This window comes from Thamnophis sirtalis, unplaced genomic scaffold (genome assembly GCF_051295495.1).
Source record: "Thamnophis sirtalis isolate CommonGarterSnake01/CBP01778 unplaced genomic scaffold, rThaSir2_p1.2 scaffold_13, whole genome shotgun sequence".
NCBI lineage: Eukaryota > Metazoa > Chordata > Lepidosauria > Squamata > Natricidae > Thamnophis > Thamnophis sirtalis.
The window spans coordinates 19,919,169-20,063,347 of NW_028261393.1; the positions used below are offsets into that span (position 1 = coordinate 19,919,169).

The window sequence follows — 144,179 nt, forward strand, 5'->3', positions numbered from 1 at the left end:
TGTCTGGACTTCAACTCCCAGAATTCCCCAGCCAGCAAATGCTGGCTGGGGAATTCTGGGAGTTGAAGTCCAGACATCTTCAAGTTGCCAAGGTTGAGAAACACTGTTCTAAGCGATGATCCAGTAACTGCTATTATTTGGGGAAGGAATCTTCACAGCTCTGAAATTCAAAAAAAAAAATTCAACACAGAGAATTCTGCATCCTAGGAGACAAGGAACACATAAAGGAGTCCATAAAGGAGACAAACCAAGAGCAACAGGTGTTTTTTTTTTACAAAGCCAAAAACAGCCCAGCAAAGCAATAGTAGTTAGACTTATATACCGCTTCATAGGGCTTTCAGCCCTCTCTAAGCGGTTTACAAAGTCAGCATATCGCCCCCACAGTCTGGGTCCTCATTTCACCCACTTCGGAAGGATGGAAGGCTGAGTCAACCTTGAGCCGGTGAGATTAGAACCGCTGAACTGCAGATAACAGTCGGCTGAAGTGGCCTGCAGTACTGCACCCTAACCACTGCACCACCTCGGCTCCTAGTGGGTGGGTGGGAGTTCAGCTAGAATTCCAAGTCATTGAATTGCATCTGATTTTACCACTTTTTCCCCTGGATTGTTAAGTAAATCACCACTATCATTAAGAGAATCAGAAGGTTGTTAAACGAATCAAGCCTTCCCCCTTGATTTTGTTTATTGGAAGCTGGATGGGAAGTTGTAAATGGGGATCGTGTGAACACATGCTGCTTGCCAAGTGCCTGAATTTTGATTAAGTGACTGTGGGAACACTGCAACACTCATGAGGGTGAGGATTGCTTGTAAGTCCTCACCCGCATAAGCAAGTACTGCTTGTACTTTTTAAAGCATCATTGTAATTTCTAACTGTTGTTAAATGGAAGTTCATAAGTCAAGTGCTACTTGTATGCTGCTGAAAGTCACTTTCATGTGAGATGAGCAGCTATACAAATATGAATGAATAATGAAGCTGGCTGAGGAATTCTGGGAGTTGAAGTCTACAAGTCTTAAAAGTTGCCAAGGTTGGAGATCTCTGGAATAAACTAACCTGATCAGAGATAACTTTTCTTTTTACTCTGATATATTTTACTTCCATTGGGCCTGTACTTACAGGGAGATCATGGCAAGAATTATGCAAGAATTTCTTTACAAGATTTTTTTTTAAATGTTATGTAGTCGAGAGGTAACATCTTGGAAACCCCAGCTATAAAATAGTACTTCATTTAAAACTGGACAGGAAATTCAGAAATAAAGTCATTTTTCGTTTCCGCTGCTTTGAATTGGTGACCTGGCTCCTGATTTGCTGAAATACAATAGTTTGTTGGATCTATACAGTAGTTAAGACAAAAATTGTGGCTTTTGCAAATCCGTAATAGCTGGTTTTGCATAACAAGCATCATTAGCCTCAAGCAAACTGCATCATGACTCTAAAGGCTTCTGTAAGGTCTACAATTTTTCTTCCAATCTGAGGTCTGAAACGCGGGGGAAAGAGTAAAAGTTCCCACCCTCTGAAAGTAATTGATTGTTTAGCCTTTTGCTTAAATTATTATACAGTATTTTGGAAAGGGTGCAGGCAGAAGACACTTCATTTTTTAAAAAGTCAATTCCACAATCCTTTAGAGATAAAAAGACTTAAATGGGATAAAAATTTGGGGACACATAATGAACAGCAAAAGTAAGAAGTGACAGGAGCATTCTTTTGATAAATTTAGTCATTTAGAGAGTTTTGACATTCTCAATCCATTATAAGCCAAGTTTATTTTTATCCAACACCTTTTTCTTCTACTTTCCCCAACAATCAGCATCTCAGAAAATTAGACGATGAGCCAATCTGATTTTCTTCATTTTGTTTAAATCAGAGTACTTACCTTCAGGTGAAAGAATAGTTAAATCCAGGTTTCTACTAGCTAAAGAGACTCCGTTTGGTTCTAACCCTATGCATAAATGCCATGGACCACATGCAAAGGTTTTTACTCCAATTTGAAATTCTGATGGGAGCAACAGGACACAAAACTGCATTGCACTTTGATCCCCATCAAGAAGGGGGAAACCGGAAACCTCAGGATCACATACGGCTTCCAATCCCATTTTAGGTCACACACAAATCAAGCAATTGATTTTAAATCAAGGAATGCCCCTGAATTGCTTGTTAGCCAAAACATTGGCTTAATATTAAGAGGCGCCAAACTTAAAACTTTGAATCCACCCCAGAAAATAGCAATAGCACTTAGACTTATGTACCGCTTTATAGTCCTGTCTAAGCGGTTTACAAAGTCAGCCTATTGCCCCCAACAATCTGTGTCCTCATTTTACCCAACTTGGAAGGATAGAAGGCTGAGTCAACCTTGAGTCGGTCAGGATCGAACTCCTGACAGTGAGCAGAGTCAGCCTGCAATACTGCATTCTAACCACTGTGCCACCAGGGCTCTTTTGCCCACAGGTATTATTTGGGTCCAATTTGCATCATCACTCAGCTTACCGTGCCCTCTCCAAAGATTTTAAGTGTAGTTCTCAGTGATGTAAGATGACTTCACTTGAGCATATGTTGGCTTGGGAATTCTGGAGTCTTAAAGTTGTCAAGGTTGAGAAACACTATGCTAGATGACACCCAAACTATTCTAAAAACCCAAATCTGTTCACCTTTCCAAGAGTTTTAAATCTATCTCATTAATCACTTAAACAAACAAACCCCCAAAAAATGACTTATCTGCAAGAAAATGTTTATTTTTATATTTTTTTTGTAAACCCCACAGAAAAAAAAGGAATGCAGCCAAGACCAAGTATTTCAACAGAAAGGGTGCCCAAAAGGGCAGCCAAGAAAAATAAAACAATAAAAAATAAAAATAAAAAAATGGGGGAACCTCAACACAAAAAAGTCAATGACAAGAGTTCATGTTTTGCACAAAGATGAAAACCAATGACATTTCTGAGTAACACTTTCATGGTGACAATTACACAAGATGATTCCAAAAAGCAAAATGACAGCAACATGCACGCCTGGCTAAAGCTAGGATTTTTTTTTTAATCTGAAAAAGAATCTGATTTAAAATGATGGACCATTAATACTCATATTTTATTGACTTGCTTGTCCTACTTAATTTGTTTTTAAACTAGGCATACCTGCCAATTATGAAACTTTAAAAAGTGTTTTAAAGAAGAACTTTGTCCTTCCAGAGTCCACTGCATGTTTGCAAAATCATAATGAATTCGCTTCTCTTTTTAATAATTTTGCTAGTTACTAATACAATTTTGAATCCCTGCCCCACTGCCCCTCCCACCCATACTCAAACCTTAAACACTTCAAAAGTCGCCAGTGCAACACACTTTCCTACCAATGCACAATATACATTTAAACTGAAATCTTTGTGCAATTTTGAGTTTCTTTTTAAAAAATTCTTAAAAAAACAAAACCTCCTTGGCACAACGGCTGAGATTTTAGCCCAGTCTCATTGAAATGAAACTGTCAAACTCAGGATAGAAAGCGTAATTGAAATTTGACTTAAAAAAAAAAAACACAAAAAAGCAAACCAAAACACCCAAGCTGCCCTTTTTATGAACCAGTCGGACAGTCTCTGGAATACCCCATGTTGCACTGCTCTGCTTTTACTACAATACTCCCTCTGTTACTATTCAGCTACAGCATATCCTGATCATCAGAAACACTGTTGGATTTGGTACCCAGAAATGAACAAAAAAAAGATGTAACCGCAGATGACATCCAAATTATATTGGTGACCTGCAGTAGACTCTGTAAAACGAGCTTTATTTTTATTTCAGGCTATGTGGGAGCAAAAGGGGCGTGGGGGAAGAGAGATAATTCTGAAATTGTCAAATTTCCTCTTGGCATGTCGTAGTTTCTCAAGGTCCTGCCAACATTAGCATCTTTCAAGCCATTAACTATCCTGATGGGAACCTTCACACAAGTACCAAGAACATGTCGTTATCATGTGTTTATTGCCTTCCTTCAAGAAAATGATGCCCTCTTATTACACATTTGGTCCTGAGTGGGGTAAGTAAATTGATCTCTTGGACATTCTTCCTTCCATTCAACCCCATTTCACCATCCTCTATATCAAAGCTTTATTTCACTACAAACCCTTTCGCCATTAAAAAAAAAACAAAAAAAAAACAGACTAAAGAATTTCCATCATTATTCCTTGCCATTTTTAATTTGCCATTTTGGCTTCATTATATTTAAAAGAAATGGGGGGGGGAGAAAGAAGGGTTTAAAATCAAGCAGAGCTGCTATTTTTTAAATTCTTTTGGGTAGTTTCAAGGGGAAACTTTGCAGCAATTCATTTATGCATGGGTGTCTGTGTGTGAATTCACTTGAACTAACAAAGAGAAGCAGAGTTTGCTATATGAAAACCAAGAATTGTGGGTTCTTTTCCCCTTAATGTATTGGCCAAGAAAAAAAAAATTGTAAAGTTTTGTGAGTTTTTCTAAAAATTTACAAGAAAAAACTGATGGGCAGTTTGAGTCAAACCTTGGTGTTGGGGCCCCCCACTTCCCTTTATTTTTATTTTTAAACAAGAAATCAGTACAGTCTCACACTATACAAATTTCATCTTGACTGCAAGAGATTTTTCTGTGTGATGCCTTCGGTGCGACAGGTGGAAAGTTGGCGCTTATTTCTTCAGGGGTTGATAAACTGAGGCATTAGGATCAAGTCCAGAAGGGCTGGTCTCCACAAATTTGGAAGAATAGTGTGGAGAAACTGGGCTCAGCGTGCTGGTGGCTGCAGTGTATGTTATGCTGGGCATGACTGCCATCACTTCCGCGATCTTCTGTTTTAGGTCCTTGATTTCCTGATCTTTCTGAATTATTTGCCCTGCAAAAAAGGAAGAAAAGAAAAGAATTGCTCACTTTAAGGCAAAGAAAGACGCTCACTTTAAGATATAGGAGAAGAACAAGCAGAACTGGAGGCAGAGTCAAACACATCATTAGCTTACAGTCCTTATGTTGCCACAAATGACCCAAGCCTAGTCCTCCTTGAATTCCATTGACCCTTATCTAGTGCCAATTTAGTGCTGACCCTTAGTTGACTGGATTCTTGTGTATAGGCTTGAAATAATAAATCTTCTGTACTGCAACTTAATGTAGGGTCCCGATCCTTTGTGCCTGACAGGAAGGGCTTTTCAGCGGGGCCTACATAGTACAGCCAAAAAAGGGAGGCTGCAGTAGTGTAACCGAAGCTATATTGGCACGCACAACAGACCAACAACAGGTGGAGTTGCAACTGAAGCTCCAGCTGCACACAAAACAGACCAACAACAATGGAGATTCAAGTGCACTGTCATCTCTTGACTTTTTTTTTTTAACCACACCTTGTAGAAACCCTAGACCAGGGCTGTCAAACCTGTGGCCCATGGGTCGGAGGCGTCACGCACTGGCCACACCCACGCTCTGTTTAGTGAAGGGGGTGGAAATCCCAATGTCATGTGACGATGCCATGACAACACGAGTTTGACAACCCTGTCCTAGACTAATAAATATTTTTTTAAAAAGTATTATGATAAAAGGCATGTTAAGGGAGGGTGGTGTTACAACATATCAAGGAAAAATAAATATCCCAGTTCAGGGATTTGTGCTGGTATCACTCAAGAAAGACAATTCTTTTGTTAGCCTTGTGCACCCTCTGCTGGATCAAGTGGCAGTTCACAGCATCCGACAAAACTCCCAATTGAAACTGAGAAGGGGAACACTGATTTTGCAAAATTTTTCAAGCCCAAAGGGGCTCTTCCTCTCCTCAGCAATATTTTCTAGGAGGACAGAGAGAGATGGACACAGAAAGATTTGCTTCTGCTATCCTGTGAGACCAGGGCGCCTTTTATTTCAATGCTAGAAACCTGCACTAAAAATCATTTTCCTAAGGTTTGAAAACACAACAATAGCCACAGAGTTAGGGATAAAGGTACAGGTTCCCCTCGCAAAAATGTGCTAGTTGCTCCCAACTCTAGGGGGCGGTGCTCATCTCCGTTTCAAAGTTGAAGAGCCAGCACTGTCTGAAAAAGTCTCCGTGGTCATGTGGCCGGCATGACTAAATGCTGAAGGCGCACGGAGCGCTGTTACTTTCCCACCAAAGGTGGTTCCTATTTTTCTACTTGCATTTTTACATGCTTTCGAACTGCTAGATTAGCAGAAGTTGAGACAAGTAACGAGAGGTCACCCCGTTACACAGTGCTAGGGATTTGAACTGCCGAACTGCCGACCTTTCAATCAACAAGCTTAGCATCTTAGCCATTGAACTACCATGAGTTAGGGATACAATTCATCTATTTCAAAAGAATTTAGCAATGCATTTTTCTCTTTTCTCAGCATTCCGTTGTGCTCAGAACATGAGGAATTCCAGCTGTGCCTGTGCTCTTAATTTCTTAAGTCTGCATTTTTTTGCAATGTCCACACTTCGAGTTGCATTTGCGGATCTAATAAAATTTAATGACCTGTTTTCTAGACTTGCTTGCTGTTATCCTCGGAAAGCCCAAAAAAAGCCAATCCAACAACAACAAACAAACAAACCCGGCAACTTCCTTTTTCTGACCCATGCTTGAACTCTCTCCCCCATCTCACCCCATTATTTTTTACTGAGCTGATTCAAATAGGCAGGACTGACATCAGAATAACAGAGTTGGAAGGGTTCTTGGAGGTCTTCTAGTCCAACCCCTGCTCAGGCAGGAAGTCCTATACTATTTCAGGCAAATGGTTGTCCAATCTCTTCTTAAAAATGTCCAGTGTTACAGCATTCACAACTACAGAACTGATTGTTGTGTCAGGAAATTTCTCCTTAGTTCTAGGTTGCTTCTCTCCTTGATTAGTTTCCATCCATTGCTTCTTGTCCTAACTGCAAGTGTTTTGGAGAATAGGTTTCACCCTCTTCTCTTGAGAATCCCTGCCCCTCTTCCTGCTTTTAGGGCCTGTACGTTGATTTAAACAAAATGATAACAGAAAACCTTTCCCCAATTAACTGCTTCAACATAAGAGTGAGAAAAATTGCTATACAATTATTACTCTGCAATTGAGTTTTGGCTGTGTAGTGTTGGAGACTAAGAAGTGCTACAGAAATGGGTTAGGAGGGAGCTGTCTTTGGTTATACTGTTTCCTTTTTTATAACAAGGGTTGCTTAATTTGATTAGGTTTATATGGCCATCTCATTTCCCTTCAGAAAAAAACCTGACATTTCTGGAGAAAGAAAAAAAGAAGTTTTGACTTTGGGATTTTCTGAGTAGGTAAGTCTATTGTTATAGAAATGACTAATGTACTAGGTACGTAAAAGTAAAAAGTTGAGCTTGTATCTTACTATTTGTACTCTACTGCACTTAAAAAAGTTGGAAGTTAATACTTTTTTCTCCCACCCCCTCTACCCCACACTTCTTTGTTCCTCTTTATTTCCTTTCCCATTTCCCTACTGTCTTTATTTTCATTTGTTTTTCATAGTATGAAAATTTAATAATTCTTTTTTTTAAAAAGGAAGTTAAAGAATCGATTTTTGAACCAACTGTCCATACTCTTACCCAGTTTTAACTGATGCCCTTATGATTATAGTAACTTTTATAATGGACGTTAATTAGCCAGTGAATTATTGAGCCAAACACTCAGAAAAACGTTAAACAGAGCAAAAACACTTTTAAGCAGATGGGAGAGAAATGGTCAGGTCAGAAAAGATTGCTCTGAGAGTTCATTTCAAAGTTATTTTCAGCAGTCAAGAGCCAAAGGGCCATAGGGATCTTTCCTTGCCAGTTTTTCCCAATGAAAACTTTCCAGCAATGGCTTTGAAAACACAAGGAAATGCCCTCACATATCATGCGGTGATATTCAAAGCTGCGATGGACGCTCCCACAAGGATTGCAGGTAGTCCTCATTAGCGGCTAACTTGTTAAGTAACCATATGCACAGTTATGATGGTGATGAAAATTCTTGCATTTATGACCTTCGCACATCTGCAAAAACCAAGGAAAGCTAAAGGAAGATCGTAAGCACAGTCATGGTTTCCCTTTGCGATCACTTCGCTTAACGGCTGATTTGCTGGTCCCAATTGTGGTCACTAAATGAGGACTACCTGCACTTTGGGTTCTTACAATGCACTAAAGGGCCCCTGAGATTTATTAGCAATCAGGCCAGGGGTCCCACTCACCTTGAGCTATTTCCAGCTGTCTTTTGGCATCTCCTAAAGCAGAGAAGAGGTCCAATTTGATCCTTGTCTCTGCGCTCAGGCTGTTCTCTAAGTGCTGCGTCTTATCCTGCATGGCTGAAAGGGCCGACATTAATACCTCTGTGTCCTTTTCATTCTCTTTGTATTTCCGCCATTCCTTTCAAAGGAATAAAAGCAGGGTCGTTACAAGCACAATCAATAGGTTGAGATTCAAGGGGGAGGAAAAAATATGGGTGGGGAAGCGGGGAGAAACTGGGGCAAACATGTGGTTCTGGGTGCTTGGGAATACCCACTAGATTAGAAAGGTAAACAAAATCTTGGAAAATCACCTTTTCTACCATTGTCAAAAAAACCAACAACTTCTGTGTAGTCACCAAGAGCCCAGCTGTACAAACACACTCACATTTAAGCCATGTTTGAACAACAAAGTAGTTCATATGGATTTGGAAAGGGAAATGTTTAGCTGTCACTAGACAACTTGTGACTTGTTGGGTCATCCTTTCATATATATTTCATCACCCAAACCCACTATTGCCTTCCTGCCATCAGCTGCAGTCACAGAATCCCCACTGACTATTTCCTGATGGCTTCCCCAATTATATTTGGGAAGCTGTCGAGAAACATTGTAAATGAGGATCATATCAGTGCTCCAGAGTGGCAGCAATGCTGAAGAGCAACAACGTGGCAATGCCAAAAGGGCAAGAGCGCTCCAAAATGTCATTTCCATGGGAGTAGATGGATCCCAGTATTCTGTCCATTTGAGGTACCATGGTTGAAACAAATTTGCCCTATGATGTACCATTTCGCCCAGGTAAAGGTCACAGGTAGTCTTCGGCTTACAACACTTCATTTATTGACCAAAGTTACAATGGCACTGAAAAAAGTGACTTATGACCATTTTTCACACTTACGACCGTTGCAGCATCCCCATGGTCACGTGATTTACATTCAGATGCTTGACAACTGACTCAAATTTATGACAGTTGCAGTGTCCCGAGGTCATGCGATCAACTTTTGTGACCTTCTGACAAGCAAAGTCAACGAGGAAGCCAGATTCACTTAACAAACCTGTCACTAATTTAACAACTGGAGTGATTCACTTAAACAACTGTGGCAAGAAAGCTCCTAAAATGGGGGAAAAACTCACTTAACAAACATCTCGCTTAGCAACATAAAATTTTGCACTCAATTGTGATCGTAAGTTGAGGACTACCTGTCTAGGCACAAGAGTCTTAGTAGTATATAGATATTGTTTTTTTGCCAAGAGCTTTGAAAAGACTGATATGGTTACCACTGAATGTTGGTGTTGGCCTTGGTGTGGGTAAATGTATTATCAGATGAGGCATATAGGATAATAATTATCCTATAGTTGAGAAGGTACACATTGATCTGGGTCTCTCAGGCTCCAAGTTAAAGTAAAAGCATAAATGTCCTGCTCATTCACATACCATTCTTGTCACTTGCTGTGTTATGTTATGTTTATTATACTTGTATGCCGCCCTATTCCCGAGGGACTCTGTGGACACTTAGAATGTCTCTGAGAAGCTTATATAGTGGAGACAAGTATATTTTCCCCAAAATATTATTCAGATAAATTCTACAGTTAGCATATAAGCCTAGTTGGTAACCCTGTTCTTCAGAAATGTCTTTAATTTCATTTCAGAATAATTCGTGACAATGACTATAATGACTTTCCTTCGTAAATTGACCCTCGGTAATCAACCACCTGTTTGTTGAGCTAATTTGACTTGTTCAACCATGGGACGTACAAAAAACTTTCAAAAAGTGAAGCTATTTCATTGGAAATTCATAGGATGTTAAATTCTTAACAAAATACGAAGGTTTCCTGAAACAGTTGTAGATTCTCCCCACCCCTGTTCTATCTAAATTGAAGACTCTGAACTTTTCTAGTGTCATCCAGATCTGGATAGTTTTCAGTCCCCAATTGGTCTCCCATAGACTGTTTTTGCTTTGTGCTTGCCTAGTTCTTACAACAAAGCTATTAGTGCAAGATGTGATAAGGGATTTTGTTTCTCAGCCAGCTTGTCACAGATCCTGATGCTGATTTGAGTTGAGGGGGAGTGAATGGCTCAAGGTCACCCAGCCAGCTTCTGTTCCTACAGAAAGGACTGAAATCTGCCTCTGCTCCTTGATTTTTACACCTTGCTTCGTTTTCACAGTTCTCAGGAAAGAATTGTTAACCTTCCCTCTCCCCATTCTCCCCTGGAAATGATGCCTTATCAAAAATGTGTAACTATTTCAAGGCTTGTACACAATGGGTTTCAGATTCTGGAAATATTTCTTACAGTTTATTTTTTTTTCTTAAGCACAGTTTACACATTTTTCCACCATTGTGGAGTCAATTTGATTATGGTCTTCATCCCTTTTGCACCCTTATTTTGTGAACATAATTTTAGTTTTGGAAATGTATATCAAGAAAACTTTTGGGACTGGATTAATTTTGAAATTAATCAGATAGAACTAAGGAAATCTGTTAGACCTCATTTGCAGATTGTTATTACCCAAAGAGTGAAGTGTAGGTCAGAGGGGGTATTCAGTAGGTTCTGACTGGTTCTAGCGAACTGGTAGCAGAAATTTTGAGAAGTTCGAAGAACCAGCAAATACCACCTCTGGCTGGCCCTGCCACCATCTATTCGTTGCCTCCCAAGTCCCAGTTGATCATCTGGGTCTTCTTTTGTTGACCTGCACAGAAGAACGGAGCTGGAAAGCAGGTTGGGGTGGGGGATGGAGATTTTGCAGCATCCTTCCCCCAGGAGTGGGGTGGAAATGGGGATTTTGCAATATCCTTCCCCTGCCATGGCCACCAAGCCATGCCATGCTACCATGCCACGCCCACAGTAGTAAAAAAATTTGAATCCCACCACTGGTGTAGGTTAACACATTCTTCTCAGTAAGCAAATATTCTTGCTGGAAAAGGTGTGGAAAATAAAAAGACAGCTTTGAGGTTCAGACATTCTTCCCCAAATGAGCACCTTGGAAATGTGTTAAGATTATATCTTCCATCATTCCCAGCACGACCAATCTATGGGTGATGGAATTGTAGCCTACCTCAAGCTAATTTAGAGTAAGAAAAGAGTAAAACCCTGGTGTATTTTTCAAATCCTGCAAATGTTTTGCTAAATTTAAAAGGTAACCCTAGAATTCTGGCTAACAGACTCATGGAACATTTTGTTACTTTCTCCTTACCTGAACTTTCATTTCTAGATCTCGTATCTGATCTTCTTTCACCTTTATATCAATAGTTAGCTTTTTGCACTCTGTCTCCAGGTCTCTGATGCGATTTCGTAACGTCTCAGTGCATTCTCCTCTAGCAAAAAAAATAAGGGGAACGAGAGAAGAGGGCAAGCTTTCAGTCTGGGTTTCAGCTAATTTCATGAATGTGGACTCTTTTTATAAAGCAGATGAATAACAGTGCAAAAGAAAACATAATTTGTGAACCATATAATCTTCGGTTAGGTTTGCAGCTGTAGATTTCCAAAATGAAGTTTTGTTTCCTAAAAAACCCTCCAGAAACAGGAGAAGGGAAACTTTTGCACGCATTTACCTGATGTTTGTAATCTTCCCTTCTCAGTTCAATATTTGGGAAAGAAAATGCTGCATTTTTCTTCTTCTTCTTCTTGTGCCATATCCGTCATAGGATGTTGGCGGATCATGCTGGCAATCCTATTTTTGTCAACAGCCGCATGACAAAGTGCTGCTGAGTTTTGTCCAAACCAGTCCTGCATTTTTAGTCATATTTAATACTGCACTGGCTAAAAAACTTTGGCACAGATAAGTTCAGATTAAATCTTTTGCATGCCCTCTCTGGATTCATCCATCCTGCCTCTGATAAGAGAGTAAGTTTATAGGGTCTCGGATAATGTAATAATAAAAATAAAAGGGGACACAGTGGCTCAGTGGCTAAGACGCTGAGCTGGTCGATCAGTAAGATTGGCAGTTCGGTGGTTCGAATCCCTAGTGCGACGTAACGGAGTGAGCTCCTGTTACTTGTCCCAGCTTCTTCCAACCTAGCAGTTTGAAAGCATTTAAAAATTCAAGTAGAAAAATAGGGAACACTTTGGTGGGAAGGTAAAAGCATTCCATGTGCCTTGGGCATTTTTTCATGCCGGCTACATGACCACAGAAACGTCTTTGGACAGCGCTGGCTCTTCGGCTTTGAGAGACAAGCACCCTCCCCTAGAGTCGGAAACGACTAGCATATATGTGTGAGGGGAACCTTTACCTTTATCTTACACTATAATAAAGCTTGTTCTGGACTGTTAAACATCAGACTCTATAGGGGAAGGATTTTGTATGTTTGGATGAGAATAACATGCTCTGAGCACACAACTAACTTGTCAGAAAGGTCACATCATCTGAGCTTTACAGGTAGTCCTCAATTTATGACCAGTCAATTATCAGCTGTCAGAAGTTCTGACAAACCTCTCCCAAGACTTATGGCCCAGTTTCAAAGTTCTGACATCATCCTTGCCTATCGTCATGTGACTGTATTTTGGGCACTTGGCACTGGCATTCATTTATTTATTAGCATTTATCAGACAAAAATGAGAACAAGAATAAAAATACATTGACAGGGATGATAGGCAAAGTACACTTATGCACGCCCCCTCTACTAACCACTTAAGTATGGTGTAAGGTCCACAGAAGTAAATTTGTGACTGAAACTGTGAAAATGTGTAGCTGAAATAACTGAATCAGGAAGAGCATTCCAGACTTTGACAACTCTATTACAGAAATCATATTTTTTATAGTCAATTTATGGGCGGTTGCAGGGTCCTGCAGTCATGTGATTTGTGATGTTTTTGCCAGAAACTGGTGTTTACTTCTGGTTTCTGGAAAAAAAAAACAGCCCACGGAGAATAGTGTGTTCACTTAACGAGGGGTGTCTTATCACTGCCATAGTAGTCATTAAGGTCCAGTCACATGTATAAACGTACTGTATTTTTTGGAGTATAAGATGCACCAAGATTTTGAAGAGGGAAATTTAAAAAAAAGTTTTTGCACTCTGCAGACCTCCCAAAAATGGTCCATTTTTTCGCAAAAACGGGCCCTTTAATTTAAAAAAAAGGGCATGCATAGCCTTTAGGAGGCTTGTAGAGTGCTCTGGGGGCTGAGGGGGGCAAAACTGAGCAAAAAACAGTTTATTTTTTGCTCATTTCTGCCCTCCCCGGTCCCCATGAGCATTCTACACGCTTCTTAAAGGCACTGCATGGCCATTTGGGTGAAGGGGGCGGGGTTTTGGGAGGCAAAAAATGCTGTATTCAGTGTATAAGACGCACCCAATTTTTCAGCCTCTTTTTTGAGAGAAAAAGGTGCATCTTATACTCCGAAAAATATGGTACTTGCCAAGCTCAATTATGATCAGAGGTCAAGACCACCTGTACTATTTCATTCATATGAAGTAGTTTTATTGTCTCGCAGTAGAGACACCCCCCACCCCCAAAATATGAACCCATATATACAGCCTGAAATGCATGCCTTGAGCACTCAAAATATTAATCAGAGAAAAAGTAGAGTATTTCTCACCATTATTGTTCTAGCAAATGTTTGATGAATTAACAACTCTTTTTTCCCCACCATTCTGTCCTTCCAAATCTTTGGATCTAGAGCAGGGGTTCCCAATCTTGGCAACTTTAAGACGCGTGGAATTCAACTCCCAGAATTCCCCAGCTGCCTGGGGAATTCTGGTAGTTGAAGTCCACGCGTCTTAAAGTTGCCAAGTTTGAACAATACATGTCTAGAAGAAAAGAAGCAGCAGGAACCAAGTACCTGGTAGCAGCGGCAAATGCAACAGCCCGAGCAGCTGTTGCTTCCTCCAACTTCTTCCTTTTTTTTTCTTCCATCAACTGCTTTTCTACAAAGGTCCGTGCTTCTTGCTCTGCTTTTAGCTTTTTCTCCAATTGGCTGATGGTCTGCTTATCTTTCTGTTTCATTTGTACAGCATTGTGCAGTCTGTAAAAAAAAAAAGAATAAAGCCTGTCATATCCATGTGTAAAACGGGAAGAAAACCACTCAGCTTTGAATAAAAGCGCTTTATAATAATAGGTCTCCAATCCCTGCGTCGATCTTGAATTACTGACCACTTATAAAGAATCTTAGGTAAATTCTTTCAACTGATTGAGATTGAAACTCCTAGGGTTCTAATCCTGACCTGCATCCATTTTTCAGAGATTTTTTTTTTTTTAAAGAGAAATTTTACATGACGGCATGAATGTGATGCTACTGCTGTGAGCACATTTCCTCAACACATTCAAAGCCAAAATTCACAACGCATTTTTCAGGAGTGGGTTTGGAAGAACTGTCTAACAGTTAAAAGCAAGTCAACAGTGACATCATTGACTTAGAAAGAAAGAGACTAGGTTATTGGCTGGATGAATTCAAGAGAAGCTGGACAGCCGTTTATCAAGTTGTCAGGAATGCTTTGCTTCAAGACTTCTGCGCTGCAGAGGGGATAGCACCAGCGGCTTAAAACTCTTTTCTCACTATAATACTGTTAGGATATTATTATATCCTATTTAATGAACTGAGAAACAACTGAAAATAACTAGGGAAGTTATCCCTCTTCTTCTAAGAGAAGAAGATAATCACACATATGCAGGTAGTCCTCGACTTACAACAGGTGATCGTTCAAAGTTACAACATCATTGAAAAAAAGTGACTTACAATCGTTGCAGCATCCCCATGGCCATGTGATTAAAATCTGGATGCTCGGCGACTGACTCATATTTATGACGGTTGAAGTGTCCTGGGATGATGTGTTCCCCTTTTGTGACTTTCTGACAAGCAAAATCAATGGGGACGCTGGATTCACTATACAACTGTGTTGCTAACTTAACAGCTGCAGTGATTCACTTAACAACAGTGGCAAGAAAGGTTGTAAAACAGGGCAAAAACCACAAGTCTCACTTAGCAACATAAATTTTGGGCTCAATTGTAGTCGTAAGTCGAGGACTACCTGTATGTGAATTTAACTGATTCATGAATCACCTATTATTTCTTTAATGAGAGTCTTTTAAGTCTTTAATGAGATTTTGAAATATGTGAGAAGCCAAGAACATGTTTTAATTGGCCTGAATTATTTGATGATTCTGTAATCATAATATGGGTATCACGCTTGCAATGGCCTTGCTGAGGAATATAACCAATTCATTTTTTGTACAGAATTCCCTTTCAGAGAGAGCTACACTAGAAATGCTTAAAATTGGGAATGGGACAGAATCTGGGGGCAGAGTGAAAAGAGGGATTAGACTAGAATCCCTGCATAGCCACAAGCAAACTAAGTCCAACCTCCCTTGAATTCTTTTGAGTCTTATCCAACTCCAAGCAGGTGCTGTTAGTTGAGAAGATTAATGTCGGTCACAAAAGACTAGGTCCACATCGTGAAGATCCAATTAAATGGATCATGACTATGCACACGGGAATCTTCTCAACTAATGGTTAGTGGTGAAATTCATTTTTTTAACTACCGGTTCTGTGGGCGTGGCTTGGGGTGTGTGTGTGTGGTGTGGTTCGTGGGCGTGGCAGAGGAAGGAGACTGCAAAATCTCCATTCCCACCCCACTGTGGGGTCAGCCAGAGGTGGCATTTGCCAGTTCTCCAAACTACTCAAAATTTCAGCTAACGGTTCTCCAGAACCTGCTGGATTTCATCCCTGGTTAGCACCTGCGTGAAGTTAGGGTCAACAACATTCTAGGGAGGTTGGGCTTAGTTCACCTGTGGCTATATAGGGATTCTAGGCTGATCCCACTTTTGACTCCACCCCCAGTTCTGCCATTCTTTCTCCTACATGAGGGGAGGGATGTAGAGGGATATGCTTCTCACTCATTCCAGTCTACATGCTATAGACCCGTAAAGGAAAATTCAAGGTACAAATGGACCCAACAAAGATGCATACATGCATATATTCGCAAAAATGAGTGATTGATGATCCAAACATTCACTGCAGATTTGGGTTTAGGTTTTTTATTCTAAGCAGTTTAGCGTAGAATTTCAAGGGGGAATTTCTTGCCTCTTGCAAGAAAATCCATATTGTAACAGGATTAAATTAGGGTGAATGTTTCTGCTAACCAAGCCTGACCTTTAGCTTTGTGTTCTGAATTAAATACCATTCTGAAAAAAGAATCAGGCTCACTTTTCATATTCTCACAATGCATTTGTTCAGTTCACTGAGAGCCAGTCCCTAATTAATATAGCACTCCTATCTCTGAAAGAACTCTCAAGTATTTAGCTCACAGTCCTTCAATACAGAAATCTCAGCCATTAAAGACTTTTAAAGCTGATGCATTAGCTTCCCACATGAGGTCTACATGGCAGCCGGTGAAACGCTGCTAAGTGAGAGACAGCTTTGATCTTTCTGACCAAAATGGATGGCCCTCAAAGCCACTTAATTTTGTCAAGAACCAGATTTTTATCCCTCCTCCAGAACAAAAATGTCAGAGTGAAAAAGCAGCAGCATTAAAAACGCCTCTCGTATATATTGCGAAATTAGAGGTAGATGGGTAAACTTACTTATTCTGAAGCAGCTCGTTTTCCTGCCGGAGCTGTCCAATTTCCGATCGGATCCCCCGCTCTGTGCTAGTCAGGGAACTGATCTGACTGCGCAGCTCTTGCTCGATTTGCCTGCTGGCCTGTAGATCAGCCTTTAACTTCTTAATATCTTGTTCCAACCTAGCACAGAGGACAGAAGTGCCTTTGAGAATAGTCACTAGTAAGAGCTGGGAATGTATCGTCTCATGATGTTCAGACTTTTGCAACACAACTTTTCTTGAAAAGTCAAAGACAAAAACAGTGCTAAGGATAGGAGTGATTCCCCCCCCCTTCCTTTTTGCACCTTTGACTTCAATTTTTTTTTTTTACGGATAGCCACTAGTATACAGGTAGTCCTTGTCTTAGGACCGCAATTGAGCTCAAGATTTCTGTGGCTAAGCAAGGACGGTTGTTAAGTGCACCTTGCCCCATTTTGCGACCATTCTTGCCACAGCTGTTCAGTGAATCGCCGCACTTGTTAAGTTAGTAACACAGTTGTGGAAGGAATCTAGCTTCCCCATTGAGAGTGCTTGTCAGAAGGTCGCAAAAAGGGGGTCATGTGATCCTTGGGACGCTGTGCCCGTCATAAATATGAGCCAGTTGCCAAACGTCTGCATTTTGATCACGTGACCATGGGGATCCTGCAAAGGTCATAAGTGCGAAAAACAGGCATGTCACTTTTTTTTAGTACCACTGTAACTTTGAACGGTCACTGAATAAAGGGTTGTAAGTCAAGGATTACCTGTATTAAGTTTCGTACAGGTTATATTGCAATGGTTGCAAAACCTTGCTCCTATCACAAATGAAGAAAGTTAAAGCACAGGTAGTCCTCGACTTTCAACATTCCACTTAGTGACTGTTCAAAGTTACAACAGACATATGACTGTTTTTCACACCTACAACCTTGCAGCATCCTCATGGTCACGTGATTAAAGTTTGGATGCTTGGCAACTGGTTCATATTTATGACCGTTACAGTGTCCTGGGGTCATGTGATCAACTTTTGTGACATTTTTGACAAGCAAAGTCAATGGGGAAGCCAAATTCACTAAACAACTGTGTTGCTAACTTAACAGCTGCAGTGATCCACTTAACAACTGTGGCAAGAAAGGTCGTAAAATGGGGCAAAACTCAACAAATGTCTCACAGCAATGTGAATTTGGGGCTCAATTGTGGTTGTAAATCGAGGACTACCTGTGGCAGATTTTAATCCGAGTGGCAAAACAGATGGTAGCTTCCAATAACTGGTAGCGTGGATTCTCAACAGGTTGAAGCATGAGATACATTCATTTCCAAAGTATGTTCTAAAAAGCTGAAGATGGTTCTAAAAAGATGGACCACTTCGCATCATGGTCTGACCACCAAGCGACTGCTCACTTTCTGGTATCCAAGTAGTGCTAAGAAGCAGAGAGCTTCTGCAGCTATGTTGGAAATGAGTCTGACTATAAGCTTCACACATGATTACGTGTCATGACGTTGGTCTTCCTAGTGACCAAACAGACAGAACTTCTCCAGGATAAGTTGGCTTTTTAGATCTTTTGATGGTACACCCGCTGCTGCTTGATCACAGTCCTGGTTTCCCTCTTCTTCTCTTTCCTTCTTTCTACCTTCCCCAGTGCTAGGGACTCAGGGCTGGATTTTTGCATGTGTCCAAGATATAAATAGTAGGTTTGAGAGTCAGGGAGAGAAAACCTTAAGGGAAATGGCAAGAACTTTTATATAGGCAAGAGGAATGAGGTATTGTTTAATCTTGGAATAAAAGACTGAAAGAAACTCAGGCAGGCACCTCCTTGATCCATGGGGGTGTAATAGAAGGGGATTAAAGCACAATCAAGCTTGCAAAACTCTTTTATTATAGACTGTATCAACAGGCGTCTAGACTTCTTATGGAGTCTGTTACAGACATCTTGTGTGTCCCTTCGACTGATATCAGATTGAACTTGACAATCAAGCTTGTTAACCTGCTCATATACTGCATCAAGGTTCACGCATACACCTGGTCAATTGCTTTATTAAAGGAAGATTTATGAAGTCTAATTCATATTATTTGTCATTGACTGCATTGGACCCATATATTGACTAGGAATGAAATGCCATTCCTTTTCTATTTCCTATTCTATTGTTCCTCAACAATAAACAGTATGGTGTTTTGATTGAACATATGCTATGTGTCAGTCCCTTTCAATTTGCTGGTAACTTAGATGTCAATGTGTGGTTGATTCATTTAACATTTCAAAGTGTCGAGCTTTCCTTGTTCGTGTTTCTTATGATCCTTGTTCCCACTGTAATATTGTCTTTTCAGTTTCAGCTTTCATTTTCCTGCATGGCAACATCAGCATCTAGACTTCTGGAAGGCTTTGATCAGCTGCATCATAAAACACCATTACTGCCCCAAAAGATCTTCAGCTCTTCTTCAGTCACATGGTAAATTCACAGGGAAGATTAATGCACATTAATTTCTCCAACAAAACTGGTTAGAATTTGTCTGGGTACCCCTGATCCTTTGAAGTAGGTTCTCCAGTTTCAACACTGTCAACACCAACCACCTGTTACAATGGCACACAGACTTATTGTTCCAAAAGCATCACACAATTCTTTTCCCAATAGCATCGTATCTGGAAATCTCATCCAGAACATTCACCACTCTTGGTAGCATGGAAGAGATAAAATGCACTCAAATCATTTTTTTAAAGAGATATTAGGGCAATCAACCAGCTGCTAGTAATATACATCCCATTATACAACAACTCAGGCAGATTTATCTAATAAATGATGACATTCTTTTACAGCTAAAATACAATTGTCTGTATTTCTCTCCTTCACTTGCATCCTCATACTTGCTTAGAGCAACCCACTAGAAGAAATAAATGAATTGCAGTTTAAGAGGGTTAATTTTAATCTCCCCTGACTAGACACTATCATGGTCATATTTAGAAATAACAAAGCTTGTTTCATATTTTAAAAGCTGTGCATTTAAAACCACTGGAGTCTTCCAAATGAACATAATAGCAGCATATCAATCAATTCTTTTTCTACCCAAAAATTCAAAGGTAACAATATACAGCAGAAGAAGAATGAAACAAATCGATATGATTAAACATAGTTGAAACACAATTGAAACTGTATTAATAAAAAGAAAACCAAACCAAACAAATAATAGTCAATACTTAAATCCCAAATGCCTGCTACAATGAAAAGAAGAACAGCAGGAGATCCAGCCTAAGTAGGGAGTTCCAAGCTTGCAAGTTCATTTCTTACGTTCAAACCCACCTTGTCTCTTATGGTACAAGACCAAGAGGGCTTCTTTTAGCAGAACAACAGTTGGAAGGGACTTTGGAGGTCTTCTAGTCCAACCCAATGCTCAAGCAGGAAACCCTATACCATTCTGAACAAATGGCTCCAGTGATGGAGTACCCACAACTTTGGCAGCAAGCTGTCCCACTGATTAATTGTTCTCACAGTCAAGAAAGTTCTCCTTAATTCTAGGTTGGATCTCTCTTTGATACATTTTCATCTGTTATTTCTTGTTCTGCCCTCAGCTGTTTTGGAGAACAGGTCGACCCCTCTTCTCTGTGGCAGCAGTTCAAATATTGGAAGACTTCTTCTATCATGTCCCCCTTTAAGGATTTTTAATTTCAAAATACAGTCTTTCAGGTTCCCCCTTGAACATATGTACTAGTCGTTCCCAACTCTAGGGGGCAGTGCTCATCTCCGTTTCAAAGCCGAAGAGCCAGCGCTGTCTGAAGACGTCTCTGTGGTCATGTGACCAGCATGACTAAAGGACGAAGGTGCATGGAACGCTGTTACCTTCCCACCAAAGGTGGTCCCTATTTTTCTACTTGCATTTTTACGTGCTTTTGAACTGCTAGGTTGGCAGAAGCTGGGACAAGTAACGGGAGCTCACTCCGTTACACGGTGCTAGGGATTCGAACCGCCAAACTGCTGACCTTTCGATCGACAAGATCAGTGTCTTAGCCACTGAGCCATTGCGTCCCTACACAAGGTTTTTTTTAAAACCTTGAACAGTCTTTCAAATAACTATTTAGAGTTTGTTAAGTGTTAACTGTTGTTAAGTTATGCTTTGAACTGAATCTGGAAAAGGATCCATAAATATGGCTGACTTACAAGACCTAAACAGATGTATAGACCTGTAAGGTAGGGAGCTTGGCACTTTCCAAGTATTGTAACTAGAATATTAAAGAATATTAGAAGTCTATATTAAGTGCATTGCTTCCTAACTCAGGTTAACAAGTGATATTGTAGCCCTGTTCAGGCATTTACTAATCATAGCAAGACACGGTCATAACCACTCTTGAAAAAAATTAAGGAACGTCATGCGTAGTTAGCATTTGGATGAGAGAAAACTAAGACCAATCCCAGAGCTAGACCAGACTGGGAATTCTGAAAAGAGCTTAAGAGAAAATGGCAAACACTTCAGTGGCATTGCCAAGAAAGATATATAGAGGGGGTCCCATAATTACCAGGAACTGTACTCAAAGAAGACTTTATGAATCTCAGATATTATTAAAATCAGGGCACCTCAATTAAACTTGGCACTCCAACAAAATGAAGTCCATCGCTCTCTGACACTTGTGCATTCAACGCAGATGTCTGCAGGAGAAAAACCTCCATATACACTATGGGTGTTGGCTTTCATGAGTTAGCATCCTATGAACTATCAAGTGGTAGCTGAGAATTAGGAGAGCTTTGACGAACAAAAAAAATTAAATAATTTGGTAGGAAATTATTACTGGATAGTTATTGTTATCATTAGATTGTGGAAGCAGCTGAAATTAATATAAATGTTCTACATATATTTTGAAGCGCTACGCATATAAAAAAAAAATTAAACAATTTTCTGCAGCACATCCATACTGGCTACAATGGGAACATTACTCCAGTTTGACTACTCCCAGAGTAGTCCTACAATTAATAGGGCTGTATCAACCAGTATAAACCAACAGGGAACATTCATTGCACAAAACTGTAGCCTCTAGCTTCGTGGGCACTAAGAGAACCAAGGTCAGATGCCAAGACTCTTAATATCAGGCAGTTCTGTTATGATCACAAGGCAGATATTAAGGGTACCTCCCATTGAGAAATTAACTTTTTTCACTCTGTTGGAATGACTAGGAGGGATATAAAGATTGAAGGTTAAACCTGGAAAAGTACCTTCAGACATATCCCAAATTACCCTATTCCCCATTTCCATGGCTCTTAAGTCTCTTGTTCATATTGTTAATCTAATGGAAGGAATTTCATCTAACAGTTAGGATAGCAATGGTGAGATGTGAGGTTTAGGAACTATAATTCAGAGTTCTAGAAGTTCAGGAAACACATACTGTAGAAGCCTCCTCACCATTTTCACCCATTATTGACAACAACAACAATAGGAGTGGCAACAGCAAGGACAAAGGTCAGCGTAGAGGACTTTTGCAGCCTACAGTCAGAGGTTGCTTGCAACTGAGAACTTATCATACATTAATGCAATATTAAAATATGAAAAACACAAAATGCATGCTACACAACTTTTCCTAAACATAAATTAAACTCATCTGAAGAAAACCTCCTTCTTAATATAGTATTAAGGGAGATAGCTATCCATAACCTATTAAATTTGTGTGTTTGTGTGTGTGGTGTGTGTGGTGTGTGTGTGTGTACACACACACATATATTCATTTCCAGATTATTAATTTAAGTCACTTTGCAGGGTGAGATGGATGGCATAGACATTTAATTAATAAGTAAACAAATAAATGTCTCGTCTAAAAGTGTGTTTAAACTAGCCTATCCTCCGTGGAATACCAGATTTTTCCTAATATGGTAACTCTCTATTGAACAAAATTCTAGCATCTATATTCTTTAAATCTCATTACATCCAAGAACTTTGTTGGGTCAGGTTAACATCCATGTATCCTGAGCTTTCAAAGCGGCTGCTTGTTAAGTGTGGTGTTTGTTGTTAATCGCAAAGTCGTGTCCGACCCATCGCCACCCCATGAACAATGTTCCTCCAGGCCTTCCTGTCCTCTACCATCCTCTGGAGTCCATTCAAGCTCACACCAACTGCTTCGGCGACTCCATCCAGCCACCTCATTCTCTGCACTCCCCTTCTTTTTTTGCCTTCAATCGTTCCCAGCATTAGGCTCTTTTCCAGTGAGTCAGGAGCGTGGACAGGTATATGGTGAAACAGGAGAATTTGGTTTTAATAGTAACCAAAGGGGATAATAAGGGCAGTGAAGCAACTGCATTTCTCTGCATGTTCATCCATCCCGTGGCCCTGTTTTGAGTGACGCATGCCATCTTCAGGTGAGGGGCTCAGAAAACCCGATGGCAGCATGTGAAAGATTTAGCTCAGCATCTGTCAGACAAAGTTACTTAAATTTGCTCACAGTTGGACACTAGCTTTATTGAAAGTCCAGAGATGTCTGGGAAGGAATCTTGCCCAGTTATCTAGGAAGAGTTTGAACCTGTTGGGCCGGATAAAATGGACAGGGTACTTAGGACTGTGAGCTCAGTCACTTGCTCTTTACAGCTCTACCCCTCCAGACTGGTTAAGGCAGTCGGGTGTCGGGTGGGGGGTAATCATGTGAGTTCTGGCAGTGGTAAAGTCTTCTTTGAGTGTGGGGTTGTTTCATTACCTCTTAAGGAGGCTTTTATTTTTCCTGTTTAACTTTTTGGGTGATTTTAACTTCCTCTAAAACCTCTTTGCATTATGAGGCCAGAGTACACCGGTGAAATATTCAAATAGCCCCATTGTTAATAACGCCTGCCCCTCACTTAATCTTTTTTCTATTCTGTTTTAGTTTTATGGCTTTTTATGGTGCAAAAAGTGTTAAATATTAATAACATTAATTAATAACATTAATCTGTATGTTTTGTTTTGAACTTTGTTGTATGCCATCCAAAGCAACTGTGAGATAGGCAACGATATAAATAAAATAAAATTTAAATTATATAAATGGCAATCTAATTAAAATTGAGTTTTAATACACAGAAAGCCCAGTTAATTTCATCTCTTGACTTATGACCACAATTGGGGCTGGAATTTTGGTTGCTAAGCAATGCAACTTATTATATAACAGGATCCAATTTCACAATCATTTTAACTGTGGCCGTTAATCAAATCAGCTGTCTGAATCAGGCGATTGTTGAACAAATCTGAATATTCCCATCAATTCCCTTCACTAAAGTAAAGGTTCCCGGGAGAGAGTAGAAGGAGAAAGGAAGGGGAAGTAGAATAGAAAATGATGGAGGGAAGACAGAATGTAGAAAGGGGGAGGAGAGAAGGGGAAGAAAGTGTCGGATAAGGTATAAATATGGTGTATGGAGAGCAGAAGAGCCAATAACTGGGTTTTTCTTTTTTTTTTTCCTTTGGTAGTTGATGGTAAGATGAACTGATGTAAGTACTTAATAATACAACTTGATATGGACTATGTAATAGTATACATGTTATATGCTATGAAAATGGAAAAATAAAAACTTTTTATGATGAAAAGAAAATAAAAAATAAAAAAGACCAGTTCCTAAAAAAAAAAAAAATACTAAAGGTTCCCCTGACACATATGTGCTAGTCATTCCCAACTTTAGGGGGCTGTGCTCATCTCTGTTTCAAAGCCAAAGAGCCAGCGCTGTCCGAAGACATATCCGTAGTCGTGTAGCTGGCATGACTAAATGCTGAAGACGCACAGAACACTGTTACCTTCCCACCAAAGGTGGTCCCTACTTATTCTACTTATATTTTTACATGCTTTCGAACTGCTAGGTTGGCAGAAGCTGGGACAAGTAACGGGACCTCACTCCGTTACATGGCGCTATGGATTCGAACTGCTTACCTTTCTGATCGACAAGCTCAGGGTCTTAACCACTGAGCCACTGTGTCCCTTTTTCCCCTTCAATATTCCCTTCAAAACAATCCCTGCTTGTTGGAAGCCAATTGAAGAGGTTGCAAATTGCAATCACATTGCCACAGGATGCTGTAAAGTAGTAAATGTGAGCCCACTGCCAAGCACCCACATTTTGATCAAGGTAGATAACTGCGGGGGTGATACGGATAGTCATAATGTCAAGGATGGGTTGTAAGTGGTTAAACAATGTAAATCATTGTTTAAAGAATGCTCATAGGTTGAAGGCCATCTACACAAGCTTTTAAAATACAGAGGTCCTGGGGACAGCTAACTATTATTTGTGATTGTAACTCTGGCCTCCCTTCTGCCACTGAGATACACACATCATTTGAACAATTTCAGCATGTCAGTGCATCAATTGACAGGGTTGCATCTATGCCACAAGTCCATAGGACTGTCACCCATAACAGCTATTACTATTGCTTCACAGTGCATTACAGCCTTCTCTAAGCGGTTTACAGAGTTAGCATATTGCCCACAACAATCTGGGTCCTCATTTTACCCACCTCGGAAGGATGGCAGGCTGAGCCAACTTTCAGCCTAGTGAGATTCAATCTGCCAAACTGCTGGCAGCCAGCAGTACTGCACTCTAACCACTGCACCACCGTGGCTCTTTAATGGTGAGAAGAGCTTCAATTTTCTTTTTTAAAAAGTTAAATTTCTATACTTTAACTTTGAGAGTATTTTTCAGAATAGGTTGACAACTTCTGCTGGAATTGTGTGAATTCTCTTCTATCCAAAAGGCCAGAAATAAGGAGAAAGTAAGACTTCTATTTTTATCTTTTTAAAGATAGAAATTATTGAAAATGCTTTCTAGAGAAAATTGTTTTGCCCTATTTACAACTTTGCAGGTATCAAATGAAATCTATTTTATATTAGAAAGCCTATGAGACTGAATTGATTTTTTTTCTTTTGTTTTACTGTTGTGAAATGGTATTATTCATTGGCTTTTTGTGTTTTAATGGCTTTGATCCGTTTTCATCATTTGAGCAGAATATATGCGCATATCCATAACTAAAATAAAGGATAGCACAACGGATAGCTACATATAATTTTCATAACTAATGTCATTCCATTGTTCATAATTCATCTTACAATAATAATGAAATATTCATAAGGCATATTGTTCTGGATAACAATTAAATGGGGGAAAATTTAAATATGCTGGTTACATATACCGTAATAGTAAGAGTTTAATCTGGCAAGATTCTGTCTATTGTCTGTAAGCAAATAAAGAATTGAACTCTGGCTGAATTTCTTTGTTGTTCTTGGGCTTAGCCAAACAACCATCTTCCCCAGATTAACCTTTACTACTCTCAGTCTAACAGATATATTCTACGCAGTATATCTTGCTATCGTGACTCTCTTCCTCTGCCTCCAATCCAGTGTGCGGGCTGTGCTGTCTCTTGTCTACCTCCCCCACTTCTGGAATGTACTCCCTCATTCCTGGGAAATTGTCACTTCACTGTAGTCCATCATACTGGTTCCCTCTCTGTGGGCACCCTCGCTCACACTACCTGTATGTAGTATTGCTGCTGTAGTGGATAGGAATAACTCTAGTTTATAAACTTGGAATGCATAGATAGGAGAAAAACGTTGAACTTTCTGAACTTCAAGTGTTGCTGAAAAAAATCCATACCGTGTACGGGTTCTGGGAAGTCGGGGGGTGGAGGAGGAGGGGGGTTGGGGGGTGGAGGGAGGGGCATACAAAAAAAATTGTACTTCAATGTTTTAATGATTGACGAATGATGAAATATTTGTGTTTTTTTTAAAAAAATAAAACCTTTGGAACCAAGAAGTGTTGCTGAAAAGTTAATTTGGTATTGCTGGAAAGAAACTACCCCTCTGGATTCAAAATCCTGAACCTAAAAGGGGATGTGTGAGGAATGATTAAATTTGGTAACCCAAACGCGCTGACAAATGTGCTTACAATTCTTAATGCCTCATTCTTAAGCACCATGTTACTAAAACATGCTTTCTTCTTTCTTTGTCTCATGTTCTGTATACATAGAAAGCATAAACCTAATCCTTTGTAGAGTCTCCCAAGTTAAAAGCACACACTAGAGCTGAGGATCATTCACCAGCTTTGGCATGATATACGTTAACTTTAATTTCTAGTGTCTTTTTCTTTTTTGTTTTGGGGCTAGGAGGTTAAACAGATGTTGAGGTCTGTTTTAACACCACAGTAATAGTCATAGCTAATGCAGGTACAGAAATAAATGGTGACAGGATGTGTAAATGGAACAACTCCACAATTCTGATACACACCGCAATTTTTACTGCTAGTAGAAGAGTCACAAATATATTTGATGGAAGTTGGTAGCCTTACTTGCAAGAGCAAAGAAGAGTCAACAAACTCTTCCCTGCAAATGGAAAGAGAGATTTCGTTACGTCTATGAAACCAGTTACAGGGTAGACTTTTGCCAGGGATAATTAATGGGTGAGGTTAAGCATATTCTCTTCTACAAATCCCTCCATTTACCTGTTTGGAAATGGGCCATATTAATGTAAAATTAAAAGAAAAACAAACAAAAATACCTAGGGAAAGTTGTGCTGATGAAAAAAAACATATGCTGACCAGCCACCAAAGGAAGGAAAAAGTGGCTTAACAGATCCCCATAACTTTAACCTTAGACTGTCTACTGTTGACCTCACCCCATTCCTAAGAGGTCTGTAAGGGGTGTGCATAAGCCCACCAACACTACCGTCCCTGTCCTACTGTCCCCACTTATTCATATCCATTTCCTGTATTCATAATCATGTTTATACTTGTATCTGTTATCTTATACACGCTGGACAAAATAAATAAAATAAAAAAATAAAAATCTCTAATGAGTACATATTTCACAGCTTGTAATCTCCAAAGACAGAATTTAAACTGGACTCATTCATTGTAGCAAGGTGTAGTATTTGGTTGGGTCTTAAGAGTTTAACATGAAGCCAGCCATTGCGATTTGTAAATTCTTTATGATTTAAATCAGGGATCTCCAAACTTGGGAACTTTTAAGACTTACAGACTTCAATTTCCAGAATTTCCCAGCCAGCATGGCTGGCTGGGGAATTCTGGGAGTTGAAGTCCACAAGTCTTAAAGTTCCCAAGTTTGGAGACACCTGATTTAAAGGATTGGTGGTCTGTGAATATAAACAATTATGGCTTTCTTAGTAAGCCAGCTGCTTGTGAGTCCAGCTGTTATGTCTCATGCTTGCCTATATAAACTCATAGTGAGATGCTGCAAGGAGAGGACATCTAAGGTTAGTCTCAAAAGTGTTTCCCTCATTGGTAACTAATTGTTTTGAGTTCTTATTTAGGATACATTAATGACTTATCTTTGTTGACTTAAATGTGTGAATTGCTTTGAGAATCCTGTATCAGATTCTAGGCAGGATACAAACATAGAAAACAAGATATACAGTAACTAATTATCAACATACTGGTAATATGCTAAAAACGAAAACACTTCCCATATCTGACTTTTACCTCATATCTAATAAAGGGACTCCCAAACCTATAAAAAAATATAAAGGAGCACTTGCACATAATTATTCCTTGCCATTTTTGAGATGAAAAGATACTTTATGCTTGTCAAAACTGCTTGACTGGATACCTTTTTGGAACACTACTTCTTACTGTTCTTTATTAATTTACTGAAGTTCTATAAATCGGCAATTAGAACTGCTGGTCAAGAGAAATAGATTGCCATTTTGTAAAATAAAAAAAAATCATAAAAGTATCAGCAAAAACTTGATATGAGCTCCTGATGGACATATGTACTTAGCTCCTGATCTCCTTTTCAAGGCTGAGAGTAATCTGGAATTTATTTTCTCTCAGAAAGGAATTAAAATACTTATTTTTATACTGCCATAACTGGTTTAATATGCCAGCATGTGGCTTTAATATATTTTTATATGTTGCACATTATTGTCTTTTGTAAAGGTCGTATAAAAAACTATCAGCAGTAAATTTCAATAAGAGATTAGAGAACAGAATTGAAGAGAACCTAATTGAATAGAATAAGGAAAGATAATTGAATTAAAGATTCAACAGAAGAGATTCATTACCTAGTTAGGTAATGAAACATCCGTAAATGAATAACCAGGCTCAGAGAGTATCAAGAACTCCACAATAGTGAGTTTGTAGTATTTATTACTCACTACTACCGGTACTTACTGGACGTTTCTTATTATTTCTTTTTCTTCTTCTTCTTTTTCTCAGAAGCTGTGTATACCTAGGCTATATGTCAGGGATGGGCAACTAAGGCCCCTTTAGACCCATGAACTTCAACTCCTAGAAATCCTGAGTCTGCAGGGAATTCTGGGAGTTGAAGTTCACAGGTTGTAAAGAAGCCATAATTGCCCACTCCTGCTATAAGCCATTCCCAGAACCAGTTCTTATGTACATTGTCAGGGGGTAGTGGCACACAACAAATTACACAATACAAATGTATTATTCTTTAAAATGCTGTTAACTTCTGTGTCACTTTACTTTGCACAAACAAAAATCTAAAATTGTAATAACATATCAAAGGATTAGATATGGGTCCACACAAAATTAGCAAACCTAAAAAGTGGTACTATAAATCACTGCTGACAATAAATTTTTTGAGAATTCATGCTTTATCTAAAAGACCTTCCTAAAACAAGAATGAAAAGACTTATAAACTGGGGAAAAATGGGGAAGAGATTATCTATTGATCACTTTATAATAAAATGCAAAGCTAGGATCTCTGACTGAGAAAATATAAGTAGTCTTTGACTTACAACCACGATGGAGCCCCAAAATTCTGATGCTACGTGAGACATTTGTTGAGTGAGTTTTGTCCCATTTTATGACTTTTCTGGTTAAGTGAATCACTGCAACTGTTATATTAGTAACATGGTTGTTAACTACATCTGGCTACCCCATTGACTTTGCGTGTCAGAATATCACGAAAGACGATCACATGACCTCCGGACTCTGCAGCTGTCATAAATATGGATCAGTTGCCGAGTGTCTAAATTTTGATCATGTGATCATGGGGATGTTGCAATGGACATAAGTGTAAAAAGTAGTCCTAAGTCTTTTTATAGTGCTGTTGTACCTTGGGGTAGTCACTAAGTGAACTATTTTAAGTTGAGGACTACCTCTATACCAACCAGAGAAATTTATTTACCAAAAACTGTACAGCCACTCTTAATGTGAATGGTCATTAACTGAGGCACCCTCTGGAAAATGGGTGCTTTCCAATTATGCGAGACTTCCAATTGCTAGAATTCATGCCAGCATAGTTTAATGGAGCTCACCTATTAGGCAAAATTCCTGCAAGGTCACCCACTTCTGAAATCTTTCTGTTCTGTGGCTCAGTCTTGTGTTCTAAATGTCCATGTTTGTAAACGTAAATGTTTTCGGAGTTGAGCGAAGGACTATCGATAGATTTCAAAGACTGAATAAATTTCAGAGACTGAGTAAACTGAATAAATATGCAGGAATCTCCAGCTAGACTGGAAGATGGGGTTAAGAGGGAGACGAGTTTAGAGTCGTGGCACTGCAGAAAGCGGTGAAGACGTGACCACCCCCAGAATCCCTGAAGCCTTATCTGACCTTCCCAAGGGAATGAAGTCAGTCCGGTGAGATTCTTGTAACATAGATAACTAGCAATAGTAATATAGATAAGTAGCAATAAAACTTCAATTCGAGACTCTTCATGAGTAATTTTGGTTGCTTTGATATGACAATAAATCTGTTTCTCCAATGCTGAGGATAACGTTACTGATCCCAATAATAACACTGCTAGGGTGCAGAAGGGGCATGCAGGTCTAATGCGGGAGTTACTTCCATTGACACGGTTAGTTGCCTTAAGATTTGGTGAAATATGCTACAGTTGTCATGAATGTCTCACTTGATTCATAACAGAAACTACAGGTAGTCCTCAACTTATGACCACAATTGAGTCCCAAATTTCAGTTGCTAAGTGAGTTTTGCCCCATTTTATGACTTTTCTCGCCACATTTGTTAAGTGAATCACTGCAGTTCTTAAATAAGTAACATGGTTGTTAAGTGAATCTGACTTCCCCATTGATTTTGCTTCTCAGAAGGTCACAAAAGGGGATTGCATGACTCAGGGACATTGCAACTGTCATAAATGTGAGTCAGTGATCAAATATCCAGATGTAATTCATGTGACCATGAGGATGCTGCAATGGTCATAAGTGTGAAAAATGGTCAATAATCACTTTTTTCAGTGCCATTGTAACTTCAAACCATCACTAAATGAATCATTGTAATTTGAAGACTATCTGTAGTTCATTATTCAGATTTCACATAATAAACATCTACAACATGACTGCCTCCACTTAGATATTTACATGATCATGATGTTGACCTCAAGTACCATTCATCTGACATGCGCATAGCCACACAATCACTCTGAAAGGTTATTGCCCAGTTTTTTAACTATAATCTTTTCTTCCATTTCTGATTAGAGTTAAACTTCGATTCCTAGAATTCCCCAGTGAGGTTTGAGAAACCAGAAAAATTAAACAGAAATCAGCACCATCATATGTAAGACACCAGCAGATTTACGGAATCCCAGTTGGTTAAAAAAAAAACCCCACAAATAAACCCCTCTAATTATAGTAACCACAGTGGCCACAGAATGGTGACTGGGCAGGGAGGATATAAAACGGGGAAGAGAAAAATTATCCAAGAAGGAAACAAGACTGTTTAAAACAGAACACTGACTAAGAACAATCCACATTAGAGTGCTTTTTTTAATGACAGATCTCATTTGCTACTTTTATGATTTTAAATTTAGGGAAATATTTATTTAAAATCATTTATATTCTTTTCTTCTTCCATTATAAAATGAGACCAGTATATACTACCATGATTTTTAAATGATAATAATAACACTCATCATAGCTAAGATATTTCAGAAACCACAAAGTATGATTTAAAAAGAAAAGGCTTAACTATCGTCCTTATCCAAAGCATGGAAGTCAGAAAGAGCTCCCTGAGAAGGGAATTTCATCTTTGTGGAGCTACCACTGAAAACTGTGTCAGGATAAGGTTCTTTGTATACTAAGTTCTGGTTAGGATTGCATGAAGGGCAAAAAACCATGGCCTCTGTATTTAACTCTGAGTTATACATAAAAACAAATACAAAACTTTTCTCTTGAGGAAACTGAATAGTCTTCCAACACAGCCCTATTTTAGGAACAATGTAATTAATGGAACATTTTAGGAAAAGACACTGCTATACAAAAATATTAACAGTGGAAAAGAAGAGAAATACAACTTGAACTTGCAATCTAAAATTATTCCTGTTGCATGGATGGACTTTTGTCCCATCCAGACTTAATTTGTTAGCTCTCATCTAACATACAAGCATCAATCTAAGTGTGATCAGCACATACAGTAGATTGAAAAACACATCAGGGTCAGAACAAATTCTGAAGAAATTGCATTAATTAGCTTATTTCCTTCTGGAAATACTACATTTACCATTACTTTGTTGTTGGACTCAGATAAATAATGCAGAAGGATACCATAATAAATGGCGCTAAATACTATATATATATATATATATAAAATACCATTTAAATTATAATCAACAGAATCCTCTTCTAAGGATATTTTACTAAGGTCTACCCTTTTAGTCTCATGTCCACAATGGTTATCAGGTGAAAATGAGACTAGAATATAATTTAATCTAGGAACATCACAATCCCTGGCTCCACATTCTATTTCCCCATCAGAGAAATACTGAACTTAGCCAAACAATTCTTCAACATCGTAATGGTTTTAAAGCAACATATTTACATTTTAGCTGATAATATCAAAATAACAAAATTGTTTGTATCAAGCCAAAGCTTTCCAAAGCCAAGACTATAACCTTCAGATTTCCCAAGTCAGGCAGAAATTTTAGACAAATCCTCTCAACACATCTGGAAGATATCAAGTTGAGGAACAGCTTTTATATATGCAGCACACAATAGTAGCAAATTAAACATATATGGGTGGTCAGAGCAAATTCAAATTGAATGCACTTAGGCATTTTGCACTGAAATGAGAGGAAAATTTGATCTTCTTGGTGGACATCAGAGCTGTAGGCTACACTAGAATTGCCAACAACTATGCTGGTAGAAAGCAATGACAATTTCTACAAAGCTTCAAAACAAATTACATGTCCATGAAATCGACGGGTTGAATTACTCAGAAGAGACATTGCCTGCAATCAGTAGTGCGGTATATGACATTATATTCACCTCCATCAGTGAAGGGTAAGATGGAAGAAGAGCTAAATTTGTGAAATTTTATGGAATGTGCACAAACAGATCAGTTCCAAAATCTAGTGGTGAACCTTTTCATCGTTTTTCTTCATACTGAATAGTAAACATGCATTTTTTCCTTTACCTCTTTTTTATGGTTTACCCAGACTTCAAAATATCATTTTATTTAGTAGAGGCCAATTAATTTGTAGAGGCTCTCAAAAACCTCTCCTGCATGAGCTGAACATCAAGGCCACTATGATTGACAACTGTAATCATCGGCTTATTTATTCTTAGCAATAAAATACCAACTCAAAAAACTCTGCACTAAGAACACTTCAATCAATCATGTGCCAAACTAAAGTCTGTATATTGTACCCTGTTATGCTGATCTGACTACTGGACTGCATGAATTACAGTTAGTCCTCGACTTACAACCAAAATTGAGCCCAGCATTTCTGTTGCTAAGTGAGGCAGTTAAATGAATTTTGTCCTGGTTTATGAACTTTCTTGCCACAGTTATTAAGTGAATCACTGAAATTGTTCAGTTATTAACAGCATTGTTAATATCTGGCTTCACCATTGACTTTGCTTGTTGGCAGGTCAAAAAAGGTGATCACATGACCCTGGGACACTCCAACTGTCATAAATATGAACCAGTAGACAAGTGTCTGAATTTTGATCACGTGACATGGGGATGCTGCAACTGTCATAAGTGTGAAAAACGGTTGTAAGTCACTTTTTTCAGTGCCGTTGTAACTTCAAATGGTCACTAAGGAAACTATTGTAAATCAAGGACTACCTGTATAGCCCACCAAAGCTAACAGAACCAAATCTTGACTATGGACACGTCTCAATACATAGCATGCACCTCTCCTAACATAACAGGTTTCCCCCCTCAAAACAGAGCACTTTCACTTACTGGGAAACAAACAGTAAATATGTAAGAGTGTTGTGGTGAAGACAGATCAGTAACATACCAAACTTACCTTACCAGTGCATCTGGTTTGCTTAGCTGGTTATTGGGGATACAATTTTCCATCAAGTCTTTATGTGTGCTTGGGCTCTTGCTAGTGCACTTCTGTTTTTTCTCATTCTTAACTGATGAGGAAGGGATGCTTCCATTAGTTGCACTGTGGTTGTGAGGTGAGGAGTTCACAACTCCACTAGCATTTTTGTAATTTTTGGATGAGGCAGTGCATGAGTCCTCTTTTAAGAGGTTTTCTGTACTTCCCACAAGATCGTTATTTAATCTTTTACTGTTGATATGGTTCTCCATATATTCAATTTCCTGTATTTTAGAGTCTACAGGTTGCAAAATATTGTTATTTATTCCAAGGTTATGTTTTTTGGCATCCTTGTCTTTTTCTTTCCCCTTTTCTCTGTATTCTAGTTCCGGTAATGTTGTAGATAATTTTTTATTAGCTGGAATGCCACCATTGTGTTGCAAAAGTATTGAGGAATCCATCTCAGTCAATCCTTTGGCTGCTGAAACATCCAGAACGAAGGAAGGAAGGAAGGAGAAGACAAGATTTAAAATTTAAGTCAGAAGTAGCACTTATTCTCATATTACTTTCTATTATTCCCCCGCACCCAATAAAATATTTTTCCTTTAGTTATATTGCAAAAAATAAATTAAAATTCCTAATAGTTTCCAAATTAATGGATCCCTGAGACTGATTTCTGTGTTGCATCAACCAGGGCATTTCAGTCAACTTCAAAATAATTTTAAAAAATCCATTTAACCCTCTTTCTAAATACAGAGAAAATGTATACCAATTTAAGAAATGTCCAGCTGCTACTTTGTGTGATAAATGAATATAAAATAACAATAATAAAAATAATAATGTTGAAACAAAAATATATCTTCATCAATTTTTGCCAAGATTTTATGTCCAAATAGATACAATCCTGGAACTTGGGCAAGCAAGTTGCAGCTCTAAGGCCAGATCCTATTCTCAGCCAAATTTCCTCTAGTTTCTCTATCTAATAGCAAAAAATATTTCTGAACATGTTTTTCAAATAGTGAAATTTTAGTATATTATTTTAATGTACCAAACCATGTTTAAATCACCAACAGAAATAAACAAGTAATCCACAAAAAACTTTTTTTTTTAGAAAAAAAGAATTTTTTAAGAAAATAAGTATTTGCAACATAATTTTCTAATCTGATTTAAATCAAAGGCATACAAAGCTATAGGAGTCTGCTTAATACCAAGCACAGTTACCCAAGCATATCATTTCAACGGAATATATTTCTTAACCCATATCCCGTACTCTGTAATTATGATTAAAAAATACTTTTCAAATTGCCTCCAACAAAGCTAATTTTACTTTATTAGAATATTGCAATAAATATAGGACAATCAGTCACAAACAGGCTACATAGCATCCGCAAACAACTATACTCCAGTAGCAAAAGATTCACTATGGGTATATTCACAGACATTTCAGCCTTTATTCTTCACAGTATGGTAATACTAAATATGACCTATACGACAAGTTCATTGCTTAAAATCCACTGCAAAGTTGCTTGTTTTGAATATTAAAAAAATGACTTCAATTTCATAATACGAAATATAACTTTTTTTTGGTCAATAGTCTCAAGTTAAGAATTATTAATTAGTGCAAAGTCCAGTGAAAGTAATAGATGAAATCTCTCCACATACCCCACACAGGATCAGGTCATTAATTTATGTTCAGATATTTATTTCCAAATTTCTTTTCATTCTGTACTATCAAAGAGCATACACAACCATCATTCAATTAGTACACTGAATATGATTAATGTATAAATATCAAACAATTTAGTGTGAAAGGTTATTAAGTCATAAAATGTACATGCTCTCCATGTGTTTAACAAAGGAATTGGTTTACTAGTCTTTAATGTCTCCTGAGAAATGGAGAACTCTAATTGTTATTAATTCCCCCCCCCCCCGCCAATTCACTGGTGACACACAGAATGTGAACTGTCTGGGGCTCTCATACCTCTCATTCCAAATTCTAGGAATCAGGAACCTTTTCCTTTCCTGTCCCTCCATCAGAATAACCGCCTCCCTTTCTTTTTTGAATTGATGTGTGTGTGTTTTTTATCCTTGTAACAGTGTTCCTATCCTTGCACACAAGTCTGAGAATCTTCTGACTCAGAGGTCTTCAAACTTGGCAACTTTAAGACTTGTGGACTCCAACTCACAGAATTCTCCAGCCAGCATAGGAGTGGAAGTCCACAAGTCTTAAAGTTGCCAAGTTTGAAGACCTCTGTTCTGACTGAAACCTGGACATCAAAGCTAGAATTTACACTATGTGGCCTGTGTGAAGATCTATGGCATTCAGAAAGACATATTATGCTGAATTTTTTAAAAAAAATCACACAGAAAACAATAAACAATACATTTCAAAGAAAATATTATCTAACAAATTTGTGTAAGGAAATACATCCGTCCTTATTAACAGTAACAACATTATTTATTATTCTTGAACACTGGTAAAATATTCTACAAATGTATAACTAAAAAGTTCTCTTCTGCTCTTTAGCCTCTCTCTCTTTTTTAGTATCTTCAAGTCAATGTTGACTTCTGGGCCCTGAATATTTTTGGCAGCATTTTTTGAAGTGGTTTGCCGTTGCCTTCTTCTAGGCTGAGAGAGAATGACTGGCCCAATATCACCCAACTAGCTCTGTGCCTATCAGTGGGGTTAGAATTCACACTCTCTCACTTTCTAACCTGGTCCCTTAACCACTGTATGAAACTATTATCTTTTATCCTTAAGAATCTAGAAAAGAGCAGCAGATGAAATCACATTTACAAAAGTGGCATAGAATCAGTTTTGTCCCTCTTCTGCGACTCTGCAAACTGAAAAGGAAAAAAAGGGAGCAGCGCAACTCACTGACTGGAAAGATTTACATACCTACTGTACTTACTGATTGTGTACCAAGGTAATACTTAATCTGGAGTAGAGATATCAACTGCTAAGATATGATATGTATTTGAATATAGTTTGGGCAAAAATTCCCAGCAATGAAAGGGCAAAGTGTGTTTTAAAGGGTGAATGGTGATATTCAAGAAAAGACATGGAGTTCAAACAAATCAAGAGGAGGAAACTCAGAATTAAGATCATCTAGCAGTATAAAATCTCCTAGTGAACAAAATGGAGGGGGGGGGAAAAGCCTCAAAATTTGACAAGACAATTTGGAAGGCCTAACCACTAGCAACAATAGCAATAACAATAGCACTTAGACTTATATACTGCTTCACAGTGCTTTACAGCCCTCTCTAAGCTGTTTAAAGAATCAGCATATTAACAATCTGGATCCTCATTTTACCCACCTTGGAAGGATAGAAGGCTGAGTGAATCTGGGCCTGGTGAGACTCAAATTGCCAAACTGCTGGCAGTCGGCAGTCAGCAGAAGTAGCCTGCAATACTCCTTTCTAACCACTGTGCCATCGCAGCTCAGTGGTTAGTATGACACATACTAAACCTGGGGAAGTCTGGTATGTTCCATTCATCTTCCAAGGATGTTTGGATTAGAAACCGCTGAAGAACATGCTGTAAACATGTGTTTAGTTGGTACTAACTGTAGCTAAGTTGTGGGGGTGGGGGTGGTGAAAGAGGAACCTGGTGGATTTAAATTGTGGCTTTTTGCTGCTGTATTCCACCCAGAGTCACCATATATGAGTTGGCAATCATATAACTTTGTTTAATAAGTAAATAATTAACAGATAAGTTACTAGAGTTGCAGAATCAGCAATGGCACAGAGGATGCAAGATTTCGGAGATCAATAGTAACATTATCATAGTAAATAATGTTGTGACCTTAATTATTTAGAGAAATGCATGAAGTTCTAGGCAAAGGACACACAATATTGTAATATTGATCACTATCTAGAGGATTCCAGAAATAGGACGTTTACTCATAGGTAATCCCATCCCTTTAAAAGCTTGTCAGCTTCAAGGAAAAAAAAGAAGACAGAGAGAGAGACAGGGAGAGGGAGGGAGGGAGGGAGGGAGGGAGAGGGAGGGAGAGAGAGGGAGGGAGGGAGGGAGGGAGGGAGAGAGAGAGAGAGAGAGAGAGAGAGAAAGAGAAAGAGAGAGAGAGAGAGAGAGAGAGAGAGAGAGAGAGAGAGAGAGAGAGAGAGAGAGAGAGAGAGAGAGAGAGAGAGAGAGAAGGCAGATGTTTCTCCTAGGAAAAATGAATCATGTACCTTTACTTATCCTGAGGCATGACCAAAGATTCAACCTGTGCTCCTTGGAGAGAAGGGCAAATGAAATGCATCAAAAGAAACTCTGCACTTGCAGACTATATTGGGGGGGGGGGAGCTTTAATATAAACCCATGATGGTGAACCTATGGCACGCATGCACGTGCACCTCCCACTGCCAGCTGATTTTCAGGTCTCTGCTGCGCATGCGGGAGATGTGCGTGCATGCATGTGGGTCAGGTTCCAACCTGCTAGGCCCACAATAGGGCAGGGGGAGCACGGGGTGTGTGTGTAATGCATGCATGCGCAGGGGGTCATGCACGCATTGCATTGTGGTGTGGGCACACACTCGCTGTTGCACGCACACGTGTGCTGTTGCATGTGCATTGGCACTTTTGGCACACGAAGACAAAAAGGTTAGTCATCACTGGTATAAACTGTGCTGTGGTTCCCTGACTGAAGAAGCCATGGTTTGGATTTAAAGAGAAGGGGGGAATGTACCATTGATTCACAAGATGGTTTTCAAATCTGCAAGCCATTATGTCTATGGAGATTCTCAGTCATCCAGGTCATAGTTGTCTCAAAGATGCTTTTTTCAAGAGGCAACTGAACTTTCTGTTTTTTCTTTGAAGATGTTTTGTTTCTCATCCAAGAAACTTCTTCAGCTTCTTCTTGAATGAGAAGCGAAAAGTCCAGTTGCCTCTTGAGAAAAGCACTTTTGCTGCAAACTATTACTTCTACCCAAATTCTGTGTTATGAACCTACCTTCTTCTGCTTCTCTTTCTTGCCTTTGTAGCATCTGTTGTTCAGGCGGTAATGCCTGCTGAAGGAGTTGCATGTAAAATTCATTTTCTTTCTGCACTTCCTTTTGTTTTCGCAATCGCATTTTATAGCTGACATAACTTTTGAAGCCAAAGCCCAAAGTCACAACAGGGTATCCAATACTTGAGGGGGAAAAAACAACACAGTCTTTATTAATTAAGACAGAATTATCTAAGCAAATTAATATAATACTCTAGAATATGACAAAGTGAGATCACAATGGAGATATCAAAGAATTATCCTTAGAAGCACACTTGTCTACAGAGGAAGAAAGACACAGATATTCAGTCACTTTTCAGTGATCCAGTTCAGTGAATATTCCCTAAGAGCTTGGTATGGCTGCTGTTTAACTTAGCTGCCAAGTCTCCACTGTTGTGAGAAACAGAATATCCATTTTTAAATATTGGGAAGGCGCAGTTGAAATTATTGAAAGATTTTATAATTTCTCCCAATGGGTGTTTCAAAACACATAGAGTAATATATTAATTTTCTACATTTATTATATCTATGAATTAAAATAATAGAATTCAGAGTAAAAACTAAAGTCCTGCAGCTACACATTTTGCTCATGGTTGGAAACGGAACTTTTTTGAGGCTTATACAATCTCAGCATAACCCACAGTGCCGGTTTGGTACAGTGATTAAGGTGTTGGCGTAGAAACCAGGAGTCTGTAAGTTCTAGTCTCATTTTAGGCATGAAAAATTGGCTAGGTGATTTTGGGCCAGTCTTTGTCAAGGTGATCACATGACCTCTAGGACACTGCAACCATCATAAATGCATGCTAATTGCCAAGCATCTGAATTTTGATCATATGACCATGATGGAGTGAGAAAAATGATCATAAGTCACTCTTTGCCATGCCATTGTAACTCTGAATTGTTACTAAACGAGCTGTTGTAAGTCAAGGACTGCCTGTATTTCAAAGCATTGCTTAAGAGAAGGAAAAATACTGGAATGTGCACTTACCAGTGTGCAGCAAAAGGCCGACAAAGGTCTACATGAAAATTTTTGAGATCCTTAAATCTGATTGCTGCTTCAATATAAACAAACAGTATCCATAGTGATACTGTTGGTAAACACACGCCTCTCTCTGTTGGAAACAGAAAACAAGCCAAGCATCAACATTAAAAAAAGAAAAAAAGGGGGGGGAAAAAGAAAATTAGACTTCTTAAAATAGCATGGGTAATTAGGAAGGGGGAAAACCTATGCTATGACTGAGGAAAGCTAACATCCATTACTGTTCTTTGCACAGACACTCAAAATGACATGGGGGTTAAGAGGTTGGACTGAGATTAGGAAATCAAGTTTCCAGTCCTCCCGTGGGCCCAGAAGCCAGTGGGCTGATCTTTGGCAATCATAGCCTTTCAACACAAGCTCTGCAATAAGTCAGCTGAGGAGCAAAACCCCTTATTGCGTCATCCAATTGATAAACAAACATTGCTAAAAGAACTATCGTATTTTTGGGAGTATAAGACGCACCTTTTTCCCTCAAAAAAGAGGGTGAAAATCTGGGTGCATCTTATACACTGAATACAGCATTTTTGTCTTACTGAAACCCCACCCTCTGCAAAAATGTACGTGCAGAAGGTTTGGGAGGCTTGCAAAGTGCTCCTGAGGGCTGGGGAGGGCAAAAACGGCCCATTTTTTGCTTCCCCCTCCTCCCCAGCCCCCAGAAGCACTCTAAGAGTCTCCCAAAGGCCTGCATGCCCCCTCTTTTTTTAATGCAAAAACTGGCCCTTTTTTGCAAGTCCCCCAAAGCTCTGCATGCCCCTTCCTTTTTTGTTGTTGTTGGAAAAAAATGAAGCATGCAGAGGGTTTGGGAGGCCTGCAGAGTGCAAACACTTTTTTAAAATTTACCTCTTCAAAATCATGTTGCGTCTTATACTCCGGTGCGTCTTATAGTTCAGAAAATGTGGTAAGTCAGGGGTAGGGAACTGTGGTCCTTTTATAACCTGTGAACTTCAACTCCCAGAATTCCTCAGGCTCAGGAATTCTGGGAGTTGAAGTGCACAAGTCATAAAAGTAGTTCCCCCCTTTGAACTAAGTGAATGCAGTGAAAAAACAAGTAGACGCAAAGCTATGTAGAAGCAGCATTAACAACTAATTGTCATTAATTCAAAACAAAGTCTTTTGAACCTCTCTGTGGCAAAGCTCATGTCCTGCATTGTTGGGCTCTGTCATCATATATTCACAATTTAACCCCTATTACACCCAGCCAGCCTTGGCCTTGGCTGCTAGGAATTAGGGACGGTTATTTCAACTTTTCTGGAGATCAAAAGGATGGTTTACTGTAAGGTTAATAATGAACTTTACTACCTAAAGATAAGAAGAAAAACAAAGCCAGAATCCTGCAAAAATTCTAAACATCAAGACACTTCAGAGCTTCCCACACAATTTCCAATTCATTAGGTTGAATCCCAAAACATAAGATCTGACATTCTCAATCAACATTTTAAATTTGAAGACTACAGGCTTCTGTTACTTTTGCTCTTGCAAGTTATAGGGTGTTGTGGCCCACCACTGGCCAGCAGAGCTGGCAGCTGATTCGGACAGTGAGGAGGTTGAGGAGGGATATGGGCCAGTCCTGGAGTCTAATGAAGGCTCTGATGAGGGTTCTGTGTCAGAGGCAGAGAGGGGGCCAGAGCCATCTGACAGTTATCAGCTGCCTTCAGAGTCAGACATCAGTGAGGCAGACGAACAGCTGGAGCCTGTTCCCAGTGTGCACATGTACAGAGTTGCCAGACGAAGGGAACAAAACTAAAGAACAGGGGTCAATTTGGGAGTAAGGCCAGACGATGAATGGCCCCTCCCAGAGGAAATAAAAGAGGGAAGAAAGGGGAGTTTGCAGGAGACAATTAGTTTGCTAATTAGTTAGTGACTCTCTGAGACTCTTTGCCAAGTTTTGCAGATATTGGCCTGGCAGCTCCCTACGCCAAATAAGGTCTGTAACTGTAAACCCTCCCTGGAAAGACTTTGCTGGATGTGAATGACCAGAATTCATAGTGAATTAATAAAAGAGGTTTTTGTTGGGACTAAGAGTTTGCTTCATGCTCTTGGGGAGCCTAGGTGGATTATGAGGTAGGGTGTGTTTTGATGATATAGTTAATTATTGCCAAAGCATGGATGAATAGTGACTCGATAGCTTCTCCCAAAACACTATTACATTCATTCACTAAAGATATTTTACAAAGAAATAAGGTGCACGAATAGGTTCACCACCTTACGCATAATTTGGAAGAGAGCTTCTATATTTTAGACTGTGAAATACCTGTAAGGTAACCTATGACCACAACTGAGCTCAAAATTGCTATTGTTAAGTGAGAAATTTGCTAAATAAATTTGCTCCATTTTACGACTTTCCTCATGTCATTTAAGTGAATCACTGTAGTTCTTAAATTAGTAACATGGTTGTTAAGTGAATCTGGTTTACCCAGTGACTTTGCTTATCAGAAGGTCGCAAAAGGAGATAACATGACCCCAGGATACTGCAACCGTCATAAAGACGAGCCGGTGGCCAAGTGTCCAAATTTTGATCATGTGATTACAGGGATGCTGCAATGTTCGTGAAAAACAGTCACTTTTCTCAGTGACATTATAACTTTAAATGGTCATTAAATGACGGTTGTAAGTCAAGGAGTACCTGTAATGAGATTTCAAGAGTAAACCTGGTGTCATTGGCAAATGGGAGAGCAATTTAACAGGGACCACATGTGATTTTTTAAGACAAAAACAGAACGATTATTATTTTACAACTTGTTCTGAGATTTAAATAGGCAGTGAAATAAATAGGAAGACTTACCCGTATGCCAGACATACTGTACCCAAACATATGTGCTGGCAGCAAAAAACAACCACTGTATTGGTATGAATAGCAGACATATGATATTTGATGTGAATGCTACACAAACGAAAAATACTGAAAATGCCTAAAGAGAATCGAAGGGTTGGAGAGAAGAGGAAAAGGAGAAAGTTCATTAGGCTTTTTTAAAAATAGTGAACAGATTTCACTGAAAGCATTGCAATTGCATCCATCCTTACAAAGACTCAACATTTTACCAAGAAAGCTATATAACAGCATTTCCCCCCTAATTATTCATAATAATTTCATGGCTAACATTTTATTGCAACTTTATAGAAGAGAATTTCATTTTTGTAAATACTAGTCATGCCCCTAATTTTGTCTCACATGGAATTCTGAATGTTTGCCAGTATAATTTATCGAATGACTTGCTGGAGTAGCATGGTTGTCTTTAATTCAAATTTGTTTCAGCCAATGACTAGAAGCACCCTTTAACCTACAGTACAAGAATTCCACAAAAGTTTTATCTATCAAGGTTCTTGCATGAAAATAATGTACATGAATTTAATGGGATTCACTCTAGTATACACAGGAGCAAAAATGTAACCTAAGTATTATCTTTCCTTTATCTTAATCATGGTCTGTCTTTATCAGTGTTTCTCAATCTTAACAACTATACTGGCTGGGGAATTCTGGGAGTTGAAGTCCACAAAGCTTAAAGCGGCTAAGATTGAAAAACATTGCTCTGTATGAACTGAGCCACTGCTTTTATTTTTCAGAACACAAAGGCAATTGCTAGATAAATTTACTCTGCATTGTAAGTACGGTAGCAATTTGAACCAGAGTATGCTAGTTGGATAAATTCCTATTGATTATTTTTTAAATCTTATGCTGGCCTTTAAGCAGATTAAATATTATCTATTTATTTTCAATTATTCAATTTATACTCATAGAACAATGTGTAAAAAGAAAGAGATTGCTATTGCGTAAAAGCTGACTGAAAGAAAAGGGAAAGACAATAAGCAATTAGGATTTTTTTTATCCAGAGGCATAAAGTTTCTTGCTAAACCAAAATCCATATATTTGATTTATCTCTTTCCACCCAGGAAAATCTTCATGGATGCGAACTTTTTTTTAAATTCCCAAAAGTTAAAACTATAAACCTATTCTGTTATTCTATTATTAGAAATCTGGCAAAAGAGATGCGCTTTTAAAATGTTTTTGCTGCGGTGCTCTTAAGCGTGTCTGCAACATACGAAAGGTTATTTCTCTGCTTATAATGACCATTATAATCCAGTATTATCCATGTTTGGTAACTATGAGACAAATGACTATTAGATATTGAGAGACAGTCTGTCTGTATTTTTCCCATCCTTTTGTCTCATATTACTTGGTGTTCTCAAAATATATATTAGATCCAAAGCCTGCAATCCAAAGAGCTGCTTACACCAGAAGTCCTTACCCCCTTGAAGTCCCTCAACCCTTGGATAAAAGTTGCTTCTGAACAGCAAGGGACCTTATTAAAGCAGCACCCAGGATAGCAGAAGGGAATGTTCTGCAGCTGGAAATAGAGACAAGCACTCCTCCTCTTTTTGCAAAGATTTTTTTCAGAGCTATATATCAAACAGGACTCCAACTGAGAGATACATTGGAGAGCTACTAATGCTAATGCTAGTAATAATAAACAGATAAGTAGTTTTTCTATATTTATACATACCAATCCCTGGTATCTGAAGGAATCATAAACACTCCGGATGAAAAGCCAAAATGGCCACAAATATTCAAATCTGAATTCCAAAACAAAGTCAGCCACCAACACGAGAGCCCAAACTACCAGGAACTTCAGATACAGGAAAGTACTGAAAAGAAAGAAGGAAAAAAACACTAGTTTTGCATGTAGGCAAAGTAGCAGGATGATTTCATTTCTTATTCAAAATAAGCACATATGGCTCTGTATTAATAAACACAGAAGGAAAGGTCAAGTAAAAACAAAAAAAGTTATATAACTTAAATTTGCGAACATAAATCTACACTGTGTTACACAAAAGGCAACAAAAGTACATAGACAGTTAGTAGAGAAGGGACATTTAAAGAGCTGATGGAATAAAACTTCTAAAAACTTTTTTTAGAAGTGCCTGTGTTCTGTTTTTGCCCTCCGGAGAATAACTTCAACGTTCAGCACTTTCATCTTTCAAAATGAAGCATGTCTGCCATAGTTGTAATTTGAATTATGGTCCTGTGATATCAATCTGCAATGCTCCTTTATTTGCCTTCTGCACAAAGATGCAGAAACGCTGAAATTTTGCTCCGTTTGCAGTCCATGCAAAATACAGATTATACTGAATCAGACGGAAATTATATGGTTTAGTGGCATATAATACATATCCCAGTTCCGATAAATGCTCAGATAATCAGTAGCAGGCATAAAAAATAGTCTATTTGATATTGAAGAATCAACAAAACTTACACTGAGGTGGGTCTGTTAAAAGCAAACTTCCTTTTCGAGTAAAAGCTATTATCTGGGGGTTAGGTTTCCACATCATGGGGCTGCCTGCTGCTTGGCTGTTTCCACTTGCTTTTCTGATTAAGGAATTTTTTTTAAATGTGCCTGTTAGCCTTGGCTTGTTTTTCTAACAAATCGGAGTTAGAAGTGGTGTGTCCTTGGCTTCCAATATTTGGCTTATTTGTAAGATGTGAGACAGAGTTTCTGATTTACACATGACAGTAAGTAACTTACAAAAGGAAAATTTGCTTTTTCATTCTCATTGGCAGGAAGAGCTTAGCCCTGTTGATGTTGGAAGCGAGCCATTATCTTTGCTAAGGTATCTGCCCAACAGTATTGATTTCATCAGACTTGGGTGCATCTTTATTTGTAGATGCCTAAATTCACATTTTTTTCTGTATCAAAAACTGCCAGTTTCTACTACAAAATTATGTGAATTGATTCTTTTTTATTATCAATAATTCAGTGGATAGGCAGCTACTTGTAATACTTCATTTCCCCTAACAATCAGCTTCTCCTATCATTGTACTAATTTATGAATTACTTACTAAGTATCACATATTTTTCTCAAAGCTCACTTTCCAAGTTCACCCCAGGGAGCCAGTGAGTATTCTTATAGAATTTATATGATTTTTATGATCCATCTTCAGGGTGATTGCAAGCAGAGTTCTGGAACTGAAGCTATAACATTCACCTTGGGGAATGACTTCTGTCACCAGAACAGTGGGAATGCAGACTTGTAAATTTTCCTAGCAAAGGAACATTTTCAGAGCAAGAGCCACATTTGATTTTTGAGGAGCATTTGGGGGGTTCCAAAAATAGGCTAAGCTGGGACAAATGATCACATCATGACAAATGTGGCATCTATCTTGATTAAAAAGTGTTTACTTTACCTCACACCTGATAAATTTAATATTTCCCCCCTGGGGTTAAATGAAAAATTACAAACTGGTGACAAATTTGGGCAGGGCCTTAAGGCCATGCTTTTCATGGAACATGTGTTGGCCTCAGATTATGCATTTTTGCAACAACTGACAGTAACCTTTGATATAATTGACAGTGCTGTTTCCTGCTAAGCTGCACAGGTTGGAAATGAGAATAGTCTTATAGAAATGGGTTTATTTTCTAACTGAATGGAGGAATTCTATTTGACTCCTTAAGACAACAGAATTTTGGAATCTGACGGATACCCTTTTAATTCTCATACATTAAATCACTTGACACTGTTACCTGGTCATTTGGGCTAAAGTGCCATTTGTCATAAAAATGACACTCAGTATTTTTTTCTCCTCTTGATTTCCATCAAATTCAAAAGAGGCCCTGTACTGCATGTTATTGATCAGTGGTTGAGTGTAGTACTGCATTGGTTGAAAGTCATTTAACTGAGATTCAATTTAGTCAAGATGGAGACATTATTGCAGGATAGATCATTTGTTTAGCTCAGTAGCCTTCATCCTACTCCATTTGTTTTCTACAGCCTTCTTCAGTTCACAGTTCAGGAGTATTTATACTGATCTAGTTTACATACAACAGAAAGCAGGCTATTGCTGGTGACTTAGCCCTATAAAAGACAGCGTCTGAGTACACAGCAAAGCACAGCCAGGTGGATCTCACAGCAAACCATCTCATAGCAAACTATTGTTTGTATACTAGCTCAAGTAAGTGGTGGTTTTTGCATGGATTCGCTATTTGTTGAAAATTAACACAGAAATATTGAATTTGTGAACTGAAACAAGAACTGTTTGGTGAACTGTTCCTGCCACTGAAGGACAAGAGTGATGCATGCATTGCCGGTGTCTGAACCTGAAGATTGTGACAGCTTTGAGAAATTTCTAGACCTCTGTTTTTGTTTTTTTAAAGGATCATGACATTATTCAAATAGGCTTCAAATGAAAAAAAAAAAGAAGTCATTTATGAAACACAGCAGTCTTGTAGTGTCACTGTAGTATCACCATTAACAGAAAGGACAGTGTGGTATACGATTAAAAGCAACAAGCTAGAACCTGGGGGACTGTGAGTTCTTGTCCTGCCTTAGCATAAAGCCAGATAAATAACTTTGGACTAGTGCTAATCCCTGCCTCTTAGCCCTAGAGAAAAAGCAATGACCATTGGTGAAAATATTGCTAAGAAAACTGTAGGAACTGGTTTAGGGAGTCACCAGGAGTTAACACTGATCAAAAAATAACAAGCAAACAAATACATATACACATACAATCCCCTCCCCCCGCCACGCCAAATCCTCTAAACCAGAAAACACCCCTTCCATCTGATGGGACTTTCTTACCAGACAGATTGTTCAGTTTAGTTCATATGAGTATCTTAAGAAGATTATTTCATATGACTAAAAACATTTCAGACAATCCCCATAAAGCAATGTTGTCAATTTCAAAAGCTGAATAAAATATTTTAAAGTATTTATCTGTTATAAAACAAGTTTTCCTGACCATTCAAATGCTGATTATCCTTGAATAATAGATGAAAACACTCTTCCCCATAGTTTTTTTTTACTTTCTGTTTATAGCATAAAAGATAATGCACATGCTGGAATCTCTAACAGAATAATAATTTATATACATGATTAGAATTATTGGCATAATTGCTCAAGATTGTTAAAATATTTACTATATAATAAACACCGTAGTATACTATATAGTATAATATATATTATATGTATATATCACTAAACATTTACTACAACAGCAAATGCTTTAGATTTCTGTTCCCAATTACAATCTTCAGAAATAAGCCTCCATCTAGTAAAATAGATGACTAAATGAATTAAGGCAAACTTAAATGTTAATGAAATGAAAGTTACTGCAAAATTAATATTACGGATCCTTTAAATGAAAGAATATTGGGTCCATGCATTTTCTTCACTTCCAAAGTAATCATACCCTGAAAATGAAGACAAATACCCTCATAAATACAATGAAGTAATTTATTTTAAAGATGACTATATAACACATATGAAAGAGAGTGATGAAATTGTAAACATTTATGTTCCATATACTGTATTTGTCCCAAAAGAGGGGAGAAATTACTATTTCAAACATTTTTAAAAACCCAGACTGGGCTTTATATGCAATGCAGATTATACCATAGAAAAGGGAATCCCTGTGTATTAGGATTGTCTTTATAGAGATAGATTGGAACAACATTTGAGGGCAATGCCAGTAAACTGCATCTTCATAGCAAAAGCAAAGCCAAAAAGTGAGAAGAAATTTGCATAGGAGATAAAGAGAAAAAGCCAAGAGCCTGATAAAGTGCTATTTGCCTCTATATACATTTAACCAAAACAGAGTAAAGGAAACAAGAAGGAAATGTGAGAATGTTGGAAATGAAGAGAAAACAGAAGAAAATCTCCTTACATCTACGATCCCAGAAAGAAATCAGGGATTTCCTTTCTTCAGTTCTTTTTCTATGCCACAATACTGCCCTATGAAGTCACTATCAAGGGAATTATGAAGTTAAGATTCTTAACCTATCCAATTACATCTCAAAAAGCATCATCTCACTCAATTTATGACCTCAGGTCAAGACACTAAACCAGCAAGAAACATGCTGTAATAGCAATACCGAATCACAGATGTAGCACTTAGCATTAGCAGATCCAATCAAACATAAAGCATTAATGCTCTCTATCCTCATATAATTTCCTCTCTTTAACAAACCGTAGTTGAGATTGCAGGCTGAGATCTGGAGACCCGGAGAGCTGAAAATCAAGAATTAACGCAAAGTAGAGGATGGCGTGAGCAAGAGTACGGCCATTCATATAACCCCCAAAACCATGTCTTGGCATATAAAATGGGTTTTCCAGTGATGCCATGTTTACTTTAAAGCTAGATCAAGCTAGATCAATATTAAGGCAAAGGATCTTAGATATAGGGTTGTAATTTAATTGTATACTTGTAATAATTATAAACTAAGCACCTAAACCACCTTCATATTTATATTATATCACAGTCTCCAAATTCAGGTATGCCTTATCTTTAGCCCAATTTAATATTTTCTGTGGGGGGGGGGGGTCCTTGGTGCTATGAGCTTTGTTGATTTCTTGCAGACATTTCATTACCTAACTAAGTAACATCATCAGTGCTAAAAGGAAGCACTCTCTGTTTATATAATAGTGGCTAGTCTTGTCATGCTGGTATGAGGCTTGGTGGCTCCTTGAATAGGTTGTTGTTTACTGTCAGCTTGTTTGTCTTGATAATTCCTTGATTGGGGTATATTTTCTCCAGTTGTTTTGGAAGGGAAATATGAGAAAACCCTTTTTGAAACTTGATACTGCCCCTGTGACACAGGTGCCATAGAAACCCTAGCACATGTTATTTTGTATTGTCAGTTCTACAGGGACATTCACCACCTGTTGATTACCCCTTTTTAAACTAAATTTCCTGGGCACGCCAATAATTTTTACTTGCATTATTTGTTAGATAACTAGGACAACTCTATTTCTCTAAAAGTAGCAAAATTCTGCTACATTATGTCTAAGTTTTGCCCACAAATGGTTGCCAACAATCCTTAAAATTAGGGGTTAACTATGCTTTGTTTAACTGAATGTATTTTAATTGGTCAATGATGGAAACAGTTTCTGTCTGTCTCCCTGGGCATTACATTAGAATTAATCCAGCAAACTTTTCCAATCTGTCATGCTCATGTTTACAGAATCAATTACCTTCAGTGGTGAAATTTAAACAAATAATGCTTTAAATATTGATTATTTCATTGGGAATGCAAGAGAAAACAAAGACAGAGTACAGAAATACTGGATAGTGTAGGTATGGATCAAATATGGAAGTTAGAGAGCCATACAAAAGCATCTATCTGCAAAAATGAAAACTGTTATGTAGCAAATAAAAGCATAGGGAATTTCCATTCCTATAGGAAGCTGTTATTTAATAAGAATAATATCAAAACCTACAAATTCTGCTCTAAGGCTTCTTTGGCAAGATAAAACCTTTCTCTTATACTGGAATTATTGCTGAATTACAAACTTGATATTGTAAACTCTGTGTTATAGAAACTGTTCCTAAAAACAGCACTCAGTGTAATGCTTTTTCAGAACATCAAAGTCAAAAAGTAGCTGGATTTAAACTTTCTTCCCTTAGAACACATGAACAGCTGAAATTGAAATGCTGTATTCTCTCATTGCAGAAAGAAAAGCTGCAGGGCTAGTATCTATCAGCAAATATTAATGTAAGCTTCTGATGGATAGATTAGATTGCAGTTAATTTTCTTCATTTTTATTAAAATGACTGATCTTAGGCCAGATATATTGTAAGAAAAATGCACGCAGAAAGAACAGACGTGAAGTTTGTGTTATTGTACAAACTTCACCTATTCCAACTTGGCTTGCCCATAACATCTAATCAGTACCCTAAAGGTAATTTTTCTCAAAGGAAAATGCTTAGGACAATGTTTCTCAGTTTCAGCAGTTTTAAGATGTGTGGATTTCAATTCCCAGAATTCCCCAGCTGGCATTCTAGGCATTGAAGTCTGCACATCTTAAAGTTGTTGATGTTGAGAAACACTAGCTTAGGATAGTCTCCAAGGAACACAAATTTCAGAGTATATTATCTACTACAATAAGGGGTATTATATTCAGCAGCAAATAAATATTCCCAACAGTAGGTCTAATTAATTTTTAAAAATCAACTGCATCAGGAAGCAGAAAAGTTTTACATAAAGAAACAATACTACGGTACTCCTGATCTTTGCATTTACTTTTTATTTACAATGTCATGAAGTTCATTTCCAATCTTTGAGACAAAATGGCATAATGTTCTATTTTAATATTTATTACTTTCATTGCAAATTCTTTTAAAATGGAATGGAAAACAGTATAAAAATATATTTAACATTATTGAAGTACCATGAGGAAGTAGGCTTCTAGTTAACGGAATCTAACCACTCCCTGTTTTTAATGTAGGAAGCATTCCACCATAATTTGAAGTTGTCTTCTATTAATGCAGTTACTTATTTAATTATAAAAACATTACTGAATCTCCAATATGGTCAGTTTATTCTCTTAATAAATATTTGTTCATTATTAGAAACACTTAACCCTTATTGAAAAGGAGATGAATAAATTCTGTGGGAAAATTTAAACATGGCCAAAACCTGTTCAGTTCCAATTTTGATTTCATCTTTAGTTTGTTGTCATGTTAATCAACCAAGTTATTTCATACAAAAATTGGCTATACATCCAGGTTTAGAAAAAGGGCATAAAAAACATTAGCCTGATAAATAAAGTGAATAAGTTGATGTGGGTAAACGCATGGAGAGAGCCAGTTTGGTGTAATGGTTTAAGCTTTAAGGCATCTGGCTACACAATGGGAGACAAGTTCTAGTCCGGCCCTTCTAGCATAAAACCTTCTTTGGGCTTGGTGGCACAGTGGTTAAATGCAGCACTGCAGGCTACTGCTAGATCAGCAGTTCAGCGGTTCAAATCTCACCGGCTCAGGGTTGACTCAGCCTTCCATCCTTCCGAGATGGGTAAAATGAGGACCCAGATTGTTGGGGGCAATATGCTGACTCTCTGTAAACCGCTTAGAGAGGGCTGAAAGCCCTATGAAGCGGTATATAAGTCTACTGCTATTGCTATTGCTTTGTACAATAACTTTAGGCCAGTCCCTGTTTTTCCTAAGAAAAAGACAATGGTAAACTACTTCCAAAAGTCTTGCCAAGAAAAGTGCATAGACTTGTCCAGGCAGTTGACGAAGTCAGGAATGACCTGAAGGTACCAAAAAAAAAAAAAAAAAAGTTCAGGTAATTCTATACAGATGGGTGAACAGGTGGCAGAGGATGAATGAAAGAGCTACCTTTCTCTTTAATGAGCAGAGAAATAAGTGAGCTGCCAAAGGAAAGAGCTCTTCCTACATCCAAGACAGAAATATACCAAGTATCTCCTCTGCCAGCCCCCAGAAAGCTGGTGAAGGATTTTGCAAGTTAGCAAATGTTTGTGGACGTGGTTACTAATAGGTTTTGGACAGAAGTTAAGATTTATCCTTAAAATTTCCAGGCATTTTCTAACATCAAAATAGGGAGAAGATTTTGTTCAACTATCTCAATAATGTGCAGTACTCTCAACTTGCTTTCTGGCTGTTCCTTGTTATTAGCATCTTTTTTCTGAATGACAAATTAAACCACACATCCAGTCCCCCACAATCGTTTAGCTATTCTGCTTGTTTGTCAATAAGCCATAAAATGACTTGTCATATTACTGAAACATGGTCACAGTGATATGAATGAATGTGTGTCTTTTTAGTTAATGGTTGATGGAAAGATGGAAACACCAATAAAAGAACCACTCCCTCCCATGGGAGAGGCAGGCCTATTTTACCAAAAAGAGTATAATAGGTAGTCCTTGACTTACAACAATTCGCTTAGTGACTATTCAAAGTTACAATGGCACTGAAAAAAGTGACCATTTTTCACATTTAACGGCTGTTGCAGCATCCCCATAGTCACATGATTTACATACAGATGCTTGACAGCTGACTCACATTTATGATGGTTGCAGTGACCCAGGGTCAAGTGATCACTTTTTGCCACCTTCACATCTGCAGCGATTCATTTAATAACTGTGGCAAGAAAAGTCGTAAAATGGGGCAAATCTCATTTAACAAATTTCTCTCTTAGCAACATAAATGTTGGGCTCAATTGTGGTTGTAAGTTGAGAATTACCTGTAGTTGAGCTAGTACAGTGGGACTAGGTTTGCAGAGGCCCAGGAGGTTCCTCCTGAAAGAAGCTCACCAAATGATTTGCATTGGTCATTAGCCCAACTGACCTCAAAGCGTGGTGGTATAAAACTTCTGGAGGAAGCAGATATACTTTTGTCACATTGAATTCTGGGAAGAAAAGTGAGGTGTTCACCAGATATGTAACAGACTAATTAACAAGTTAATCTCCATATTTTCTCCTTATACAACAGTATTTACCAACCTCCACAATTTTAAAATATTTAGACATCCAATTCCCAGAATTCCCAATCCAACAGGCTTGGCAGGGAATCTGAGTAGTTGAAATCCATAAATTTTAAAGCTGTTGAGTGTGAAAAACACCGGAACAGAATAAGTAACTGACAGACAGGTTTACATAAAGGAAACAATGAAAATGAGTAAGCCAAAGCATGGAATTTTCTAACAGGCTCAAGAAAAATTATTGAACAAGATTCTTTGCTTATGGACAAATTCCGTTTGCCAAGAAGCAACCAGAGCTGTCGGGAACTGCTGTGATGACATTCTATCTAGATTTTCTAGGCTTCATGGAAAATGCTAATGTTAGAAGGATGGATGCTTCATTTGTGAAGGAAGCAAATTGTCCAATGATCTGCAATACATATTTCATGATATATGACAGAGGAATGGAAATAAAATCTGAACTTCTTTTGCAATTAAACCTGACAGAGCTAGTCATTAAGCACTACTACCTGCACAATAACAAAGATATACAACAGAACCATTCATCATATTTGAAATCAAAAGTTAAGGATCCTAAGACATCTTTTTTTTCAAATATAAACATTAAAAATCACAGATCAAGGAAAAATAAAGAGCCAGGGAGAAATACGTATCAAATGGCATTAAGCCATTCTAAAACAAACATGTCTATTTGACAAAGAAATGGAAATAATTATGTTCTACTCAACAAAAGTCAAATAAATTGCAGTTTTGCCACAAACACACTTTGCTATATACAAAAGGTTCTACAACAAGCAAGAAGAATGTAATTATATGTCAGGTTTTAAATAAATGCAAAGATGTGGTGGGAGTGGAATAATCTAATATAAAAAATAATCCATGAAAGGATATTTTAGTATTTACCAATATTCACTGCATTATGTATTATTAGTCACTAAAATTTCTGCAGTATAAAGCTACTGAACAAAAGAAGCAGTCATCTCACATCAAAGCAGATTTGCCAGTAAGGCACAGATGTTACTATCTATTAGCATTTTTTTTATCCACCACTTCCTTTCACACATGATAGTTATTTGTGGCCACAGGGGGAGTTGGATACTGAGCAAGCTTTTGCCAGGCTCCTCTCGGGTCTTCCTTGAGGCAATTCTTAATTCCCATAAGGGTGTGGTTGTTTATAAGCTCCTACCAGAGCACAACTGCATATCAGATGTGGCATTAAGAAAGCAAATTTAGACACTGTAGAGAATTATTCTCCAACAATAATGCATTCAGAAAAGACACATGGCGTATTATCCTCCAGATGGCATCCTTTCAGGCCATAAGTATGTTGAAAATCCCAACTGGTTTGAAAGACAAAATGGGACAACTCACCACAGCCAACTCTCCATGGCCAACTAGCTGCAGCCAAGACACCATGGCCAACTTGCTGTAGGACAATTTGCCATGACCAACTCGCCATAGGAGACTCACCATAGGACAATTTAACAATTCAATTTAATTATTTAAAATAAATTTAAAAATATTTAAATTAAATTAAATTAGTCTACTCCACCCTTTCTTTGATATTTGCAAGTTTCCTGTGGTGAGTTGGGCATGGTAAGTTGTCCTGTGGCGAGTTGGCTGCAGCAAGCTGGCCATGGTGAGTTGGCTGTAGTGAGATGGCTATGGCAAACTGTCATTGATCCCTGAAAGAAGGTGAGGCTACAAAGTTCCTTATGGCAGTGGGTGTAAAACTTGATTTCATTGAGGGTCACATCATGGTTGTGTTTGACCTTGGGGGGATGGGGAGGGCATGGCCAGGGGGCATGGTCAGCTTGGCATCACTCGTGGCGGGGGTGCCTGTAGCAGCCCGAGTGCTCTGCCAGCGAAAATGGCGGCCCTCCTAAACTCTGTTTTTGCTGGCAGAGGCACCATGAACCGTTCACTGTTTCCAGGGCAGCTCCGTGGGCCACATCTAAGCACCCGGCAGACTGGATCCATCCCCCCCAGGCCTTGAGTTTGACACCCTTGCCTTATGACATGCTAATATATTAGGGTATCCCAATTTGCCTCATGGATTACCTGCATTCTGAAATCACACTACCTGCAGAACTATATCACGTGCTTATTCTGAAGGCAAAGATTAGCATAAAATAGATGCTGAATTATGTTTACAGGAGTGTGGGGCAGAAGAATATTTTTTTACGCAAGGAAAGACCCATCTATATTGGCATCTACACAGATTGTAAACTGGTGTGTTTGCAAGGACATATCTACTTTGCTCCACTCTTTTCTCTATGGGGAAAACTAGCACCAGGGATATAAAAGAGACAGGAACTTGTTCAATTCCTCATAGACCAAAAGTTTTTCATTCTTGACCTACAACTTAATGTAAGCAACCATGAAACATTGGAAAATAGGCTCCCATTCTTTCACCATAGAAATTTCTGTCCCCAAAGAATAGGGAATGTTTAGCAAGTTGAAGAAAATGGAGGCAGTAACTATAAGCATCACCGTACAAAAGATTATTTATGAGTACAATTGAAGCTAGGATTACCAATCCTATATACGCTAGCAAAGAAACACCATATTAATGATCTATTTCAAAATCCTGGACAATCTTGAATAACACTCTATTTAAATGGGCAGTTTTTACTTGTTTTTCTGTTGTTTCATTTTTGCATGCACCTTATTAGAAACCATATAACTAATGCAACTTCTTAAATTCTACTAGAAGAATTTGGAACTCCATCTGCTTTGCCACTGCCAACCCTAAGGGCTTATCGTTCCTATTTGCTCTGCTCTAAAGGGATTCCTTAGGAAAGAAACTATTCATTACACAGAGATTCTTGTGGGCATGTGTCCAGTTGTGACAAGGAAAGAAGGATTCTCTTATGGCTTTCAACACAAGCTCATCACACTACTTCGCCTGCGATGTGGCCTGCATTTGAAGTGCAGCTACAGTGTGAGTACATCAAATCTGCTGCTGCTCCAAGGCAAGTCAGAAGCCTTCCAAACCCTCTGCATGTCCATTTTTGCAAAGGGGACAGGTTTTCGGTAGGCCAAAAATGCTGTATTCCGTGTATATGACGCACCCGGATTTTCACCCTCTTTTTTGAGAAAAAAAGGTGTGTCTTATACTCCGAAAAATACAGTTCTTGCATCTTTTTCCTAAAACTGTAACTTACAAAGCTAGGATGGGTGATATAATTTTTTTAAAAAATGCAGATAGTCTTCGACTTATGTCTTCCTTTAGTGATCATTCAAAGTTACAACAGCACTGGAAAAAATGGTGAATGACTGTTTTCTACACTTACAAGCATTGCAGAATCCCCCCGGGTCATGTGATAAACTTCTGACAAGCAAAGTCAATGGGAAAGCCAGATTCACTTCACTGTGCTACTAACTTAATAAGTGCAGTGATTCACTTAATAACTCTAGCAAGAAAGGTTGCAAAATGGGGCAAAATTCACTTAACTGTCTCACTTAGCAAAAGAAATTTTGGGCTCCATTGTGATCATAAGCCGAGGACTACCTGTATTTCCATTGCTAAACCGTTATTTTACAAAGCAATTTATAACGTGTCAGCAAGATATACCTACAAAAGCTATTGGTAAAAACAAAAAATAAGGCCTCCTTGCTGTACTTTATCTCTGAGGCCTACATGTCCACATTGATGTTGTTTTCTTGACAGAAGTACAGCATTAAAAAAAAGGTAACAGTTCAGATAAAGCAGTCTGATTCTCTATTTTTGAAGACACACATGGGACTGAAAGAATTGAAGACAAGAATCAAAACTTTGGCATCCCATTATTATTTTTTCTGAAACAAAGCAGTTGAGATGCAACTGACATAACTAATGTGCTCTAGAATTGTCTTGTAAATTCAGAAGAATGTTCCCATAACATTTTAGCTCTATTCAAATGGGAACATTTTATCATTTCTGAACTGCATTTATTCATCAATCTAGATGAATACTTCAGAGCAAGGTTTCGCAGCCTCAGCATCTTTAAGGTGTGTGGTCTTCAACTCCCATAATTCCTCAGCCAGTACATTTGACAGTACTGCTATAGAGTAGATGTATATTCAGTGCTTAAGAGAAACCAAGACACTAGTCCAGTGATGGCTAACCTTTTCTGGACCAAGTACGCACTGTGTGCCACCTCTGGCATACATGCCATAAGTTCGCCATCATGGCACTAGCCCAAGCAATCAAGATCCAAAAAAATGTTTTTACAAAAAAACATACTACTTGGCAAGTGATTGCCATGCAGCAGCTCATGTGCTTTATTCTAGCCACAGAATCAGAGATGACCAAAAATGGCCAGACGAGGAGTAAGAAAGTATGAACAGCTGTGCAAGACATTTCAAAGCCAACCACTTAGATTTTTTTCAATTTTCTTGCCAAGGCACTCCGCCAAAAACGTCTGTGTTATCACACAGTCTGGCTGGGCCATTCCTCCCTTTAGAACTAAGGAAATTTAGAGTGGCATCTCTCCAAAGTGGCACCTGATTTCCAGATCTGCAGCACTAAGATGATTTCTTGATTCTGTGACCCAACTTGAGTAGGCTCCTAGACTGGAAAACATATTAATCCAAATTAAATTATAAAGCCATGTACTCGGAAAGGCTCAGAATTGCACTCTGCATTGAGATCAGTGCAGGAATCCCAATGCTTTAATATTACCCATAAAAGGCTTTTCACAATATGGTAATATCTATTCTACATTCATTTGCTTCTACCTACTACCCACTACATACAGAGGCCAAGTGTACTATAAATAGAATCAGTACATTATCACAGCCTATGATTTTCAACAATCTGCTCCACAGTTCTTTCTGAACACTTGCAATTTCTCTTCAAGAATCTTTTAGCCATATAGCTAAACTCAATATTCCTCCCATTTTCTTATATCAAAGAAATAACCCTGTGCCAAACGAACATCAAGAAAACTCCACCTTAAAAAATAGATCCAGAATTTAGTGGCTTTGCTGAAGATAGTATTAACAATCATCATTAAGCAAGCTTAAGTCTTAGCAAAGAATACCTTTATAATTATTCTTCATTAGTCTGGTATTCTGTTGCCCTAATTACACCCACAGTTTAAAGCATATCTTGTATTTGATACTTAGAAAGTAACGATTAAACAACAATTGGAAATACAATTGTTGCAACAATTGCAACATAACTGTTGCAACATGCCTAGTGGTAATTGTGGTTACCAGTACTTTAACACGGAAGAGCCTATGGACATGATGTAAGATCAGATCTGTAACTGTCCTTATCTCTCTAACACTGTTATTGATTACTGTTCTCAGAAAACCAGGTTCAAAACCTCACATGTACAACCTTCTGGACTATCCATTTGAGGTGCATCGTTTAGTATTTTTGTGCAGAAAAAAAGCTATCATTATCATGAGCATAATCAGTCCTTGAAATGGTTGTGGATAAGCTTTAGACTTCAATATGTTATAGCTTATAATGTCATGGGTTTTTGGGTTTTTTACAATATAACATTGATTCCATAGCTTTGATTGTATTTATTTATATTTTGCATTTCTTAACCACCCATCTCTCTCATTTTGCCTGATTTAACTTAACGGATCTGCCTCTTTGTAATACAGAATTGTGTATGATCATAATAGCCTGGGCACAAATACAACATGAACATTTCATGCAAAATCAAAGCAGAACTCATCCTATACGAAAGTAGTCCTTGCTCAAAGAATCTCCTACTACATATAAGTGTGGTGCCTTTCCAATTTAGATACTGCTATGTCTCACCACTTACACTTCCTGTTGCAAAAAAAAAACCCTAATCAAATGATAAAAATTTCATAGCAAAGTATATTTGAAAGCAGGTCTATAAGTCCAAAGACCACCATGACCACAACCTACTGTACTTTTGTTTGATTCTCCTTAATTTGAGAAATAATGAAAAGTTAACTGATCTGATAACTGACCTCTGTATAAAAATATAAAGATCCTCTCCCAAAAAATGAATACAGGGCTGCATCAGCAATGTTGGAATTACACAATTTAAAAATCTGGTAAGGAGCAGTACTAATCTCCATTTCAAAGCCGAAGAGCCAGCGCTGTCCAAAGACGTCTCAGTGGTCATGTGGCTGGCATGACTAAATGCCGAAGGCGTATGGAACGCTGTTACCTTCCCACCAAAGGTGGTCACTATTTTTCTACTTGCATTTTTACATGCTTTCAAACTGCTAGGTTGGCAGAAGCTGGGACAAGTAATGGGAGCTCGCTCCATTATATGGCGCTAGGGATTTGAACCACCGACATTTCTGATCAACAAGCTCAGTGTCTTAGCCACTGAGCCACAGCGGCCCTTCAATATAGAAGAATGCATTTGTTTATTTGATACCCAAATTATCATTTCATTTTTTTAAATGGAAAGAATTTTGGGGAGGAAGGGAAACCCTGATTAACTATGATTTGATAAAACCTTTTAAAAGTGAAATCTACATTGCTGAATAACAAATAATTTGCATTCATATTATATATATGACTGAAGTGTCAACACTTTTTCTCAGAGGAGAAAAAAAGAGGAAAATTTTGCACATAAGCCTGAGCAACATGTCCTTATGCCAATGGAGCCTTACGTTTATTTTTCTAAAACAGCAGCAGAGATCCTGATCTTGCCAGTCACATAGCAAAGGACTTTGAGTACTATTTTGGAATGGGGGAGGGGGAAGGCTTAGGAATAGGTTTTCAGCAATTTAGAAGTATTACCACTGCTATGTACATCCATTTGGCTACTGCAGCAGAGTGCCAAAGTAGTATGATATACTCCATTTGTTTGGCTGGCATCAACTGGATTTTTTCCTTCCAATGACTATCCCATCTGGTCTTTATTAATGATTTATTCATCTATATAATACAATCTATCAATAAATCCCACTACAAAGAGCAGGGAAACTGAAAAATGGAGTGGAAGTGAGAGGAAGGAATCTAATGATAGAAATCATGCAAGGCTTCAGCTTAGTTCTAGTAGTAAGAATCAAAATAGAATCCATAGCCTTTCCATGAGGTGAGTTTTGGGATAAACATAAAGTAAGTAGGAGATTACAATATGACATTGTTTGACAACACGAGGGGTATTTGGTAATGTTACATAAGGAATGTGCCTTTTGTTCTTCTACCTTCAAAACATTCTCATGTAAGGCAATGGCAAACCTCTTATGTAACAATGCCAAAAAATGCATGGAGGTGTCTGCCATAATTTTACTATGACTTCAGACTGTAAATATATAGGTATGACAAACTGTCTTTGGAGATTCTCAGTCATCCAAGTCATGGTTGTCCCTTTGTGGACAACACAAAGCACCTTTGGGACGTATAGTAATCTGATTTTTAAAAAAATGTCTAGAAAATATTAATCCATATACATACATTTACTAATCTAAAAAAAATAGTAAATTGTATTAGCCATGAAAAGAAGCGTCATTCTTTTTGGCTTAGCATGTAAACTATTTGTCTCACAAGTTGCTCCACAATGCATCCAATCCGAGTAGCTACTTGAAGCCCATCATCATATTTGCAGAGACTAATTTAGCACAAAATTTCTCAAGTTTTTCAACTTCTTTGATGTCAACATGACAATTCTGTAATTATGCCAGCTCTGACAAAACATGGAATTGTAGAAATATTTTCAACCAGTGTTCAACATTTATGTAAGATCACGTCCACTTTCAGTAAGCTTACAACAGCTTTCTAAAATAGATCAGTATTATCACATTTATTATTTATTACAAGTCTTCCACTGTGATAGAATGCTGAGATAATGCTTTAGAGTCACTTCCTGACTTTATAGCTGAACTAAGATTTAAACTAACATGCCAATAAGAAGTGATTAGTACCTTCCAGAAATGTTGACTTCCATATGATAGTTGGAAGTCTGGTAGTGCAATTCTACACAAGGCTGTTGAAACATGATTTGTACCCAATGCTGTTTTAGCACTTCAACTAGAACTTAATGCCTATGTTCTAGAAATAAAATAGTAGAGAAAGTGATAGTTCACTCAAATGTTATTGCTGTATACACCAAAAGGAAAAGGCAGGGCTCCTAATAATGCTATACAGACCCATGTTTTACAAGCAATCCATCCAACAACAGCATTTTAGTATATATACACTTCTATCCTAGCATCCTTGTCTTTCCAATCCTTATGACAAATTCTTCCCAAACTAAAATATTTAAAATAAAGTCAAAAGACTGTTCTTGGCATAGTATTAAAGTGCAAGGTAATATTCTGTCATATTATGATTAAAGAAGCACAGGGATCTGGTACAAAGCTAAACTCATGCATTAACCTAATAAATTAATCATATGTCTGAAACATCTACCAATCAATGTTCAATAGGGAAGCAGAACATAAATCTTGCAATTTTTAGCCCCATGTTTGAAAAACAACAACACAGGATTACTATCTTCTGTGGCCTGGCAAAGAAGCACAAGAAGATCTAGCAAGTTTGTATTCTGACTGTCTTTGCTAGCATCTGCAGGGAACATGAGTCCTGTATATACCCAAGCAAGTCTTCTGCCTCTCAAGATCAGGAAAAGCTATACTTTTATGTCTGTCATTCCAAAACATTTCCATCTAAGAGAATAGGAGTCTTAAATAATGGTACACTCATTTTTAACAATACGTGACAAAAATAACCATGATAGATTAGATTTACAGACATGCAGATTGGTATTACCGGTAATTTCTTTATAGGAAAGGATTATTTTAGTATTATAAACATAAATGAGCAGTCGGAGAAGAGAGCTAGTCCAGGAGGTATTAATAACTAGAACTGGGCTCTATTTGGAATCATTTTTCAAAGAAAGTAGTTGATAATTTTATTTGATCTTGACTGGGCTAACTTTGTCAGATCAATGAAGAAACGGGCCCTGTCCAGTGCATTTTGATAGCTGAAAAATAACTAGGCCAGACCTCTGTTTGCTTCTGTGAAAGATCTGGTTAGCCTTGGTTTATCTCCTAGCAATCTTTTTAAAAGCCTCAAATTGTTTTAAAACTAATTTTGTTTTGTGTAAGTAATAATTGAGAGAATACAGGTACTGATTACAGCCTCTTCTGTCAACTGTTTTCTTAAACATTTAAAGGGTACCACTCACTATTATATATAGAGCACGCACCAGAAATATGTGAAAAATATATAAATTAGCCTGGAAAATAATAACTGCTGTTCTTAAGCAGTTAGCTATGCAGTATTACATAACAGAACTTCAATTCAAGTGGGCAAATTTCCTTTGGGGGAAATATAGATTTTCACAGATGGGTCTCATTCTAAGTTATTCTTTATGACAGTTATTAATCTGTGATGTCTCTGAAAACAAAACTCATGGAGCAGTGGGTATTAATTGATATTGTGATCTCTTTTCCTTTCCCAGTCATTGTGAAAACGTAACTCCTCAGGCTTATCCAATGACAAGTATAATTTGTCTGCCAAACTTTGTATCTATTAGGTCCTTTGTACTTGTATAAACTGACAGCAATATAGCATTTTCTATAAATTGTGCAGTACCTTCACTGAGAAACTATTGAAATTCAGGATTGAAAGAGGTGAATGAAGTATTATGTTCAGCTAACGATAATTACTTAAAAACATTACTGCATATAATGTGCAAAAACTAAATCGCCACAGAAAATTCAAATTCTTTAATATATTTCTCGCCAAAGAATACAAAGTATAGTACCAAAAAAGAAAATAATGCAAAAAACAAAAACAAAAAACCCAGACCTGGAAAATTGAAAAACTCAACAGTGATTCTCCGACTTGGGAAGGAAGTTTGAAACTAAAAGTCTCGAGAAAGGTTACAGTAGTTACAAAAAGGAAAAGGCCATTATTTAAAACTATAAAGCCAAAAAAAGGTCTTTGGGTAAGGGACTGTGACAAATAATAAAGGGGTAGGGAAGTAAACGGAAGAGAACTAAGCATACGGAAAAACATAAGATGTGTAAAACTCTTCCAGAGAAGGACCGGGAAATGTAATTTATGAGGAAATAGTAAAAAGCAGATCATAATAAATGAGTCAAGTCATTACCAAGACTCATAAGGAACATTAACGGCATGGGGGGGGGGACACGCACACTGGAGTAGCTTAGCAAAGTACAATGGGGATGGATGAAAAGCTGAGACCAGGCTCGTTAATGTAGATAAGGGCTACGAGAAGAGGTCCCTAAACATCATCTACAGGAAAGAGTTATCACTGTAGGACACAAGTACAAAGATAGCATTAAAAATTACACAATCCGTAGTTTCCTGCAGAAAACTCTGTCAACGTGGAGCAGAAGCAAGAAAACAGGTGTCCTCTGAATTTCAGAACTAGAGAAGCTATAATTAGGCAATGGGAGCCAAGAGTGTTGACCAAAGTTATCTCTCTTTCTTGTTTGTCCTTTCAAGAGGTAGCTGTTTCATTGGATGATGTTACGAATAAATGAGTAGGAAAGCAAAACAATCCCTGAAAACTTTGCCAAACGGAAGAGTTGAGAAGAATCTAAAAGTAACATGGGGGATTCTAGAAGATTTTTTTTCTATGAGAGGGAAACTATGGATGGCTTCTAATTGTTGGACTGGTAGCGTTTATTTATAAAATCTATTAGCTGCTCATCTCATATCCAACAACTCTGGCCAACATGCAACATAAAAAGCTTACAACATAGATTTGAGAGCATCAGAACAATCTGATGTGGCTTAAGTAATGATGGATTGTAACCACATGGGACAACCACTATTAGGGAAGTCTGTTCTAGAAGAAAGACAGGCTCTCGGGGCAAGATTCCTGGTGTAGGTGTGGTGTTACTAGACCGAGGGCCAACCACAGGAAAGGAATGACTCCACACAGAGTCTTGCAGAAGATCACAAGCTGCTCTTCTTCTACCGTTAAAGCCGTGTTTCTCAACCAGGTCAACTTTAAGCTGGGTTCATTTCAACTCCGAGTTCCCCAGCCAGTTACATTGACTAGGAAATTTGGGGAGTTGGAAGTCCACACACCTTAAAAAGTTGCTGAGGTTCTGAAACACTGAAGAATACAAAAAACTACCTATGAGAGCAGTTAGACCCCAGGAGAAATTACTTCCATTGGGTGCAAGCATCCAAGCTCAAAAGGGCAGAGAATGGTGAAGGGTGCATATACAGAAATGGGGCTCCAGGAGAGGAAATTCTGTCCACAGACCACACTGTTCACCGATGACTCTTAAGAAGCTCTCCAGAACGGTTACAGTAGTTACAAAAAGGAAAAGCTCATTATTTAAAACTATAAAGCAAAAAAAAAAAAAAGGGGGGGTGTCTTTGGATAAGGGACTGTGGCACCCAATAAAGGAATAGGGAAGCAAACACAAGAAAACTAAACATAGAGGAAAAACATGTGTAAAAAAAAAAACTCTTCAAGAGAAGGACGGGGAAATGTAATTTCCGAGGAAATGATAAATAGCCCAAGATCATAATGAAGGAGTCTCAGAATTGTGGCTTAAAGTAGCTTGTAAGGAAGAAAAAACTCCCTCCCCTCCCCCAAAAAGGTTTAAAATCGGAACTTATATCGGAAAGGGGACTTCTGACTTAAAAACCCCACTTTCTTTCTCCAAGGTGGGTCACCAACACTTTATCCCCTCCAGACCAACGGTTCTCTCCACCCCTACCCCCCAAAAACCTGGTGCTTCCCACAGACAGAGGACTACAAAACCAATCACACTACGCCAGCAATCATGCGGACCAGGTCAGCTGCGGCCCTAAACGCCTTGCTGGGAACAGCAGTCTGGACTTTGGAAAGAAAAGGAAAACTGAAAGGAGACCCCCTCACACCCCCCATAAGGACCCCAGAAGCCGGCCAGAGCTTTGCCAATGGGTGGGGGGGAGAAGGGAAGTTAATGGGGGAAAGGCACACCTCCCCACCTCCCCTAGCTGGTTGCACTACAACTCCCATGCTTCCCTCTCCCCTAATTATGAAGAGGCTCAGTCGGGGGAATTGAGGCCGCCGAAGCCGGGCCGGCTGGGGACGATGGGAAAGGTGCCTCAGCGCTCCTGAAGGAGGCGCCGGCTCGGAAGGGAAGCCCGGCGGGTCGGAGAGGCGCGCCGTGGATCCAGGGAGCCGCCGAGGCTTTTGGGGAAGTGTGTGAGGGGAGCCCAGAAGAGCCTGAGGGGACCGCGTCGGCCGGGACGGGGCGGCTCCCGGGCGCCACTGACAGGCCGGGGCGGGGCGGGCGGGCGCGGCAGGTGCGGCCCTACCTGCCGTAGATGCCCTCCGTGATGCGGTTCCGCTTCAGCGGCCGCCGGAGTTTGCTGCAGTCGGCGCTCCGGCGCTTCATCCTCCCGCCCGGTTCGGGGAGTCCCAACCTGGCCTGCTGGCGGCGGCGGCGGCGGCTGCTCCTCCTGCCCCGCCCGGGTCACGGCGACAACATTCGAGCGCGCCGGTCCGCGCGGAGGCCCCGAAAAGACTCCCGCTCCCGCTTGGTGCTCGGGCTCTCCGTCTCCCCGCCCCTTCCTCCCTCCCCTCTTTTTTTCTTCTCCCCCTCTCGGAAACAAAGAAATAAAAAATAATTTCAGACCAGTCCCTCCCCGCCGCCGCGGCCCCGCGCGCAGGCTCCGCGCCTCGCCCCGCCTCCTTTCAAGCCCGGGCCAATCCGCTGAGGGCCAAACAGGAGGGCGATGCGGGGAAGAATCAATCAGCGCCGGCCAAGGAAGAAGAGAGACGGGCGAGCCGGCCAATGAAAGAGAGCGGCAGCCACCGACCGCCCCTTCCCTAAGATAACAAGGACCGGCCTGAAAGTCTGTGACAGAAAGGATTGAAGAGGAGCGTGTCCAATCCTGGGGCGGAGTTAGAGTAGAGGGGCGGGGCAGTCTCGATATTTCCCAATGGGAGAGAAAGAAAGGTGGTGGTTTGTTCTTCTTCTCTTTGATCTCAACCTTTGGTTTCGGATTAGGATACCGCCCTCTACGATTAACTGACGTAAATGCTGACCAATAAACTCCGCCCGTCATCCGTGGCCCCAAGACAAGAAGAGGCAAAGAATAATGCTCCCGCTACTTTCTAAAACAGGCTCGCGGACGGGCCCGCCCACTTACAAAAGTGATGCTACATTGAGCCAATCAAGGTGGCGTTTCGACAGAAAGGGCACTGAAAACGACCAACAGAGGTCTAGACTAAGTGGGACTAGGCGGAATAGCCGTGCAAAGTGTCCTGGGAAATCGAGTCTTGGCCAATCGGGGTAGGAGTTCCCCCTCTGTAGCCTTTTGTTAAGGTGGCTGGGTATCTATTGTGAAGGAGGTTTGTGATGGTTCCCCCGCCCACCTTTGCTTACATCTCAAATATTCCCATTCCTTTGGTGCCCATATAAGTATGTTCCTCTTTTTTCAAAATACATATTGATCTTCCCATTCCTGAACTGTTTTATTAGGAACTAAATTGGGTCGTGGTGGCTCAGTGGCTAAGATGCTGAGCTTGTCGATCAGAAAGGTTGGCAGTTGGGCGGTTCAAATCCCTAGCACCACACAACAGAGTGAGCTCCCATTACTTGTCCCAGCTTCTGCCAACCTAGCAGTTGGAAAGCAGGTAAAAAATGCAAGTAGAAAAATAGGGACCACCTTTGGTGGGAAGGTAACAGCGTTCCGTGTGCCTTCGGCGTTGAGTCATGCCAGCCACATGACCACGGAGACATCTTCGGACAGCGCTGGCTCTTCGGCTTTGAAACAGAGATGAGCACCATCCCCTAGAGTCGGAAATGACAAGCATGTATGCGCGAGGGGAACCTTTACCTTTACCATTACCTAAGTTGGGTCAGGTTTGAGAGTAGGATTTGTCTTGGTGTAAACATATTTGCTACCCAGAGGTTTATTGCTGAAAAAACAAAGTTTATCTGCTTGTGTTTTTTTCTGAATCAACCATTCATAGGATTGGGATGGGACTAATAAAAATACACTGGCTATGAAAAAGCCATTTACCGCGAAACAAATAGAGTGGCTTATGAAAAATGCTGCAGAAACAGTCCAATAAACCAACATAGAAAGGGGCTTGTGGGAGACTGAAAGATTTCAAAGGAAGAAACCCAAACTACTGTGACATGGAGTTCCACAGACTGGTTCCCCATGCAAAAAAGGACATAATGGCTTTTCCCTGATGCTGCGACAAAAAGCTACAAATAAGCTTGGAGAGAATGTTACTCTGCGCTTACTCCATCATGAAAGAGTAAAATGTGAAGGCAATCTACGAGGAAACAACATATATGTGGACGTAACAGACTTAAGCTGATTATCATCACTGAAAGAATGTACGTATACTTGCAGGAACTCTGAATATGAAAGAATTTACTTGCAGAAACTCTTGAGTGTGAAAAGACTTGTAGTTAATAATATAAACATTTCTGCTCCAAGGAAAATGAAGTGCATAATTTCTTGCAATGATGTCTTTCATCTTGTGGATTTTTCTCCTTGGCTACTGCCACCATTGCCACTGGCTTTATTTTAGACTGCTTGAAGCCAGTCAAGGAGGCTCCTTCAAGAGCCAAGTAATTTTTCCATGTCATATTCTAGAGCAGTGATGGCTAACCTTTTCCCCATCGGGTGCCAAAAGTGGGGGAGGTGCAGGGAGTCATGCATAGGTGTGTCCACACCCATAATCCTATGACACACACACACACACACACACATACACACACACACACACACACCCCGCTTTTGGCACATACTGGAGCTGTTTTTCGCCCTCCCCAGGCTCCAGAGGCTTTCTAGGAGCCTGGAGAGGGTGAATATAGCCCCCCTTCCCCGAGACCCTCTGGAGGCTTCCCTGAAGGCTCCGGAGGGCGAAAAACGGCCCTATGGCTGAACCAAAAGTCCATTCCTAAACTTCTGGTTTGGCTGTAGGACCAGTTTTCTGCCAACCTAGCAGTTCGAAAGCATATAAAAATGCAAGTAGAAAACTAGGAACCACCTTTGGTGGGAAGGTAACAGCATTCTGTGCGCCTTTGGCATTTAGTGATGTCGGCCACATGACCACGGAGACCCAGTGTTGGGTCTTCGGCTTTGAAATGGAGATGAGCACCGCCCCCTAGAGTCGAGAACCACTAGCACATATGTGCGAGGGAAACCTTTACATTGATGTCAGGCTCACAAAGTTGATGGGAATATATAAGTGTTTACATCTGGGAGGTGAGGTTTTCAATAGTACACATTTTGGTATGACTCTCATGAATGCAGACAATCAGCTTGCTCAATACTAATCAAACATTTGTCAGCACAGGTCGGGCAGTCCCCTGGCCTGTCTTAGATAAGGGTTATGCGCTTTGCTAATTCCTTCTAAGAACTCTTATCTCCTTCACAGCTTTCTCTTTTCTTTCTTTCTTTTTTTAATCCAGTGGAGACTCATGGAATGTTTGAACCAACATTGAGGCTTGCCTGGTCCTTGTTTTGCTGCTTTTCTTTTAAGCCACGATGTCTTCCCAGTATCCTCCCAATCTCCGGATTCGTCTCCCTGCGCTCATTCTTCTTTTGGAAGCGGCTTTAATCCTTGTGTTTGGCTTCTTCGTTTCTTACGACCACAGTCAAAATCTTGCAAGAGACTACCCAGGTAAGGTTGCTTGCTTGCTGTCGGGGTTGAAGACGGTCTTTGCTGGTATTGGAAGGTGATGGCCAAAGAAGGCTTTTTCAGGCTGGTGCCTCGGTGTGCATATTTTCCAATGAGACAAACCGAGACAGGAAGATCATTTTATTATAATTTATCAGAATATTCAGACAAAAGGGATTCCTCGTTCAAAGAGGGAACCCCGATCTTTAGCTTACATCCCCTTTTATAGTTAGCATAACAAAGAAGTCTGAAAGAGGAAAGTTGATTGGACAGGATAATAGCATACATGTTTATTAAAATGAGGTCTGAAGGGGAATAAGTTGTAAGCAGAAAGGTTCTTTAGGGTTCACCAAAGAGATAAGCCAGACCCCAATTTGCACTAATGAAGTTTTCTTATCAGGAGCTAGTCTCCAGCTTGTTTATCGGTTTAGGGATGTTAAAAGCTAATAAACCTTGAACATCACTTTAAAAGAAAGAACACACATTTGATTAAAATACAAAATAACTTTGTTAGTTAACAAATTACAAAACCCAGGTTGTTTGCCCCTCAAAAGTTACGTAAAGGCTGGTGGTATCTCAGGAAAGTTCCTTCTCCGGAAAGGGGCTGCCAATTGTGCAGCCTCTTGCAACTCCCCAGCTCTGAGGAATTCAACATTGTTAACTAGGTTCAGCCCAGTTGGGAGGAGAGGAGACAGTTAAACAGGTTTAGTACCAATGTCCTTCATCTTTAGGTAAAATTGAAGGAGTTGTGTAGCTGAGTCCCTGAAGAGTCTTTGCCACAATCTAGAGATGCACGGTCCAAATTTGAGGATAGCCTCACTGCCCCCCAAAAACCTCAGATTTGTCCCCGAGAGCCGAGGTGGCGCAGTGGTTAAATGCAGCACTGCAGGCTACTTCAGCTGACTGCAGTTCTGCAGTTCGGCTTTTCAAATCTCACCAGCTCAGGGTTGACTCAGCCTTCCATCCTTCTGAGGTGGGTAAAATGAGGACCCGGATTGTTGTTGGGGGCAATATGCTGACTCTGTAAACCACTTAGAGAGGGCTGAAAGCCCTGTGAAGCGGTATATAAGTCTAACTGCTATTGCTATTGTCCCGTGCCCAACCTCCTGCCAAATTGCTATCAGATTCTACTTTTTAACATGAAGGGTGAAATTACTTGCTATTTACTTATATCTCTTACTTATATTTACTTATATATTTGTATGCTTTTATGAAGAATTCAAAATGACAGATATATCTAATGCTCCTCCCACCTTCTATTTTCCCCTCCACAACCACCCTTTGAGGTGGGCGGGGCTGAGAGAGAAGAACTGACCCAATGTCACCCTGCTGGCTTTCATGCCTAAGGCTGCACTAGAACTCACACTTTCCTGGTTTCTGGTCTGGTGCCTTCACCATCAGACTTAAACTAGCATTAATTGAATTGTATTGACTTTAAATTAACTCTTATCTAGTTTTGGTTCTTATTCCTTGTCCTGTCTGCTATTCAAAGTGGAATACAACCTGAAAGGAGTTTTGTAGGGCCCAGTAGTAGTCTGATTGCATTAAAGTATTTTCTCTTGCTCTTAGTTAACATGGTAGGATATACATCCGGAGCACAAGGTACCACAGCGGTGTCTCTTGTGTGATCAAAAATGTCAAGATAATGCATAGCATTCTGGCACATCTTTTCAGCGGTGTTATTTAGCCGGTTTGACCGGTTCGGGCGAACCAGTAGTGGAAATTTTGAGTAGTTCGGAGAACTGGCAAATACCACCTCTGGTTGCCCCGCCCTCCCGCCCTCATTGTTCCTTGTCCTATATTCCCTTATACGTATATAAGGGGTGTTCTACTACTTCAGGGGTGGGTTCCTGCCAGTTCTAACCTTTTCTATAGAAGAGATTCCACAAATCTACAGTGCTGTTTAGAACCAGTTCCAGCTCCCTCCCCCCACCCGTCCACACATCATCAAGATAAAGATCGAGAGGAGGAATTCTGGGAGTTGAAGTCCACAAGTTGTAACTTGACAGCTTTAAGACTTGCGTGCTTCAAATGCCAGAGTGTCTGAGCCAACATTTTGGTTGCTAAGCAAGAGCATTGTTAAGTGAATTTCACCACATTTTACAAGTTGGCCATGCTCACCCAGTCACATGGCTGGCAAGCCACTCCCACAAAGCAGGCCACTCCTACAGAAGAGGTTCTAAAAATTTTTGAAACCCACCACTGTACTGCTTGAATGAAATTAACAGCTGGGCAGCAAATATCCCAATAGTGACTAGATGGCAGCAAATCCTCTTAATGCTTTGCTGCCATCTAGTGGCTTTCTGTACCTTGCAGCCCAGACCTACAATAAACTAACAATAAAATAATGATTTCTGACAAGGATAGTACAGGTATCTTTGGGGATTATCCCAAAAGGTGCTGTCAGTCTCTACTTTTGTTTGCCATAGAAATGGGGAGGGTGGGGGCTTCTGGTATTTGGGAGGGGAATTTCTGGTACTGGAGGAGTTATCCTGAAGGAGTTTTGTTCTCACCATCTTCTGCGCATGCTGATGGCTCATGTTTGGGCTTGGCCAAGGCCAACCGCCTCTGCATACCAACTGAATGAGGCCCCTTGAAGATGCACCCCACATGACACCTCTGGGAGTTGCAGATTGGATATTGGGTTGGGGTAATTGGGGGGAGGGTGCTGGGTAAACATTTGATATGTACATGTTGGCGCTTTTTTTGGCTCAGATCTTGCTTTCCTTTTCTCTGCTTTCATTTCATATCTAGTAAAAGTACCTTTGTCTCTATTCAAATGGAGTTGAGGTTTTTCTTTCTTGGATATTGAAGGCGGCATCCCAGACAGGTGCTTTTTCAAGAGACAACTGGACTTTCTGGTTTTTCTTTGAAGATGTATCGCTTCTCATCCAAGAAGCTTCTTCAGCTCTGAAGATCCTTTGATCCTCTGATCCTTTAGGATAGTGCAGATAGTCCTCAACTTACAACAGTTCACTTAGTGACTGTTTGAAGTTACAAGGTCACTGAAAAAAGTGACTTGTGACCATTTTTCATACTTATGACCATTGCAGCATCCCCATAATCATGTGATTTCCATTTGGATGCTTGAAATCTGGTTCATATTTATGACGGTTGCGATGTCCCAGGGTCAAGTGATCCCCTTTTATGACCTTCTGACAAGCAAAGTCAATGGGGAAGCCAGATTCACTTAACAACGCTGTTATTAATTTAACGACTACAGTGATTGACTTCATAAATGTGGCAAGAAAAGTTGTAAAATGGAGCAAAACTCACTTAACAACTTTCTCACTTAGCAACATACCCTTTGGGCTCATTGATGCCTGCAATGGACTACCTGCAATAGTAAATGTCTATGGAAATTCTCCATAGTAGTAGTAGTAGTAGTAGTAGTAGTAGTAGTAGTAGTAGTAATAGTAGTAATAGTAGCAGCAGCAGCATAGTTGTGGGATTCAAACATTTTTACTACCGGTTCTGTGGGTGTGGCTTGGTGGGTGTGGCTTGGTGGGCGTGGCAGGGGAAGGATACTGCAAAATCCCCATTTCCTCCCAATCAGCTGGGACTCAGGAGGCAGAGAATTGATGGGGGCAGGTTAGCTAGAGGTGGTATTTACTGGTTCTCTGAACTACTCAAAATTTCTGCTACCGGTTCTCCAGAACCGGTCAGAACCTGCTGAATTCCACCTCTGGAGGAGCAGCAGCAGCAGGAGCATTTCTGGGGAAGACAACTTGTAGAGAGGCTTATCTTCACTTTTTCCATAAAAGTGATATTTAGCAAAAGCCATTTGATGGATAGGATCAGGTGATTGTGCTGGGGGAAGTAAGCCTATATTGCCGCTAAGTTCACTCTCTTGGATAAACCATGATGTAGTTTTGTCTGGTTTTAATAACATTTCCCATTCTTGACAACTTCCAAATGCCTGGATCTCTCCACCCAGAATTATCCTTTCAACTCCTTGCTAAGAAGTTAGTTATCAGATGGGCGGCTGTATAAATGTTTTAAATAAATAAAAGTTCAGGTATCTGGAAGTTGCCAAAGTTAAGCAAACACTTAACAAAAGTTTTGAACTTTCTCCATTGCAGTTTGAGAACCATGTTTTATGACTTAGCAGTATATGCAAATTAGGCCACTGTGATCTGCATGAATCATGGTTACAGCACACTGTGGCTTATAGCGCAGAGACTTCCATTTTGAATGAAGAAGTGGGTAGGGGAGAGTGATGTGTATGTATTTATGAATATGTGCATACATATAAAGGACAGAGAGCAGTATGTTTCTTGCCTTTCCTGAACATATGTGTGCATAAAAGGTAAAAGTAAAGGTTCCCCTTGCACATATGTGCTAGTCGTTCCCGACTCTAGGGGACGGTGCTCATCTCCATTTCAAAGCCAAAGAGCCAGCGCTGTCTGAAGATGTCTCTGTGGTCATGTGGCCAGCATGACTAAATGCCGAAGGTGCACGAAGTGCTGTTACCTTCCCACCAAAGGTGGTTCCTATTTTTCTACTTGCATTTTTTACATGCTTTCGAACTGCTAGGTTGGCAGAAGCAGGGACAAGTAACGGGAGCTCACTCCATTATGTGGTGCTAGGGATTTGAACCGCCGAACTGCTGATATTTCTGATCAACAAGCTTAGTGTCTTAGCCACTTAGCCATCGCATCCCCTTATGTGTGCATAGGCAGGCCTTTTCTACCTGTGACATGGAGTGCCTGGAATTGAAAGCTTGAAAGTCCAGGTATCCTTTGGTTTAAGAGCCAATTGACAGGTAGCACCAATCAATGATTGGATTGATGCATCTCACTCTAATCTACGGCCCCTTTACGACCTGTGAACGTCAACTCCCAGAATTCCTCAGCCATCATTGTAAAGGGGTCATCATGGTTCCCCACCCCTCCTCTAAGCCATGATTTGAGAATAAACCACTATGGCTAGGATTATGCAGCAAGCTGAGTTGAAACCAAGCAAACCATTCAGTGCAGTGGTGGGTTGCAGGTGGTACGCCTTAGTACGGGTGTACCGGTGCCTGCCCAGAGCACCGGATACTGTTCTGGTATGGTGCTCTGGAGGGCCCACCTGCCCACCAGAGCTGTATTTAAGCTCTACAGCACTTCCGCGCACGGAGTGCACGGTGCCTACGCAACGCTCCGCTGAGCATCGCAGAGGCTTTCGGAAGCATCGCAAGAGGTAAGGACGCATGTGCGGACTGCGTGCATTCATGTGGTGGATGCCGGGCTCCGTTGCACCGTACCGGTTGCACCGGGATCCGCAACCCACCACTGGTGCAGTATGATGTGGGGATTACAGCTGGGTCTCCTGGACAGGCTCCCCAGGCCTCCTTGACACAAGTGTTCTGTATTCCCTACAGTATTTCAAGATGTCAACCTCATGGTGATTTTCGGGTTTGCCTATTTCCTGGCCTTCCTGCAGAGATACGGCTTCAGCAGCATCGGATTCAACCTTCTCCTTGCTGCCCTCGGAGTACAGTGGGCCGTGCTTGTTGATGGATTCCTCTTTCACTTCTCAGCTGGGAAAATCAGGATAAATCTGCAAAGGTAGAGGTCAAAGGACGTGGAGCTTAGTTCTTTGCTAGGAATTCTGTCCACCTCATCTCATAGGGTTAAGGGAAAATGGGAGAAAGGACCAGGGGTGGGCTTCAAAAATTTTAGCAAGGAGTTCTCTGTCCAGTTGCTGGATGGGTGTGGCCATGGTGGGCGTGGTCTAGTCGGCCTACTGCACCATGGGGGGGGGGGCTTGTTTTTGCCCTCCTCTGGCTCTGGAGGCTTTCTTTGAGCCTCCGGGAGGGCAAAAACGGCCTCCACAAGCTCCAGAGGCCCTCTGGAGGCCAGAAACAGGCCCATTTCCAGCCTTCCCAAACTTCCAGTAGGCCCGTTTTTCACCCTCCCTGAGTCTCTGTGCGTGCCTTGCACTTACCTGCATTCAAAACAGGCCGCATGGGGACTCCTGGGAGGGGAGGGGTGGAGCGGGCGGGGACAGCTAGGCGTGGGATTTGGGGTTTCTCCAAACTGCACAGAATCTTAGCTAGAGGTTCTCCCGAACCCCTGCGAACCCCCAGCAGCCCACCTTCCCTGCCTTGAATTACCTATAAAAGCAGGATAACAATCTAATTTAAAAAAAACCAGTGATTTCAGTGGGAACTTCCACAGGGTGTTCTGTGCACCATTCTACAACCAGGTGTCTGGAGGATACACCTTGTGTATTAAGAGCCGAGGTGGCGCAGTGGGTAGAGTGCAGTACTGCAGGCCACTTCAGCTGACTGCTATCTGAAGTTCAGTGGTTCAAATCTCACCGGCTCAAGGTTGACTCAGCCTTCCATCCTTCCGAGGTGGGTAAAAATGAGGACCCAGATTGTGGGGGCAATATGCTGACTCTGTAAACCACTTAGAGAAGGCTGAAAGCTCTATGAAGCGATATATAAGTCTAACTGCTATTGCTATTGCTATTGCTTTCTATGTTCTGCAGCTGAGCCAGTTAATTTCCAATAGATGAGAATTCTATCAGGTTTCCTGCTCCTGATCATTGTTTGCAGGGAATGGTAAAAAAGTTTTTTTTTTTTTAAAGGTGGGTTTTTTATAAAAAAAATGACCTCAACAAGTGCAATCAAAGCTCCCCCTGTTTTTTATGTGTAACATACATTAAAAAAAAACCAGGCAGAGCTCCAATATCACAGTTGTGGCTACTCTCTTGATTTTTCCTTCCTTATATCTTGGCTTGGGTGGCAAGAAAGCTCAGTGCTATAAGAATGGTGTGGTAGAATGTTAGTTCAGAATCACAGGAGGGAAGGGTGCTCTCCCAGAGGGCAAAGAGACAGTGAATTTTTTTAAAAAAATAGTATTTATTGAATTTTCTAACAATTAGAAGACAAAACACAAAACACAAATTTACACATAACAGCTTTTCAATATCGGTATCCATATCTTTCGTTAACAATCTTATTTACAAAAAATTCTATCTCTATATCATTATCCTAAGTTATATGCTTATTTAAATACATTCTATATATTATACTTTTACCATTTGTACCTTAGGTTTTACGCTTACTCTCAAGCCAAGAATTTTGTAATGTCTGGCAGGCAGGAAGAAGATGAAGGCAAACCCTCCCTAACAACTCACAGATTTCATCTGATAGCTATGCAGATAATTGCTTTAGGCAGGCAAGATTTCCCTCAATAGGTGAACTCAAGAAACGGCACAGACATAAGTACGTAACTCCACCTGCCATTCTTGGTTCCTTGATTAACAGAAATCTTGCTAGGTGGAAGCAACTATCTGCATAACTATTTGATGTACTCTGTGAGTTGCTAGGGAAGATCTGTCTCTTCTTGACTGCCAGATATTCCAAGGTCCACTGTCTCTTTCCCCCCCCCCTCAAATCCTGCATTGCATTCCATCACAGATAAGTGAATGTAACTGCGATCAAGGACTGAGTCTGAAATTCTTAACACGGATACGGAACTGAGGATGGTATTGGAGGGACCTTGATTTGATGCCTTTGGTTTCTTGCAAGCCATTTGCTGTCCTCAATAGCTCGAGTAAGGAAACAGATTCGCTCCCATTCGTCTCCCAGCGAAGGTGTTTGTGGGGGATTTAAAAAAAAATCCAGGTGGTGGCCACAATCATACCATCAAGCCCTGACTGCCTGTTACCAATATGACTTTTTTTAAAAAAAACCTCTCAGCTTCGTGGTCATCCCTGAAGAATATCTTCAGGGGTTGCGTTACTGAGAGGCAAAGGAACCAGTCAGTCTAGAGCAGTGATGGCAAAGCTTTTCGGCACAGAGAGCCAAAACACGGAAACATTGTGTGCACTCATCAGGGCCACGCTCTGAAAAGCCGAACTTCCAGGTTCTAAAGTTCATGTGCACCCAATGATCAGCTGGCTGACGCACATGCGCAGGCCAGTTTTTGGCACTGCCGTGCGTGCAAAGGGATCACGCTCTGGAAAAGCCGAACTTCTGGGTTCAGGTGTGCATACGAGGGGTGGGTTCCTGCCAGTTCTAAGCTCTTCTATAGAAGAGGTTGCACAAATCTACAGTGCTGTTTAGAACTGGTTCCAGCTCCCTCCCCCCGCCCATCTGCACATCATCAAGATGAAGAGCGAGAGGAGGAATTCTGGGAGTTGAAGTCCACAAGTCTTAAAGTTGTCAAGTTTGAACACCCCTGGGGTTTTTTTCTAAAGGGTTAGGGGTGCAAGGGTCTGATAACTTGATAGCTTTAAGATGTGCATGCTTCAAATGCCAGTTTCTGAGCCAACATTTTGGTTGCTAAGCAAGAACGTTGTTAAGTGAGTTTTACCACATTTTACAAATTGGCCACTCCCACCCAGTCACATGGCCGGCAAACCACTCTCACAAAGCAGGCCCCACCTACAGAAGAGGTTCTAAAAATTTTTGAAAGTCACCATTGGTGCACACAGACCCAACAATCAGCTGGCCAGCACGCATGCACACATTGGTTTTCAGCACTGCCGTGTGTGCAAACGACAGCTGATCGTCACGCATGCATGGTCACCAGAAACCCAGAAGACAAACAGGTAAGGCCACGCCTGCCAAGTGACATGGCTTTGTGTGCCACTTAGGGCATGCGTGCCATAAGTTCGCCATCATGGGTCTAGAGAATAATCTTGGGAAGTTAATTGCTTCTGACTCTTAGTAAATTTGATCTTGACAAATGCTAAGTACTAACCTTGAGTATCTTTTATAAAAGTATCCGACAAGGATATTTTTAAAAGAGTAACGACCAGGATCCAAATTAACACCCCAATGTATTCACAGCAAACGTGGAATTCAATTGTAGATATTAAAGTTAGTGTGGATACATATAAAGAAATGCTAACTTCAGTTAGTCTTTTATATTGAGCAAATATATTGTTGTGTTTTTGTTTGAAAACATTATATCACAGACTGAGCCAATCTGCATTCTCCCCCGTGTTTCACTGAGTCACATTTCTAAAATAAACACAATATTTCCAAATTTGGGGAAAGATGTAGCAGCGGCAACAAGGCTAGGCGGGATCTTACATAAGAGCAGGACAAGCCTGGCCTTCAGTTACAGTATTTCTTTAGGAATGTCTCAACAACCTACTTGTTCCAAATATAAGCCCCCCGCTCCCTATAGATCAGTGGGACTTCTGTTGTGTTTAAAATTGCAGCGGGATTAGCAGGGGAAGAGATCGAAGGCTTCAGCATTCAGTCATTGTCAAACTGGAGATGTCAACTTTCAGAATCCTGAGAGGTAACGATGAGTGTTTAGCAACCTCTTATCTTCTCTTCCTTCTCAAACTTCTTCAGTTATCAGCTCTGAAGAGACTCAGCACAATGTGTTTAAAGGCATTTGCGTTGACTATAAATGCATTTCAAACCTCCTGCAGAAGTGCACTTTTTAAGAGGGGTTAAAAAACAAAATCAAACAAGGGATAGAGGGACAGAATTGATTTATGGATGAATACACATCAAGGGAACATGGTGGAATACAGACCAGCTGGAAAGCTGACATCCTGGGTTCAAGACCCAAGAACGCTGCCCGATGAGGTGAGCTCCAGTTACTTGCCCTGGCTCCTGTCCATCTAGCAGTACAATAGTATTCAAATGCAAGTAGGTAAATAGTAGGTAAACAATGTTCCATGCGCCTTGGTGTATAATCATGCTGGACACATGACCATGAAAATATTTTCAGACAATATTGGCTCCCTTAGTTAAGAAACAGATGAGCACTGCCCTCTGATTAACCCTAACCCTAACACGACAAAAACACCTTTTATTAATTTATTGTCAATTCTTCTCATTCACAGTCAGCAAGGGAGGATTTACAGTCACAGGCCTTATATGGCTTGGAGAGCTTCCAGGCCAATATCTGCAAAACTTGGCAAGGAGTCTTGGAAATTAAGCAAACTAATTGTCTCCTGCAAACTCCACTCCCCTTTCGCTCCTCTTTTATTTCCTCTGGGAGGGGCCATTCATCGTCCATCTGTGGCCTTACTCCCAAGTCGACCCTTGTTCTTTAGTTGTTCCCTTCATCGGGCAACTCTGCGCATGCGCACACTGGGAACAGGCTCCAGCTGTTCATCTGCCTCACTGATGTCTGCTTCTGAAGGCAGCTGATAACTAGCATACGGCTCTGGCCCCTCTCTGCCTTCGACACAGAGCCCTCATCAGAGCCTTCCCCAGACTCCATGACTGGCCTCGTCATTGTCTGAATCTGCTGCCAGCTCCAATGGCCACTGGCGGGCCACAACAGCCATCCCTTCTCCACCTCCTAAGGATGGCTTCCTTCCAAACCATTGAACCCAAGAGGCAATAGGTCTGATTAAATATTAGCTTTGCACAGGTGCCCCTATTATTTATGAGTTCAAAATTAATGACCCTATCTCCTTTTTAATTAGGCACTCCATCTTCTCCCCTGATAGATGACACTTCTGTCCCCATGCACACTCATGCATTTGCCCCAGAATGTGTGGGTGAACGGATTAATGTATGTGCACCTCAGCGTGAAGGCATCTCCTACTATTTACATCTCACCAGTGCCATAAACCTCTTTTGACGCTTGTAAAAAAAAAATGAGTCAAATTTCTCTCTGTTCAAAACAATATCCACAATGCATATACACTGTTCTGTTTTTTTTTCCCTTTTCCTTTTAATGATCTTGTTTTATGCATCATGAGACAAAATGAGTTCTTCCACCGTCAAGAATCAAATGTAAGATTTGGAATGAGGTGAGGGCTGCTTGTGGATTGGAGCCAGTGGTGGGATTCAATTTTTTTTATTACCGGTTCTGTGGGCGTGGCTTGGTGGGTGTGGCAGAGGAAGGATACTGCAAAATCCTCATTCCCTCCTCACTTCAGAGAAAGAATACTGTAAAATCCCCATTCCCTCCTCACTCCAGGGGAAGGATACTGCCCATTCCCTCCTCACTCCAGGGGAAAGTTAATGCAAAATCTCCATTCCCACAGACTCCAGGGGAAGGATACTATAAAATCTCCATTTCCACCCCACTCCTGGGGGAAGGATACTGCAAAATTCCCATTCCCTCCTCACTCCAGGGGAAAGTTAATGCAAAATCTCCATTCCCACCCACTCCAGGGGAAGGATACTATAAAATCTCCATTCCCACCCACTCCAGGGGAAGGATCCTGTAAAATCTCCATTTCCACCCCACTCCTGGATGAAGGATACTGCTAAATCTCCATTCCCTCCCCACCCCATTAACCTGCTTTCCAGCTCCGTTCCGTTCAGGGGAACAAAAGAAGATCCAGTCGATCAGCTGGGACTCAGGAGGCAATGAATAGATGGGGGCGGGGCCAGTCAGAGGTGGTATTTGACGGTTCCTCGAATTATTCAAACTTTCTGCTACTAGTTCGTTAGACTGGTCAGAACCGGCTGAATACCACCTCTGATTGGAGCAATGATGGCAGAGGTTGTTACATACATATGCCAAGCCTTTGTTAATATTTCCCCCTAGCTTTAAGGGAACAATGTTCCTGCAAATCCAAAATTCGTTTTTACATCTGATTTAGCAATGTTTACAAACTTTTTGTTTGTTTCAGTTGAGCAGTCATTTTTGAAAATAAGTGTTCTGATTGATCAGGGACACCGTAACATTTGTTACACCAATATAGGGACTTATTGATTTCTTGTGGTCCCTTCCAACTCTGCTATTGTATTGTATTCATAGTGCTTTTATAGCCCTCTCTAAGCGGTTTACAGAGTCAGCCTATTGCTCCTTCCTTCCTTCCTTCCTTCCTTCCTTCCTTCCTTCCTTCCTTCCTTCCTTCCTTCCTTCCTTCCTTCCTTCCTTAGACTTATATACTGCTTCATAGTGCTTTTACAGCCCTCTCTAAGCAGTTTACAGAGTCAGCCTATTGCTCCTTCCTTCCTTCCTTCCTTCCTTCCTTCCTTCCTTCCTTCCTTCCCACTTAAGACTTATATACTGCTTCATAGTGCTTTTACAGCCCTCTCTAAGCGGTTTACAGAGTCATCCTATTGCTTCTCCCTCCCTCCCGCCCTTCCCTCTTTCTTTCTTTCCTTCCTTCCCACTTAGACTTCTATGCCGCTTCATAGTGCTTTTACAGCCCTCTCTAAGCAGTTTACAGAGTCAGCCTATTGCTCCTTCCTTCCTTCCTTCCTTCCTTCCTTCTCTCCCTCCCTCCCTCCCTCCCTCCCACTTAAGACTTATATACTGCTTCATAGAGCTTTTACATAGTGCTTTTTACAGGATTATCACAATGTATGTAACAGTTTTATTATTTGGGCTATTAATTCTGTAAAATATACTTCTATGGGGACATGTTACCTTAAAGCAATGTTTCTCAACCTGGGCCATTTTAAGCTGTGTGGACTTCAACTCCACCCCCCCCCCCTCTGGCTGGGGAATTCTGGGAATTGAAGTCCACGCAGCTTAAAGGTGCCCAGGTTGAGATACATTGCTTCAAAGGCACTCACCATGCACACACATTGAGAAAACCACCATAGAGAAAGCAGAAAACTCTAGATTTGATTGGAAAAGAATCTCACCATCTCATAACATCCTGCTGATTTTTCCCCTCTTTCTCTCTTTCTCCCCTCCAGTATTTTAACTGCTATTATGAGCATCACCACAGTGTTGATTTCAGCTGGAGCAATACTTGGCAAAGCCAATCTCATGCAGTTGACCTGGATGGCTATGGTGGAAGTGACCGTCTTCACCGTCAACAGATGGCTGGCTGTGAATTTTTTGCAGGTACAAAGCAAAGCAAAGCATTCTGTCCCTTTGGCAGAATGCATTCAAATCAGTTCAGGGACGTGGTGGCTCAGTGGCTAAGATGCTGAGCTTGTCAGTCAGAAAGGTCAGCAGTTCGCGGTTCGAATCCCTAGCGCTGCATAACAGAGTGAGCTCCCATTACTTGTCCCAGCTTCTGCCAACCTAGCAGTTCAAAAGCATGTAAAAATGCAAGTAGAAAAATAGGAACCACCTTTGATGGGAAGGTAACAGCGCTCTGTGCGCCTTCGGCGTTTAGTCATGCCAGCCACATGACCACGGAGATGTCTTCAGATAGCGCTGGCTCTTTGGTTTTTAAACAGAGATGAGCACCGCCCCCTAGAGCTGGGAATGACTTGCATTTATGTGCGAGGGGAACATTTACAGTTACCTTTTATGCAAATCAGTGGCCTAGTTCAGGGGTCTCCAACCTTGGCAAGAGTTGTGGACTTCTTTGCTTTGCTGGCTGAGGAACGCTGGGAATTGAAGTCCACAACTCTTAAAGTTGCCAAGGTTGGAGACCCCTGGCCTAGTTCACACTTCGCATTACTGCAGGGGGTTTGGGAGGCCTGCAGAGTGCAAAAACTTTTTTAAAAAATGTACCTCTTCAAAATCTTGGTGCGTCTTATACTCCGGTGCATCTTATAGTCCGAAAAATACGGGTAATTTGTAAGCTGTGAGCTGCAGTTTACAATCAGAGGGCAGGAAGAGTGGAATTGCAATTTAAATGCCTTTACCTTTCAACACTTACATATTTTTGGAGAGGGCAGAAGGAAGGCATATCCTGGATGTGGGAGGGACTACCTGATTGGCTAGCTGGAGTTTTCACACTGTCACATTTTATTATAGATATGAAATGTTTTCAGCTTCTTCTTTTTTTCTTGTGTCTGTCTTTTTTTTTAAAGTCATAAGAACAGGGAACTTGCACCAAGAAGAAAAATTGCTCTGGATGCTATTTAGCGTGTTATAGGAGCCAGCCAGGGTGGACTAGAAACTATAATTGACGACTTAGTGTTGTGTTTGTTAAACTCAGCACCTTTAAGCTCTGTGGACTTCAACTCCCAGAATTCCCCAGCCAGCCATTCTGGGAGTTGAAGACCACACAGTTTAAAACTGCCGAGGTTCCAAAATACTGTAGCAGAGAATTAATTTAAAATATCCAGGGGAGCAATTCCAAAAAAGAAAGATTAATCACCCCTTCCGAGGTTTTCCTCCCTTATATTCAGTTGCTACAATCTGGAACTGCGCCGCCTGCGGTCGGATCTCAGCACAATACACAAAATTGTCTGTTACAACGTCTTACCTGTCAGCGACTACTTCAGCTTCAACCTCAATAATATACGGGGCAAACAATCGATACAAACTCAAAGTAAACCATTCCAAACTCGATTGCAGCAAATACGACTTCAGCAACAGAGTGGTCAACGCCTGGGATGCTCTCCCTGACTCCGTTGTTACATCCTCTAACCCTCGTAGCTTCAACCTTAAACTGTCTACCGGGGACCTCATCTTATTCCTAAGAGGTCCATAAGCGCAGCAGCGTGCCTACTGTCCCTGTCCTACTGTCCCCATTTATTTGCATTCATTTCTTTCGTTCATGTCCATTGTTTATATTTACACCTGTTATCTTGTGCATGTTTGACAAACTAATAGATACGAATACTATAGGCTGGCACGTAGAAGCCCCGCTCCATCTTGACCACATAAGAAATGGCGACTGCTTTTGCTGTCCGCAGATCCAGAGCCATGTCAGCATGATGCACGCCCACTTATTTGGGGCCTACTTTGGCTTAATGGTCTCCTGGACGCTCTACCACTCCTCACTGAGTCGGAAAGCTGAGAAGGAAAGATCCAGGCCCGTCTCGGATATGTTTGCGGTGCTGGGTAAGCAGTCTGCTTTAGGCAAAAGGAAAGGTCAAATGGCATCCTTCCTGGGACCGAAAGGAATGCATGCCCCACCAAATTAGGAGTTTCCTGTGTTGGCCAGCTGTATGGCATCCAGCGTAGGACGTATTGCTCAGTAGTTGACATTTGGCTTTTGTCTCTTATTTCAGCATGACTCTGGCAATTTAGCTGCTAACACAGGAGAGGTGTATTGATAGTAATGGTGACTCAGTTCCTGGCTTTTATGGAGGACATTAGATCTCTTCCAATCTGGATTCAGGCCCACTTTTCAGAATTGAGATTGCCCAGGCGCTTGAATCCACAAGAACCTTAGATCTCCGAAGATGGCGAATTTACAATCTCAGTTAATAGATTTTCTACTGTTGTACAAACGTTATTATCAAGTAAATCTGGGTCAGTATCTCTTAACCTTGACAACTTTAAGAAATGTGGACTTCAACTTTTGGGGAGCTGAAGTTCGAAACATCTTAGAGTTGCCAAGGTTTAGAAACGCTGATTTAGGTAGTGGAATCTGTTGCAACCTGTCTGTTATTTCTGGCCATGGTTTCTATGGCCATGGGAAAGAGTTGGCCATCTTCTTTGCAGCTTCTCTTTTGAAATACCTGAACATGGTTATCATCACACCTTCAAACAACTATCTTTTCTCCAGACCAAATATCTCATGTTTGACAGAGTTTGCAGCAGCAAGCACATCCAGAAAGCACAGACAGGTAACTGATTCAGCAGGATTCATTAACTTCTCATTATATATAATACATGAAGTAAATATATGATACCAAATGCAGGTTTTCCAACGCTGTAGCAAATATCAGCAAACACAAGCAGAGGAGAGGAGTTTCAGTTTCAGTTCAGAGCAGCAGAGTAGTTTAGAGCTCAGCACAGACTCAGAGCTACAGAGTTAAGCCAGGCCCAGGCTCCAAACTGTCTCAGCTCCCATTGGCTGACCTTGTTACTAAGCCCTATTCCAGTTCATGAATACTACATGGACAATGTTTCTTCGGTTAATCCTCTTCCACTGCTCTGCTACGGATTCTCCCTTCCAATAATGCAGAAGGCAGAGCATTCAGTCTGGCAGATGAAAAAGGTATCCAGTGAAGCAGCCACACTGTATTGATTAGATAATTTAGCAAGTGAAAAAAAAAACTTCTGAACTGGCCTAGCATCGGTTATTTCTACCAATCGTTACTAAATCTATCAAGGATGTCTGCAGGGCATTGGCAAAAAAGTTAAAACAACTGAACCACCGCAGTGCTATCCAAATTCTGCCTGTTTTTATGCATGCTGCGTATGACACGCACAAAAAGCAGGTGAAGTTTTGATCATACCATTGTGGTTGTCATCTTGATCTTTCCGAGCATGCTCTGCAGATACCCTTGTCCGTAGTTCCTTTAATTAAGGATTAGCATACCGTGCAAGTACAGTTACAGATAAATGGACAGATCATGAAAGAGAATGCCGATGGAGCTGTAAAACCTAGCTCTAGTCTGTTGATATTTGTTTACGTTTTGGCAGGGAGCCCTGTCTGGGGAGGATTATGACTCTGCTCTGAGCCACCTATCTTAGAAAGAGCTCTGAGGCACTACTTTCTGCTCAGAGAGAGATAAACAGACTTCATTCTTCCTAGAAGGTCAAGGACAGGGAACACCCATCCAACTGGCGTCTGGATCTTGCCTGCAACTTATCAGCCTCCCAGTATTGACTGAAAACTAATCATAAGAATCAAGCATCCAGGGAGATGCTCTTTATTTAAAATTTGGGTTAATATTTAGAGCAGTCCTTGGGTTACAACGGCAATCGAGAGCAGGATACACATCACGAAGCGATGCGGTCATAAAATGCAACATCCCATGACCGCAGCAGCAACAGCTATCCCAGCATTGCCAAAGTTGCTATCATAGCCCCGAGATGTGCTAGTTCCGAAGCAACAAGTGGCAGAAGTTCCGTGTTAAGGAATTCAGGGGTGCCACAGAGGGTGTGGGGAAAGCCCTGGGGAGGACTGGCTCAGGACAGGTGCATGAGCACAAGAAGACTGATTGGGAGACTTACCAGAGCAACCTGCAACTTTTCCTGCCAACCTCCCCATGGATTTTGCTTGTTGGAAGCTGGTAGGGAAGGTGGCAAATTGCAGTCACCTGAGAATAGGAATAGAGTAGAATAGAGAATCTAATATGTATAGCATAGCATAACATAGCATAGCATACAATAGCACTGCACTGCACTGCACTGGATAGCATAGCATATGAATAGAATAGAGAATGGAATATGAATAGAATACGGAACGGAATATGAATAGAATAGAGAATGGAATATGAATACAATATAGAATAGTGTACGGTAGCATAGGGAATAAAATTAGAATTAGGAATGGAATGGAATATGAATAAAAGGAAATAGAATAGAATAGAATAGAACAGAACAGAATAACAGAATTGGAAGGGACCTTGGAGGTCTTCTAGTCCATTTCTTGCAACTTCCCTTACAGGAATCCCTATACCATTTCAGACAAATGGTTGTCCATTTGGGCTGTTGTCCATTAGGGCTGTTGCAACAGCTGGAACTTTGAGGACCAGTTGTAGTTACCAGTGTAACTTCAAATGGTTGCTGAATGAATGGTTGGTAAATGAGGATTACCTGTTGACATAAAGGGCTTAATTTAAGTCAAAAATTACTTCAAGTCAAGGAGTAGATTTATATAGTGTATTAAGCCAGCCAATGGGTGGTTTGGGTTGGGTTGGTGTAGCATATTGTAACATGTAATATCACATTTTGGGGGGGGGCAAGCCACCAGATCCACACATGAAAGGTTCAGGTTAGCTACCGTATATTCTGCTGTATAAGGCGACTGGGCGTATAAGATGACCCCCTACTTTCAGGCGCCCGTGAGCCGGCTAAAGGCCTCTGCACTGCTGGGCTTTCGTAGTTGGAGCTCAGCGCCTTCCTCCTCCAGACCTCCAGCCAGACCTTACTAAGCCATCCCAGCGCTCAACCATCCATGCACCCAGGCGAGGAGCACTGAGGTTATCGTTTAAAGACTGGCATCTGCACTGGTGGTGGGGCGGCTTTTTGCTTGGTGGCGTTGCTTTTTCTTTTGTTTTGGTTTGTTGGTATACCCGCCATATAAGACCCCCAATTTTTGAAATAATTTTTGGGGGTTAAAAAGTCATATGCCAGAAAATACGGTTCTTTATTGCGTTCTACAGCTACTACAAGAATCTCTCTAGTCTGCTTCCCTTCCTGGGGAAGAAACAGATAAGATCCCATGGAACCTGGAGTTCGAAAATTTAGGGGAATAACCAAGATGTGCAAATCTACTTATCAAGGTAGAAGAACAGGTGAAAAGAGGATAAACGGCAATATAAAATACTGGTGTCAGCATTTTGCAGAGGCATCTTTTGAAATACTTATTCTGATCCCTGGTTGATAGAAGGATAGATGATAGAACAGTCCACTCTTTGCCAGGGTAAATTCCAGACTTAACACAGGCAGTCCTCCATGTCCATCATATATAAGCCACTTGCACCTGTTATTTTTCTTCAAACATAACATTGCAAAGGGAGATTGGGTTTCATAGCTTCTTGAGTGAGTACTGGTTCTGCCACTTACTCTGACTGATAGATCAAATGTTTAGCATAGATTTAAAAAAAAAGAAGTATCCAAAGATGGGATAATAATTGGGACAGTACTTCCAGATCTGGGCTGCAAAACATCCAGATGTCCATTAGATGGCAGCAAAGACACACAGAAAAACTTAAATCTTTGCTGCCATCTAATGGGCCTGAGGTCAGGCTCCAAAAACCAAGAAAGTCCCTGTGTTTCTTCTAAGCAGATTCTATTGTTCCTCACCTATTGACAGAAATCTTGCCAAACTGAAGCAAACTATTTTCAAAATTAGAGATATACTCTGAGAACTTTCAGAGAGAAGCTATCTTGACCCTCTTCCTCCCAACCAAACTACCTAAATGTTGCTGTCTATGTTTTCCTCTGGAATGCAGCCTGTCCCTCTTGGGAATCCTGACTACATGCCCATCACACCTGTAGGCAGAGGTGGGCTTCATATAATTTAACAACCGGTTTGCCCAGAAATCGAGAATGTGAGCATGCACATCAAAAAACATGTGCTGTGTCAAAAACACGGCAATTATATAGGAGGGGATAGCTTCGTGCATGTCTGCCTTACATGCATGCATTTTGCTTCAAAAACATGGTGATTGTATAAGACGGGATAGTGCTAGGGCACTGGCTGTAACTACCTGTTTGCCCACATTGGACTGAACCAGGTGAATCCCACTCCTGCCTGTAGACTTCTCCAAGTCAAAGCTGTTAGCCTTAACCCTGGTAGTTTGCTCACGGTATGCCAGATACACAGGGGAAAATTGCTAAAGAGAAGTGCTAGGATAAGCAGAAGCAAGCCACACAGGCTTTATAAAGTTACATATTTTTGGACTACACGTCTCCATGCCTTATCAAATCAGATGCTTCCTTGAGGTCTGTGTCTTTCAAGAAGTTGCGAGGCATAGCAAATTGTAAACATTGGTTTGATTTGTTTGAGGAGATAATCTGCTTGGCTTTAGCCTTCTCCTCAGGCAAGGTGCATAATGTAAGGCCTTATCAGAATCACAGAGTTGGAAGGGCCCTTGGAGGTCTTATAGTCCAACCCCTTGCTAGTTAGGTCATCTGGGTGAAAGAGACTGGTGAATATGGGAAGCAAAGATAGCACCTTGGTCAACTAACAACTTTGATTAAGAGGCTGCAAGTTCACAAAAGCTATTATTTATTTGTCAAAGAAAGTGTTTCCAGACTAGCAATGGCTCTGCTCTCATCATGTTGAAAACTGGAGCTCGGTTGCGTTTGAGAGTTTAACCATTTCTCCCCTCTTGTGGTTGAGCAGGTACCCTCTTTCTCTGGATCTTCTGGCCCAGCTTCAACTCTGCTCTGATCATGGAAGAAGACAAAAAATGGACCGCCATCTACAACACCTACTTTGTCATGGCTACGAGCACCATTGCGGCTTTTTCTTTTTCAATTGCAACCAGCAAAAATGGAAAACTCAGCATGGTGAGACACCTGTTTCCTCAGCCAGAAGAGCCATATTCTTGAACCTGTCACCCTCCGGATGTCAGGGCTTGTGGAACAGTGTTTCTCAACTTTAGCAACTCTAAGCTATGTAGACTTCAATTCCCAGAATTCCCTAGCCAGCCATGGTGACTGGGGAATTTTGGGAGTTGAAGTCCATGTACCTTAAAGTTGCTAAGGTTGAAAAACCTTGGTTTAGAATGGATGATGCTAGATAATTAGATTGGGGTTATTTTGAGTTTTTTTTTCATCCTTTCCTCTTTTTCAGGACTGTGTTAATCTTTTCTTGAAGTTCCCCCTTAATTCTTTGGCCATTCCTTCCCTATTTCCATAGGTCTACATTCCTTCACTAAGATAAAGGGAGACACCATATGTACCACTCTGATCTCCTTGAAAGGCAAAAGGAGTCGCAAGTACATAAATAAAATCCTGGTTGTTGTTGTTGTGAAGTCGTGTCCAATCCATCACGACCCCATGGACAACATTCCTCCAGGCCTTCCTGTCCTCTAGAGAGACGGGGTGGTGAAGAGATGCTGCCGAGAGCAATGTTTCTCAACCTTGGCCGCTTGAAAATGTGTGGACTTCAACTCCCAGAATTCCCCACCCAGTTCTGGGAGCTGAAGTCCACATAACTTCAAGCAGCCAAAGTTGAGAAACACTGGCCTAATGGGTGTTCAGATAAGGAACAGCACAGCCTACAGCTGCATAGTGGGCAGAGCGAGAAACTCACAAGAGAACTTAAACATAAAGTAGAATTGTTGCTGTTGTTAGTTGTGAAGTCATGTCCAACCCATCGCGACCCCATGGACAACATTCCTCCAGGCCTTCCTGTCTTCTACCATTCTCTGGAGTCCATTTAAGTTCACACCAACTGCTTTGGTGACTCCATCCAGCCACCTCATTCTCTGCCATCCCTTTCTTCTTTTGCCCTCAGTTTTCCCCAGGATGAGGCTCTTCTCCAGTGAGTCCTTCCTTCTCATTAGGTGGCCAAAGTATTTGAGTTTCATCTTCAGGATCTGGCTTTCTAAAGAGCAGTCAGGGTTCAAGATACTCCAAGGCTATTTTGTCTTTCATGAACAGAAAGCGGCCACTTAGCTTAAACGCAGACTCTGATTTCTTCTTCTTTTTTTCTTCAGGCTCACATCCAGAATGCTACGCTGGCAGGTGGGGTTGCCCTTGGCTTCTCTGCTTCCAACATCCAACAGCCTTGGATTGCAATGGTTTTGGGTCTGGCAGCTGGCACAGTTTCTGTCCTTGGCATGGCCTGTTTACAGGTAACTCTCCCTGTTTTAAAACTTTTCATTGCTGGTTATGGAACAAGCAAATGGGACGCTTTAGAATTTTAGCTTTCTGGAGGAAATTTTCTTGAATATGTCCAGAATATGTGCTAGTCTTTTCCGTAATTATGATAATGCTCACATAGTCCACATGGCCAAGGCCTCTGCATTCCACATTTCTGTGAAAAATAGGCATGTAGGCTGTTCTATTTAAAGCCCAGCTTTGGGACTGGCTAGAAAATTAATATGAGGGTAGGCTGTATGTTTACAAATAAACATTGATTGTTGTAACTTCTAATTCAAAAACCTTATTGTGTGTTGCCTTTTCTACATTCCTCTTCCTATCAAACTCAGAAACGCTTGGATCCAGCACTCAAAATCCATGATACTTCTGCAGTTCTTTACACTTTCGGCTTGCCCAGTTTGCTTGGAGGGATAATCCATGTTATTCTCATCCTAACAAACCATAGCCAGAACCTCTCAGTGTAAGTTGAATGTCCATTTTTAATACTCTTGATTCATTTTAAGAATCCTTGGTTGGTATCAGAGTCAATTACATGTGGTATAATCAGGTGAAGGAGGATGCCTACAGAGAGGGATCTGGTGTGATGGATTGTAGTGAAATGGAAGTTTCCCAGGAAGAGGGGAAGGAGAAGGGCAGGACAAGTAGCAGCAACTCTGGAGATGGATTGGAACAGAGTCAGGATCTCTCAAGGTATATCCATTAGAATGAGAATAGTGTTAGTTTACTCTGGCAAGATTCTGTCTATTGGATATAAGCAAATAGCAGTAACACTTAGACATATACCACTTCAGAGTGGTTTACAGCCCTCTCTAAGCAGTTTAGCCTATTGCCCCCAACAATCTAGGTCCTCATTTTACCAACCTCAGAAGGATGGAAGGCTGAGTCAACCTTGAGCTAGTGAGGATTGAACTGCCAAACTGCTGGCAGTCGGCAATCAGCAGAATTTGCCTGCAGTACTGCATTCTAATCATTGCGCCACCAGAGCTCTTAAAGCTAAAGAACTGAACTCTGGATGAATTATTCCAGTTGTCCTTGTGTTGGACCTGTCAAGATTTTATTCTTGTTATGTTGGATCAGTCTGGAAAGACCCATATACAACTTCCTTCTCAAACGTGGGAATCCTAAGGTGACTTTGACTCAGTCACTCTATTCTTACAAGCCTAGAATTACCTTCAGGTTTTGGAAAAGTGATTTGGAGGTTCATATACGAAGCTTGGGTTTTTCAATTTTCCCTACAAGATAGATGACCATTATCTTTGCGCACCTGTCATAGCTAGGCATGTTTCAGGAAATATTCAGTTTAAACAGCTATAGAGAAATAGCCAATACCTGGAAAACTCCTGGGTATACCATACCCAAGGAAGTATGGTGTCCTCAAGAAAGTTTGAGAACTACTGAAACTGTTCATAAGGACTACCAGAGATCATATTTGGAAAGCAGAAGCAGACTCTCCCTCCTCCCTTCTTTTACTCAATCTTGAACATTTCTCTGTCTTTATGAACCTCTACAGACTTGGTTATTCAGCTTTAATTGAAGTTGGTGCACTCAGCTTGAGCCTATGCCTCAGTCTATTCAGTGGTCTACTTACAGGTTTGTATCACAAAACCACTTCACTGTCAGTAGAAGAACTACAAGTGTTTTATTGGGTCTGCAATTGTCCTCCAAGATTGTCCAATTTTTAAGGGACAAATCACTCCTCTAAAACTTGTATTAAAATCTGAATTCAGTGAAGGTAACATAGATCAGATTTTTGTGATAAAAGGACCTGGATTTTTGGAAAATTCAGTTTCTAAGGAAGTTTGTCAGATGTGATGGTAGAGATTAAAACTACTACCATCCTATACTGGTTATTGACTATCCAGCTAAAGGATTTCTTGAACATTTTCACCATTCCTTACGATGGGGACAAGAAAGCCTGAGATTTTAAAAACTGGGATAATTCATAAACCAAGCTTTGCACAACTGGACATTTATGTACGGAACCCAGCAAACATATGGTTATTTTACATTCCAAATCCTGCCATATATTTACAGATCCTTAACTGTATTTTGGCAAAAATCATGTCTCTAAAAGGATATTGTAGAGTTAAAAACATGGCTAGGGGGATGTTGTGGAACTATAGTCCAGTTTTGTTTAAATTCAATTAAAAGTAAATTACATATATTGTATTTTTCAGAGTATAAGACCCTCCAAAGTATAAGACGCACTTAGCTTTTGGGGAGGAAAACAAGAAAAAAAATCTGCCTCTTCCTCCTAGCAATTTGCCTCCTTGCAGCAAACAGTACAGAAGATACACACAGTTTGTGGTATACTTCTGTGCACATGTGCCTGACCCATGGAAATAGCAAAGAATTGGAGAAATGTACATTAAGGCAATATATTAATGCCAGAAAGTTTTCTTAAATGTAGTCACACTAACTCCTCCCAATTATGTAAATAGATATACTCCAAACATCATTAAGTCAGGGTCTAACTCAGCTGCCTTATCTCAATACTACAACAAGGACTGTTACATTTCAGACTATACTTGTACAGATGCTGTTAAAATTGGATGTGGCTTTCTGGAAGTATATGTTATTCTCTTCTATTTAAAAGAAGATACAATAGCACTGAAACTCTTTAGATCAAGCATTTATTTTAAAAAGCTTCTTCCATCCTGTTACATAAGTAAATGTATATTGATGGCAACTTTTTGGCAGGATCCGGGGGTTTCCCATGCTGATGGAATAGAAAACACTTTAGAGAAAAAAGAACTGCAGTTCAGATTTGGATAAAGGGGAAACCAGATGAAGCAAGGGACACTTAGGGATATTGGTGATGTAGTATTAGATAGAAGCTAAAAGACCCAAAATGCAGTGATTTGGCTGGGTATCATTAACAGGGATAAACTGTAGAAATTTTTTGCAGTTGTTCAGATTCTGAATGCAGGTCTGGTTTCAACTTATTTTTATAGGTCTCACTTTAACTTGCAAATTATGGAAAACACCTCCTGTCACAAAGTACTTCGATGATCAAGTTTATTGGGAGGTAGGATTATATTTGTCTCTTGACGGTCAGCTTTACATAAAGATATTATTCCTTTTTGCTTCTTGGCAGCAGGGTTATGTTGAACTGAATGTCTTAGGAGAGGGGTCAGCAGCCTTAAACACTCAGAGCACCCAAATTCCAAACCGGAAGCCTCTGTTCAATTCTGGAGCCGACTGGAAATCCGGTTCCCTCACCATAGAGTCTCCTCCTAGCGCGGTGCCCTTTTTCCTATGCCGACCAGAAACCTGGTTCCCCCACCATAGAGCCTCCTCCTAGCGCAGCGTCCTTTTTCCTCTACCTGTCCTAACCGAAAGCCCTATCAATTGTTGAGCCAACGGACGACAGGGAGCCGCAGCAGAGGAATGAAAGAGCCATATGCGGTTCCAGAGCCATGGATTGCTCTGGAAATGAGCTATTTTAATCATACATTGTTCTTCAACTAAAGCCAGAAAAAAGAAATAAAGTCCCAAAATGTCTAGATCAGTGGTTCTCAACCTTCCCAATGCCGCCACCCTTTAATACAGTTCTTCATGTTGTAGTGACCCCCAACCATAAAATTGGTGTCTCGGTTCCTAAGACCATCGAAAATATGTGTTTTTCAATGGTCTTGGGCGACCCTTGTGAAAGGGTCATTCGACCCCCCAAAGGGGTCCCGACCCACAGGTTGAGAATCGCTGGTCTAGATGCAATTCATTCAATGGACAGTGGTGTTTGGTTTTGGCTTAGTGCGTTATGGAGATTCAGTCAATAATCATAGTCAAACCAACCATACAGATCATACTGAATGCTACCGTATTAAAAAGTTCGGAACCAAATCTTTCTCATTGAGGAATACATGAATATGTAATATGAATGTGTTGCAATCAGCCTACTTGTTTCTCTCTCTTTTGGCTATCTAGAATCAGATCCCACATGAATGTAATTTGCCTGATTTGGTGTTGATGTGTTGTGGAAACCTAGTAATTTTCATTTGTAAGCTATGCTTATGGCTAAGCACGTGAAATAGCCATGTAGGGGGATTCAAGAACTTTACTTAAGCAAGCAAGAGTTGTATATATCTCACGCTTCTGCAGAATGAACTCTCCACTATATATAAACCCATCCTAATTAGTTGCATTTGAGAGTGCATTACTGAGATAGAAAACCATTTTTAAAAAAATCTTTTTTTATATATATCTAGTTCCCCCACTTAGCTGTTGGATTCTGAACACCATCTTCAAGAGGGCAGCAAGTCACACAGCTAAGAGACTTTCTCTCTGATGCCACAAGAATACATGAAAAAGAGACTTATTTGCTTTATTAAATTTGCCAGAATATTTGGTAAGCATTTAGTATAAAATACTTGCTAAAATGAATGCCAAGTGTTTCTTTTTAAAAATTCTAATCATTGCGCCACCAGAGCTCTTAAAGCTAAAGAACTGAACTCTGGATGAATTATTCCATTTGTCCTTGTGTTGGGCCTGTCAAAATTTTATTCTTGTTGTTATGTTGGATTAGTTTGGAAAGACCCATATACAACTTCCTTTATATTCTAGGGTCTTTTAAACACTTAAAATAATGTAAAAGTGGAAAATGAAGATTAAATATTGTGTGTGAAACTGAGTCCAGTCATATCATTCTCACTGTGTTTATACAGTGTTTTTCACAGTCATGGAGTTCATGTATTACTCTAAGCCAGTGATGGCAAACCTTTTTGGCACTGAGTGCTCAAACTGGAGCACATGTGCATGTGCTGAAGCCATGAAAACGTGAAGACTAGTTGGCCTGTGTGCATACATATGCCGGCCACCCAGTTTTCTCTGTTTCTGGCCAGCTGGTCTTTGTAGAAACCCAAAGACCAGGTGGCTAGCGTGCATATTTGCACTGAGCAGCTGGTCTTTGGGTTTCCGGTGCTTGGGCATGTGCGAAGATCAGCTGGCCAGCACGCATGCGCCCTCCAGAAACCGCGACGGTGCGTGTCCCCACAGAGGACTCTGCATGCCACTTCCGACACATGTGCCGCACATGTGCCATAGGTTTGCCATCACGGCTCTAAACTGTCATATGGTTTGGTTTAGCATCCTGCGTCAAGAGTGCTTTGATTAAAAAAAATAAAATAAACCAATGGACAAATGAGTCTACTGATTCCTTTCCACAACTGAGAATTGACTTCCCTGCAAAGTGAGAAGGTTGCACAGAACATTTCTTATATAGCCTTCCGCAAATAGCACCTCCCAGACATGTTGGAAAACTACAATGTGCAGGGAAGACAAGTGTGTGTATTTGAGGAAAAAGCTAGTCTTTCCATTATGGATATGCTTTTGCTAAAATTCTAAAAACTTTGCAAGAAATTTCAAGAAGTCGCATTCAAAATACAATAAGAGTATATTTCTTATTACATTTTATGCACATAAGTAATAACCATCATATACAAGCATTCCACATATACTGTCAGTCAATAATTTCACATTAAAAAAACCCAGCACTTATACCCCCCGAATAAAGGAACAGTAAAAGATACATTAATATTAAGGTATAACAAAAACATTCAGTAAGAGGACAGTAAGACTTCCTCTTCCATCTCAGCTTAATCACAGGCTACAATATTTGTCAAAAAGCCAAGAATAGAAAAGTCTCAACTTGAAAGGAACAAAAATGGAAACATGTATCATGATTTAAAAATGTGAGAGTTTTCTTTTTTGCTGATAGCAGAGCACTGATATTACAAAAAGGTAATTAAAAATAGCAGGTGAGACGCTCCACGTCACTTATTGCCACAAATCCTCAGTGCGACCAAATTTAAACACCAAACCGCTGTTAGAAAGAAAGACAAATTATTAGATACATGGATATCAGAATCCTCATATTAAAAAGAGCAGACCAGGAAAGATTTCCTTCAGTCACAGATTAATATAGCTCTTGTCATTTCTTTTTGCTATGCTTACAGGTGTTTCACTATATAAAATATACCTGAAATATGGACATGCAGCGTAGTTAGTAAAATAGCAAGTTTTTCAGACTATAAGACGCTCCAAAGTGTAAGACACAACTAGCTTTTAGGGAGGAAAACAAAACTAAACAAAATCTGCCTCTGCCTCCCAGCAATTTGCCTCCTTGCAGCAAACAGCATGGTCAGCTTCAGCACAGTCTGATTTAGCACAGGCAGCTGATTGGCGGTTGGATCGGCCTCCTGGAATATTTCCTATAAGCCCGTTCCAGGCCGTGAGGATCGCTGCCGCCGCCTATCCTCACTACCTGGAACTGGCTGAAAATGAGGTGCGTCGAGGCGGCGCTAGGTGGCAGTGCTGATGGGTGGTGCCAATCCCCGCAATCTGGAACAGATGATAGGTTTTCAGGGAGGCCAATCAGCTGCTCATGCTCAAATCAGGCTGTGCTGAAGCTGACCAAACTGTTTGCTCTAAAGAGGCAAATTGTTGGGAGGCAGAGGCCAAAGGGCGAGTGCCGCAAGGTGGGTGGGGCTTCAACAATATTCGCTGTATAAGACGCACAGACATTTCCACCCATTTTTTTGGGGGGGGGAGTGCATCTTAATATTCTGATTGTTGTACTATGGTTGGCATAAACGTCTCTCTCATTTCTTCATTTTCAAAATCAAGCACTACCCCCATTTTTTTGGACAAATAAGGATTCCTTAGGCCTACAAGCTATCCTTATCTTGAAAATGTCTTTAGATGCCTTTCTGTAGAAAAAGATAAAGAGGAAGAGCCTTGTCCTGAATCAGACTGAATATTATTTCAGATGGCGGATACAAGGGTTAACCTGAGCTTCCATTTTATTAATATCTCTTTGAATGAAAATATGTTCTTAGTGTAACTTCAGAAAAACTTTATTTCATTGGATTCTGCTGCTGGTTCTTGTTCGATATTGTTATTTGCTTTGTTTAGTTTTGCTTTTATACTTTTATTGGGTAAAGATTTACACTTACTGCCCATCTTTGACATTACTATTTTAACTAAGGTGGTTGTTGTGTATCTCAATAAAAGGCACTCTATAAATACATTTTTATGATTAGTTTTGTTGGCTCTGTAAGCATTTTAATTAGCATAAAAAAGAACAATGATATAAAAATCCCAAATAAATCTTTAAAGCATTCCAATTTTATAAGTTTTATGGTAATGCTCCCACACATCAGTGCTAAAATTTATATCAGTATCATAAACTGATTCATTTTTACCACTGCCTCCAATCTTTTTTAACTACTACTTACACAGGGCTTACAAAAATTTCCAGACATACATATACATACATACATACATACATACATACATACATACGTACATTCATCACACTAGATAATAGATGAGCATAATAATGTACATAATAAATCCAAATAAAGAATTGAAAGCATTCTTACCCAAAGAAAATAAAAGCATTTTGAAAGAAGACAGCTATCCCTGGATAGACTGGTGGTTTGTTTTGTTTGTCTGTGAAAAAAAGAATTATTTTACCAGGTTCCTAAAGTTTATTATTAGCATCTTCCCAGTGTACTTTATTTTCTCAATGCTAAAAGCATTAATAAATGGCTTCCGACATTGCCATTTTTAATCAGAATCTGGCAAACAGTTTTTAGGAATGCATCTAACAGTTTTATTTAGGAATTTATTTACTTGCAAAATTTGATACTGTTTTCTATCATGATAATCTTTTTGCTAGCTTTTTAATTGACACAATTAAAACATTGTTCAAGGCATTCTATTTCAAACTATACGCTGAAAAACAAACCAGCAAATACGAGTTGAAATGGTAGAAAGATGGAATATAAACAAACTTCCTCAAAGCAAATCTCAATCAGCTAGGGAAGATAACTCTGAAAATATGCCTACGATCACATTCTAAAGAATATGTTTCTTACATACAATAGTTTCTACAAAGATGTTAAGGATGAGCTTTCACAACTCAGGATTCTCTGAAGCCATGTTCATATACAAGTTAAACTCAAAAAATTAGAATATTGTGCAAAAGTTCATTTATTTCAGTAATGCAACTTAAAAGGTAAAACTAATATATGAGAGACTCATTACATGCAAAACAAGATAGTTCAAGCTGTGATTTGTCATAATTGTGATGATTATGGCTTACAGAACATGAAAATCCCAAATCCACAATCTCAGAAAATTAGAATATTGTGAAAAGGTGCAATATTCTAGGTTCAAAGTGTCCCACTCTAATCAGCTAATTAAGCCATAACACCTGCAAAGGGTTCCTGAGCCGTGATTTCGTATTTCCAATGGAATTTTAGAAGCGCTTCACACAGAGAAAAAAGATACAGTCCTTTTCCAGAGAAAATTACAATTTCAACAATATTTCTTACCATTGATAACGTAGCCTCCAAAGAGAACCCACATTGAGGCAATCAGGGATCCAAATGCCAGCATAAAACCGATGAACAGCCAGATGCGAGCACCTTAATGTACCCAAAGATAACCTCATTATTTTCAAAATAAATAAGTTCAATATTCAGGACACAAACAGATTTCTTTGCTTGTTGTGGTAACAACACCTGTGGACTGTTAGGTATTTTCTATGATCAAAACTGTAAAAATGTATTCCCCCCAATGTACAAACATAGCACATTATGTTTTCAAACACATCCCTCTAGGAAAAGAAGCTTTTTTCACTGCATCTCCTTAAAAGCAAATTTTGAGAGACATTGAAAATTTTGAATAGGGGGCTGGGAAAATCTATCTCCCATCCTCTGCATAACCAAAATAGCTCTGTAAAGATATAGATAGCCTAAAAATTAATTATTAGAGCTCATTTTAAAAACAATCATTCTCCTAGAAAAAAGAGGGAACAAAACCACGGTCTAAATCAATTAGCATGGCATATAAATTACTAATATAGGAGAATTGGGCCTCAAAATAAAATGGAAGATACATTATTTTAAAATGTAACTCAATTTTCCTCCATAAAATTAAGAATATTATACCCCAGCTTGCTAAATGAGTAGAATAAAGGAGAATTATTATTTCTCATTCATGACAAAAAAGTAAATTTGTAAATAGATGGGAAAGAGGCCGTCAGTATTTCTTTTTTTAAAAAAGAATTAGCTTTCTTTCCATTGAGATATCAATAGTTTACCTGTCTGCCCAAGACACCCTTCACTGTAACTGTCTCCACGCACTTGACCGTTGGAAACAGCATTGATCCTACAAAAACAACACAGAATGGAATTTGGCATCAGCATTGAGAATTCAGCAACTGATGACATATTGAAGTGTCTGAAATATTAACTTTGCATTATATTGTTGCGTTTCTTGCAGTAACAGCATGAGGCAGACCTTATCCCTATGTTGCAAAAGGAAGAAAGGTGATAGCAAAAACTTGCTAGTGCCATCTAGCATTTTCATGACACAAGTCAGCCTTCAGGCACTTCTGAGCCTAATTTTTCACGGTTCACTGACAAATGCGCACCGACAAAACCACTGTGACAAAACGCGACGTTGAAAGTGTGCCCACTAAAGCGCGTCAACAAATGCGCGCCATCGAAAACAATGTGAAAACAACGGTAACAATGGTAACAACCCTAACCCTTACCCTAACCTAAAAACCCTAATCGCGCTTTTGTGGGCGCGGTTTTGTGGGCGCGCTTTCAACATCACTGTTTTGTTGCAGCGGTTTTGTTGGTGCGCATTTGTCGGGCGTGCATTTATCGGGTCACGATTTTTCACTACTATGGCAATGCGGTCCCCTATCAGGACTTTTCATCTGAAACTGGGACAGCTGTGGGCAATATGTAGTCTTCTTTCTAAACTCCAAGCAATTTCAGTCCCTTGCCCATAAAAGTCATTTACACTAAGGTAGCTATAGTTCATAACAAAATAAACCTAGGGCTTGGTTAAACTGAGCATGATTAAATACAGAACATTCAATTAGATGTTGAATATCAGGCATGAAGAGTTGAACATATATTTCAACACAAGTTCTAAAGAATTGGGATGGAAATGTTACCTACATTAGGAATGCAACTGTGGCTATAACTCCACAAGCATGGTAGGAATGGTTGAACTCTGCTGAACCTGGATATTTGACAGCTGCATCTATTATAATCCACCATCCTGTAAAAAACTGAACACATTTCTATCATCAGCATCATCAACACAATGCTTATATTTTATCACTACTCTCACAGACATTAAAATAACAATATTCCAGAGACAATGAGAAAAGATTACAATAAACACGAACCCTTTGTTGTCCCCAAGGCACAATACTTTTAGAGAAGAACATGAAAAGATAAGCTGCATTCTAAATTTACTGAATTAGATCAATACATTTCAAGGTAGACCTATGGATTCTTTCATATTATGCATGTACAATATTCATAATAACAATAAAGATTTTTATATTACCTAGTAGTTTAATTTAGTTTACTGATTAGCCCTTGGGGCATATCAAAGTGCAGAGTTCCAGATGTAATGTAAGGCATGTTAATGTACAAATAAGAATTAAACATACACACCAGTACACCAGCTGCAATAGAAGCTATTGTATTTCGTTTTTCTCCCCAGTCAACACACTCGGAGCATCTAACATTTTCAAGGAACCCAGACATATTTCAATCCTCTGAAAAACCTAGGCGAGAAAATGAATGTAATTTTTCTTTCGCTGGTTTTGTTTTAAATGTGTGTTCAATGTACTAACTGTATTTGCTGCTTTCAAAGTGTTAGAATCCGAGATGCATATAAAAATGTGACAGGTATCTTTAGGCATATATGAAGTACACATACACAGAGACCCAGAAGTGCTGAAACACACATCTCAGCTGTGCTGTTAGTCTCCAGATGCATTTGACTATAAAATATGCTGTTAACAAGCAAACGTTTACCATCCGCAAACTGCTTTTTAAAAACAAAAACAGATGACCACACAATTGAAAATATCCCACTTACAACTTCCTTTACTGGATAGATTTTCAGCAAACTCAGGCTAAAAACTCCTCCACCCAAAAAAGTATGGAAATATAGTTATTCATATACTCTTCTGCTACAGTGAAGTTTTCTCAAATGAACACAGAGTTTGGCCTTCATATCAACAAAATGGCTACATTTCAACAAACACAAAACTCTAATAACTGGAGCCCCACTTTTCAAACATCCATTTATAAGGAAACTTCAGTATCTCAGTTGGTGAACATTATGGTATTCACAAATCAAAAATAAATTGCCCCACATGCATAGCAATCAAGTTTACTGAAATAGTCTGACTGTTCTACTGAAATATCTATGGAGATTCTCAGTCATCCAGTCATGGTTGTCCCAACTGAAGAAGTTTCTTGGATGAGAAGTGAAATGTCTTCAAGGAAAAACAAAAACCCAGTTGCCTTTTGAAAAAGCATCTTTGAGTTCTACTGAAATAGTTCTTACTTTTCTATATGAGTTTTACTGTGTGACTAAAATACTCTCATTTCCTATCATAAGAAGAGCCCAACTCGCACATCCTGTGGAATTTATCCCAAACAGCACATTGTTTAATTCAATTAACCCACTGTTTTCCAGACCCACACAACATACATCATTATAAACCTGCCAGCCACACTTTAGTGTAGTTCAGAACTGCAGAAAAACAATTGCGACCAACCTGCCCTCCATTGAGGACCTGTACACTGCACAAATAAAAAAAGAAGGATGTAAATATTTACAGACTCCTCGCATCCTGGACATAAATTATTTAAACTCCTACCCTCAAAACAATAGAGCCCTGCACACCAAGACAACTAGACACAAGAACAGTTTTTTCCAGAACGCCATCACTCTGCTAAACAAATAATTCCCTCACCACTGTCAAACCTTTCACTAAGGTTGCATTACTATTACTATTAGTCTTCTCATCATTCCTATCACCCATCTCCTCCCATTTATGACTGCAGGACTGTAACTTCGTTGCTTGTATCCTTATATTGACATTGTTTCCTGATTTGCTTATTTGTACCCTATGACTAAGAGACCCAGAGGTGCTGAAACACAAATCTCAGCTGTTAGCCTCTGTTATTCCTATTCTATTTTATTCTATTCTATTCTTCATTCCATATTCTATTCTATTCTTGTATGCCAGGCTAACTAAAAAAAATTATCCCTGTACTAAATCAATCACGGTTACATAGACCTGGAAATCACAGTTACAGAACCCTAAAAATTTCCATGCTCTTTGGGATTGCACAACAAGAACACACCAATGTTTTGCGATCGAATCCCGTTTAGAGGTGTGTGGACTTCAACTCCCAGAATCCCCAGGCAGCCATTGGGGCCTGACGCCCTTTGGAGCTACGCAGCAGTCGACCCCCCCCCCCACCGCCCCCAAGCGGATTCATGCAGTCCACCAAGTGAGGCGGGTCGCGAGAGTGAAGGAGCGCGACTCCTCCAGACGCTCAGGCCCTGCTTCTGCGGGAAAATCCCTCGGGCGACCCGAGACTTTTCCAGCCCCGCGACACACCCACGCCGGTCAGCGCTAGCACAGGGCTAAGACCCTCTGGGGCACATCCAGACTCTTCGCTGGAGGCCGAGGGGGTCCCCCTCCTCCTCACTTACCGCCCTCGAGCGCCTTGGAAAGGTAGCCGGCGCGCGCTCAGCTGACTGCGGGCGTCGCCGTCGCTAACCCCGCCTACTCCTCCCCCCCCCCATGTAAACAAAAGCGGGGCCGGCTCAAGAACCCGTATGCTTGAAAGGCCGCATCCAGGGTGTCTCGTCTTGCGCAAGCGCGAACTCGCCTCGTCCGCGCGCAAGCTTTGGGGCTGCGCATGCGCCCCCAAGCGGCGGCAGCGGGGGTGGGGGAAACGATTTGGAAGCCAGCTGCAAGGCTGCGCAGGCGCTCTGCCCCAAACGGAGTTGGTGATGGGTTTTGAAGCTTTTTTAAAAAATTGAAACAGCTATTGTGTTATGTCAAGGTCAAATCTAGCGTACTAGGAGGCAAAACTGTGGCATTTTTTAAAAAAGTGGCAATTGCCCCCACGAATTTTGATACTTAAGAATGACGCCGTAACAAAGGCAAGGTGGAGAGTGCAATTCATGGGAATGTTTCTGAAAGACTAATATAGAAGAGAATAGAACAGAACAATAGAATAATAGAATGGAACGGAATGGAATAGAATAATGAATAGAATAGAATAGAATAGAACAATAGAATAATAGAATGAAACGGAATGGAATAGAATAATAGAGTAATAGAAAGGAACCGAACAGAACAATGGAATGAAATGGAATAGAATACCAGAGTTGGAAGAGACCTTGGAGGTCTTCTAGTCCAATCCCTTGCTCAGGTAGGAAACCCTACACCACTTCAGACAAATGATTATCCAACATCATCTTTAAAATGATTAGTGTTGCATTAGTCACAATTTCTGGAGGCAAATTGTTCCACAGATGAATTGTTCTGTCAGGAAATTTCTCCTTAGTTCCAAGTTGCTTCTCTCCTTGATTCCTGATTTCTAACTCCATAAGGCGAATTCCCTAGGAAGTACATACAGAATTGCAAGTCGATTTGTGTAGGTTTACTTTTCCCCCCCTATAAGGTAAAGTAATCAAATATATTTCCTTGAAAAAACCATAATACTGTTTGGCCTTTTCTCCACCTGGGCACCAAAGCACCCTCATATAACTTTTGCTCACAGAGAGCTGGTTTTATCTCCTTCCCCAGTCCCCTTTCTAAATCTTGAAACATTTGTTAAATGAGCTTGCCCCATTTTGCGACTTTTCTCGCCACAGTTAAGTTAGTAACATGGTGGTTAAGTGAATCTGGATTTCCCATTGAGTTTCTTTGTCAGAAGGTTGCTAAAGGAGATCACATGACCCCAGGAAATGGCAACGATCAGTTGCCAAGCATCTTGAGTTTTGATCATGTGACCATGGGGATGCTGTAATGGTCATAACTGTGAAAAACAGTCATAAGTCACTTTTCAGGACTGTTGTAAATTTGAACAGTCACTAAATGAATTGTTGTAAGTTGAGGAATACCTGTACGTAGCTGCTGTTGTTGTTAGTTGCAAAGTTGTGTGCGACCCATCGCGACCCCATGGACAACCTTCCTCCAGGCCTTCCTGTCCTCTACCATACTCTGGAGTCCATTGAAGCTTACGCCTACTACTTTGGTGACTTCATCCAGCCACCACATTCTCTGCAGTCCCTTTCTTCTTTTGCCCTCCATCTTTCCCAGCATGAGGCTCTTCTCCAGGGAGTCCTTCCTTCTCATTAGGTGCCCAAAGTATTTGAGTTTCCTCTTCAAGATCTGGGCTTTTAAAGAGCAGTCAGGGTTGATCTCCTCTAGGACTGACCGGTTTGATCGCCTTGCAGTTCAAGGGACTCGCAGGAGTCTTCTACAGCACCAGAGTTCAAAGGCCTCCATTCTTTGGTACTCAGCCTTTATTATGATCTAACTTTAGCAGCCATACATTGCAACTAGGAAAACCAGAGCCTTGACTATACACACTTGTGTTGGCAGGGTGATGCTGTCTAGATTTGCCATAGCTTTCCTCCCAAGTGTCTTTTAATTTCTTGGCTGCAGTCCCCATCTGTGATGATCTTGGAGCACAGGAAAATAAAATCTGTCACTACCTCCATTTCTTCCCCATCTATTTGCCAGGAATTGAGAGGGCCGGATGCCATGACCTTAGTTTTCTTAACGTTGAGTTTCAACTTTTTTTTCTCCTTCAACCGCATCAAGAGGCTCTTTAGTTCCTCTTCACCAGGGATCCCCAAACTTGGCAAACTTTAAGACTTGTGGACTTCAACTCCCAGAATTCTCCAACTCCATGCTGGGAGTTGAAGTCCACAAGTCTTAAAGTTTGCCAAGGTTGAAGACCTCTGCCCTGCACTTTCTGCCATTCACACAGCTGAGGGAGCACATCCCTGTTTCCATGGTGAAGATCATGGCCCCGCCCACATGCTAGCACGCATGCGCAATAACGCCATTTACAGCCAACGGGCGCGCCTTTTACCCGCGCTCTTCTGGAACCTTCTGCTTCCTTCAGTCGGAGTCGGGCGCTCGAAGGTCGCGTTGGGTGCTGTTTCTAACGGGGAACCAATTGAACGCGCTTTTTTTTTCTCGGCAGCCGAGTGGACTTTGGTAAAACCTATTTCATCGTTGGCGTGCGGAATTCGGAGTGGGGGTTTTTTTTGAGGTTGTTTCCTAGTCTCGGCTTTTTTTGCTCTAATGGCAGTGACTGACGAAGCCGAGCTCTCCCCCTCCGTAAAGCCAGTAAGTCTTTATTCGGCTTTTTAATTTTTGTTTTTGAATTTTAGAAATCCCCCTTCCCAAAAAAGGAAATATTGGGCGGGCGTCTTCGTAATATTACCTCAGCACGAAGGCTACGTTCAGACAACGCCGCACCTCAAGGCCTGTGATGGAGATATCGGGTTTCCTCCTCACTCCAAGAAGTTTCAGGGCGCGTCTTTCGGGGCATGAAGATGACCGTGTTGAACTATTGAAGAATAGATTTTGCTCACCCCTTAGTTATTGTCTATTGTTGATTACGGCGGGTGTGTGTGTGTGTGAGGTAAATCTTGTTCTGGGCTTGTTTGTAAAAATTCGGTCTAAGCTGCTCGAGGTGTGTAGAAATCTGGCTTTGCCTGCATTAAAATCTGCCCTCAAAGCCCACCTTTTTCGCGTTGCCCTTGATTTGTTTTGTAAAATAATCCTTCATCGGCCTTAACATTCAATTCGGTTCTGAATTTTTTTATTCGGAATTCCTGTATCAAGCCTCTTTTCGTAAAAAAAGTGCAAATTGCTTTGGTTTATACAGAAATTGTACCTAATTTCTGCTACTGTCTGGTTTTAATGGGCAATTTACAGTCCCCCCCCTTTAATTTGTATTTAAACAAATGTCTTAATTTCTTCCTATCTTTCTTTGTTGTAGTCCTCCCATTATTTGGCTATACATTTGAAAGAGCGTTGGATTATGTATGTAACAGTGCGGTCTGCCCGTTTTTTGTTTTTTTTAAACAAGTCCATCTGGTCTTGGTCTTTTCCCCCTAATAGGTTTGTTTAAAATCATAACCAAAGGCATTGAGTATATTTAGAATAACCAGTATTGCTAATCTGTGGGCAAGGAGAAATGGTTAAATTAGAATGACAAAGCACTCTGTAAACTGCACTTTAACACAAGGAAATTAAGGACCATTCTAGCCAAAAAAATTAATTATGAAATTTTGTGCTGATTGGGTTTGCATTTGGCTCTTAGTTGTTTTGTGGTTGTGTTGTGCAAAGCCAGAATGATTAACATGGCTTGATATACTTCGGTAGCCTTTTAAATTGATAAAATGAATATCTAGATCCCTTTCAGTCTGGTTTCAGGCCTGGTTACTGCACCAAAACCGCCTTGGTCAAGCTGACCGATGATCTCTGGCGAGCCAGGGATAGAGAACATTCCTCTATCCTGGTGCTTCTTGATCTCTCAGCGGCCTTCGATACTATTGACCATGGTATCCTTCTGCGGCAGCTGGAAGAGGTGGGAGTGGGAGGCACCGTTTTACGGTGGTTCTCCTCTTACCTCTCTGGCAGGTCGCAGTCGGTGTTGGTCGGAGGACAGAGGTCGACCCCTAGGCCCCTTGAATACGGGGTGCCACAGGGCTCGATCCTGTCCCCCCTCCTATTTAACATCTACATGAAGCCGCAGGGTGAGATCATTCGTCGGTACGGGATTAAATACCACCAATATGCGGACGATACCCAGCTGTATCTGTCCGCCCTGTCCCAACTCAGTGAAACGGTGGAAGTAATGTGCCAGTGCCTGGAAACTGTCAGGGTCTGGATGGGAATGAACAAACTTGTGCTCAACCCTGACAAGACTGAGTGGCTTTGGATGCTGCCCCCCAAAGATAGTCCAGATATTCCACCTTTAAACCTGGGGGGTGTGAAATTTTACACCCCTCAGAGAGGGCCTGCAACTTGGGTGTTCTCCTGGATCCGCAGCTGACACTAGAACATCATCTGTCAGCTGTGACCAGGGGAGTGTTTGCCCAGGTTCGCCTGGTGCACCAGTTGCGGCCCTATCTGGACCGGAAGGCACTCCAAATGGTCACTCACGCCCTCGTCACCTTAAGACTCGACTACTGTAACGCGCTCTACATGGGGCTGCCCTTGAAAAGTGTTTGGAACTACAATTGGTTCAGAATGCAGCCGCGCGAGCAATACTGGGTGTACCTAGATACACCCATATTACACCTATCCTCCGTGAGCTGCACTGGCTCCCTATTGGTCTCCGAACACGCTTCAAGGTGCTGGTTATCACCTTTAAAGCCCTACATGGCCTAGGACCAGGATATCTCCATGACCGCCTCCTGCAACATACCTCCCAGCGCCCAATAAGATCTCATAGGGTGGGCCTTCTCCGGGTGCCGTCGACTACACAATGTCGTCTGGCGGCTCCTCGGGGGAGAGCCTTCTCTGTAGCTGCCCCGGCCCTATGGAACGATCTACCCCTTGAGATCCGGACCCTCCCCACTCTCTCAGCCTTCCGAAAGTCTGTTAAGACCTGGCTCTTCTGGCAGGCCTGGGGCTGCTGATCTTTGATTGAGCTTCAGCCCCATTAAGATCCAGTGCATGTTGTGTCTTTTTTAATTTGCTTTGTTTTTGTATTTAAAAACTTTTTAAATATCTTTTAAATTGTTTTATGTAAGCCGCCCAGAGTCCTTCGGGATTGGGCGGCATATAAATCCATTAAAATTGAAATTGAAATTGAAATATTGCAGGTGGATGGTAGATCAATTGCTGAACACAATTAATTTCTCCCCCCCCACCCCCATGTAGTGTTTATGGTGTGCTTGAATGCTTACGCTAATGTCAGTGCAATTTTACAGTGCATTTCATTGCAAACTACAGTACTATGAAATAAATCTCAGTGTCATGTTACTAGGAAAAATACTGATGTTTTTGTATTAGGAAGATACTGATTTAGTTATAAATTTGATTGAGAATCTTAAAACTCTTACAGGAGTCCTCACCAAATCAATGGAAGTTGCAAGAAGAAAGAGATTTCTGTGGCACTTAATGGTAATTTCTTTTCAACAATGAATTGGTTTATGTTGTTAATGCTTTATAACTAGGATATTTGTAGTTGTATGAAATTCTGAGATAGAGGAAAATAGCAGAGTACAATCTTTCTAAATATGCAGCAAATTTATTAAAAATGATGAAAGTGAAAATAAGGAAAAAGCAGATGTATAGAAGGAAAGACTTAGATTTGTATTTATAGCAGAATTGACTCCATAGCAATGCTGTGTGCTGGTAACAGCTGCATTTTCACTAAGTGCAGATAGACAATAATTCTAATCCTGTTGTTTTGTATTGGTATTAGTGAAACAGGTTTTTGAGTAAATTGTTTAGGCTCGTCTCTTGATTATTGCTAGGATTTGAATAAATTTGGAAAATAGTTCTAATGATGGTTATAAAATGGAATATGAAATAAGACAGTTCAGAAAGACATAAGTAGTAGAAGAAATGTAAGTTTATGGTGTTGAGATTTTCTAAAACATTTTTTTTAATCTAAAGTAATTGGGACTGGAGAGCAGAAGGAACATGTTCTAAAATTTCTGAAAAGCAGAAAGTGAGCAAGAAGACAGATGAAATGACAGGATTCCTGGATAACTTGACTCTGAGCTCATCTAAAGGGAGATCTCAATCATGTTCAAGGAGCAGCTGTAGCAGGCGATCTTCCTCTGTATCTTCTAGTGATTCATCTTACAGTTCGACTTCAAGTATTTCATCTTACTCCACAAGCACAAGTAGATCGAGGAGCAGATCAAGAGGACATGCTAAAAGGATTTGTTCTTGTAGATCCAGAGGATACTCAAGATCTTATTCCAGGAGTTACTTATGATCACACGATTACAGATACCGGGAAAGATCCCATCTTAGATATTACAGAAGACATCCTCACTCATGTCCAATATATAAATCATGGAGCAGACCTCCTATTAGATCATACTATCACAGGTCTTACTCCAGAAGTAGATCAAGAAGCCAAGGATACTATGGGTTTGGAATAACCGTTTGTCCTGAAGCTTATAGAAGGTGAAGAAACTCCTGAACAAGATCTCACAATAGAACCCCTCTTCGCTTGACAGAAAAAGGTATTTTTTGGGGGGTGGGGGGGAATATTGGGTTGTCAAGAATATTCCAAAATTATTTGGAAAATTCTTTGTCCAGATCTGAAAATGGCAATGTTTGAAGCATCTTAGAATGTTTATAATAAATAATGACAAATCTTGGAAAAAGGAATAAATACATCAGATCCCTTGTAATTGAGTGAATGATGTTAGATATCTCAGATCTGCCTTCAAATTACAATGCAATTGTTGAATTATTGACTGGTTTTGAAAGTCAACATTGTATTTATGAAAGAGAGAACAGTGCTAAATTAAAGAATGTTAGTGCCTTTTAGTAAGTATGGGGGCAGGGGTGAAACTTCTCTCTGAATGAGAAATTTATGTATTTTAAACATTCATTCTTTCCATAGAAAACAGAACTACTTGAAATAGCAAAAACTAATGCAGCTAAAAACTTCGGGAAAGAAATCATCCTACCAGCCAGTTTAAAAATGGATTCCAAAACCAGTGAAAATGGAAAGCCAAAAGAGAACTTTGATTTTAAGGTAAATATAAAATAAATTTTCAAATAATGAAACTCTTTTGTAAGAGTCCCTTGAAAAAACATTGCATTATTTCATAGTTGGAAAATAAACTTTTTGAAAACTGAATTGTGAAATTTGTTAACAAATTCTGGTTACCAAATCTTAATTACTATGTAATCTTGAAATCATCCAACTAAATTAAAAATAAGAATCCTATTGATAAAATGGATTTTTTTTAAAAAAAATCCTTCCATTTTTTTCTTGTTAATCTGTATCAAATGGATTTTAAACTTTAAACAATATACAGTAGTACCTGTCAAACTGTCATGGAACAATAGTTTACAGAAATCCATTATCCAAACACACAACACATTTTACATGCTTTATTTCTGTCTTATGGAAATCATGAATATGGTCTGCAGTTCTGATGAAGAAAATCTATTGGCAATTAATTATGGGCTTTAGTTCTGACTTATGGGAGGTGCTCAAATGAGTCTGAAATTGTTGGAAAACATTTATATAAAATTGAACAAATTAAGAATCAAAACATGTTATGTGGTATTAAAATACTATACATGTTCTGTTTCAGGTATCAAAAGACAGGTTAGGAACTATCTATTTGAAAATATTTCCTCAATTCTTTAATAGGAAATAACAAAATGTAATTCTTAATGGTGACCTTTCCATTAATCCATTTTAGGACAAACTAAAATTTAGGAATTTGAGCTAAATGTACTGAAAATAGCAAAGATGGACATAAATTGCAGCCACTTGTCTGCACTTGCTTCTTAATATCATATAATACCAATAACACTTATTGGTATGAAAGGAATACTGTAGGAATATCCTAAAATTCCACCATTTTAGTATGCTACCTGATAAAGGTATTATTTGCTTGAACAAATAATGAGTGACTTATTCTGACAATAATGACTGACAAATCCTTATTCTAATGTTCTATTTTTCAGAATATAAATGTCCAGGCCGCTGGCCCTGAAATCAGCAAGTCTGCTTTCTAAAAATCTGGTAGTATCCCAAGAAAAGAAGAAAAAGGCTCTGTTGGCCAATGGATTCCTGTTAAGGAAGAGGAAAATGTCCTGTTTCATAATTTTTTACCTAAAAGTACAATTTTCAGAGCATGCTAGTAGTTCTGTTCTAGTTAATAGCATCTAAAATATGAAATCCAAAATATCTCATTTTGAGATTTAAATGTAGGTTTACCTCATTTGAAACTAGAATGTGTTTTGCAGATAGAAAATGGAATAGACCCAACGAATACAGGTAGGATTTTTTCTTTAAATTTGCTTTTTGACTGAAATGGATTATGTCATGAACAGGAATATTGTACTTTGGTGTGTAATATATGTAACATAAGAACAAATTAAGGTTTCTTCATTTTACAATTTTAAGCACTTTTAAAGAGTGATTTATGGCTCCTATTGATAGTTCATTTTCCCTGTGTAGATAATGTTTAGCTTTAACAAGAATACTTGCTGCAATAAGAACAAAGGCGAGAAAAGATGCATTAGTGAAGTTCTAGTATTTGCATTTTAATCCTTGCCTGTTATCAACACTGCATAAATTAGTCTTGCACTTTTGTAAGAAACATTTCTTATATGAAATCTAAAGTTCTTATTTAGCTGTGAATAAGCTTGGCACAAACATTTAAATAAGTCATGCTTCAAGCAGAAAAGGCTGGTCGGGGCAAATGTAGGTACTACTTAATGTACTATTGTTTTTACTGAATTTCATAGCTTGTGTAAATACTGTGCTATAGCCAATATTTTGAACTTTGTGGCATTATAATGATATTCAAGAAAAATGGCATTCAAAATTAATGAAGGATGAATTTATAAAAGTTGCATATTTTCTTTTCTTTTCATAAAAATCTGTAATAGTAAAGAATTTCAATAAACTTTGAATATTCTGTGGAAGTGTACTGTTTTTATTCAAAGGAACAAGACGTGAAAATAGCTATTTTAGCAAACACATATTTGATTGGATTCTGTTGCCTGAAATATAAAAGATCCAAGTAGTATATGAGTACAGGGACAGATTACCCATAAGCTATTGCTGCACTTCCTGGAATGTTAGCCATCTATGAAACAGATTGAGTTGGAATTATTCTGTCTGCTTTTGTGTTAAAAGGTAAAATGGGTACTTTAGAGCAGAAGTATAATGTATCAGAAGTATCACTTCAAACTTCCAGATTAGTCCACCTGTTTTCAGGGAGTTTAAAGGGGCAAAATGAATGTTAACAATTTTCTGGAGTTGCCAGGTGCCTGTTTTTCCTTGCAAGTACCAAAATAAGACATAGCTACAACTTTAGTTTCATCTGCTTAAATGATGTTGCCAATTTTCTGTACCACCCTGTTTTGGAACCAACTCCAAAGGCAGTACGGTCATTATATATGTTACCACGAATAAGTGATAGTTGAGTATACACTACAGCCCTAGAAACTTGAGGAAATGGACTCATTCATTCCCCTGCTCAGTTTACTTACTAGCATCCACACTGTCTAACAAATTGAACCACACCCCAGCATTTTCAGGAATGTATCAATAATTACAGGCAGCAGCAATTTCAGGTAGACAAGAGGGTTATCCCAATTGCCAGGACAAGAAGCTACAGTAAACACCATATGCTGGTGGTGCCTTCTTTGGGAGCTCAGCTGGCAACAAGCAGAAAAGGAGCAAGCACATTGAGGTAGCACTTCATTCCAACAAACACAAGAACTTGTGGAGGGAGGAAAAGCTATGCCATTTTACAGATTTTTGAGAGTTTTGTTTAAGAACTTCAAGGCCTAAAAAGAGGAAGGTAACCCTGAAGACCAATTGTTGGGGAAAGTGTGTGCCACCACTAACCCAGGCAAAATTGACCATTTGGTCACATCCAACACCTGATGTAACAGAATAATAAAACCCGATTATGGCATCTTTTGATGAAACAGACTTAATTTATTACAAAGGTATCCTCAGGTTATAATGGTAAGTTGACTGGAATTGTCAATACTAAATGACATAGTCATAAAGCATGATATTACATTAATGCAGTGGTTCTCAACCTGTGGGTCGGGACCCCTTTGGGGATCGAACAACCCTTTCACGAGTCGCCTAAGACCATCGGAAAACATTATTTTCGATGGTCTTAGGAACCGAGACAGCAATGTTATGGTTGGGGGTCACCACAAATGAGGATCTGTATTAAAAGGTCACGGCATTGCATTGCTGCTGCAATCCAAGGATTGCAAGAGTCATTAAGTGGAAAGAGTTGAGTACCAAGTAAGGATCATGAGGGGATGGAAGAGTGCTGTGGGTGGGCATTGTGAAACAGTTTAGCTAGTAAGGGTAGCAGGTGGTGCTGGGAAGTGTGAGGAGTGGGGCATTATGAAGATCCCTTAACAAGCAGTCGTATGTTGAGGACTACGTGTATGAACAATATTACGTTTCTAATACAAATAATATTTAGGGAGCTTTCTAACTATTTTTGTGTACAAAAGCCAAGACTGGATATGTTTTGCACATCCATTTGAATTATGTTTAATTATTTTTTTGGGCTTCCCATTGCATTATAAACCAGATGTTCATTAAGCAGACAAAGCATACCAAGAGTGTTTTGAAAGCAGCTTTATACGCCATGGCTTAGTTTAATCAAACTACCAAAATTAAGAAACAGTTTTCAAATAAACCGCAAGTACATATAAAAACAATTTGTGATATTTGCAATATATTTCATTCTAGCATTAAAGCATGTTTGCAAAGCATATTTTATACATGAAAGTTTTAAAGAAGCCAAATTGAGAAAGCAAGGCCAGGTCCTGAACTTTTCAGTCTACACAGCTGTCCCTCTTTCCAAATTCTGTTTAATTTCTGCAGTGTATTTCCCGTAGAACCTCTCAGCCTTTTTATTGAACTTGGCATTTCGCTCATTGATGTAGTCAATATCTGCATCATCATTGTAAGAACGCCTCCGGCTGTATTTTTCACGTTTTTGAATTCTGAAAAAGAACCAGAAATACTTGGCCTTTGTTCATATATAGCTATGTCTTGAATTCATATTTTAATGAGGTACTGGATGTTCTTCACTTGAGACAGTAATAGAATTTTTTTTTGTATATTCAGCTAATGGGGTCAACAGGAATAAACTCCATTTCACTAATCCACTCCAAAGCAGATCAATCACTGGGTTCTATAGTTAATATGATTACTCAGAATCAGTTTAAAGGGGCAAAACCTTGCCTGATAATTATATTATTTGAAAAATAAATAGGAAATAAAATGAGATGGACTTAAATAATGCAATCTGAAATAAAACAGGTGGTCTATGATAGCAAGAGGTCTATAAGCACATATGCAAGATGCTTAATAAATTTAAACGTGCATTCATTATGAATATGGCACTTACTGTTTTCCAAGATCTGAAACCATTTTGTCAACGCCTTCTTTGGAGGGCACATGAGTTCCATGGAGTAAACTATTTGAAGTTGGAAAAAAATCTTCACCGCTGAAGGAGAAAAAGGAGAAAATAAATGTTAATAGTAACATTTTTGTGAAATTTCTCCAGCTCAGGAATTTGGGACAGAAAATACCAATCTAACCCGTTATGGTAGCACTGATTAAGAGTCTGTACTCTTAATTCCATATCTGTAATCTTTCCCACTTTTCTCATTTTATTTAACCAAAATTGAGCCAGGTAAATGGAACATTGCCCCTCTACTTTAATACCAGCTGTGCAAAATGATTTAGAGGTAGTCTTTGACTTAGGACTGGTCATTTAGTGACTGTTCAAAATTATAATGTAGTGCAGAAAAGCTACTTACACCCAGATTCATCAACCACACACAGGTCACATTATGGGCAACCAGCCGCATTTATGGACGGTTGCATTGTCCTGTATTCATGGGACCACAATTTATATTTTTGCCAGAAACCATTATTTCTAATTTGCAGCACAAAGCACCATATAGCAAACAATGGGTTTGCTTAACAATTGTGGCATTTGCAATGCAATATGCACAATCACATGGTAGTCTGGTTTATAATCATCATGGCTTATGATCAAATAAGTCATGGATTACCTGTATTCATATGCGTTTGGGAATGATCTCATCAGTAAGTCTTCTAGATCCTTCAACCATATAATAATAAAAAAACTGAAACAAAATTACTTGCCTTTCTTCTTTTAATTTTTCATACTTTTCTAGGTCAGGTTTAATTTGCCTGGTCAACCGCTGATACTGGCGTAACTGAGCAGCTGCATAGTCTATAGAGCAAAGAAATTAGCTAAGTGAACAATACACTTTTATTAAATAGGGCAACCTATTTCAGCAATATTGTGATTCCCTCCGCAATGATAAATAATTTTGTGTAACCCCGTTCTCAGGAAAAAGATGAAGAATATTTAAAAGATTAAATCATGGAAATTGGACCAAAGTTTATTAAACAGAGATGTTTTGTTACATCCAAGTAAGTACTACAATCAAAATGAATTTTTTTTGGGATAGGTTAGGCATACAGAGTCCTTAGAATGTACTAACTCTTCCAGACTGACTGCAGCGGGATTTCTCCCCAAAATGAAATGCAATATGTAAATAATGCTCCTCATTTACATATTGCATTTCATTTTGGGAAGAAACTCCTTGCAGTCAGTATGGCAGAGTTGGTATATTCCACACAACTTTCTGACACTATGCCTAACCAATGAATTTTCATTTTGATTGAAGAAGTTACTGTATTTTTTCAGACTATAAAACGCTCTGGACTATAAGATGCACATTAACTTTAGCGGAGGAAAACAAGAAAAAAAAATCTGCCTCTGCCACCTGTTTGCCGTCGCCACGCTCTGTTTGCCACAGCCCATTTGCCACCGATTGCTGCGAATGGGTGGCAGCGATAAGAGGCAGCACCAATTGCCCCCACCTAGAACAGCTGATTGGCGCTGCACCGCCCCCCCCGCCTGTTGCAATATTCACTTTATAAGACGCACAGACATTTCCACCCACTTTGGGAAGGGGGGGGGGAATGCGTTTTATAATCCGCAAAATACGCTACTTGGATGAGTAACAAAACATCTCTGTTTAATAAATTTTGGTCCAGTTGCCATGTTTTAACCCCCTTAGATAATTTTGGCCTTGATAGTTGAGTCTTCATTTACATAAAGATAAAGAATAATAAATAATAAATAAACCTGTTTTGTTTTGCATGTATCTCTGATTTTTGCTCTGTTTGAACTTGCCATGACAAACAGGAATTTTGACAATGTTCCCACTTTGGCTGAGTAACCATGGTCAATTTTGAAAATGTTTTATGATCCCCTTCCAATATTCTTATGACCCACAGGGCCAAGTCCTACAGAAGAACCCCTGATATGAGCCACTGAGTAAAACTTTATTTTTATTCAACATCTATTTGATAACCGTAAGGATCATTTCCCCCTACCTGAAAATCCAGAATCAGGGTTTCTCTTCTTCCTTTTCCTCTCAAAGCGTTCTGCATCTTCTGCACTTACTTCTAGCAGCTTTACTCTCTCATAATCTTCTCCTTTCAGCAAGCATTCCTAGTATACAGTAAACTCATTTTAATAATTTCCTCAAAAAATGTTCCTCTGAGCTAAAATGTATATTTTATATTTCCTTATAAAATTAGTCTTCAGTTGAATTATACGTGATCTGCTGTTGATTTCTCTTTCTGATAGGTCTATACCCATAATAATTCCCACCTCTTTTGACAGTGTTCTAGAACATCCTGAAAAAAGAAATGAATTATGAAATTCCTTGTTTAAATCGTGCCTAATCCAAATACTCACTGGGTGGGATGATGCAGGCATATGGCACAAAAAAGTATCAGTTTTCTTGAAATCACAAATGCATCCTAATGTTATATTAGAAATTCTAAAAAATATTATGTGAACTGTGGTTTTACTCATTTGGTGAAGGGTTATAAAATCTCATTTTTAGAATAATAACAGAATTTTGGTCTTTCAGAAGCTACATTGCGCCCTTCCATTTAAAACATAAAAATATCTATTTTTCATAGAATAACTTTGAGAGTTATTAATGTACATCACCTATTTTGCACACGAATGCAAAAGGGCTATATTTGGATTCCAGTATTTTCCAGTAATGGTGCAAGTATTGTATCTATCATTTCTCATTTCTAATATATCCCAGTGAAAAAACAGTAACTGTGGGACTTTTTAGAAGCTTTCTAATTGTCTTAAAGGTACACATCATATTATTTGCTTGTTTACCTTTTTCTTTTCTTCCACTTTGAGTTCCCATTCTAAGCGAGCCTTTTTTGCTTCCCAGTTGCTTGGTAACTTCAGCCTTTTATCTTCTTCCACAACTTCCTGATGATTTAACTTACGGGCTTCATTCTTTTAAAAATAAACATGAGATAAGAACATCTCCCATTTACCAGCAATTGATAAATTAGAAAATAGAAACAAATCAGGGATAAGCAGCAAAAAAATGAAGAAAGTTACAAACTTCACCAATAATAAGAAATACTCTACTAGTGAATGCTAAATTCTCATGGCAATGCAAATAAAAATTGAAAAACAGATTCTGCAGCAGAGGTTTATCAGTCTGCTTATTGGTGGGCTGTTACTGCATAAAAGTAACTGTTCTGGCTCTTACTATCATTTATTTTAACTTAATACAACAAGCATTACCCAGACGAAGAATGTGGTGATTTAAGGACAACCCTTAAGGCTGTGTACTACTGAAAATGGTGAGTGATGTTCTCCTTCTTGAGCTGATGAATTGCTAAAGTTATTTTTTTATATACAGCCTGTTTTCAATGGTTCCTGAAAGTGGACTTTCAGTGATTTGTTGGCTCCAGCAAGGATAACGCCATCTGGCATTTTTTAGTAGTAGGCAGTTGGTTTGCAAGTACAAGTTCTGACTTAAGAATTTCAGTTACAGATGAATTTAGGAGCTCTTCACCCAGGCACTACCTGTAACATCACTCCTCAGCCTTGGTAACATAAAAACATTTATTTATAGTTAGTGATTCCCAGGACCTTAGATTGCCTCTAATTAGGGAGTTGTACTTATTTACCCCATTTATATAGTTGCCTATCTCAACAAGCGACTCTAGGCAGCAAACAGAATTAAAAAAAAAAAACTATTACAAATTTTATATCCTGAACTACCAACTTTTCCCCTCTTCAAGCCTACTCTCTTGCATGCTAAATTGTTGCCCCATAAATCTTGTACACTGTGCTATATAATTTAATTAGGTCTCAGAAGGGTATAACCCAGCAGATTTACTGTTCTGGGATTTGAATCCAAAAGTCACAAGGTAACCTTACCCTTTTCAAATGAAGCTCTCGGAATTTTCTAAGCCGTTCTTCTCTCTTTTGGGCAGCAGCTTCTTCAGCTGTCATCGGGCTGTCTGAAGTGTTGGAAGCCATCTGGAATATCCCCCCACATGTATTTAAAAAAATAATAATTTGGGGTTGAGATAAATGGTTATACAATACACGATGTATAAAAAGCAGTTTCACAATCAGGATTGCAAGCTAAATAAAGCACTAGTTAAACACATGATGTTATACCTGCTCTCTTTTGTTACCATAATGATTTTAGCCACATTTCCTTTTAATTGACAGAGCCCCCTTGTTATAGATTGGTTCTATTGCTTCTTGCATTTTAGCCCATAGTTGGCATGTAGCCTGACACTTTTGGGATCTGACTTGGTGGATATATGGGTAAAGGTAAAGATTCCCCTCTCACATATGTGCTAGTTGTTCCCGACTCTAGGGGGTGGTGCTCATATCTGTTTCAAAGCCGAAGAGCCAGTGCTGTCTGAAGATTTCTCCATGGTCGTGTGGCCGGCATGACTAAAAGCCAAAGGCACACAGAACACTATTACTTTCCCACCAAAGTGGTTCCTATTTTTCTACTTGCATTTTTATATGCTTTCGAACTGCTAGGTTGGCAGAAGCTGGGACAAATTACACGACGCTCAGGATTCAAACTGCCAACCTTTCTGATCGACAAGCTCAGCATCTTAGCCACTGAGGCACCGCGTCCCTCTGGATATATAGGATCAATCATTATTTTCACTGCTGTTATTGCCTTATTTGTACTGGTCTAAAACCTTTATCAAGATGTGTCTAATTTTGTCACTCAGGATCTGATATCTAATTCTATATTCTCTAACAGATCAAAAAGTTCAAGACAGATGCTTTTGAAATATAATTATTGTCTTGAGCTTTAACAATACAGTACCAGGAGAAAATAAAAACTTTCATAGTAAACCCTCTCTACCCATTACAATTAAAATACAGAAAGGGATCAAGGAAGATGGAGTGGTTTATCAAAAACGCAAGAAAAGCCAATTATCCTTGTAAATCACTATCAACATGTTATGTTAATAATTATAGTATACAATGTGTAGTATATCTATATAATATATAATGTTAACAATATAAAAAGGGGAAAGGGGAAGAGGACAACCAGCAGCAAGATGGATAGATTCAGTTACAGTGATGATGATGCATTGGGAGTCTTGAAAGAACAGATTACAAACCAATCATGGAGAAAATTTATGCAGTTGCTAGGAATCAAAAACAACTTGATGGGTCCCAATCAACAAATCAATGGGCAAAATATCTCAACATGCAAGAGAAGGGATGAGGCTACATTTAAAAGGCTTTCCTCAACTGATTCCTAAATACAGGGGAAATGGAACTAAACTGATAATTTGTAGAATATTCTAAACTTAACACTTCCAGATCTACCTATACACCCTACAGCAGGGGTGTCCAAACTTGGGAACTTTAAGACTTGTGGACTTCAACTCCCAGAATTCTTAAAGTTCCCAAGTTTGGACATCCCTGCTCTACAGTATTAACAATGCGAAAAAGAATGAGATTCTCTCTCTTTTATCCTCCTCCCCGCCCTTAATTCTTCCCATCTTTTCTACCAAGATCAAGTAGACTTCTAGGCATTGCTGAATTGCAGCTCACAGATAGGCCGCTGGGGATGTTGGGAGTTGTAGTCCAGCCCAGGTTCCCCATCCCTGCCACCGATTCAGAGCAGCAACTCCGGCCAAAGCAAATCTCTTACTTCCCAGGATACAAGCAACCTTTCCCAACACGGCGCCTCGGGCGGTGCTGGACTGAAGCTTTCGGTTGCGGTATAATGGCCAGATTGCCCTACAACGAGCCCTTCTAACCACATTCATCTCTCACCGTCCCATCCGCAGAGGCTCCCGTATCCACAGCGGTTGCCATCTTCTCGTCGTCTCGCCATAAACATCGAGGACTTCCTGTTTCCGGCTTCCGCCTCGTGATGTCATGAGGACGCGAATGAAAACAGACCTCTGTCAAATATCGTTGACATTCCAGCAGGAGACTCTACGTTTGGAGAAACCATCGAGATGCGTGCGCGAGCGGCTGCCATAGTGTGGGGGTGGGGTGGGGGGAATTGAGCTGTAGCGCTTAAGAGGCCAGGCGAGAAATTACAAGCCTCCATAGATGATAAAAGGGAAGGAGTCCTGTCAGAAAACAAACAAGGTTGAGGTAACAACATTTATCTCTTGGAAGCGAGTTTCTGTTATTCTGTTCTGCGGAAACTTTCCAGGTTTCCGCTGCGCATTAATGAGAGCTAAACAGGGCTGACAGAAGAAAGAAAAGCGTCCCTTCCTTTATTTGCTAATTTCTTTAAGGAGCTGCTTCTCAACCTCAGCAAGTTTAAGAGAGGTGGACTTCCAATTGTAAGAATTCCCAATAGGAGATTTATTTCTCACTTTCCTCCAGGAGCTCAAGGTGGTTTATGTATGGAAGCAAATCATGGTTTAGTAGAATGCATAGCATATACCCCTTTCCTACCCACTTATCATTTCTCTCTTTCAGAAGGTTAACTGATATCTTTACTATTCATGAGAGAGGTCAAAAATATTTCTCTTTGCTTAAAGGTTCCCCTTGCACATATGTGCTAGTCGTTCCTGACTCTAGGGGGCGGTGCTCATCTCCGTTTCAAAGCCAAAGAGCCAGCGCTTTCCAAACACACCTCCGTGGTCATGTGGCCGGCACGACTCAACGCCAAAGGTGCACAGATCGCTGTTCCCTTCCCAACAAAGATGGTTCCTATTTTTCTACTTGCATTTTTATGTGCTTTCGAACTGCTAGGTTGGCAGAAGCTGGGACAAGTAACGGGAGCTCACTCCGTTATGTGGCGCTAGGGATTCAAACCGCCAAACTGCCGACCTTTCTGATTGACAAGCTCAGCATCTTAGCCACTGAGCCATCACGTCCCTTCTTTGGTTAAACGTAGATTAAAAACCAAACAGTAAAATCCAGAAAAATTCATTTTACCTGAGCTGCAGTTATTAAAATACCTCTTTATTTTCCCAGGCAGGATTTTATACTTAATCCTGTGAAACACAAGTGTGTTCATTGTTCTAGTAGTGAAAATCAAAACACCTCTCAGTTCTGCAGATTGTATTGACTGTATTGCTGTATTGACAAAAACCTTGGCCTATTTTATTCAAATTTTAATATTCATAGAAATCCATCCTGTCTTTGCACTAAGCTATATTGGTCATACGATGGCAGTATAGTTCTAAATATTCATCTGGTGAACTAATGAAAGGAAACACCATCATCACCGCTCTCTGAAAATACATAAGGAAATTGTATTTTTCTTTTCCTCCACTTCACTTTTACAAATCCACGCTAATCCACATCTTGGAGTAAAAGGCTTGGGCAACTGTGTACTTTCATTAGAAGCTAGGTTGAGGGAAATGCCGAACTAAATAACTGTTCATTTCTTAAATGCAGAGGTTGCAATGAGCTGGGGGATAATTATTTTTCACCCCCTCCCATCCATACAGATTATGTGGGTACAGATAATCCTCAGTTTATATATTAATCCTCTCCACCGTCCAGGCCTTCCGCACAGCCCTTAAGAACTGGCTAGCCCGTCAGGCCTGGGGACAAGGATAGCCGCCCCTCCCGAATGATGAATGTATGTTGCTTACTATTTTATTATATGTTTCTATGTCAATGTCTGTATTCCCCCTCCCTGATTTTATGTGAGCCGCCCTGAGTCCCCTCAGGGAAAAGGGCGGCCTACAAATATTAATAAAATCTAAAAATCTAAAATCTAAATCTATGACTAGCATCAGAATTTTCATTGCTAAGTAAAGTAGTTGCTAAGTGAATAGCACTTGATTATATGATGATTTTTGCACCATTGTTTGCAATTTTTAAGACAATCACATATTTGTTAAGTAAATCCAGTTTCCCACATTGACTTTGTTTGGCAGAACCAAAAGGCAACATCACAAAACGCAGTCACATGGCCACAGGACACTATAAATACATTGTATACAAATACAGTTACTATAAATACATTTTATATAAATACATTGTACATATAAATGCATGTAATACATTGTAAATACATGCCGGTTGCCCAAGCATTTGAATTTTGATCACAGGTGGGGTTGCTACACTGTAACTTTGAACAATCACCAAAGCTTACATTAAAAAAAATATTAAGATAAAAACTCTACATTCATGTAGAAATATGGATGTTTATAAAATTTCACTTTCAATTTTCAAATCTGTCATTTCTTTTCCATAAAAATTATCTTAAATTACTTCAAAATCACATTACCAAATACTGTAATAAAAATGAAATTGTTAGCTGATAGAGGGGTGTTCCCCACCTAAGTTGTTTAGGCCAATTCTGATTGTCTTTACTCTGAAAATATATATTAAAAAAGAGGTCAAATAGCATAACACAGACTAGTTTGTTCACTGCTTTGAAGCTAATAAGAAATAAGCTGCTAAACATGCTACATTAACATTCACACATTAACTATTTTCATTGTTGAGGATCTAAAAATGACCTGGAAATTGTATTTCCAACCAGGTGGGCAATTTCTGTCTAATTTGCTGTTTTTTCATTAAGAAGAAATTGACTCCAAGTTAAATTTCCTTGTATGGAGGAATAAAATATTGTAGATTGTTTTCTACTGCCCTCTACTGGTTGCTATCAGCCTGATTATTTATTATTTAATACATGATTATTAATAATTATTTAATACATGCCTGTCATGTATTGGAAGTCAGCCACTGACTTCCTTGTGTTCAAGTTAAAATACCTTCCACAACATTAGTTGTTGTCTAATGCAGTATTTTTCAACCTTAGGAGTTTCAATCTGGACTTCCACTCCCAGAATTTTCTGTTGGCTGGGGAATTCTGGGAACAGAATTCACACATCTTTTAAGTTGCCAAAATTGAAGGCATTGGTTAAATTTAAGGCATTGGTTAAATACTTTAAGATACTTTGCATTAAAATGTGTGGACTTAAATTGCTGGTTGGGGAATTCTGGGAATTGAAATCCACACATCTCAAAGTTGCTGAGATGGAGAGATACCACTTTAGGATAGTGTTTTGAATTTTATTTTAGCTACTTAGTATGAATTAAACCATGATAATTGATAAGACATGATTTATAGCTTCATGCAAATGCATCAAGCTATGAACCATGTGGCAGAACTGTAGTTGTAAGAAAGGTCGTAAAATGGGGCAAAACAACTATCTTACTTAGCAACAGAAATAGGGGTCTCAATTGTGGTTGTAACTCGAGGGCTACCTGTACATTAGTTGGGGTTTGTGTTGTGGGGTTCGTGCAATACTGCTAAGATTAGGGTGAATGGCTGAGATTGCAGAAATCTGATTGCCTATCAGAGAACAGCAGAGAGATTTAGAAACCTCCAAGTTTTTGCTCCCATCTAGCGGTAACCCTAGTTTTAATTTTTCAAAGCCCAGAGACATATAATCATTTGATTGGGGAGATAGAAGAACCTGACTAATGTGCTTAACAGAAATTAACCTGGTTAGAGCAGTACTCTATTGAAAATGAAAGAGTGCTAGGGATCAAAATCAATTCCTTGACAGCCAAATTAGTGCAAGGCTGGCTTTAAATTTCATCTGAATACCCTTAAAATGATAATCCTAATTGCATTATATCCAAGACCCTGATCAGATAGTTCAGATGATGATAAAATGGTTGCACTGGGAGGTGGATAAGAAAGCCAGGAGGGACATCTGAATGATTCCAAAGAAATATTTCATTCATGTATAAAATTGATAGAGGTCTCCTACTTAGAGGTTGCTCAAATCGGTGTCCTACCCAGCAACCCAAAGGGCATTATTGCCTGCTTGATAAATCACAGTTCAACAAAACTTGGGTTTGTTGTGTGATATATGAAAGGAAGTATTAGTTCTTGTTTTGGTTGAAGTAGTTTATGGGCTAATTCTTGTACAAGTTGCTCTCAATTTACAACCATTCATTTAGTGATCTGAAAAGTAAAGGTTCCCCTTGCACATAAGTGCTAGTTGTTCCTGACTCTAGGGGGCAGTGGTCATCGCCATTTCAAAGCCGAAGAGCCAGTGCTTTCCAAACACACCTCCGTGGTCATGTGGCCGGCACGACTCAATGCCAAAGGTGCACAGATCGCTCTTCCCTTCCCAACAAAGATGGTTCCTATTTTTTCTACTTGCATTTTTATGTGCTTTCGAACTGCTAGTTTGGCAGAAGCTGGGACAAGTAACGGGAGCTCATTCCGTTATGTGGCGCTAGGGATTCCATGGTCATGTGACCAGCATGATTAAATGCTGAAGGCGCATGACTAAACACCAAAGGCGCACGGAATGCTGTTACCTTCCCACCAAAGGTTGTCCCTATTTTTCTACTTGCATTTTTTACATGCTTTCAAACTGCTAGGTTGGCAGAAGCTGGGACAAGTAACGGGAGCTCACTCCATTAAGTAGCGCTAGGAATTTGAACCGCTGAACTGCTGACCTTTCTGATCAACAAGCACAGCATCTTAGCCACTGAGCCACTGCTCAGTTGCACCCCTCGCAAAAAATGTTACAAAGTTGAAAAAAGTAACTTATGTCTGGTTCTCGTGCTTAACCGTTGCAGCAGCCCCATGGTTATTTGATCAAAATCCAGGCACTTGGCAACCACCATGCATTTGGCTCATATAATCGTTTGAGATCTTTGCAGCCGGCTTCCAACAAGCAAAGTCAATGGAGGAAGCTGAATTTGCTTACTGAATGTGTGCCTCTCTTAACTGTAGCGATTCATTTAACAATCACTAGGCAAAAAAAGATCATAGAAGTGGGTGTCACTAACAACCACCTTGCTTAATAATGGAAATTCTGGTTCCAGTGATGGTTGCAAGTTGAGGACTACCTGTAAATAACCAGATAGGACCTCACTAAAAGAGCATCCTCTCCTTTCTTCTTTCAAAAGAGTGAATAGAATGGTCTAGAGTTAGAACAGGTAACTAATACATATTAAAATCTAAAGGGGAAGAGAAGCCCTACAACCATCGATCGATCGATCGATCGATCCATCCATCCATCCATCCATCCATCCATCCATCCATCCATCCATCCATCTATCTTTATCTTCCTTCCTTCCTTCTTTGCTTCCTTCCTTCCCTTGAAATACAGCTTTTAGAAATAAGACCAGGCTTAATATTTTGCTTTCCAGCACCTTCCAATCTAAGAAGGCATTTTCAAAATAGACGAGAATAAATTTGCAGAATTAAGCTCTCCACAAACTAAAAAAATCCCAGATATCGACTTCATTGAATATACAGGGTCATACAAGATGCACCCTTAGCTGAGTTTAAGACTCTGACAAAGCTTTGCCACTTTCCAAAGTTGAACCCTTTGGATATTTAGCAACTGGTTAAATCTATCAAACCTTCATTAAGGGATAAATTTTATCGGGACTCTATAAAGATACAAGGTTAAGCTGGGTTTATGTGAAATGCATGCTTGTTGCTAAGATGCTGGATGCAAATCTTTGTAGCATCCTAGTTTCCAAGGTTAATTCCATTTACTTGAAAGACTCCCAAATGAATGAGAGCCTATAGAGAGCTGGTTGACCTTAAGTCAGAAGTGGGCAATTGTGGCCACTTTGCTACCTGTGGACTTTAGCTATGCTGGCTCAGGAATTCTGGGAGTTGAAGTCCACAGGTCATGAAGTTGCTGACCCCTGCCCTTAGTGCAACTGGGGGCACATGTGTTTCCTCTGCTTTCAACTGAACAACATTTATCCATCCTTCCTCTCTCTTAAAGAAGGGAGATTCAGCCAGCAGGATTCCCATGGAGCTCTCCCTGGTCCTGTTTGTTTCTGTGCCAAAGAGCTTCTGGCTGCTTCTGTCTTTCCTCCTTGTTGCTTTTCTGCCTTGACTCATCTCTTGGATCTGACTGACACAACCCATCAGCCATATCCAGTTTCCAGTAACAGACCCAGCTCACACTTCCCACTAAGCCACAACAAGTTTTGTTTGCTCTGGACTTCAGTCAAAAGCAGCAGTGTGGATTTATAAACCATGGCTTATTGCTTTGTGCGTTGCACAAAACCACGCCATTGCAGCCTCTTCCATAAACAAGATTAAACAAGCCGTGCCTCTAATACAGAGGTAGTCCTTGACTGTGTGAGCTGTCCCGTGGTCATGTGGCTGTAGGATGTTGCAAACAACCGTCAATGTGGGCTGGTTACCAAGTGCCCAAAATGCAGTCACATGACCAGGAAAAGGTATCAGGACTTTGAAGCTGGGCCCTAAGTAACTTTTTCAGGGTCTGTCGTAACATAAAACAGCTGGTCACATGGCTGCCTTTTGGGGCACTTGGCAACCAGCCCACATTGCCGGCTGTTCGCAACATTCTGCAGTCACAGGATTGGGATTTACCTAGCTTGCTTAACAATCAACATATTCACTTAATGACCACCACATAAAAGGTTCTAGAATTGGATATGGTCACCTGCTGAACAACCACCACAATTTGCAACCATATTTGTGGGCTCAATCAGTATGGAATCCCTATCTGTGCACAAGAAGGTAAAATCTGAGCTCCCCTTGACTTAATTTGAACCTTATTTAGTTTCACCGAGGTGCAAACCATCAATACAATACAATAGCAGAGTTGGAAGGGACCTTGGAGGTCTTCTAGTCCAACCCCCTGCCTAGGCAGGAGACCCTATACCGTTTCATACAAATGGCTATCCAACATCTTCTTAAAGACTTCCAGTGTTGGAGCATTCACAACTTCTGGAGGCAGGTTGTTCCACTGATTAATTGTTCTAACTGTCAGGAAATTTCTCCTCAGTTCCAAGTTGCTTCTCTCCTTGATTAGTTTCCACCCATTGCTTCTTGTTCTCCACTCAGGTGCCTTGGAGAATAGTTTAACTGCCTCTTCTTTGTGGCAACCCCTGAGATATTGGAACACTGCTATCATGTCTCCCCTAGTCCTTCATTTCACTTGACCAGACATACCCAGTTCCTGCAACCGTTCTTCATATGTTTTAGTCTCCAGTCCCCTAATCATCTTTGTGGCTCTTCTCTGCACTCTTTCTAGAGTCTCCACATCTTTTCTATATCATGGTGACCAAAACTGAATGCAGTATTCCAAGTGTGGCCTTACCAAGGCCTTATAAAGTGGTATTAACACTTCACGTGATCTTGATTCTAACCCTCTGTCAGTCTGAGAAGATTCCTGTGTTACAGGCATGAGCAATAAAATAGCTAATTAAACGCTTCAGATGTGGAAATCTGGTTGTTAATGCATGAAAGATATGGACCTAACCAAATGTTATGGTTTGGTTCCAGGTAGACCCCTTGCTGGAAAGGTGCCCCACTGAAGCTGAATGAACACCTAGGCCTCTGCTCCTGACCTGGACCCCCAGGTTCTGATCCAGGTTAGGGGCTTCCTCCAGCCAGCCCTTAGAAGCACCAGTCTCTGACGAGAGAGCAGCAAAAGACAGAAAGGTGGACATCAGCAACTGAAGGAAGCCAGACTAATCAGAGCCTGCTGTTACGTAAGAAGCAACATGATGAAGGTAGGTTTTCTTCACTCTTGAGCTTTTCTTGGTTTCTATATCTGGCTTGTAATTGGAGATACGGCTACCAGTCTATATTTACCCCCTGGCCTCTTAGTTCCTGATTCCTGATTCGTTTTTAGTTCATGGTGTTTGGTCATTCTACCTATGTCTAGTGTTGGGTAGATCATTGCCTCAATAGTGGATAACCAGCCCGGGATTTTCATATAATGTTTACTTTTAATCTCCTCCTATGTTTGTATCAACAAATTCCTCAGTATGTGGGATGCATGTAGCTTGCTTCTGGTATTCCACATGATCTTTATGCCACCCCATCTTTAAGTCATGTCCTTCCAAGGTTAAAATTCTCCTGTTTTTTAGGTTTACCCGTACGCTAATCCATACTAAACATGCTGCTTTATAATAGATTTCCCATACTGGGAGTCCAAAGCCACCTCTACTCCTGCTGTCCTGCAATGCTGTTAATTTTTAGAACTTCCAAGCTGCAAAAGCTTTTTCTTGGAAAATGGACCCACGTTGTGTTTGGAATCTCCCTCTTGCCACAGTCCCAGATCAGCTCCACCTGGTGAATCTACTTATGAATGCATGGAATCTAGAGTGAATTTATGAATCAGATAGATAAAGTATTCTTTAAACAGCATAAGCCCAGTTATTTATGATGCTCAGCCTATTGCTGCCTTTCCCAACCAGGTGCCCTCCAGAAGAGACATTCTGGCTGGGAAATCTTTGAGTTGAAGTCTTCATAGATCTGAAAGGCATCATATTAAGGTTGAAGAATGCTAGACTGGAACTTTCCTTCCTTCCTTGAGGAAGCTGCTCCACCTCATAGTTTATGCCTCTGCTGCCCTATGGCATTTTTAAGGCAGATCATATTTTTATTATTTTATTTAATTTATTAAATTAATTATTTCATTTATTTGGTTTGTCAAACACGTACAGGATAGCAGGTATACGGTAAGTATAAACGTGGACATGAACAAAGGAAATCAGTACAAATAAATGGGGACAGTAGGACAGGGATGGTAGGCACGCTGGTGCCCTTATGCACACCCCCTTTACGGACCTCTTAGGAATGGGGTGAGGTCCACACTAGACAATTTAAGGTTGAAGCTATAGGGGTTTGAGGAAGTAACAATGGAGTCAGGTAGAGCATTCCAGGCGTTGACCACTCTGTTGCTGAAGTCGTATTTTCTGCAATCGAGTTTGGAGCGGTTTACCTTGAGTTTGTATCAATTGTTTGTTGAGGTTGAAGCTGAAGTAGTTGTTGACAGGTAGGATGTTGTAGCAGACAATTTTGTGTACTATGCTTAGGTCAGACCATAGGCAATGTAATTCCAGGTTGTCCAAGCACAAAATTTTGAGCCTGGTGGCATAAGGTATTCTATTGTGAGTGGAGTACTCTTCTGGTGAAATACTTCTGGACTCATTTAATTGCATTAATGACAGATATACAGTGTGGATTCCAGACAGACGAGCTGCATTCGAGAATTGGTCTGGCAAAGGTTTTGTATGCCCTAGTTTGCACTACAATGTTACCGGAGAAGAAGCTTTGCAAAATTAGGTTAACCACTCTTAATGCCTTTTTGGTAATGTGGTTATAATGAGCTCTGTATAGTTAGGGTACAGTTATAGTTAGGGTTGATGGTATTATGGTAAGATTATTTCAAAACTGTGTTCAGGATTGGTTTCCACTGGTCTTTTGGGTCCAGATGTACCCTTTAAACCTAAGAAGGTTTGGCTGTTCTCACAGTGTACAGGTAGTCCTTTACTTATGACCACAATTGAGCCCCCAATTTTTGTTGTTAAGCGAGACATTTGTTAAGTTGACCTTGTCCCATTTTATGATCTTTCTTCTTGCCACAGTTGTTAAGTGATAAGTTACAGTAGTAAGTGAATCTGGCTTGCCCATTGATTTTGCTTGTCAAAAGATTGCAAAAAGTGATCACATGACCTTGGGACACAGCAACGGTCACATGATAATGGGGATGCTACAAAGATAGTGTGAAAATTTTCCCCAATGCTGTTGTAACTTTGAACAGTCACAAAATGAACTGTTGTAAGTCGAGGACTACCTGTAGCGTGCCATTGGCTTGGTATATACCGTATTTTTTGGAGTATAAGACACACCGGAGTATAAGAATCACCTTAGTTTTTGGGGAGAAAAATGGGGGGGGGGAAATTCTGCCTACCAGGTATTCATCTGGCTAGGGTCCTTAGTCTGGTCAGCTTCAGCACATAAGTTTGCTGGTTTTGAGCATGCACACGCTTTTTATCCCCTGGTTGGGGATAAAAAACAGCTTCTAAAGCACAGTTGATCATTGGAGAGAGAAGAGAAATGAGAAAAGCAGGCAAAGCACAGAGGATCCCTTCACTTATTACAGCCTCATTAGGGCTGAAAAAAAGCTTAGAAAAATCTACATTCGGAGTATAAGACACACTCAAATTTTCAGCCTCTTTTGGGGGGGAAAAGGGCATCATACTCCAAAAAAACCAGCAATATGCCAACTATGTGATGGTGTGGTTTTTTTTTTAGCATTGTTGGACTCGTAGTTTAGTTTAACCATTGCTTAAACTATGGCTTAGAAGAAGAAGAAATCTGTTTAATAAAAATATATTTAAAAACAAAAGAAGAATAAATGTAGACATGATGGTTTGGCCTTAGCAGAGTGGATAAGCCAGCCACAACTGTTTTTAAACTGTTTTTTGTGGAGTAGCGTGGATTGTGAATCCACCCTTAAAGTGAGGATAAATGGGTGTGAACAAGAGCTCGGAACAACTTTTAAAAAAAGTATGACCTCAATGGTGGTGAGTTGCCTGTGAAATTTAACTTTGTTATGTCTGAAAAATGTCAACCATTTTATGGGATTTGAAAAGAAAGCTAATATTGATAGTTATGCAAAGGTAAGACTTGGGGAGCCCTGCCTCTTTGTATTGCATCCTCTGGGGCCTCGTGTTCCAGAAACCACTTGCATTTTTTGTGGGGGGCTGAACTGAAAGTACTTTTATGGCAGATAGTAGAAGAAATGTCTGTTGTCCTTTGAGTAATTTCCCCGTGGACTCATCTAACAGGATGAGGTTAGCTTGTGAGTTTCTCCCTTCCCCACCCAGGTACATTCATGCTCTGCTCTGTTTCTTGAAAATGCAAACCACACGATTTATTTTACTGTCTCGGATGAGACCGTCTGGACATGGGGAGTGGACAGGCTGCAGCAAAAGCTTGCATTTTAGCTGCCACAAAACTGAACTTTTTAAACCTAATGATTGCCCCATTTGCATGTCTCCCCTCCCAACATTATGTCAAAACACACTCCGAATGTCAATAAATGTTACCAAGACAGCTGGGTTGCCTGGAACTCGCTTTCAGGCAGATTTGTGAAAAACATGAATTGATGGTGGTGGTTTGCTAACAGAAGAAAAGCTGGTTCAGCTTTCTCCCAATTAGCACCTTGTGTTGATGCTGGGGTGTAATTCCTAACTTTCCTATTATGGGAAATGTTCGGTTCTGATCCGTCTGAGGGGAGTTGCCGAATTTGTGCCTGCTGCTTTAGCTTGATAGCTGATTTCCTGATTTCACAAATCATGGCTCTTTGCAAAGGTTGTGTGAGTGTGGCAGTTGAGGCAAGTCAGGAGACAAGGAGCTGTGCTATTGAGTGACGGCCTCTTCATTTTATTAAATTAAAATTTCTACACTGGCTTCTTTTGACTCAGTTCATTAAAACAACCAGTTTTCAATGAGGGGTTCATTGGCTAACATCGATTCCTTTAATCGCATTTGACTGTAGATACCTAGGTTTCTCCACTTTCTCTAATGGATGTTCCCATTCATAAATCTTATTCTAGTAGAGTAATACTTCCAGAAATGATTACATAGGAGTAGACAAAGGAAAAAAAGTATCTTATGCCAGATTAAATCCAGCAGCATCATTATTGATGACTGATAGATTACTGTGTAGACATCCAGTCATACTCTTAGTAGTCATATTTATAATATGTGCCAGGATTACATTTAACCTTAGTTAATAGGTTTAATTGGTCATTAGGACCTGATGTTAGTTAGCTTGTAGCTTACATTGTACAAATGCAGACGGTTTGGTTCAAGGATGGGCTGCTATATGGGTTATGGTTATGGCTAGGGTTAGGAGAACCCGTAGCTACTGTTATGGCCAGTTCGGAGAACCTCTAAATCCCACCAAAATGGTCATGTCATTTTTTTCAGTGCTGTTGCAACTTTGAACAGTCACTAAACAAATGGTTGTAAGTCAAGGACCTCCTGGAACCAGGCCCTATGCCATTTAGTCACAACCAGCACTTTGAAACACTTACATTAAATTATCTGTTCATTTTCATAGTGGCCAAAATCCTCCATCTCATGGAAGTAGCTTAGTAGCTTAATTGAAGGCCTGGCAACATGTGAAGCTTTCTTTTGGGGGGTGGGGATGCAAGTGGTGATTTTGAGCTAGCGTGCCTTACAAATCCAGCCCATGTGGTCAGCGAATGAGCCAGCGCTCCGCTGATCCCGGAGTGAGTTTAAAATGTTCAAATAATGCAGGCAATTTGGGATGGCTCACAACAGCAGAAAAAGCCACTATCTTATCAGCAACCTTCATCAGCCAAACAGGAGAAATAAAAATCTGGCTAAAATACAAATGTTTTTAAAAAAAGAAAAGAGGAAGACTGAAGGCCCTGCAGCAGCCCTCCCCCCCCTCCACCGCTGTTAAAAATATTGAAGCACGTTTCTTAGAAAACGGTTGGTGCCATTCATAGAAGCGAGGGGAAACTTGCAACTCTGGTTTCCTTCCGGAGAAGGAGGAAGCATCCGAAACGAAGCGAGGGAAAAATCTCCAAATGAAAAACTCCTTCTGAGCCTGATGAAATCTGACAGGAGCTTTTGAGTTCCCCAAGAAGGGCTTTACGGCTGAAGATCCAGAACAGGGGTGTCCAACCTTGGCAACTGTGGACTTCAACTCCCAGAATACCCCAATCAAGAAGCTACCAGTGCAAGCAAACAAGCTAAGGTTGTTTAAACAGCCTTATCAAGGAACCACTAAGAACATTCCTACCAACTCTTGACAGAGCAAGTCATTGATACTTAAACATAAGAGCAAATCCTGCTTCCTTCTAGCACTGATGAAGTTACCTAGTTTGGTAATGAAACGTCTATAAGAAAACTACCAAGCTCGGAGAACACCAAGGACCCCACAACTCCTGGTAATTTACGTTTGAAAAATGAGAGATGAATGCATAGTTTCTCAAATCTTGCTAGAAGGTGATTAAGAGATGGATGCAATAGGGATGGGTGTTATGTCCAATGCAGCCATAAGGATAAATGCATACGTTTCTGGATGAGACCCAGGTGTGGGCTGCTAGAGGTTCACCCCAGTTCGGGAGAATCCGTAGCTAATATTATGGTTGGTTCGGAAACCTCCAAATCCCACCCCTGGCCTTGAGTTTGACACCCCTGACCTATACCATTCCAGACAACTGGCTATCCAGTCTCTTCTTAAAAACCTCCAGGGGTGAAGCACCCACAACTTCTGGAGGCAAGCTGTTCCACTGATTAATTGTTCTAACTGTCAGGAAATGTCTCCTTAGTTCTGGGTTGCTTCTCTCCTTGATTAGTTTCCATCCATTGCTTCTTGTCCTGCCTTCAGGTCCTTTGGAAAATAGGTCAACCCCCCCTCTTCTTCTTTGTTTCAGCCCCTCAACTATTGGAACATTACTATCAAAAGGCTGCTGTGCTAAAAGCAATGTTGCAATCGCACCCCACTTGGAAGCTTGCTTCGCCCTAAAATGTACCTGCTTGCACTACCCATGTGTCTGTGTCTAAGCAGCATGTGCCTTCTGGAGAAAAAAAAATGAAACTGTAATCAAGGTACAAAATTAATCTTTTGGTCAAAATCGCCATCAAATCAAAGATGAAAGCTTGATGAAAACTCTCAACTAGAAAAACCAGTGTGGTTCCCCACTGTTCCTCTCCCTGACTTAATAGAATGCCGACTCTGGTTTTCCTAAAGTGTATCTTTGACCAGAAGGACATCAAAGGAAATCCCTGCATAGGAATGGGTCAAAAGAGTTAACAGATACCATTTCAACCCCCCTTGCCCCCCCCCTCCCCAGCTTTTCTCCCATCCTTTCTTTTCTCTGCAAAATAATTAGCGGTTTTAAAGAAAGCCTCCTGCTGTCTTTTATTGGCACAATAATTATTATAAAATATCTGGAAGACTATTTACAAACTTTCCCATAATCATCCATCACCGCTCTTTCAGAAGAAATCGGAGGGAGATAAGCTAACCTCAAGAAATGCTGCTAATGCACCCAGCAATTTAATGGCGGAGTCGTGAAGAGGGTGGGCTGGAGGAGAAAGGAGGGTATTTTTTCCCTCCTTTCTCTTCTTTAGCTCCATTACTATGAAATTCATAATAACATCAATAATTAAAGGTAAATTAGATTTAATATTTTATGCTGGCGACATACAATTTACACTCTTCCCGAGAATTCAAAAGGTCACGTCTAATATAAATGAGTGGTGTGTATGTGTGTGATGGTTAGGTGCTCACTCAGGGTGAAATGAGACATAATTGGTTAAACACACACACACACACACCAGCCCTGGGGAGGCCCATTTAGAATATGAAGAAATGGCTTTACATGAAGTCAGATCTTTGTTATGTGATTTATACGGTGCCTGCTTTGTTCTCCTTGACTACTCAAGCTAATTAACATCAACAACAATGAAATCACAATGAGCAAAGCCTACAAAAATTCATATTAAAACGCTGGCAATCAATGATGGAAGACCACGGAAGAGAGAAGCCTCCTGGATCCTCTTCTAAAGAGAGGATTGAGAGTGGAATCAAGCTCAGCGTTCAAGGAAGGTCCTTCCATAACTTGGGAACAGTGCAGGAGAAGACCCTCTCCCACGTGCCTCAAGCGGGCGGAGGGGGGGGTTTGATATCCAGCGGGTTTTCAGAAGGAGTTTTTCTGCAGATCAACATCTAGAAATTTTGAGCCCAAGGCAGACAGGCAGTCTGCCAGATAACCAAGCATGAAGTTGTTTACAACTCTAAAGGTTCACACCAGTACATTAAATTGGCCCAAAAAGCATAGAGCAATCACTGTAGAAATTTCGATCGTGGGGGTGGAGTGGGCATCACGCAATCTCTGCATCTTTGCAGAAATATTTTACAATACTCGGAGCATCTGGGTAATGGTTGACAAGAGATGGTGTAACATGGACAACTGTTGGCCAAATGGACTGGTCCAAGCCAAGGCCAATATTGTCGTGTGCAGATCAGGGGTGAGTTTCTGCCAGCGTTACTGCCGGTTCAGTGCGTGTGCAATTTGCACATGCACAGTTGCCTGTAAATAGGCCTGTGCATGCGCAGAACATTTAAAATATATTAAAAACACCATGCTGTGGCGACCAGGGAACCGTTTCGGGGGCATGGCGAGCCTGCTGTCCCTACCGCATATTCAAGATACTGTTATTATAGCAGGTCTATGGCTCCTGGAATAGTTCTGATCTGTATACATTGGTTTCTTAGTCTCCTCTACCTTCCAGGTTTGAAGTTTTCCCTTGTCCAGTTGAGATCAACTCACAGGGATGTGCTTAGCACTGATTCTCAGCTGAGGGAGACCTGTGTTGTCTGAGAGATGTGATGTTTCCATCAACATGCGATTGGTATGAAAACACAGTAATCTTTCCTGCGGAAGGGGTACCTATTCATCTGTTCACTTTTGCATGGTTTCGAACTATTGGGCTGGCAGGAGCTGGGAGGAGTAATGGGAGCTCACCCCATCACGTGATACCCGGGTCTCAAACCTGGGCTTTTGGCTTTCCCATGGACAAACTCAGCATTTTAACCACTGAGCCATCACACCAGCTTTAGGGCTGACAATTTATCGGCACCTAGCATAGAATCTTTTGGGAGCGGGTCAAGTGATGATTACCATTAAATCAATTAAAAATAGACTTTTGGCTGTATTTCATTTTAAAATGAGGACCGAGATTGTTGGGGGCAATAGGCTGATTCTGTAAACCACTTAGGGCTGTAAAGCACTGTGAAGTGGTATATACTGTAAGTCTAAGTGTTATTGTTAAAAGTTATATAATGTGATTGTTGGTTAATATAAGCATAAAGTGTGGTTAAGACCAGAAATTGTTATTGTGTCATTGTGTTTAACCTGACAAGAAATGGAAAGCACCAATCTTTTCTAAGGCTTAGTTTTGTACCTTCTGAAACTGTGGCTAGGAGACAAAGTTTCTTGAAGTACTTTTTGTGGAAACCTACGTGGAAGAAGTTGGAAATCTCTGATCAGTTTTTAGAGAAACTGAATGTCTCAACATCTATCATTGTTGGCTGTGCTGGTTTAAATGAATCCATTTCCTATACCAGCAGTCACCAACAGATGGTCCGTGGACCACTGGTAGTCCATGAGAAAATTTTAGTGGTCCATAGAAAAATTATTTGCATTTTTCATTGCACTAAATTAGGGGTCTTCAACCTACGGCCCATGGATCGGATATGTGCAATGAATGCTTCTGTTGCTGCAGAGAGATTCCCCCTTCGAGGTCTTTTTGCGAGGGCCAGAGGGGAGAAGAAATTCTGGCTTGGGCTCTGCTTCAGCCTCCTGGTGTGGGGCTTTGGGCAAAGGCTGGAGTGAAGCACCGCTGGTGGCAAAGAGTCGGAGGGCCTTGTTCCAGTGGGACTGCATCATGGCCTGGAACTGGCTGACCATTTCAGCCCGCTGAGCCTTCAGGCGCCGGTACCTGGCCTTCCACTCCCACAGGTCTTCCTTCTGCTTGGAAAGCCTCTGCTTGTAGTCCTCAGTGTGGTGCTTCTGCTGAGCCTCCTTCTCGGCCAGATCCAATTTGAACTGAGTTGTTTTGCCAACTCTTTCTCATGGGGGTCTGCTTATCTCCAACAAATGCTTCCTGTTGGGGCCCTAAGGAGCCCAGAGGGTCAGGGGAGGCTGGGAGGGGAGTGGTGAGTAGAGGCTGGCAAGGCACCCCTCAACGTGAGTGACATCAAGTTGGCCACACCCACCCAGTCACATGACCATCTAGCCATGCCCGGTCATTAGGCAGATCATACTAGTGGTCCGTGGAATTGAAAATTATGAATTTAGTGGTTCCTGAGGTCCAAAAGGTTGGTGACCCCTGTCCTATACTACTGTTCTCCAGGTGGACTGCAATGACTCAGGGAGTACATGAGAGTACCGTTGGCATGAGGGAAGAAAGATTAGAATGTTTTTTTACATCATTTTAATATGCCAATTATTTGGTTAATTAGATATCTTTATATTGGGGATGAATGCTTAAAATGCTTTTGCTGACAAAGATGTGCAATTAAAAAAATTGAGAATCACTGGACATGTTCCTAGGGGCTTACAAAAGTTCAGCAACCAGAAATAACCCTACCTTTATCCTAATATTTAGGACTGCAGCTGCGTAGCCAGACTAGATGCTAATTCTATTCAGGAATTAGCTACATTGAATACAGTAAGGCATATTTCCCAGGGACGATTAAAGATAACAAAAAAGTGCCTTTCTTTATACTGCTTGTAGTATTGATGAGGTGTCCTGCTTTCTTCTGGCTCTCTAACTGAGGCTTTCTGAGAACATGAAGCCAACTCCTTGTCCCGACAAAAACGCCTTTTATTAATTTACTGTGAATTCTGCTCATTCACATCCAGCAAAGTCTTTCAAGGGAGGATTTACAGTCACAGACCTTATCTGGCTTGGACAGCTGACAGGCCGATATCTGCAGAACTTGGCAAGGAGTCTCGGAGAGTCACAAACCAATTAAGCGAACTAATTGTCTCCTGCAAACTCCACTCTCCTTTCGCTCCTCTTTTATTTCCTCTGGGAGGGGCCATTCATCATCCACCTGTGGCCTTACTCCCAAATTGCCCTCTGTTCTTTATCAGTTCCCTTCGTCTGGCAACTCTGCGCAGGCGCACACAGGGAACAGGCTCCAGCTGTTCGTCTGCCTCACTGATGTCTGACTCCGAAGGCAGCTGATATCTGGCATATGGCTCTGCCCCCCCCCCCCCCCGCCTCCGACACAGAGCCCTCATCAGAGCCTTCCCCAGACTCCAGGACTGGCCAATGTTCCTCCCCAACCTCCTCACTGTCTGAATCTGCTGCCAGCTCCACTGGTGGGCCACAACAGACTCTTTGATTCCCAGGGAAATGTAGCCCAGGTTGGTGCTATGGTATTACTTAGAAGTCAGGAAAGAAAGTGGTTGGGAAACTTCCCTCAATACAACAAGCATACTTCTGAATAAACTTGCTTTGGATTGTGGGTGATTTTCTCATTACAAATATGGGAAGGAAAACCTAATGAAAAAGTCCTGCTGGGTTTTTCTTTTCTTTTTCTTTCAAAGTAAGTTATGGGAAATACCTATAAATATCTCAATAACACAGAAGAAAGTTTTTTTTAAAGCAAAACCACCTGCTTTCAAAGCGTGATCCAAGCCTGAATAGCTTTTGGTTATCATGTTTTCACCCACCCACCAAAATGCAAATATTCCAGTGTCTTGCTCGCTTGCAGCTCTTTATAATCTAGTCTTCTTTTTATTTCTGAACCAAATCTCTTACCATTTAATTTTTTTTTAATCAGAAGGTATTTCTGTGGATGACCAAACAGGAGCTCAGGCAAGGTTGCAAATTGAAATATTTCAGTGAGCATTTATCAGACGAATAAAAGGAGAATATTTGTAGCTCAGGGTTGACATGAGGGGTCCTTGGTGCTCTCTGAACTTGCTTGTTTTCTTGCAAATGTTTCATTACCCAAACTAGGTAACATCATCAGGGCTAGTAGTGAAATGTCTGCAAGAAAACAAGCAAGCTCAGAGAGGATCGAGGACTCTCACAATCACATTGATCAGAGCCTCTACATCATTTAGTGGGAGATGTGATCAAGGAGATCAGAAAAATGCATCCAAAGTGTTCTTAACACAAATATATGCGATTGGTCATAACCTACAGAAAAAAAGTATTTGTTAAAAATCACATGGCATGTTCTTAAGAACAAGAAAAGGACCATAATAAGATGATCAAAGGCCTGGAGGCTAAACCATATGAAGAACGGCTGCAGGTTTTGGGTTTGGCTAGTTTAAAGAAAAGAATTAGGAGTGACACGATAGCAGTACTCCAGTATTTGATGGGTTACCGCAAAGAAGAGGGGATCAAATTATTCTACAAAGCACCAGATTTCAGGAGAAGAAACAATGGTTGGAAACAGATCAAAGACAGAAGCAACCTGGAATTAAGGAGAAACTTCCTACCAGTGAGGACAATTAACCAGTGGAAGAGCTTTGCCTTCAGAAATCATGAGCGCTCCATCACTGGAGGTTTTTAAGAGAGACTGGACAGCCACTTGTCTGAGATTGTATAGGTTGCTTGTGCAGGGGGCTGGACTACAAGACCTCCAAGGTCCCTTCCAGCTTCTATTCTATTCTATTCCATTCTATTATTTGAAAGCACTTAACAGTATTCTTTTGTCTCAACAGTTTCAAAGCAGAGAGAGAAATAATGTCCCAAGTGCAAAGGGAACTTAGTTGCCATCGTATTGATATGCAATTATTTTCCATCTTTATTTATCCCTTGATGCACAAGGAATAACTCCCTCCAGGCCATTCATAATTGAAAAATGCTTTTAAGCCCTTTAAGAGATAAATACTGCATTTTGTAAGGTGCCTGTTTTATTGTCTCCAGGAGTCAGATTGATAAATGACTTGGCTCATACCTTCTTAAGGAATTGAGTAGCAAAGGTTATAGATGGACAAGAAACGTTTAAGTCACTCAATGGTCAATCAAGAGTGTGTCCTAATCAATTTGACACGAAGAGACATGAGGAGCCATTACAAGAAAGTTGACTCAGACCGACATCTGTAGAACTTCTTCTGCCTGTAGATACAGTACCTCAACATAAGCAGTTATCCATGGGAATATTTTGAGCAACTAAAGAGAACCCACAGTAGATTTTACACAAATTTATAAATGTGAGCCAATAGGCTTATCCTTTGCCTTTAGTAACAATGGAAATAGAATCTTTGGACAGCTGGAAGAGAAGATGTTAAATGTCCCCAAGGTGCTTTTTCAAAGGGCAATCGGACTTCCTTTTGTTTTTCCTGGAAGATGTTTTGCTTCTCATCCAAGAAGTTTCTTCAAGGAAAAACAAAGACAGTCCAGTTGCTGTCTGCTTTGACTTGAGAGTTCCTTCAAATGCATCAATCCATAACCAAGCTCTGCTCAGGTGGGTCACGATGCAGTTGCATTTGTTCACTTCCATTGCTGTCCTAGGGCAGGGATCAGCAATCTGCGGCTCTGGAGCTGCATGTGGCTCTTTTCTCCCTCTGCTGCGGCTCCCTGACGCTCAAAATATGCATCACAGCCGCCAATGTGCAACACCTGCCAGCATTGAGCTTTTCAACCACCCATGGATAAATCCAAGAAAATGAAAGTGTCAGAAGAAAACAGAACGTTTAATCCAACTACATATGCTGGCTTTGTGGTCGCTCAGGAAATAGTCAGCACAGGAAGGGTTTTGTGGCTCCCGGTGTTTTCTTTTATGTGGGAAATGGGTCCAAATGGCTCTTTGAGTGTTTATGGCTGTTGATCCCTATCCTATGGGAAATCTGCTGATCAAATGGACCAGGCTGACTAATCCCATGATTGTCCTTGTCATTTCTATGCTGATCAGTCAAAATATGTTTTTGCCATCCATCTACAGTTCCTTTTTCCACTGCATAGGGGCACACTTGACTCCGGAAACCAATGGAAATTTCTTCTTCACCATGAAGACCAGGAAAGAACTTCCTAGCAGGGTACTCTGACCACCTCCCCTGTTTATTTACAGAGCTTCCATTTGCATTGCACTCCTATTACTCATCCTTCCTTGCCCTGAATATTGAAGGCTCCTTTTTTTTTTTGCACTATAAACACATTTTTTTGAGCAGCTGCTTGGATGTTTTAAAGACACGCTTTGAAAGCAGGGAGGTGCAAAGAAATACGATTGCATGATTGCATGAATGATAAACAAAAGCCTTGGAAAATGTCATCACCGTCCACATTCCAAGCAAATAACATTTTTTATTTACTTTGAATGCTTTTGTACTGTTTCGATCACCCAACACGAAGCGGCTTGCAGCAAAAAAAATAAAAATCAGGAGATTAGAATATTTTAAAAATCAAGGATATCCTGATAAAATTCACACAAACCAACTGGCCTGGGGCCCCTGATGTTCTTCTGGAGGTACCGTATTTCCCTGAAAATAAACCCTAATGCGTCTTTTGGAGCAAAAATTCATATAAGACCCAGTCTTATTTTTGGGAAAACACGGTACCTCCAGAAGAACATTGGGGGCCAAGGCTAGTTGGCAGGTCTTCAGGCCCTTTCAGAAGGTGGGTGAAGATCTCACCTGGAAGGGGGGCATGGTCCAGAAGGTGGAAGCCGTGGCAGCAAAGGTTCTTTTTCAAAGGACCCCGCCAGCTGGAATTTCTTACTGATGGAGTTTGCAACATGTCTCTTCTGGTAGCGTGGCTGGAGCAAGCTCAACTCTGTATCCTAGGGAAATTTCAGGTGGCCTCCTTCTGCTCTGGTCTCTGATTTCTTCAGCAAAAGGTTCATGTGGGAACTGAGGACCTCCACTTTGTATTTTTTTCTGGATGGGGCCGATTCTCCTACTTCTTCAGTTCAAGAATCAAGAAATTGAAGTTTTCTTCAGGCCATACGCCAGTGGTGGGTTCCGGATCCTGTTGCAACCGGTACGCTGTAACGGGGCCGAGCATCCACCAGGGGCACGCACGTTGCGCACACATGTGACCTATTGCCTGCGACACTCCAGCTGCTCGGCGGAGTGTCACGCAGGCACTGTATGCTGTGCGTGCTTGCGCAAATGGTCCATTTCCTTCAAATACAGCTAAGGAACGAGGGTGGGCAAGCGGGCGAGCCCTCTAAGCACCATTCCGGTAGAATGGCTGCTGCTTTTGGCAGGCACCTGTACGCGCTTACTGAGGTGTACCGCCCGGAAGCCACCACTGCCATACCCACTCTCACATTCCATGCATAGGAAAGGAGCCACCTTGGGTATTTTTACCCCATTAGCTCTGTATCCTAACTAAAGTTAAGCAGCTCCTGTGTATCACAGCTTCAGCCCTTTTGCAAAGCAATTACAGCTCAGGAGCTCCAGAGCTCTTACCTCCCCAACTTGATCTGCCTTGTCATGTCCCATTAACTTCTCCTTCAGTTCTGCTCCTGGCCCCTGCAGTCTATAATGAAAGACATTCAAATGTATGTATCAAAATGGCATTGGTATTGATTTATTAATGCTAGGGAATGCTGTCCTAATTGAATTGAGATCCAGGAAGCAAGTTAATGTAGCTAACAGTGATACAGGAATTCAATCTCCCCGGTGCCTAGAATTACAACCTTTTCTTTTCCTGCCTTTGTTGTCAGTCAGATGAATAACAAATCAATTTAAATTTCAACAAGCTTTTATTGAGTGGCGAAGCCGAGGAAGTGAGCATGACATTTAGCATTTGGAGAAATTAAGGGAATTTTGGATTACAGTTGCGGTTTTTCCAGGGGCCAAAAGTGACTGGATAGCCCCTTCAAAGCGCTGCTCCAAGGACTGGAAGCTTTAAGGTGACATCGGGGCTTTGTTCTTCAATATGAGGGATTATTTAATTATTAATGTGTAGGTATCGTACTAAGGGACGCGGTGGCTCAGTGGCTAAGATGCTGAGCTTGTCGATCAGAAAGGTCAGCAGTTTGGCAGATTGAATCCCTGGTGCTGCATAACCGAGTGACCTCCCATTACTTGTCCCAACTTCTGCTAACCTAGCAGTTCGAAAGCACGTAAAGATCTGCAAACGGTGACACGGAAACGTCGCATGCACAGAAACACTTGTGTTCACCAGCAACCTGAGCATACATAAGAACCAAGAAATGGGTGGAACTGGGGGGAGGGGGAACTGGGGAGGGTTTTGGTGTAATGGTTAAAATGCTGGTTTAGAAACCAGGAATTTGTGAGTTCTAGTCCCATCTTAGGCATGAAAGCTGGCTGGGTGACTTTGAGCCAATCACCAGGAGACTGTGAGTTCTAGTGCAAGTGTAGGCATGAAAGTTGCTGGTTGACTGAGCCAATCACCAGGAGACTGTGAGATCTAGTCCCAGTGTAGGCATGAAAGCTGGCTGTGTGACTTTGGGCTAAACACCAGGAGACTGTGAGTTCTAGTCCCATTTTAGGTATGAAAGCTGCTGGGTGACATCAGGAGACTGTGAGTTCTAGTCCCATTTTAGGCATGAAAGCTGGCTTTGGGCCAGTCCCTCTCTCTCAGCTCAGCCCACCCAACAGGTTTGTTGTTGCAGGGAAAACAGGAGAAGGAAAAAGTATTCCTTATGTTCGCTACCTTGAGTTTTCTTTAATAAAAATAGTAATGGTGGAATAAAAAAAAATACTACCATACTGTCATGACTAAAAGTTTGAAACAAAATCCTCAGTCAGAACTTTGATCCATGATGGCCCTCGGCTGTGTATTTCCTCTTTCCTCAGTCACAAACAGAAGCCTTAGATAGAACCTGATTGATCCATAATGTCAAGAAAACCTACAAAATGGTTGTAAAGATTATTGAGATAATCACAGAAACCATCTCTTCAAAACCATGAGATGCTAACTGAGGTCTGCTTCAACTGGGCTGAGCTGGAACGGAGCTCGAGCAAAACATCTGTTTAGTGCTAAAGTGCAGATGTGGCTGATTCATACTAAGGGCACTTCCAAATAGGGATTCCTCCTGCCGGCTGTCAAAAAGGCAGATTTTGTCTTGTCCTTCTTAACAGAGAGCTATTTTTGGAAAGAAAAGGAGAAAAAAAAGCAAAACGGGAGTATTATTATTAAGATGTCAATCCTGGGAGCCATCTTTTGCATCGGGCCGTCAGACCTGCCACATTTATTGCTGTGGGAAACTGGAAGGGGGGATTATATGGAGTGGGGTAGATAAAGTCAAAATAACATTCCTTTCTCAGAGAGTCAAGGACATCTTGCCCTGCAGCTGTGATGGTGTGACTGGGAGGCATCTCCAGTTGGGACGGTGCCTGATTGGACCATGTGATGGACATGTGGGTGCTGGGCAGGGATTGGGTGGGGAAAATCTGGAAGCTTTTAGATTCGGGTTTTCCCAGATGTGCCAATATGACATCTCTAATAATGGGATGGCACCATCTCCTGGACACCTGGAAAATCTGTGAATAAGGTGGAGCAACTGCAGAGTCAAAATCACAACTGCAAGCCCAGGAAGTCACACCTGATGCCATGGTCAGTAGATGTGTGAGGTCTAAGCTCCAGTGAAATCCGATTGAATCAATCCTTTATTTGCTTGCACCTAATTGACAGAATCTTGCCACACTAAAGCTATAATCTTCTAACCTTCTAGATAGAACATGAGGGATAAATCAGGGTGTGGCTATGCTGAACCTCTTACCCCATCCACACAGGACTGCACAGTCTCTTAATCCAAACCTCCTTCTGCAAAAATGCTGTGTGGACCAAACTTTCCCTCACTTCTCCTGTGCATGTTCCATCCCATGACAGTTCTTTCTTGAAGCCGAACAAACCCTGGGAGCTGGTCTCCAGAAGGTGAAGGAGAGGTCTTGCCAATTGAGACTGCCAGGGGTCAAACCAGGGGCCTTCTGCAAACAAAGCGTGCCCTCCGTCACTGAATCGTGATCCCACCATCAATAGAAAGCAAAGGTTAAATGCACACAAATTTCATGATGATTTTTCTCAGCTTTTGCTGGAAATCAGATATAGATGACATGCATTTCTCATGCCACGCTGATGGTGGTGTTTCACTTTCATTAGGTCATTTCCAGGGGTTTCTTTTTTTTTCATGAAATGTATATCTCATTTCACTTCTTTGAACCAAGGTCTTCTCCACTCCCACAGCAGACCCAATTATTTAAGTGTGCCACGAACAGTGTTAAGTCTCCGTGCCTTTGACTCAAACCAGGAA

General features: G+C 40.3%; 5 protein-coding genes across 6 annotated transcripts; 2 read left to right on the forward strand and 3 right to left on the reverse strand.

Annotated features, from left to right (window-relative positions):
- Positions 1-2,706: 2,706 nt before the first annotated feature.
- On the reverse strand, positions 2,707-65,576 carry MACO1 (macoilin 1). Of its 2 annotated transcripts, none has more exons than XM_087728312.1 (11): positions 65,323-65,576; positions 44,385-44,526; positions 42,668-42,794; positions 39,835-39,958; positions 38,811-38,989; positions 33,838-34,333; positions 16,681-16,839; positions 13,943-14,125; positions 11,360-11,480; positions 8,135-8,309; positions 2,707-4,834 (listed from the first exon to the last, which is right to left on the reverse strand). In XM_087728312.1, exons 1-11 carry the CDS (start codon positions 65,400-65,402, stop codon positions 4,632-4,634), a joined length of 1,989 nt encoding a protein of 662 aa, XP_087584438.1. In that variant the 5' UTR covers positions 65,403-65,576; the 3' UTR covers positions 2,707-4,631. The 2 variants fall into 2 exon arrangements, with proteins under 2 accessions (XP_087584438.1, XP_087584437.1); XM_087728311.1 differs by having other exon boundaries at positions 33,838-34,336; positions 65,323-65,574.
- Positions 65,577-68,476: 2,900 nt separating this feature from the next.
- Positions 68,477-94,078, forward strand: LOC106537482 (RH-like protein). Its single transcript, XM_087727167.1, has 10 exons — positions 68,477-68,656; positions 74,019-74,205; positions 81,234-81,384; positions 83,139-83,286; positions 88,196-88,362; positions 89,517-89,654; positions 90,012-90,142; positions 91,193-91,272; positions 92,637-92,710; positions 93,891-94,078. The coding sequence occupies exons 1-10, from the start codon at positions 68,521-68,523 to the stop codon at positions 93,915-93,917; spliced, it is 1,239 nt and encodes a 412-aa protein (XP_087583293.1). The 5' UTR covers positions 68,477-68,520; the 3' UTR covers positions 93,918-94,078.
- A 981-nt stretch (positions 94,079-95,059) lies between these two features.
- TMEM50A (transmembrane protein 50A) lies at positions 95,060-102,393 on the reverse strand. The gene is made up of 7 exons (XM_087727084.1): positions 102,238-102,393; positions 100,173-100,285; positions 99,666-99,778; positions 98,792-98,859; positions 98,022-98,114; positions 97,065-97,134; positions 95,060-95,503 (listed from the first exon to the last, which is right to left on the reverse strand). The coding sequence occupies exons 2-7, from the start codon at positions 100,263-100,265 to the stop codon at positions 95,458-95,460; spliced, it is 483 nt and encodes a 160-aa protein (XP_087583210.1). The 5' UTR covers positions 100,266-100,285; positions 102,238-102,393; the 3' UTR covers positions 95,060-95,457.
- A 2,461-nt stretch (positions 102,394-104,854) lies between these two features.
- RSRP1 (arginine and serine rich protein 1) lies at positions 104,855-111,196 on the forward strand. The gene is given in 7 exon segments (XM_087728038.1): positions 104,855-104,899; positions 105,558-105,616; positions 108,191-108,771; positions 109,156-109,292; positions 109,861-109,874; positions 110,255-110,304; positions 110,307-111,196. Coding segments are annotated over 7 exon segments (996 nt in total). The 3' UTR covers positions 110,417-111,196.
- Positions 111,197-112,795: 1,599 nt separating this feature from the next.
- SYF2 (SYF2 pre-mRNA splicing factor) lies at positions 112,796-119,566 on the reverse strand. The gene is made up of 7 exons (XM_014051617.2): positions 119,473-119,566; positions 117,586-117,687; positions 116,521-116,646; positions 115,710-115,827; positions 114,444-114,534; positions 113,677-113,775; positions 112,796-113,269 (listed from the first exon to the last, which is right to left on the reverse strand). The coding sequence occupies exons 1-7, from the start codon at positions 119,512-119,514 to the stop codon at positions 113,104-113,106; spliced, it is 744 nt and encodes a 247-aa protein (XP_013907092.1). The 5' UTR covers positions 119,515-119,566; the 3' UTR covers positions 112,796-113,103.
- Positions 119,567-144,179: the final 24,613 nt, after the last annotated feature.

Excerpts from the sequence above, each read along its gene's own strand:
- LOC106537482 (XM_087727167.1), top strand. The coding sequence starts at position 68,521 with ATGTCTTCCCAGTATCCTCCCAATCTCCGGATTCGTCTCCCTGCGCTC. Across the intron at positions 81,385-83,138 it reads TGGCTGTGAATTTTTTGCAG|ATCCAGAGCCATGTCAGCAT; the intron begins GTACAAAGCAAA and ends TGCTGTCCGCAG. Across the intron at positions 83,287-88,195 it reads GGATATGTTTGCGGTGCTGG|GTACCCTCTTTCTCTGGATC; the intron begins GTAAGCAGTCTG and ends GTGGTTGAGCAG.
- TMEM50A (XM_087727084.1), bottom strand. The coding sequence starts at position 100,265 with ATGTCTGGGTTCCTTGAAAATGTTAGATGCTCCGAGTGTGTTGACTGG. Across the intron at positions 98,860-99,665 it reads GCCACAGTTGCATTCCTAAT|GATCAATGCTGTTTCCAACG; the intron begins GTAGGTAACATT and ends TTGTTTTTGTAG. Across the intron at positions 97,135-98,021 it reads TGGAGGCTACGTTATCAATG|ACAAACAAAACAAACCACCA; the intron begins GTAAGAAATATT and ends TTTTTTTCACAG.
- MACO1 (XM_087728311.1), bottom strand. The coding sequence starts at position 65,402 with ATGAAGCGCCGGAGCGCCGACTGCAGCAAACTCCGGCGGCCGCTGAAG. Across the intron at positions 16,840-33,837 it reads AAACCAGATGCACTGGTAAG|GTTGGAACAAGATATTAAGA; the intron begins GTAAGTTTGGTA and ends CCTCTGTGCTAG. Across the intron at positions 4,835-8,134 it reads ACAGCTGGAAATAGCTCAAG|GGCAAATAATTCAGAAAGAT; the intron begins GTGAGTGGGACC and ends CCTTTTTTGCAG.
- SYF2 (XM_014051617.2), bottom strand. The coding sequence starts at position 119,514 with ATGGCAACCGCTGTGGATACGGGAGCCTCTGCGGATGGGACG. Across the intron at positions 116,647-117,585 it reads GAGAGCTTCATTTGAAAAGG|AATGAAGCCCGTAAGTTAAA; the intron begins GTAAGGTTACCT and ends TATTTTTAAAAG. Across the intron at positions 113,776-114,443 it reads GAAAAATTAAAAGAAGAAAG|CGGTGAAGATTTTTTTCCAA; the intron begins GCAAGTAATTTT and ends TTTCTCCTTCAG.